This window comes from Camelus dromedarius, chromosome 21, assembly GCF_036321535.1.
Source record: "Camelus dromedarius isolate mCamDro1 chromosome 21, mCamDro1.pat, whole genome shotgun sequence".
NCBI classification, from domain to species: Eukaryota; Metazoa; Chordata; class Mammalia; order Artiodactyla; family Camelidae; genus Camelus; species Camelus dromedarius.
Window position 1 is genome coordinate 15,174,380 of NC_087456.1, and position 144,179 is coordinate 15,318,558.

The 144,179-nt window shown below is 35.2% G+C and overlaps 3 protein-coding genes across 10 annotated transcripts; 1 reads left to right on the top strand and 2 right to left on the bottom strand.

Moving 5' to 3' along the window:
- Positions 1 to 15,230: 15,230 nt before the first annotated feature.
- ODR4 (odr-4 GPCR localization factor homolog) lies at positions 15,231 to 50,661 on the bottom strand. Of its 2 annotated transcripts, none has more exons than XM_010992098.3 (14): positions 50,440 to 50,661; positions 47,662 to 47,782; positions 45,757 to 45,891; positions 42,452 to 42,547; positions 40,471 to 40,577; positions 39,411 to 39,447; positions 38,533 to 38,673; positions 37,671 to 37,766; positions 36,558 to 36,626; positions 32,851 to 32,979; positions 32,041 to 32,131; positions 27,627 to 27,812; positions 18,470 to 18,580; positions 15,231 to 17,253 (listed from the first exon to the last, which is right to left on the bottom strand). In XM_010992098.3, exons 2-14 carry the CDS (start codon positions 47,758 to 47,760, stop codon positions 17,186 to 17,188), a joined length of 1,365 nt encoding a protein of 454 aa, XP_010990400.1. In that variant the 5' UTR covers positions 47,761 to 47,782; positions 50,440 to 50,661; the 3' UTR covers positions 15,231 to 17,185. The 2 variants fall into 2 exon arrangements, with proteins under 2 accessions (XP_010990400.1, XP_010990399.1); XM_010992097.3 differs by having other exon boundaries at positions 50,430 to 50,661.
- A 529-nt stretch (positions 50,662 to 51,190) lies between these two features.
- Positions 51,191 to 103,281, top strand: TPR (translocated promoter region, nuclear basket protein). Of its 3 annotated transcripts, none has more exons than XM_031438572.2 (51): positions 51,191 to 51,536; positions 53,001 to 53,105; positions 55,123 to 55,196; positions 55,743 to 55,839; positions 56,969 to 57,072; positions 57,412 to 57,576; positions 58,042 to 58,134; positions 58,570 to 58,650; positions 58,731 to 58,818; positions 59,566 to 59,706; positions 60,149 to 60,240; positions 60,501 to 60,698; positions 62,867 to 62,974; positions 64,680 to 64,906; positions 65,559 to 65,722; positions 66,183 to 66,310; positions 66,399 to 66,547; positions 67,531 to 67,693; positions 68,942 to 69,076; positions 69,597 to 69,737; positions 70,296 to 70,461; positions 71,556 to 71,722; positions 72,651 to 72,803; positions 73,227 to 73,343; positions 74,219 to 74,422; positions 74,546 to 74,730; positions 75,173 to 75,320; positions 76,925 to 77,062; positions 77,160 to 77,291; positions 78,334 to 78,464; positions 79,612 to 79,822; positions 80,665 to 80,808; positions 81,094 to 81,292; positions 82,289 to 82,494; positions 82,697 to 82,758; positions 83,452 to 83,660; positions 84,759 to 85,031; positions 85,898 to 86,046; positions 86,670 to 86,753; positions 89,218 to 89,415; positions 90,259 to 90,390; positions 90,601 to 90,691; positions 92,793 to 92,977; positions 94,201 to 94,269; positions 94,380 to 94,474; positions 96,441 to 96,547; positions 97,780 to 97,887; positions 98,036 to 98,192; positions 99,906 to 100,024; positions 102,391 to 102,486; positions 103,081 to 103,281. In XM_031438572.2, exons 1-51 carry the CDS (start codon positions 51,386 to 51,388, stop codon positions 103,134 to 103,136), a joined length of 7,095 nt encoding a protein of 2,364 aa, XP_031294432.1. In that variant the 5' UTR covers positions 51,191 to 51,385; the 3' UTR covers positions 103,137 to 103,281. The 3 variants fall into 3 exon arrangements, with proteins under 3 accessions (XP_031294432.1, XP_031294431.1, XP_010990397.2); XM_031438571.2 differs by having other exon boundaries at positions 51,228 to 51,536; positions 94,383 to 94,474; XM_010992095.3 differs by having other exon boundaries at positions 51,230 to 51,536; positions 97,792 to 97,887.
- Positions 103,282 to 103,355: 74 nt separating this feature from the next.
- Positions 103,356 to 119,470, bottom strand: PRG4 (proteoglycan 4). 5 transcript variants are annotated; one of them, XM_064477191.1, is made up of 14 exons: positions 119,395 to 119,470; positions 116,556 to 116,678; positions 115,184 to 115,296; positions 112,524 to 112,680; positions 111,859 to 111,981; positions 110,067 to 110,458; positions 108,939 to 110,000; positions 107,387 to 108,890; positions 106,625 to 106,702; positions 105,953 to 106,089; positions 105,485 to 105,641; positions 104,812 to 105,012; positions 104,223 to 104,348; positions 103,356 to 103,453 (listed from the first exon to the last, which is right to left on the bottom strand). In XM_064477191.1, the coding sequence occupies exons 1-14, from the start codon at positions 119,468 to 119,470 to the stop codon at positions 103,356 to 103,358; spliced, it is 4,347 nt and encodes a 1,448-aa protein (XP_064333261.1). The 5 variants fall into 5 exon arrangements, with proteins under 5 accessions (XP_064333261.1, XP_064333262.1, XP_064333263.1 ...); XM_064477192.1 differs by lacking the exon at positions 116,556 to 116,678; XM_064477193.1 differs by lacking the exon at positions 111,859 to 111,981.
- Between the last annotated feature and the right edge of the window lie 24,709 nt (positions 119,471 to 144,179).

Consider the following 144,179-nt stretch of genomic DNA (forward strand, 5'->3'; position numbering starts at 1 on the left):
AGAGGCAACTGAGGGATAATCCAACACAAACACCTAACCACCATGCCCATTAGATTCTAAATCCTCATCTTACTTGATGATCGGCTCCATTGACTGCTGGTGACCACTCTCAAATTGAAATCCTTTCCTCACTTTCAGGGCAACACTCTCCAGATTCTTCAATGCTTCTGTAACCTTCTTTCTCGGTCTTATCTTTTGGCATTTCTTCCTTGGCATGATCTTTAAATTACGATGTTTTCTTGGATTAGCACCACTCCCCCTTACTTTGGATTCTATTATTCACTTTAATGGTTTCAGGTGCCACCTATATCAAGACTTCTGAACCTTGCCACTATTTTATTTGGCCAGATGATTCTTTGTTGTGCGAGGTTGTCCTGTATACTATAGGATGTTTAGCAGTATCCTTGATCTCTATCCTTTGGATGACAGTAGTACCCCAACTGACACTGTGACAACTAAAAAAACTATCTCTAGACATTGCCAAGTATCTTCTGGAAGACAAAAATCACCCCTAGACAAGAATCACTCACCTCCACATACAAAATATATATCTTCTGTCTTCTAAGTTCCATGCTGATAGAAAGTTAATTTCCATCTCATTGGACCACTGCAAATCATTTTCTAATTGGACTCCATGACTCCCAGTCTTCACACTGACACCAGAATGATCCATAAAAGATAGTGGGTATGTGAAGGAATCCCAAGGATGTCAGGGCATGCAAATGAAAGTCTTCTTGGAACATCTGTAATACAAACTTTTAAAAGTAGAACTCGAGGATTCTTGACATACTCTGACATTGGGGATATAGACATTCTATAGACATGACTTGTGACTTGAGGGAGTGAAGTGACTGTATGCAGAAATACTGTGCTTCCCATCAGTAGAAAAATATATCCTTTCCAAAGAACATAAACTTAACAGCAATCTTGGTGGCAGCCACTCTGGACAGCTCATTCTACCATGTGGACACTGGTGTTGTCAAGTGCCATCTCTGAATCCTCCCTCAAGCTTATTTGTCAGGCCCTGCCTCCACATGAGGCAGAGCCTGGCAACCAACCAGACCAGTGGCCAGCGATGCCTACCAGACTGCCCACAGTAGTCAGCTTGGCACAACAGAAGGACCCATGCAGACCACATAGGAGGGTGCCTTAGAGCATATAGTTCTAGTGACCCGAAGGGAGTGCATTGCTGGGATGCAAAGAATGTCTCCTACAAAAGGTCACTTCTCAACGATCAAGAGATGTAAACAACCTACCAGATACATAGATATAAAAACAGCAGATTAGGCAAAATAAAGTGACAGAGGGCACATTCCAAATGAAGGAACAAGATAAAACCCCAGAAAAAGAACTATGTGAAGTAAAGATAGGCAATCTACCTGAGAAAAAGTTCAAAGTAATGATCACAAAGATGATCAAAGAACTTGGGAGAAGATTGGATGAGCAGAGTAAGAAGTTACAAGTTTTTGACAAAGAGTTAGAAAATACAAAGAACAACCAGAGAAACTCTGAAACTCCTCAGAAACCCTGCAGGCCAGACGGGAGCGAAATAATGTATTTAAAGTGATGAAAGGGAAAAACTTGAAACGAAGAATACTCTGACAAGGCTCTCATTCAGATTTGATGGAGAGACAAAAGCTATACAGATAAGCAAAAGCTAAAAGAGTTCAGCACCACCAAGCCAGCATTACAATAAATATTAAAGAGAGCTCTCAAAACGAAAAAGAAAAGGCCATAAGTAAAAACATGAAAATTATGAAAGGAAAAAGTTCATCAGTAAAGGCAAATATACAGTAAAGGTAATAAATCAACCACATACAAAGCTAGTAGGAAGGTTAAAAGACAAAAGTAGTAAAATCATCTATATCCACAAAAAGCAGTTAAGGAATACACAAAACAAGTAGATGTAAAATATGTCAAAAACAGTAATCATGAGGAAAGGAGAGTAAAAATGTGAGATTCCTTGTCATTCTAAGTGAAGTAAGTCAGAAAGAGAAAGAAAAATACTATATGATATCACACATGTGGAATCTAAAAAAAAAAAAAAAAGAAGACAACAAATGAACTTAAATATAAAACAGAAACAGACTCACAGACATAGAATACAAACTTGTGGTTGTGGTTGCCAGCGGGGAGGAGGGTGAGAAGGGACAGACTGGGAGTTCGAGATTTGTAGATACTGACAGGTATATATAGAATAGATAAACAAGTTTATACCATATAGCACAGGGAAATATATACAAGATCTTGTATTAGCTCACGAATATGAAAATGAATATATGTATATTTATGTATGATTGAAAAATTGTGCTGTATACCAGAAACTGACACAACATTGTAAACTGACTATAACTCAATTTAAAAAATGTGAGATTCTTAAAATACATTTGAAATTAAGTGATCAGCAACTTAAAATAATCACAAACCAAAAATCTGTAATAGATAAACACACAAAAAAGAAAGTTAATTCAGACATAACACTAAAGATACTCATCAAAGCACAAGGGAAGAGAACAAAAGAAGAAAGCAACAAAAAAGAACTGCAAAAACAACCCCAAAACAATTCACAAACTGTTAATAAGTACATACATATCAATAATTACATTCAGTGTTAACGGACTAAATGTTCCAGTCAGAAGACACAGAGTAGCTGAATGGACAAAAAAAACCCAAAATTAATCCAAATTAGAAAGGAAGAAGTGAATCTGTCACTGTTTGCAGATGACATGATACTGTAAATAGAAAATCCTAAAGACACCACCAAAAAACTACCCATCAATGAATTTGGTAACGTTGCAGGATACAAAATCAATATACATACATCTATTGCAATTCTATACACTAACAATAAACTATCAGAAAGAGAATTTAAGAAAACAATTAGATTTGCAGTCACATCAAAAAGAACAAAATACCTATGAATAAACCTACCTTAGGAGGTAAAAGACCTGTACTTAGAAAATTTAAGGCACTGATTCAAGAGATTGTAGACAACACAAACAGATGGAAAGATATACCAACTTCATGAATTGTAAGAATTAATATTGTTAAAGTGACCATACTACCCAAGGCAACCTATTGATTCAAATGAAATCCCTATCAAAAACCAATGGCATTCTTCACGGAACTAGAACAATTTTAAATTTTGCACTGAAGCACAAAGGACCTTGAATAGCAAAACAATCTTGAGAAAGAACAGAGCTGGAGGTACCACACTCCTTGACTTCAGACTACTACAAAGCTACAGTACTCCAAACAGTGTGATACTGGCACAAAAACATATACATAGATCAATGCAACAGAATAGCTCAGAAATAAACCCACACACTTACGGTTAATTAATCTATGACAAAAGAGACAAGGATACACAATGCAGAAAAAGTCTCTCCTATAAGTGGTGCTGAGGAAATTAGACAGCTACATGTAAAACAATAAAATTAGAACACTGTTTCACATCACCAAAAATAAAAAACTCAACAATGAATTAAAAACCTAAATGTATGACCAGAAACCATAAAACTCCTAGAAGAAAACATATGCAGAACACTCTCTGACATAAATCATAGCAATATTTTCTATCTGTTTCCTAAGGCAAAGGAAACAAAACTAAAAATACACAAATGGGACCTAATAAAACTTAAAAACTTTTATACAGTAAAGGAAACCATTGACAAAATGAAAAGACAACCGACCGAATGGAGAAAATACTTGCAAACGATATGACTGATAAGGGGTTAACATCCAAACTATATAAACAGCTCATACAACTCAATATCAAAAAGCCAAACTACCCAATTTAAAAATGGGCAGAAGATCTAAATAGATATTTTTCCAAAAAAGATATATAGATGGCCAAAAGGCACATGAAAAGATGCTCAATATCACTAATCATCAGAGAAATGCAGTTCAAATCTAAAATGAGATATCACCTTACATCTGGTAGAATGACTACCATCAAACAAATCATAAATAATAAATGGCAGTGAGGATGGTGAAAAGGGAACCCTTGTACATTGTTGGTGGGAATGTAAATTGGTATAGCCACTGTGGAAAACATTATGGAGTTTGCTCAAAAATAGAACTATCATATGATCCAGCAATTCCACTTCTGGGTATATATCCAAAGAACATGAAAACACTAATTTGAAAAGACACATGCACCTCAATGTTCATAGCAACATTATTTGTAAATGCCAAGATATGGAAGCAACCTAAGTGTCCATCAACAGGCGAATTGATGGGGTGGGTATAGCTCAGTGGTAGAGTGAGTGCTTAGCATGCACTAGGTCCTGGGTTCAATCCCTAGTACTTCCATTAAAACAAACAAACAAACAAGCAAACAAACAAACAGATGAATGGATAAAGATGTGGTATATATATTCAATGAAATACTACTCGGCCATAAAGAAGAATGAAGTTTTCCCATTTGCAACAGCATGGATGAACCTGTAAGGTATTATGCTTAGTGAAATAAGTCAGATAGAGAAAGACAAATACTATATGCTATCACTTACATGTGGAATCTGAAAAATAAAACAAGCAAATGAATATAGCAAAAAGAAACAGGCTCACAGACATAGAGAACAAATTAGTGGTTACCAGTGGGGAAGAGTGAAGGGAGATGGGAGGGTTAAGATTGGGGTATGGGATTAAGAGATATGAACTACTATATATAAAATAGATAAACAAGGATATATTGTACAGCACTGGGAATTTCAGTCATTACTTTCTAATAATTTTAAATGGAGAATAATCTATAAAAATTGTTTACCTCTATGTCATATACCTGAAACTAATATAATATTGTAAATCATCTATACCTCAATTAAAAATTATAAAAATTAAAAAAAAAACTTAACAGCAAGCATCCAGTCAATTATCAAGAGTTTGATCTCTAATTGAATGTTTGAAACCTGAAAAGATTATAAAGACTACTATGGAAATAACATAAATTCAGATAAAGATCTGCAGGTTTTATGACAAAAGTTATTATATTTACAGCAACTAGACTTGAAAGAATATACACATATATGTTCTTTCAATAACCCTTGTGCCTTTAATAAGAAAATTTTGAAAAGTTAAGAACAAATGCATTTCTCATGAGTAACCGTTTATATACCATGTTATGAAAATAAAGCATTTCACAAACAAGTTAAATATTAAATTACCGAGACATATATAAAGGCAAAAGCACCATGTAAGTCATAATTATTAAAGAATTCAAGCGAAGGCAATACTATCCATGCTATGTAATAGTAGCTTTGGAGACTACAAATAACAGCTGATACTTTTATAATGTGTTTACAACACATATACCAATTTCATATACATTATCTCATTTGATTCTCACAATTCCTCCATGAGGTAGGCAGAGCAATGGTTTTAATACATCCTGTTCAAGGATGGAGACAATTTTTTTCAGCTTTATTGAGGTATAACTGACAAAATTGTAAGGCATCTAAAGTGTACAACATGATGATTTGATATACGTATGCAATGTGAGAGGATCCCCCTACTGCCAATCAAGGTAACTAACACAGGATGGAGAAATAGAAGTGTCTGTGGTTGGCTGACTCGTCCCGGTTTATACAGCTAGTAAGACATGGAGTTTGAATTTCATGCCTCGAGTCTGTACTCTTCACATTACATCATACTCCTCACCTAGCAGTTACCAACACAAAGAACACATTAACACCAAATTTTGGGTTCTCTAAGATTAGAAGATCTGTTTTAATATATTTCAAGTCCATGTGTCAATTCTTCAGGAAAAAACAAAACAAAATAGAAGTTACCTGGAATCCTCATAAAGCTTCAGTAAGTCTCACAACTCCAGCAACTAGTGCGGTAGCCACGGCCCTGGCAGAGAGAACAAGGGTTAAGTATACAGTAATCCAGTTTTCAATTATGGGTTTTCCTTATTTGGGCAATAGCATTTAAGGAAAACATTAAGTTTTATCTTTACTTGAGGTTCTTATAACAAATGTCAAAAGTCCTTTTATCTTTCAGATATTTTTAATTTTTCCATAGTATATAAGACAATGCTTCTAAAAATTAGTTTTCATAAAACCAGGTGTTTCAACCTAGGCTATTCTATTTCTCAGAGTGTCCACTCCTTGCTCCCAATCTCTGAACACATACTAACTTGATGTAATCATGTTATTTCAAAAACATTAATTTATTTTTAAAGGTTGATATTTATTCAATGCTGACAACACATAATTATCTCCCCTACACTGTTCTTGTTCTAACAAATTAATGCACTTTCAACAGACAATGAGAACCACACATGAAATTCAACTTGCCAGGTAATTTGAATTACAGAGAACTACATACTACATTATGTTAGCCCCAAGAAGTTTAGAAGCATAAGACCATGGGTGTATGTTATATTTACCTTTTATTAAAAATAAATACATATGTCATTTTTGCCCATCATTTATCCTACTTTGGGTATGTAAGAAGAAAAGGGATTTTTTAAAAAATTTCATTGTAGCTTTTGTTTTAGTAGGGGAATGGAAAGAAATTTTAAATCCCCATTTGATTTTTCCTGAAGTGAGTAGCAGTGAATTGTTATCCATTTGAAATGAGAATTATTTTACTACTCTTCTCAGTTCCACAGTGAAAATTTGAAGTAGAAAGAGTTCCAAAAGTAACTATAGTAACAAAAACATAAATGATTAAACTCACTACTTAAAAGGCACACATTCTCAAATTAGACTTTAAAAATCGAGGTACTTTCTGTTCAAAAGAGATACACTTAAAGCATAAGGACGCAGAGAAGTTGCAAGTGAAATGGAAAAGCTATAATAAGCAAATAATTTTTTAAAGCAAGTATCACTAAATTAATATCAGACAAAATAAGCTTAAAGAGAAAAAGCATTGTTAGATACACAAATGGTCACTCATGATAAAATGATACATTTCACCATGAAGATCTATCAATTTTAAACCTATATATACCTAGTAAAATGTCATAAAATATACACAGTACAAATTAATAAAATACAGGGAGAAGGTGACTAATCTACCATCAGAGATTTGAGTACAGTTCTTTCAATCCTTAACAGATCAAATAACAAAAAAATTATCAATGTAAATATTAACCACATAATTAACAAGTTTAATCTAAGAAGCATATATAAAACACTGCAACCAATAATTAGTGAACTAACCATTTTTCCCCACCTAGCATACAAAAAAGATTTTCAAAAGTTAATAAGCTAGGTCACTACAAAAAAGATCACGTTTTAGGACACATTAAATCTTCCATGACTCTTAACCTTGCATTCATCACAGTCAACATCCAAAGTGAAAGCTCCCTCAACCTCTTCCCATCCACTATCGTGTGCCCTTTCCTAACCTGCCATTTGCCATAACACTACTGCACCATCATCCCCATCCCCATCCCCTTCCCCCTCCTCTCTAAAAGCAACGCAATTCCTTTTATTTTCAACCTTTTCTCCAAGCATTCCTTCCACATCTTTGCCATAACTGAAACCTAGCTCTTCAAAGAAGGTACACTTTCTCTTTATTGCTTTCAAGTGGTGATTGTACAGTCTTTCAAAATCCAAATATCACTGACACTCTCCTTTGCTCCAGATCATAATTCCCACTTGCTTCTGTAAAAAAAAAAAAATATTTTGTGCTTTTTAAAAGACTCATGCTGTTTGTTTGTATCATTTTTCCTCCATCCTTGAAACTATCAACTAGAGACCTTCTAAGCACTCTCCCTCATTTATCAAAAATCTGATACTCAATTCACACAGCCTTCTTTTATGCTTCAAGTTCTATCATCATGTTGGGTATTATAATTATTCTAGCAGACCACCCTTCCATAATCTGGACTCTGTTCCTTGACTTTCTCATCTCTTGAGCTCCAACAACCTACTTTATCTCCATCACTCACTTCATTTACTAGCATCTGTGTGTTCTTTCCTCCCAGATCACTATTCCAAGCATTCTTCTCATCACAATCATGTCTCCTTATTTACTTGTCAATTACCAAAATTTCAAATCTTTTATTTTTCTCAATCTCCACTGCACTGATGCATTTACATCTCACCAAAACATTTTCTCTTTCTTTCTGTTCTCCCCCCATCTCTCTCTTCAATTCCTTTTTCATTCAGCTTAGATTTCATGGTTCATCATTTAAATAATATTCTTTAAATGATAGTATTGGCAATATCCTAAATTTTCTAGTCTTTCTTTGTTTTCAACATATCTGTTAGACAAGGCCCTCAAATACTCCTATTCAATTTTTCTGTTCTTAAACATGAGAAGTCAAAGACTACTGCAGGACAAATCACATAACTTCATTCATTTATTATTACTAACTTCAAATGGGGCTTTACCACTGTCTGGCAATCCCACTGTTTCTTTGATTAATTTGATCTCCCACTCTTTGCAAAAGGTCTTTGAATTCTTCTTTAACTTTCTTCTACCAAATCTACAAGCCTATGTATACCTGCACCAAGTTTCTTCTCTCTGAGCTATTACATTAAAATAGATGTTTCTGCTCTCAAGGCCAATAGCTGCTTATGCTTAGAGACTACCCCCTCCCACCTTCTCAGGAATCTTGGGTTCATGTTTTCTTACTTCTATATGGCCACCCCTGTTGCTTCTACACAATCACTCCCTTTCATCAGTCTTCCCCCTTAAAATGTATATGTCCCATTAACTACTAAGTTTAGCAAATCACTTTCCTGAACCTGTTTCCCATTTGCTTTAAAAAAAAAAAAAAGTAGGATAAAGATGGAAATAGTCTGTAAACTGTAAAGTTCTATATAATGATAGTCAGTTTAATATTGTTAGAATTTGTTTCAACTTGAAGATCAAAGGAATTAAGTGACTTCCCAAGGTTTGGTTGTTTCCTAATTGGAAGATCTAGGGATATAACTCAACTCTCCATTATCATTACCTGTTATTTCACTTATAATTAAAATCTAGAAAATTATTTTCAGTAGTTCTAGCTTGAAAGCATAGAAATATTTTTTAAATCGTGTTATTTTTGCTTAGATATAGATGCAGTCAGCATCTTAGCTTCACATTCAGAATTTTAATCACGGGGACAGGCATCTGGTATCTCCACAACTAAATTGGATTTGACTAAAATAGAATCTAAGAGCTGATTAAACTACCTTTATCCCTATCATCAAGTTCCCCTTCACAATTCTGTGAACATAAGATCTCCTTAACAAACTGAACAAATTGAGTGAAAAATCTTTTCCTAAAAGATAAGTCTTTCTAATTAAAAATTTTATACAACGTTATTTTGGGATCAGAATTTCAATAGTTACACAGTACAGTATAAAGTATACCTTTATTTGATGGGGCTAGTTATGTAAAATATTTACAAAGTATTTTTATGAAGATTCAAAAAGGCATGGTCTATTTCTGATTATTGAGACAGATAATCGTTACCCCAATGTCTCTTCTTCCTAACTATGTGTCCTTGGATAGAATACAGAATAGTCAATATGTACTTCAATTGTATTCAAGAAATTTGAATCCACTCAACAAATCTTTGCCCTGCTTACAACACAAGAGTGCTATAGAAATCAAGGTGGGGGGGGGGGGGGTGAATAGCTCAGTGGTAGAATGCTTGCCAAGCATGTATGAGGTCCTGGGTTCAACCCTAAAGTTCCTCCACTAAAAAAACAAATAAAAAATAAACCTAGTTACCTCCCCACTCCAAGAAAAATCCAGTGAGATAATGTATGTGAAAACACCTCAGAAATGACAAGGGGAGAGAAAAACAAATGTCATTTCTAATTCCACTTTTATCTCTGTCTTTAACCAATAAATCAAAACCTATTAAATAGTAATTTACCTTTTAATAGGTATGAATTGTATGAGAACTCACTGACTACCTTTAGTGAATATTTACCACCATGCTTGATATTCCCAATATAATTATTTACTAGGTTAAAGTTAGAAATTTTTAAATTACTAGATATTTATTGTATTTTGGCTAATTTATACCTAGACAAATCTTATAGATGAGTCAAGAAACATAATTGTAATAGAGTTTTACTAGCCCCAATAATTTTGGTAATATGGATTTGAACACATTGACCTTCGAGCATTATGGGAATAGGTAAAAGGGAAAGACATTTTATGTTTCCACAGAAATGTCACAGCAGAAAGGAGAAAGACAGAGGTGTTACATTAAAAGGCAGACTACAGTAAGGATGTGTGGATTATGTTTTTAGGTAATGGTAATTATATCTCTAGGGAACTTCTTTAATGGTCTCCCCCTTTCTCCTGTATTTTTGATCATTTTTAAAATTTGACATATACTAAAGAATATATGTGTAGTAAGACTCCAGTGATGAATACCGCCAATTCTTTCTCTCCCTGTATGCGTTTCTACTCCTCCACTGAGAATGGCTTCTTTCCCCCTTTCATGAAAATTAGGCTGGTCCTGTTTGCTCTGACCAATAAGATACAGAGGAATGACATTCAGGGACTTCTGAGCCCTGGACTTAAGCGGCTAACAACTTCCACTTACTTCCTCTTTGAACACTGATGTTTAGGGCTCTTTCTTTTGGAATTCAACCACCATGCTGTGAGAAGCCTAAGCCCTAGGGAAAGGTCATGTGGAGGAGAAACAGACAAACTGCTAACCATGTGGATAAGCTATCTTGGATGTCACAGTTCTTAGGTAACTGAAGCCCTGGCCAACATCACGTGGAGCAGAAGAACTTTCTTAGCTTAGCCAGCTAAACCCAATCTACTCACAGAATCATGAGTTAATGAAATGGTGGTTTAATGCTAACAAGTTCTGAGACTGTTTGTTATGAAGCCAGACATAACCAAAATAGAAATTGATACCTAGAAACAGAGTGCTACTGGGCCAGAACCAAAATATGTAGCAGTAACTTTGGAACTGAGCAGGAGATGGAGCTGTGGGACCTTCAAGAAACCGTGGCGACTAGAAGAGCAAGGAGGAAATTGTTATCGGAAGGCAACCCTTGTTGTGAAAGGCAACACTGACCTGCAGTAATGTGAAAGATAGAACTGATAAACTTTCCCGCTAAGGGGAAGAAATAACCCAATAAACTTGTGATCTGGCTGAGGAGATTTCAAGGCAGAATATTGAAAATGCCAATGACTTCTTCTAATTGACTATGATCAAGTGTAAAAGAGAGATGAATTAAGTAAGAAACTGTTCAGTTTTGGAGCAAAATTTATAGGAAATATAAAGGGCCCAGAACACCTTTTTCAGACAGCAAGAGGTTCTCAAGTAGGAAACATCTTCTGAGCAAAGGTCAAATCCAGGGAACTTCTAGTGAGACATAGCATCAGAGTCAGGATCAAGGTGCAGCTGTAATAATATTTAAGACCTCAGAAATACTTAAGCTAGTGCCTCATAGATCTCTTAGCTAGACAAAAAGACTTCCAAGAATCTTATGAGCACAGACTATAGTCCATTTAGCTAGACAATAGGTATCTAAGATTTGTAAGGGCACTGTCCTCCAGCACCCTGACTCTCACTCAGCTCAAAGTACAGAGTCCTGTCTTGAATAGATTTGTGGGTGTGCCTTTTGTCTAATGGAATCACTACTTTGACTCAAAGAAAATACATGATATTTTTAAAGGCATTACATCACTTTGGTCTAAAAGGGAGAGACAGTTCAAAAGAAAAAGAGGCTTCTGGACCTTGAATCTTCAAAAATCAACCAGGTTGAGAAAGCTACTCAGCTTCAAATATAAGCCATTTTTCGTGGAAAGAGACCCAGGGTAAAGGGTCAAAATCTTGTAGGGAAGAGCCAAGAGATGAGAACCACTCTCAGGGAGAATTAGACCTTAACTGACATATATTCCCTGCTCATAGAATCATGATGAATTAGACATGTGCCCAAATGGAGTTCAACTTGCTATGGAGCATTCACTACTCTGTCCCTCTCATTTCCCCACTTTTTGAACAAGAGTGTCTGTCTATTTCCTGTCTTGTCATTATATGCTGGATGAGTACGGGGATGAAAACTTCACTCTTTAGTTCATGCATTTTCAGATTGAGAGAAACTGCAGTAAGGGTTGCTCATGTGTACCTGATTTAGATGACAAGATTATGAGCCTTGAGTCTGAATCTGATGGTGTGAGATTTTAAGGTATTTTGGGAAGTGGTGAATGCATTTTCCACACATCAGGAATATGAATTGCTATAGCCAGAGGTACATTATGGTAACTAATTTCCAAAGATGGCTGCCATCAAGCCTTTTTCTTCTTGCATATGCATACCCATTGAGAGGTAAAGGTTCTTTTTCCCTTTCCCCTTTAATCTAGGCTGGTCCTGTAGATTACTTTGACCAATACCATGTAGTGATAATGATGCTCTACAACTTCCAAGCCAGGGCCTCAAGGGGACACACAGCTTCTACTGTTTTTGGAATGCTCACACTTGGGATGCTATATTTTGGATAACCTAGCCATCATGATAGGAAGAAGCCCAACCACCATGATAGAGGAACCCCCAGGTCATATGGAGAGGTCACATAGAGAATTGAGGTGTAATAGCTGAGTTTCCAGCTGACAGCCAGCATCACAGGCCAACCATGTGACTAAGATATCGTGGATGTTTGAAATCCAATCAAACTCCTAGAAAACTGCAGCTCTAGCCAGCAACATGTAGAGCAGAACCACCCAGTGGATCCCTGTCAACTCAGAACTGTGAGAAAAATAAAATGGTTGTTGTTTCAAGTCCATTAAGTTTGAAGTGGCTTGTCAGTAATAGACAATCAAAATAACACGTGTTAATATCATTAAGTAAATAAAATGATTAGTTTCAACTCAATAACTAAAACATCAATATTGTTTCATTTATTCATTTTTTTTCCTTCTTGTCTTCCTGTCCTGCCATCACTCTCACCCTGAAATGGTAACCATGGCCCTGAATTTTTGCTGTATCATCCTTCACATTAAAAAAAAACAAAAACCTTTATCACAAATATATGTATCCCTATATAATAGTTTAATTGGCTTTTTTTTAATAAAAAAAGCTTTATAAAAACTGCATGTAGGCTTTTCAGACTTGCCTTATTTAATCATTTTTCTCATGTTATTCTCACTGCTAAATTAAGTTACAAAATCCACTATTTTTTATTCTCTTGTCAATGACCATTTCAGTGTTACAAACAGCGCTGCCTTGAACCTTCTTACACATGTACTTGTGCACATGTGCAAAAATTTCTCTAAGGCAGAAGTAGAATGATCAGGTTTTAGAGTATGTAAATGCTTAACTTTACAAGATAATGCCAAATTGCTTTCCAAAGTGTATCAGTTTACAACCTTACCTGTAGATGTCTTCTTGATGCATATCTTCATTGGTATTGTCATATTTCTTAATTTTTCAATCTACTGGATGTAAAATGGTACTTACTGCAGTATTAGTTGATGATTTCAGATTAAACATCTTTTCGTGTGTTCAGTCAACACCTCTTAAAATACCTGGTTTCTATCTTTAGCTCTTTTCTACAGGACAGTGATGAATAGTGATAATAGGCATCCTTGTCATGTTCCTTATTTTTAATGTATACAACTTCGTCAAGATGCATTATCCTTTTTTATACAATGTTGAATTCACTTTGTCAATAATGCTGTTGACTCTCGTATCTGTGTTAATACGTGCTATTAGTCTGTAATTTTCTTTTCTCCTACTGAATGTGTCTGATTCTAGTATCAATAAAAGTTATTCAGGCTTCATAAAATGAGCTGGAGAGTATTCCTTCATTATCTGTTCTCTGCAAGAGTTTGTATAAAATGTTGGAATAGCATGGTCCTTGAAAGAGGAGTAAAACATCTGTAAATATGAGCTAGATGTTCTTTATCAAAATTTTAAAAATTATTTCCTATTCAGCACTATTGAGTAAATCTGTGTAGCTTGTCTATTTATTCTTCAGCCAGTTAAAGGAAATGGCACTTTTCTAGACCTTGGTCTATTTTGTCTAAGTTTTCAATTAAGATGCTCCTGGTAGTCTGTTATCATTTTCATCTCTGCTGTATCTACGGGTTAGGACCCCTCTTGCAATCTTTCTGTTGTTTACTTTAGCTCTGTTTTCTTCTTGTTCAAATATGCCAATTTGTTTTGTCATGAAAACAACTTTGACATGTGATTCTGTTTCCTAATCCATTGCTTTCTTCCCTTTCCTGTGTCTCCTTGCTTCAACACTGTCTTCATTCTGTTGTTCTTTTCCTAAGCCACACACATAACCTTTTTCCTCAATTTAAGCATTTAAAGCCATTTCCCTCAAAGTGCTCTTTCTGCTGCATCACCCAGTTTTTCCAAATGTAGTATTTACAGTTAGGTTCTAAGTATTTTTTTCTTTCACCAACTTGTAAAACCATAACTTTAAAAAAAAATTAACCTTTGTTACTGACCTCTAGCTTATTTCTGATTATCCATTTAATACTAACTGTTTTGAAATTTACTGTGACTTACTTCATGCCTAATACATGGTCAATTTTTGCTAATATATAATGCTTAAGAGAATATTCTCTAATTGTTATTATTCTAAATATGTTCATTGAATCAATATTGCTAATTGCATTATTCAAATCTGTTTTCATTCATTTTTTGGTCTGGTTGATTAGTAATTGAGAGCTGGTAAACTCTCCCACTGTTGTTCAATTTGTTGGTTTAGCCCTATAGTTTATAAATTTTGAGGCCATTTAAAAATTATATACAAATCTAAAATTGTATATATTCCTAGTGAACTGATCCTTTTACAATTAGTTAGTAGCCTTCTCCATCTTTAATAACACTATTATAAAGTCTAATTTTGACTTGATACCACTAAAGCTACACAAGTTTTCTTTTGCTATTTCCCTAATGCATTTTTCCATCTTTAAAAAAATCCAGCCTATAGCTGATTTTTAAAAAACTAAATAAATGTTTTTAACTGGGTTTACTCTATTCATATTTATTTTAGTTATTATTTGATTTATTACTACTATCTTACTAATTTTGTACCTCCCCCATCCCAATTTCCACCCTTTTTCTGTACTTTAAACTTTTCTTTGGAATGATTCATCCCATATCTATTATTTTAGCAGTTACATCTGAAATTTTACTGTGCATATTTAACATAATTTCAAAGTTAATCAGTATCTTAACCCATTTTTGAGTAATAAAATTCCTTAGAACACTTTAATTCTAATCACCCTCCTCCCATTTTTATAAGCTATTGTCCAGTTTTTCAATTATACCCTATTTTAAAAGTCCACATTAATGCTGTATAAAATGTTTATTTAGTTTTACCTTGTTACAATCTTACTTCTTATAAACACTTCTTTCATTATGATTGTCTTATATAATAACAACACTTTTGATTTACATATGTTTTTCATTTATTCGCTCACTAGTTCTTCAATTTCAGACCATCCTTTTGGAATCACTCTCCTTCTTGAAGATCATCCTCCTGCAATTTCTTTAATGAAGTTCTACTGATGGTAAAATCTGTTTTTCGTGTGAACATGTCTTTATTTCAGTTTTGCTTGGTACAAATTCCAAGTTGATAATTTGTTTTTCTCAGAATTTGGAGGGCATTATTCCACCATCTTTTGGGTACATTGTTGCTATTGAGAAACCTTCTGAAGTATCTGTCTTGCCTTCACTGATGATCTTTTCCTCCCTTTGATTGCTTCAACAATCCTGTTTGGTATCTCGCAGTTAAACTACTTTAGGCTTGGATTTTACTTATATATACTTGGGATATATTGTGCTTCCTGAATTTATGAATTCATGTTTATCCAACAGTTTTTATTATCTCCTCAAACACTGCCACGCCTCCATCCTCTCTGTTCTCTACTGCTAGTACCTGTAGTCTCTATAATTCTTCCTTCCATATCATTTAACTTCTCTTTTTATATTTATATTTCTAGCACTTTGTTTCTTCTTGCCACACACTGGACAATTTCTTTAGCTCTAGCATCCAGATTATGCATTGTCTCTTCAGCTGAATCTAAAATGATTTTCAACATGTCTGATTTTTTTTTTAATTGAAAGTAACATATTTCCCATCTAGCAGTTCCATTTGTTTCTTTTTCAGATCTGCCTATGGTTCCATCCTTTAGGTATAGTGATGGTGAGATCTTGGAGAACTGAATCCAAAGTTTATTTCTATAGGTTCTTTCTCATGCTAGCTGGTTTCAACTTGTATCTGGTGATTTCTAGTCATGAAATAATATTGCTTTATCTTAATCTATAGGAATCTTGGGCTTATATTTTGCTTCTGCCAGGAACTGTAGGGTATTATAAACTGAGACCCAGTTCACCTGTCTTGGCTGGGGTAGCATCTCAGATTTAGATTTATGTCATTTCTGGTCTGTGGAGAACTGCACATGGAAGTGCTGTAATTGGTATTTGTCATCTAGGCAACCAATGTCCACCTGTATGCTTAATACAGTTTACAGTTCCCAGATCAAAATGTACTCATTTTGTTGGGGAGAAAAAATAGAGGTATGGTTCCTAGAGATTTCCCTTACTTTCTTTGAGTCTATTAATGCATTTTAAAGTGCATTTCATTCTACTATAAAAGTAAATTTTATTCAGGATCCAGTTGTTTTGCAATACCTAATGTACTACTAGAAGCAAAAGTCTTACTTAATATATTAAGTTATGATATACTAACCTGAAAAAGCACATGATTTATGACAATCCTTGCTGATTCAAACCTCTTTGGAAGTTTGCTACCCTTCAGCTGGAACTCAATCAGTATTTTGGAAATGAATGTAGAAACGTCCTAGAGTACGAACTTACCCAATAAGTCATTGCCCCACTTTGTCGAAATTTCTCCTGTTGTTTTACAACCAAGATATTCAGTTAAGCCTGACTACTCAAAATTTCAATGTCATGATCAATATGTAGTTCAGATCAACAGGACTAAAACCTATGAAAATAAACCATCATTCTGAACATTTTAAAAATAGATAAGAAAGATCTGTTACATGCAACTTCTATCCAGATGCATAACTTTATTCTTGGAAGCCTGAGCCATCTATAATATAAGCAGGGCTAAACAAGGCAGCTGGTGATTTCATTTTAGTTAGAAACACACCTAATAGGCATCACGGCAGCAGATCTGGCTGCTATTGTCTCAAATGCAGATGGATTATTTGCATCTTTATTATTCATAATTGTTGGTCAGTGTTCTCTGGATGATCATGAAGCTCTTTGTGTCTCACCCTAATCACTGAAGTAATGAAAGGAGATACCCGCAGCAAGGGCTGCAACTGCAAACGCTGCAATCACACCTAAAAGTAAAACAAACACAAAACAAACGGAAATGGAATGAGCAAAAGAAAGGCTCAACTGATCCTAGGCTTTGAAATGCAGGTAACTGATGGAACTAAACAACAATAATACACACACACATACACAAATACATAGTACACTTACACACATACATATACAGGTCTTAAAAGCCAGCAAAATCTTAGAAGAAAATATACCATTAAGTTGAAAAAATATTTTACAAAGGTTGAACTGGTAATCATGTACTTCACCACCTTAGTAAAACCTTAAAATAAAAAAATGTCTTTCTTATTATACACATAAGCGCACTCACACACATCTAAGAGACAATCTAAGAGACAAACTACCACGTACTTCAAAAGGCTTCTATAAATATTTATACTGACATTCCAGCTATCTCATGCTATTTAGTTGAAACCAAAAGACATCTCCAATAGGCAGGGGTTCTCCATAATTACAATGTAAAGTCATTTGTACAGCCATTGAAAACTATAGAAACTAAAATTTAAGAATTATTATGTTTGGGTTAGTTACTTTTTTTTTTTTTCCTGAGTACTGTTAAGTTAAAACAACAACAAAACTGACCATAGTAGTCAACACAAACACACACACACACACAGGTACAAAGAATTTAGGTAATTAACTGAAGTTTACCTAATGAGTAAGTGACAAGAAAAATAACCAAAATTTCTGGCTTATACCTCTTAGTTAAGTCTTAATGCTTATAAAACATTTCTTGATTGGTATTCCACTAGACAACAGTCTACATGCTCTTTGATCGATAAATCTGAAAAATATTAAAGTAACTGCCACACTTCTTGGAGCCTTTAAAATACCAAAGTGCATTAGAATTTACAGACTTGAATTTGACATTTTTCTTAGAACACGTTATCAAAATCTTCCACAATAGCAATCCTGGGAACATCAGTTTAGAGAACACTGCCCCTACTATACTAATTGATTCCCAAAACTCAACATGGTTTTCTTCTAAAAATGCCAAAAAAATTAATAGGAAGTGCCATCTTTGAGGGCACTTGGGACAATGCTTTATTTAGAAACCTATCTCTTAGAGACTATCACTTTCCATAATACTCAGGACATACTGGCCTAATACAACTCTTTTAAGAAAGCAAAATGAAATGAAAATAATTTTAAAATAACAACAAAACTCAAATCCAAAATACCATCTTCAATGTTACAGAAGAAATATAATACCTATGTTTTGCTGAATTTTCAACACTATTGTAGTTTTAATTGGCTGTTTTGGTTGTTCATCATCTGTGCTGTCCAATGAAACTTCAGTATTCATACAGGAACTCATATAAGCTGCAAGAGAACAATAATAATAAATCCTAAATAAAATGAGAATAATTACTATTTAAAAATGAGTTTTAAAGATCATTATAAAAAAAATATAGAATGAACTCCATTTTCCTTCAATCTGACTTTTTAAAACATAATGAATTTGTTCTTCATTAAATGTAGGCAAATTAAATTTCATGGAATATATGTCAAACTGATACATATTTAAAATATTTTATGTAATTTTGTAACTGAAACTAGAGAGCCACAGAGTTAGTCCTGAATGACTCCCACAAATTATAAACTGATTACCATATGGTAGTAGAGATAAACTGATACCAAAAATCTAACTAGGTAGAACAGGGTAAACTTTCACTCTTAATTGGGATTAATTTATATCATCCTTATTGGTGGTTTTAGCAATTAACATTTTTAAGTAGTTTGATATTAATAATAAAAGCAGGAATCTGCAAACGATAGCCTGTGGGCCAAACTGCAGCCCATGGGACAGACCTTATATGCCCTGCAAAGCCTAAAATATTTACTACTTGGTCTTATATAGAAAAAGTTTGCTGACTCGTGATCTAACCTGGAATTTGAAATATATAAGCACAATGTGATCAGAAATTTGCCCTTTAAATAACTCAATGTTTAGCAAAGTTACGTACATTATTTCAGTTACAGTTGGAAAATAAAACCTGGGATGTTAAGTGCATATTTGAGGGTCATGGGCAACAGAATGAGGATTCAAAGACAAGTTCTCTTTCTATTCATTATGCTGACAATAATTGATATAGGTTAGCTTAGCTGAATTTATTTAACACTGATTAAAAGTGTCTGATTTGAAAACATCCTTAGGGATTATACAGACCAATGGTTTCCTGTTTTTTAACCAGTGCTAGAGAATCTGACAGAAAACTCCAAAATGTAAAATAGATGAAAGCAGAATCACTCTGGTTGAAGAAACGATGAAGGACTCCTGGAGCCAGACTCCCTCTTCCCCCTCAGAGGTGATAGCAGAGTGCTGTTCTATAGAACTCCAGAGAATTATGTTTGAAGGCAACTGCAGTTGACAACTGAACAACATGGGTTTGAACTGTGTGGGTCCACTTATACACAATTTTTTTTTCACTAAAAAACTTGGTCCACAGTTGGTTGAATCCATGGATACAGAACTGCCCATATGGAGAGCCTACTGTGAAGTTATATGTGGGTTTTCAACTGTGCAAGGGTCAGCACCCCTAAACCTGTGTTGTTCAGGGGTCAACTGTACTTCATGGTTACCCCTACATTTACAAAGAAGAGAAGAGAACCACAGAGTGAGAGACAGTAACTACTACTATTACTGCTTGGATTTAAAATATTTTTTATAGACACTGTACCCCAATATACTACACATAAAGATATGCTCACAAGGATGACACATAAATTTATTGAAATTTTGTGTTATCAAAATGGATGAAAAAAATTTGCCTGCTTCTCATCAATTTCCCATGAAGAAAAGGATCATTTTCAGAAATAATCTTTAGTAGCTACCTCATTAGAATCAAGGGGACCACCATTCTTTTTTTCCCTCTTCAAGCATATAACTAGAGTATTTTAAAAACAAACTCAAAACACTTTTCTCTTTTTTTCTACTCCCGTATCAAATTAGTCACAAAGGCCAACAAGTTCTTCTTATAAACTGTTTCCAGAATTATTCAGTTTTCCATATTTCCACTGCTTCTAGTTTTTTCAAAGGCCATAACACTTTACTTTTACACCATATTAGCCCACCAGCCTAAAATTTCCCCTAACTTCACCCATAAGTCTAAAAGTTGAACAGATAGTTCAACTGTATTCATATTAAAAACATACCCCCACCCCTACCCCCACCCCCAACTTTGGCTTTTCTATTAGCATATATCACTGCTAAAAAGCTTTCTCTTTGGGCCACTAAAATCCTTATATCAGATAAAAACAAAAATAATAATGGATGAAGCATGAATTATACCTATTTGCTACAGGAATTTTTTACTTAAGAACTACAGATAAAGAGCACAAAATGGTTTTATTTGTCATGGCATATTACTTACATATTTAATAATGAATTCTTATATGTGAAAATCATGTTCTAATAGGTCAAGCCCTCTGCATAAATAATTCACTTCTATTAAAAAAAATTCCATTGCTTTGCTATTTCCATTTTAAAATCTGTCATAAAAAGTCACATTGATTTGCTATAAATTTGAGATAATTTTACTGAAGCAGAGCATTTTTCGGGGACAAGTAAATCCTTCTAACAATTTGTTTGTGTTTGTTTTTGGTGGGGCTTGTAGAATTTTAATTCAAATCTCAAACACTGTCATTTCACCAATATTTTAATATGTTAACTGAACATTAAATGCAAAAAATATATGATTCAATAGGAAATTAGATATCAACCATTCCTTAAAACCAGGTAATTTTAGCTGCAGACAAATCTTAAATTAATCATGTAAGAAAGCAACCTTTCTAAGCAGCTGTCAGCAAAAGAGCAAGGGCCATGATGAATGCATGCTGAATTGTAGATGTATTCAATTTTATCCCAAGCTGCTGATAGGTAGGACTATTTAGAAGCTTAAAATGAAATGTTAGGACTTGAACTCCTTAGTTAGTTGTCTTCTTCCCCATCCCTAAATTCTAAGTTAATGAGATTTCTCTAGTCAGTGATTTAGCCATGAAAATACGTCTTCAGCACTACTTTTTCCTTTGTAACTAAATGATCAATGTTTAACCAAACAACAAAAATTAATTTCACCTCTAATATCAAGACAGAATTGGCAAAGATGGGTTTCACCAGGTTTCAAAGGTGTGTCTCCAAATTTTTAGCTGATACAATGGATAAAGTACATCTGAATTATTAAGTTAATATCAACTAGGAGATGACTAATGCATTTAAGAAATTTTAAAGCCACAGTTATCCTTCACCTTAAGTGAGTCATTTTGACAAACAAATTGTTCTTCATCCCTTAAGTCATTTAAAAGTATGTTATTTTAAACTACTTACTTGGCAAAATATGTATTTTAAACATAGCAACTACTTGGCAACTATATTACAGAACAGAAATAATTAAATAATCAAGCAAATAATAACATCAAATACTTAGAAAATAAAGCTAGAAATTTATAACACGTTTAACAATCCTAAATGTATAGTAATTGATTTCAATTTTTGAATTTGAACATTTGAACACTGAATAAACCTTTCATGGTTTATTTTATATAGAAACCCTAATTCCAAATATTTAGCTATACACACTATATACAGAATTACTTTAATAAATATAAATGTTTTTCATTATAATTCAGAAGATCTATTATTTAAAAGTCTCATAATTCTAGTAAATATCACCTTATAGCTATGTATCTCTTTCTGCTTAGAAAGTATTTTCCCTAACATTTTTACTAAATTCTGGTACTAACCCCAAAAGAATCTGGGGTTCAGAGGGAACTTCTTTAAGGTTACACAGTTGTAAGTGGCAGACTTGGACTCAGCTAAAATACTATCTTGGTAAAATTATGCATCTAGTATTTTTGAATAAATGAGTAAGTGCAAAAGTGAACATAATTCTAAACCAACAGAATGTTTATGTAAAAGCACTTAATTTTTCTATTAAAATGTTTACGTTTTTATCCCATCCCATAATTTATTCTTTTGCTATTAAATAACTAAATCATTCCTTCTAGTTCAACAAATACTTGATGAAGCAAAACTAATGTAATTCTAGACGTATCTTACTTTTGGCCACAATACATTTGATACCACTGTTCAATTTCTAAAAAATTTACAATTACTTTTACTGTATTCATCCTTCAAAACAAACTCAAATGTCACCTGCTCTAAGAAGTCTTCAGTCAATCACTTATAGGAATAGTGTCTGTGCTAAATGTTCTGATAATCCTCTGTTCATTCCCCTACTATAGAACTAACCATCTTGTTTTAGAATAACCCATTTCTCTGTATTTCCCACTATACTGTGTGCTTCTTGAGAGTCAGGACTATATGTCTGATCACTAGAACCCTAATGTCTAATACATAACTGGCAATCAACAAATAGTAATCAATCGATCATTGTGCTGAGATTGATGTAAGTTTCAAAAACAGGACAGAGTCCTAAAACAATTATATCTAACACACTGAAGTAATACCTTCAATACATTATATAATATTAGAAGAAACAGATAATAGTATCTAGACCCATGAGTTTGACACAGCACTCATTTAAGTATACACACCTAAACTTTCAGATTGCTGTTTTATTTCCTTTCTCCTGGTAATATTAAACTCTTCCTACTCAGTTAATCCATCTCTACACTAGTCTGCCATAAAAACATAAAAGAACAAAGACAGGAAATAATTTTAAAATACAGTGCAAAACATACAACTGTGCCAAAATTAAAAGCTTATGAAAATCAAAACCCACAAAAGACAAGTAGATTAATATTTATGTAACACCTAAAATTTAAAAATACTTCAGTCACTAGTTCATGCTAACTTACTTAACATAATACAAACAATGCTAATGATAGCGCTTACTAAAGGAAATCTGAGCAACAAGTTTAAGATATATGTAGTATACATATAAATAATAAAAAAATTCATTAGGGAATAGCATTTAAATCTGATATTAATAGACAAGAAGTATATTTACTTTAAGGCTAAAATAAGTCTTCTAATTGTAAAAATATTTTGAAGAATCCAAAGAATCACTCAAAACTATGGAGCTTTTAATGTATTTGAGATTATCCACTATATATTAAAAACCATCAATTTATACAACAGGTATGTGCCTCCAGTTAAAATGAAACATAAACATAGTAATAATAAAGAATTAAAAAATTGAAAGAATATACTAAAATTTGAAAATACTAATGTCAAGCCTTTGTTACTATAGACTATAGGTTATTGCTAACCTACCATCAAAATATTTTTATGATTGAATTATTAACCAAATCACCGGAGACCCTAAAATTTTGATCATTGATCTTGATTAAGTTATTTGTTACTCTTAGGCCCTTATTACATGCTCTGCATAATTAATAATGCATACAATTCTATCTTCCAAATCAGATTATAGGCTTCTTGAAGAAAGGACTCTAGCCATTGATTTGTATCTATTACATTGTCTTCAACAGAGCAAATACTTAATAAATATGTGATAAACAGTCATACTAATGCTGTAAGCTAGAATTAATACTTATGGAACAACAATTAGTGCTACATATTGTCATATGTTTTTAATGTTCTATATTCCTTAAAATGTTCTGAACTATTGAGCCACAGAGCTATGATTATTATATCCTTTTAAAATTTTCATCACGTTCAGTGATGATGAAATTCAGTTTTTAAGGTTTGTAACCTTAAAAACATCATGTCTGGCTATGTATAAGCTTATACTTTTTCAAGCATAAAGTATAAAAAAAAAGATGTGCCATAGTTTCCTAAAAATGACCTATTGAGTATATGTCAGTCAGGTAGTAACAAATATTTATGAATACCTATCATGTTTTAGGCAAAGAGCTCAGATAGAGAAATACTTAACTCTCAAAACTCTTACAGTCTAATGTGGAAGATTAACGTTAAACATGCAACTGATAAGTTCAATGATTACAAGTAAGGAAAGCAATACAAAAAAGCCACACAAAACTACAATTAAGTATAATAGAGGAATTCACTCAGTCAGAGCACAAAGAAGTATCTACACAGGTTAAAAAAAATTCTACTTAGCTCCCTGAAGACAGGATCAGTATCTTATTGATATCTTATTGATCTTTGAACCCCAAATCCTGGGATTGACAAAGTCAATAATCTGTTCAGTCAACAAATATTTACTGAATAACTATAATGTGTTAAGGCTAGGTTCTCAGTAAAGTGCTGGAAATAGAGCAGTGAGCAAGAAAGGAGCAATTTCCGTTGTGAATCCTATGGAAAAAAAATCAATAAATGTTTGCTGAAATGTATATATAAAATTGTTTCATTAGGGTTTTAATTTATTGGCTTTTAGTTTTCTTTTGGGGAAGCTGTCAAGCAAGATTGCCACAGTCACCTCCTTAAGAATATATATATGACAGTGATGGGAGCTACTTGGATTTTTAGCTTAATGTCTTAGCAGTATAAAGAATGGATATTAATATGTTATTAATTGAGCGTAGTCCAACTATAATTAACTATGTTTTAAAGTATAACTTTAAAAAGTACTGAGTAAACTACAGTCTATATATGCTTATGTTTAAAATATAACATGAAAATAAGTGAAATAAAAATATTTCTTAAGACAGATGGTACTATTTAAAAAATCTAAATGAGATCTCTCTCTCCCTACTCTTTTGTATCTGATTTTTAAAGTAAGTTGTGAATGGGCAAATTTTGCATCCAGTGCTATCCTTATTCACTCGTAATTCAGTAACGTGATATGCACTAAAAGTATGACAAATAAATCAAAAGAATATGAAAAACATATATGACAAAGATCCAAGCTTCTAGCCAAGTGAGAAAGTATACTGACATTAAATGAAATTAAGTGAGGGTATTAAAACATCACTTATTTATGTTAAAAAAATTTTTAAGGACGGAATTAAAAGGCATAGGCTAAAATAAGTATCTAGATCATGAAAAGTAACAGTCCTATAGTTAGCATTGGTTAAGTCCCACAGAAAGGTAGTAAAACAACATTCTTAGAAAAAAAGCAGAGACTCTAGAACCAAACTGCCTAAGTTTAAATTCCAGCTCCACCATTTACTAAGTAACCTTAAAAAAAGCTACTTGACCTTTCTAAACTTCAATTCTCTCATCTGGAAAACTGAGCTAACAATAATATAAAAATCAATATAGAGTTGTTATATAAGGATTAAATGATTTAGCATTTGTAAGGATCTTAAAACAGTGCTTACTAATGTGCTGGTTCTGTAAAAGTAATAGCTAACATTACTATTAGATTATTAGGTTCAATTCAGGGTAATATACTTAAATATATTTCAAGACAGGCAAACCAGAATATTATTTAAAGAAATAGTTTTTGATCTTAGGTCACCAATCCTCTGAAAACTGTAGATCTTTTCCCCAGAAAAAAATTATACAATTATTTTCAAGTGTTTTGTAGATCTCCTGACAGCCAGCAATGATTCAAAGGTTTTGGATAACACAGGTTAAAAATTCCTAATTTAGAGGAAGGCAAAAAAGAGGGTTCGAGAAAATGAGGTCTAGAAATTCTAATAATGAGAACAGTTAAAGGTATATGGGAGTATTTGGCTTTGAAATACTTAGAACATGACAACCGCCCTCAACTTAAACTTAAAGCATAGCCTCAATAAAGAAGCAGTACAGTTGACACTTGAACAATATGGATTTAAAATCCACGAGTCCACTTATACTTGGATTTTTTCCAATAAATACATACTATAATACTACACAAGCCATGGCTGGCTGAATCTGTGGATATGAAACTGTGGATATGAAGGGCCAAATGCAAAATTATACATGCATTTTCAACTACGTGAAGGTCTGTGCCCCTAGCCCCCACGTTGCTGAAGGTTCAACTGTACTCACGTTTTACTGCTCCAAATTACTGAACAAAGTACAGGTTTCAGGAAGGCAGACTGGTATTCAGAATAAGGAAGAATAGAGTCTAAATACCCAAAGATTTCAGTATTACAAGAAAGAGGACGAACCAGGTCAACTCTAATGATCCCACATAAAACTCATTCAAGTTATCAACAGTAGAGAACTACTGTTGGGTACTAGTGACAGAAGTGAACAAAAGCAAACAAACATCCCTGCCCTCATGATTCTAAGACTGGCTCGCAGAAAGAGCATAGTCATGAATTTGGAAAAACATATTTCACAAAGTAGCAAACATTTCTACCAGTCTACTTCAAAAATCTCTATCAGTTAGAGAATATGCTGTACCTTTAAAAATGTTAGTGTTTAGGGCACTGAAACACAGCCACAGCTTTACTATTTGGTGCTGAGCAATTTAGAGGTTTTTTTTTTTTCTTTTTCTTCTTTAAAGCAAACTTAATGTTCCACATGATTAATGTGAACCTGGAGTTGTTGAGAAAAAAACAAACCTGGTGGTCTCCAACTAACCTAAGGCTTTAGTGATAGATTTGCAATTCACCAAGTACTTACTTGACTCACCATAGAAAACAAGAGAACTCAACCATTCTACTCTTGTAGGGGGTGGAAATTAGTTAAGCAACAGAAGAATAACTAAGGAATAAGAATTAGAAAAAGGACTTAAAAATTCAAACTTCATAAACATTTATATTCAGAAGTAACTTAAAGACTTTCTTCTATGAGGTATAACCCCATCCCTGCAAATAACTACTTTCATCGCATATTTTTTAAATGTTTCACGAAGACTACTATACCCTTACACATTTATTTATAGACATGTTTTCATATCCTGCTCTCACTAGACACAAAAACAAAAACAAAGCAAAGCAAAACAAAACAAAACAAAACAAAAAAAGACTTTGAAAATGTAAGGTCAAATGTGAAAGTGATGGCTAGCAGAAGAAAATGTGTTACACAATTACATAGTACGGCAAATCTCTGCTCTGCAAATATAATCTTGATTTAATTTTTGGAACTGCCCATTTCAGCTTAGTATCCTAATTATATGAAGACAATAGGAAAAGAAAGGCAAATAGTATGGAGATGTTTAATAATAGAGTGTTTAAAAAACTTTGTGACATAATGCTTAACTAAATAATTATTAAGATAATGGGTTTTGAGAAAACGTCTCATAATAAAAGGAATATCTTAAAGCTACATATTTCTACTTATTTAAGGCTGAAATTGTTTTATGAAGATCTACTTGCTAGGCTTGGAAAAATCTAAAATATCTTAAATTTTAGTACAATTTTCCAGGAAAACATTGCATGTTTATATACTATGTAGAAAATAAACAGACAGTTTTAAATGCCTCGAAAGTGTCAAATAGTACTAGCTTTAAGAAAATCTAAAGACATGCTATTTAAACTACATGTCCCATAGGTAACCTCAGCCATAGTCTAATCAGGTTCTTAAATAACTTCACATAATTACCTGTGTTTATTTCCTCTGCAATTTCCAAATCTTCTATTTGAATCATATGATCTAACATCTCTATAAAATGGTCTCTTATTTCTTCAGCTGACTCATCGCCAAACTTATAATCACATAACATTACAGTAGATCCCGGAATGGGGACAAAAACTCGGTGAGGGAGGATGTGGAACTCTTTTTCAGAATCTAAAGGAGAAGGAACAATATTAATATTTAGATAGGTCTGTCACTGGTATCAGTGAGATGTATTTTATAAGTATATGAAAGCATAAACTAAAAGAAATAAAACCTAAAAGATCTTTTCATTTTTTAATTCTTCTGGCACAAAATTGCTCATTGAATTCTTTACCTCGACACCTGAGGCCTCTGCAAGGGACCTAAATGATACTCCCATGAAATATAAACTCACCACTGCCTTCAGTGTGAAGATGTTGTTGATTAGACATTCTTATATTATCCACTGTCCTATGAAGGAACACCCAGGAGATAATTTTGCCCCTGGTCTCAGAAACTGTTTTTCTTGTTTGTTTTAACCTTAGAAGTACTGAATTTTATGAACAGTTTTTCCCTTCTTCATGTAAGTTTACAGCTAAATTAGTGGCTCACCTACATCAATTTATAGGACACAATAGCATTCATTTCTGCACTAATCTCACCACTGATTTCATTTTAAGTGATGTAGCTCCCTGTATCAAGCGTATGTAGGCTATCAAGATACATGTTTTCTGTACTAATCTCACTACCATCTCCGTCTTGCTTTCTTTCTCATTTTCCCTTTGCCTCGCTCTCATTATTAATACTAATTTTACCTTGTTAACTTGTAATACCTTTTTGTAAACAGCCTTAAATCACTTTCTACATAAATAATGAATAACTATTTCATCCTTTCCGCATATTTCCCTCAATTTCTAACATAGTCACTGGTCCACATAAACACATAATTATTGTTTGGCTCAACACCATGACTCAAATGATGTATCAACAAATATAGTGATTTTATGTAAAGAATAACTTCTTTCAGCAATGAATATGATTTAAAAAGCTACCACAATGTACAAAGATCAAGCAGAAAACTAGGGTTCACGTTAACAGTAATCTAAATTTCCCTATCAGGAAACAAGTGGTAGTTTTATATAACTACAAACAGACAATGATGAAGAATGCCTTACATGTCACAGGAAATGCCATGACTTAAGCAGAATCTGGCAGGAATGCATAATTTACAATATTGCTTTCATGTAAGAACTGGGGGAATTTTACTCTTTGACCAGACTGCCTCCTAGTTGTAAAATTGTATTACTGCAATTTGTACTGTAGCATGTTAACTGACCACACATTGATTTTAGGAATATACTATTTTATTTTGGGTCACAGTTTCCTGAAACACGTTAAGTTTAAAACTTTCAAAGGTGGCTATAATGTATATGTGTAACAGGCATGCAAAATTTTAAAACTATTTCAAACTGCATTAATTTTAGGTTTGCCAGAAAAGAGACAAATTGCTTGCTATAAAATCGAATCTTAAAGAATTGGTTGCAATAATCTTAAACTACTCATTAAAGAAGAAAAGCACTTAAAAGTTAAATTTACCATTTAGTATCTAAATACAACCAAGTTTTCTCATTGGTCTGAGGTTTAAAATGGGAGGGAGATCATTCAAAAAAAATACATCTCTCTTAGGCATATTCCCACAGCAGGGTATTTAATTCAACCTGTTTAAAACTCAGAAAAAATTTTAAATTTAAGCCAATATGTTAAGAATTGAGTTCTAGCTGGTTTTAGTAAAGAATCCCAGCTCATACTGGAGTATTACAGAAAATTGTGTAGAATAGGTGATACCTGAGCTGACTTAGAGGATAAACAGGCATATACATGAAGGGATGAGAAGTGCCATCCAGAGAGTGGAATCATGACTACAGGCAAAGAGGAATACAAATGTTCTGAGAGGACAGGTAGTATGGATGGATGCGGACATAGGGATGGAAGAAGGTAAAAGAGATTTCACAATTGATGATCTTAATTTTCACAATGAGTATGTCATCTACTGAGTGTAAGCTGGGCAGGACCTAAAGCAGGCTGATAGAGAATAATGAAGAGGGTCTGGAATACATATAGGCAAGAGAAGGGGAAGACCACAATAAGTGAAAAGAGTGACTGAAATTCTTATATTTTTTTCCTGTCATTGAAGTATTAAGTTCTTTAATCTGGAGAGCCAAAATTCAAAAACTATGTTTAAAGAGTAGGAATGTAAAGTTAATATGCCCTTTGCAGACTTCCTTATGCATGCAAAAAATATCCTAGTTCAGGTTAAGTTCATAGCATGCAAGATCTTACCAGTATGTAAAAAAGATAAACTAAGTACAATGAGGAGTAAATCTAAGATCTAACAATTTAGGGTGTGTGTGTGTGTGTGTGTGTGTGTGTAGACACACACACACACACACACATACATATATATATATTCAACTTAGAAATTTACATGGTTGTATTATTATACTTGCAATATATTTTGAAATTTTAGTATCTTAAGATCTACTAACATGTTGCTGGACTAATCCCGTTACTAAAATTTTTTAAATACATATTTACACTTGGTTTCTTTTTGAAATATAGGGCTATATTTCACAAAAATTAAAGTTAAAAAAGTTAAAGGCAGCCAGCACGAAGTAATTCTCTTCCTTCATGACCCCCAATATAATAGCAACTACCACCTAATGAGAACTTGGCTTACCAACTTATATTAGGGGCTTTAAAAATATCATCTTATTTAATCTCACAGCCTCAAAAAGTAGCTACTACAATCCTGGTTTTTCATATAAGACAATGGATGCTTAGACAGGCTGAATCATTTGCCTGAAGTCACTCCATTAGTGGTAAAGTAGACACAGAACCCAAGAACTTCAGTCTTAGTTCTTTCCACAAACTACACTGCCTATTCTCTCTTCCCATGGCCTCAAAGGCCACTCCATTACCAGTGAAAACATTTTTTCATTTTGTAAAAAATATAAGATTAGATGATAACATTAACTTCCAATATATCAAATTTAGTGTATAAATATCATAATTGCTATCACAAGTAATTAATTTTATTGATTGGACATCAGCAAAAATTTCAAAATACTAACTCTCTTAATATAAAATAATACCAGAGCAGTCACATGATACCATTTTTATGAGGTATTTATAATGGGATAGAATATTTAACTGATGTATGTGATATGGTAGATCTTTGGCATTAATGGTGAATATATCCCCATGTCACTGAAAATCCTAAAATTTACAGTTCAGTTTTAACACATACTGTTTCTAAAAAAGTGAAGTAATGTTTAATACCATAAGAGTTATCACACACACAAAGTCAAGTAGCAAAAATAAAGCCCCAGAGATGAGACTACTAGGCTAACTGGGTGGCTAAGTGAGCAGGTTTTACATATTTGCCAATACAAAAATCTCAACCCAATAGTTGCATGTAAGATTCAAATTCATGTCTCAGCATAACTACACGTTATTAGTGGATGGAACTTCAAGGTTATTTGTGAAGTACATGAAGGACAAATGTTAAATCTGGAAATTGCAGTTACCAACATACTAGGAATATAAAAAAGATTATAATCAGTCCACCAAACCTGATATACTGACTATTAACTAAAAGAAGTTAGTTATATAGAAAAGCTATGCTTTTTTTCTATAAAAATAAACATATTCCATTAACAAGCTAATGTGTCTGTTTCAATTACGTACATGTTCAACTGTGAACTGAAAAATCCATTCACACATGAATAGTAGAAAGGCAGAGATACACTTGTGTAGCTTCAAAAAATATATTCAATATTATAATTATCTTTTTGAGTAATAAAGATTTTTAATACAAATTACTGAAAAGGTATAAATTATTTCTATTTCTCAAAAGATGGAATAGTTTTAAAAGGTTAAGACACCATGACCTAGGCTTTTTAAAATGTAATAAAGTCTGTTAGAGTAATAGATGAGGAGTATATAAACTAGTACACACACAAAAAAAATTTTTGGAAAGAATAAGAGAGATCAATTGAATAAAGACTCAATTATTTTGATTATGAATAAATTCTTCAAAAAAAAACTTCACAGGTATCAATTTTAAAAATAACAGCTGTAAAATGACAACACAGTTTATCCATTATGGTAAAAATTCACACAAAATTCTTATTTTTTAATTCTCCCTGATATTAAATGTTGACTGATTTGCTATTATAAGGTGTTTAAAATCCTTTTTTTAAGGTGGCAACTGAAAATTTTCCTTCTATAAGAAAAGTAAATAATGACATTGTTATAAAAAATAGATATATGTGGTTAAAAAGATATTATCTATTATATTTTGACATCCTAATAGATCAATTGAACACATGCAAAAAAGTACTTAATTTTATACTCATAACTTTTTTTTCTGGGATTTCATTCAAAAGTAGATCCTCAAATAATATTTCACAACGATCGGCAACTGTATTCAATATATCTCTTTTAATTGCCTATGGAAAAACAAAACAAACCATAATTAAAAAATCCACTAATTTAAATTTGCATTATTTTATTACCAACCCCCTCCCTAAATAATTGGCTTCCCTGTATGATCATGTCCACTAAAATAACTAGTACATCATTTCATTTTTTTAGGGTCCATTTATTTAACATGCTTATCAATACATTAATAGTTTAACAGCAAATTTACCTAGACTTTATTTAAATAGTAAATTTAAACCAAATAAATGAAAGAAATTTTGTATCTGAATAAATAATTCTAGTGCTCCAAATCAGAAAATGTATAACTATGACAAAAGTGCCAGTAATCATTTTTAAAATTTCTGGGTTATATAAATTATACAAAGAACACTACCTAATAATTCTTCCTATGAATACTTTCCTGTTATTTAAAAAGTTCGATTTCCCTCAGAAGAAATGGTTTCAAATGTAGTAATAATACGTCACAACTGTGAAGCACTTAATAAGCTTATATAATCATCACTTTAAAAAAGGTATAAAATAGATATTCTACATATGAAAATCTTGGGACCAATTACCTCCTGGTATATTTGGACTGCCCAACATATTGGACCTTTATCAGTTACAAACAAATTAATAATCATGAAATCTGAGATTGAAAAAAGATAAAATTTTTGAATTTTTGAATTTTTGAATAATTATGTTAACATGTTTCTCTTTTTCATATTACCAGCTACCTCTTTTGTACCTGCACAGCATCTTTAACCTTGGGTTTATTGCTATGAATATAAGCTCTGCATTTCACAGCACCCTTAAGGTTTACGGAGCCACTGCAGACCTGGACTGTGGCTGTGGATCTATGGTCTGAATTCAGAAGCTGAAAGACAAAATCTGTTTAAGTTCTAATAGCCAGTGATTATTAACTATATAAAACATTTAAACATTATATAAGCCATTTCATGAAGCAAGAAGGAATTTTTAACAGAACCAAGTGCTTGAAAATATTCTCCATACATTTTTAAAAGGCTTCATATTTCTTCTTATAAGTTATGTATTATTTTCCGAGTATTCTGAATGTTCTCTGAAACTAAACATACCACATCTAAATTTTTTCTTACTAACATAACCATACAAAGTACCAATATTTATTCAATATGTTCACTAAACATATTATTTGCAGATTACTCAGATAAGTACTGTTAAGATGAAAAGATATATAAAAGAAGACATGATCTAGTAAGAAACAGAGGGTATGCAATACAAGATTTGCACAAAAATAACTGGACTACAAAGCAGGATATGAAAAATGTGATAAAATTACAAGCAACATATGGACACTCATTTATTTATACACTTTCAACTTGTAACTTCCACGGACTGAAAATAATGTTACATGCTCCACAGCAGGAAAAAAAAGCAAGTCAACTATGCCTGTCACCAGAAAATGATATCAGTGATTCATTTTCATCTCACAGACTCACTCTTATTTAATCTAAAGTTGGTTAGTTCATGCTTGGTTTTGAGCTGTTTCACAGACATTTTTAACCTTATCATTTCAATAAATGCCAAAACAAGGAGAGCTTTGAAACTGAAAATACTACTAGAGGCCTATAAAATCACAATGCAAATAAAAATCATGATTTAAAAAAATGGATGTGGTAAAAATATATGCTCTAAGTACACCTGAAATAAATCATTCAACAATAGGGTCAATTCTGAAAAACAAAAACAAGTCATGCAATTCATGACCAGTGCTAACTAACCATGTGACTATGTGATAAAAGCCAACCAGGAACTGATGAGGACAAATGGTGAAGAAATCAAAAGGCTTGAGTATGTAGCCATTGAAAGAGCATGAATAGTCAATGTCTAATGTAATTCAGGCAAAGGCTGGATTTTTTTTTTTTAAGAATTTAAACTTAAAACATTGTCAAGGTTTTGTCAGGAAAAAAAAAAAAACTTGTCACAGACCAAGTATTCAAAAGGTTCCAAGTCCATTTAAAAATGTCTATTATCAAATCAAGCAGCAGAATGATGCTGACTTTATTTGGAATAAGCTTCCTAAGACACCTGTAGGAATCACTGATGTATCAATAAGGTGAGAGTGGAGGAGGAGTAATGGGCTTCCCTCATCCACTATACAGAATTTTACTGTAGATGAAGCAATTCTGTTTTGGAAAATAATGCCCTATTTTACATATTTAATATATAATTTACAATACATAATATATAATGTACAACACATTTATAGTATGTATATTATATATGTATAAATTAGAACATCATTTTCCAAAATAAACTAGACTATATATAAAAGACTATACACACACATCAAGGAGAAGAGTTTTTAAAGGATAAAAAGACTGATTTACTCCTTTTTGGCAGAATTGTATCTGGGTTCGACAAATTTCAACAAATTTCAAATTTTAAGTTTCTTTGGAGTTAGGAACAAAGTAGCTTACAGACTTTGGGAATATAACCTATTCATAAGTGAAGTGACTTCTGTGATATTGCTAAGATATTTTGGAAAATAGAAGATCCTTGTGGTTATGGTGACTAAATAAAACCTTACAGAAGTAGTAAAATTTGGGCTAGATTTTAATGCGCAGATAAGAGTTTGATAGGATGATAGAAAAAAAAATGGCACTGGTAAGACAGATGGTTCAGGAAATACAGAGAATTTTAAAGGCACAGAAAGCATACCTCTAGAATAGTAAGTTAGAAAACAATGAAAAGGAGGGTGAATATAGCTTAGTGGTAGAGTGCATGCTTAGCTTGCACTAGGTCCTGGGTTCAAGCCCCGGTACCTCCATTTAAAAAAGAAAGAATGAAAAGACATGCTGAGGCTATGAAGAGCCTCGAATTAGACTTTTCTAACTAGTCAATATAGATCAATTAAGAAATTTTAAGCAAGGAGAGTAACACAATCAGTAACTGACCCTTATATATACTCAATAAATACTAACTGAAAAAAACTAGTAAATAAATAAGCAGTGTATGAATGCAAACTGTGATTCAGAAAGGATAATCCGAGGTTACATGCTGGATAGACCAGAAATATGAAAGATGTTCCAAGAGATACACAAAGGTATGAGGATTTTGGAGAATGAATCATTTTGGTTAAAAATAAACAGATGGAGAGAGACCAGTTAAGAGTTACTTGTGATAATCTAGGTAAAATAATTATATTGTAAGGCTAATAACATTGAGACTATAAGGAAAATAAAAGATGAGCTATTCTGCAAAGAAAGAATCAGCAAGACTTGCTGGAGGGTGAATGGGAAGAAAGTGGCATCAAGTACTGACTGACTACTTATTACATACTGGTCATTTTAAAGTTCCCAGCTGGCTGACCAGTGGAATGATTGACAAAAATATATCGTAACATGTAATATTAAATATTATAATAATAAATCATCTCATGATATTATCTTCTACTCTTCTCCATATTCCCAAACTCTACACATCTTCTAACTGCAATTTTATAACTAATTAATTTTAACCAAATTGTTTAATAAACCAAGAGGTCACATAAGTGTAACTAGTAAAAAGCATACAGGTAGAGGAATAGCCTTAAAACAAAGAACACGTCTAAAATTGAAAAGAAGGAGAAAACTAAAGACTAAAATTCCTTTTAAGGTACTGAGAAGAGAAACTGAGAAATGTTTAGTAGCAAAAGTCCAGTGACAATTTAGTAATGCTCTTATTGCTAAACACAGAGAAGGAAAAGAAGAAATTAAAGCATCCTTATATAACAAATCGCTTTTAAGTCTATTTTATTCAGTTAAAAAAAAAAATACAAGTCCTGGTAGTATTTCCCTGTTTCAACATTTCCAGTATAATACTGAAATAGAAAGTTTTCTAAAAACAAGAATGTACTTTATACCCAACCTGGTCTCCAGGATAATTTCAAGCAGGATTAAAATAAAAAGTTTGCATACTTTTACGAATAATTATCCAACTTCAAATTTTGGAAAAGAGATGTGTAATTTAAAACAATCATATGAAAATATAAAACTTGCTAATACTGCATGATTTTTATCAAATCAGAAATATAAATCTACTTCAAATTAATTATAAAACAACTCTTGGCATATATGTACGCATATCTTTCATTTTTAAGCTAAGAATTGCAACTTTGCTCCTAAAAATTACAACCTCAAATATCACACACACACATGCATACACACGTGTATATATATATATATGTATATATATTTAATTGCTATCTATTTAATGTTAAAATTTTAATAGCCTTGAGACAAAAGATACAAATAGATTTTATTAAAATAATGTTTCTTGAGAATAACTTTCTTAGAGCTAAACATTTTTTATAGTCCTTTAAATCTCTAAAATTCTTTGACTCTCTAATCATAAACATAAAACCAAACAATTTCAGTAAGATTATTCCAAAAAATACTGTATTTTAGAAATGTAGTATTTTAAAATATTTACCAACTGTGTTAGCACTCTGACATCAAAAGAATGATTAGTTGCTTGAGCATTTCCTCTAGAAGATTTTTTCTGAAATAACACAAAAATTAGAAAACTATATTGTTGAGATTGAACTGGACCATAAAAGACAATTTAGGAATATGCAACATTTACTAAGTAACTTAGAGAGGGGGAAAAAAGTCTTATTATTTGTTTTATCTTAGTTTTTTCTATAGATATGTTACTTCGTGCATTTTATATCAATCAATGTGTACTCTTAAAATCCATTAATTTCCTACTTTTATTCCTCTAAAGCAAGGATTGGCAAACTATGGCCTACAGGTCAAATCCAGACTACTACCATTCTTTGTAAATGAAGTTTGGCTGGAACAACAAACTTTAAAACAGCAGAGCTGAATAGTTGCAACAGAGAGGCCCACAAAGTCTAAAATATGTACTATTTGTTTTTTTACACAAAGTTCATTAACCCCTGCTCTAAAAGGACAGATCACCAAAGCTCCTCTTCAGATCAAAGATCTTTTATAAGACCATACAGACCACTCCTATAAAATGACTAAACTTAGTCTTCAAACTATTATCAGGGCAGAACATACCACTTCAGTTTTTTTATTTTTCTTTTTCATGTTTGCCCTGACTTCATTTTTTTATATCAATACATCTTTATTTTTTTAAATTAAAAGAATTTTTATTAAAGTATAGTTGTTTTACAATGTTGTGTTAGTTTCAGGTGTACAGCAAAGTGATTCAGTTATACACATGTATACATACACATAAATTCCTTCTCATATTCTTTTCCATTACAGGTTATTACAAGGTAATGAATATAGTTCCCTGTGCTATACAGTAGGTCCTTGCTGTTTATCTATTTTATTTTAAAATTTTTTCTTAACACCTTTATTGTGGTACCTATCACTTTAATTTTAAGTAAGTAGTTTACAATGTAGAAATTAGATGGAATTTAGATGACATTCTTTCCTCCAGGTTTCTAAATTCCTATTATTTCAGAAATAATCTATCATTTTCTGAGAAAAACATTTGCCATTTAGTTTAAGTCATTTTTTATTCTTCCTTAAGCACAAATACCATAAGTAAGATGATTTCATCTGAACTCACCTGTCCTTCTAATAGTTCACCATCTTCATCTTTAACTTGTCCATTTATCAAATAAACACCATTTTCTATTTGCTTGGCCCAGCGTGCAAGTCCATTCTTAAAAGAAATACAACATGGGTATCTTTTAGATATAATGCCATTTCAGTTAAACTCCCTCGAGTCTACTTTTTTCCACTGAAACACTGAAATATTAAAAATCCCTAAGTATCAGTAATATGGTGTTTAAATTCAGTATCATAAACAACAAAAAAGTATATCTCCAATTTTTGGCACCTTACTCATATTTAATAATAGTTTTCCTAATCTTTATCCCAAACTAACATTTATATCACATACTTAGGAGGCTTAATTACTATAGCCAAAAAAATTCAATAATTTCCATTATCTTAAAAAAAAGTGAGAAAAGAGCCTCAAATATATAAAGTAGTATTAAAGAGGAAAAAATAAGCAAGCTCCATTTAACTTCTTCATCAGGAAAAAAGAAGAGAGATGAGATTGAACAAAAGAATGGTACAGAAATACAAAAAAGAACTGGAAGATGGAAAACAAAACTAAAGACCAAGAAAAAGCAAAAAGACCAAACTATATCTTTTTACATAATTATATTTTACAATATACATAACTATATATTAATAAACAAATATTTATAGAACACTCATTATGCTGAATACATTAGTATGATGACTTTGTCCCCCCTCTAAATTTCTAATCTGGCTGGAGTAATAAATTGGTTACCCATAACAGTATTATTTTAATTAAAATGCAATTTTTGAGGATGATAAAATGAATGGCATAGACAATCAGAATAAAGGCAGATTATCTATTCTGCAATCATTAAAGAAAACTCATTTTAGCCTGATACCTTTGTATTTTTCTCCAGAGTATAGGTGACTGAGGTAGTAGAGAGTGGGACATGAATATTAATATAAACTGTACACTCTAAAGAAAGCCATGAAGCTGACAGTCCATTTTGATACTTCCAGTCTGCTGGTTTTGCAGAACTCTTTGGTAAAGGGGGAAAAACAAAACATGTGACTTAGATCAATAAAACATCATAAAATGTACAACCTAATTACTCACACAAGCTGTTATCTAAACATATTTGGCCAAATTCCTTCATTAAAGGGAAACAGGTTACAACTAAAAAATAAAGCATACATTAAAAGTTCAGTATTCTTCAGCACATCCCAGGCAATCTTGACAACTCCCTCCCCCAGCAAAAGGCTTATTTAAAATTCTGGCAAGTCCTCCGGTCCTCTAGTTCTCATTTGTAGCTTCAATCCAGTGACAATTCTGAAGCTTCTGATGTGGAATTAATAATCACTGAGTGACTACTAGGTGACAGACATCCTCCTTTCTGTTCCTTCCCTGCTACCAGAATCCTGCAGTTACTTTTTCACATTGCTCTTCAGACACTACCAAAATGTTAGTGTGGATTCTGCTGAATACAGACAGCTTGTTTACTAGGCACTGTCGCTACCACAAGCCTAGACACTTTTACTACCAGCCTTTTAAATATAATACTAAACACATCAACAAGGTAGCAAGAGCTTAACAAAAAATTTTAACAATAAAAAATATAAAATTTCCTTGCCTTCAGTGAAATTAATCATATTTCAAAATAAAAAAACTACAGGTGGTTGTGGACATCAGTAGGAAATGATAGCATTGCAAATTATTAAAACTAAGAATTGAATTTTATTTAAAAATAGTTTGCAACACAGAAAAATCTTTTCTTACCTTTGGATCAAGGACATCATAAGTTCGACAAAATATTCTTTACTAATTAAGGACAGAAATAACAATAGCAAAAAAAAAAAAAGCAATTCTAGATAATATAAAAGAAAATAAACCATCAAAAAATAAAAATGAAGTAAATGCATCCAAGAGTTTTTACAAAATCATACCACTTCATACACTTCAAGATACGTATACACGTATATGTGTGTTTCAACAAATATATATGTATATGAATTTCTCTGACTATAATACTACTAATACTTCTGGTATGCTAAACTACTTCCTACTGCTTATAAATCCTGCTAATTACAACGAACAGAATGAAAGGTCTTAGAAAATTTTCCTCAAATACACACCCTCTACAACAAATAGGAGTGCTGTTTTGAATGAAGTCAAGCCTGGGAACATTTATTGGGTCAACGGGTCTGTGCATGAAACTTTCTAAGAAAGACCAAAGGAGTTAAAAGCCCAGCTTCTGCAGGAAAGATCAAGTTTTGAATCTTGGTTTTTGCAAGTCCTAATTTATTGGGTCCTTTCATTGCTTGGTGAGGCTGCCTCATGCTTGGGAGGTACTTGCTTGGCAATATATAGAGGAAAGAAGCTCAGAAGGCCCTATAACTGGCTTTTAGTGTCCCTTGTTGTTGGCCAAAGACATAAAAATTTCCTGGATGTCCTAAAACTGTCCAGCCCAGTACATCTGTGCTTTGAATTGAGCATTTATCTATAGGAACTGGAGGTGAGTAAATAAAAGCATTACTTTGCCTAAACTGTACCTCTCTGTAGGAGATCTATTATATTTCAACGTACAGGGGTAGACAGCTGGTAAAGAGTTCAGAATCTCCAGTCCTTGCTACCTCTCTCAAACCCTTACAACCCTCAGACATGATTAACAACTATTATTACTATTATTATTAGCAGTCCTAATTACGTGTTATTTACAGAAAAACTTACAAACTAAGTCTATTTTTTAAATGATGATTTAAATAAATGGGGGAAAAACTTGCAGGAACACTATTTTGTATCATATACTTTAGAACATAAACACCTGAATAAAAGATACTTCTTTGTAGAAGAGCAAATGTGAAGTGTCACTCGTTCTGAGACCTCCTCCTCTGTGAAATTCCACAGTCTCTTTTTATTCATGGATTTTTCCACAGCAAATACTAACTGAAAGAGAGGAATTACAGTAATTAAATGTAAAATAAAAGAAGAGAATGCAGAAAAAGACAATCATAATATCCCTAAGCTCCCATGTAGATTCAAAATTTCATAATTCTATCATTAAATTTTCTTTTCTTCAAAAGAAAGAGTGAAATTGATTTTTAGGGATATATAAAAAGTGGGTATTAAATAGAAAAATATAATTCACTATCATCATATTTAACTGGACATGATTCGGGGGCAACCGACATTTAAGTGAAGTATAGAATAAAGACTTTATTTTTATTAGAATGAGAAGTGACAAGTGATTTTTAACCTGCAAAAATACAGCATGTCACTCATTTGACATTTCTTATTTAAATGTCACCAAAAAATGTAAGGTAATATATACGGGCACATAAAATATAGCAAGAACGTAAATTGTAAGAGAAAAAAATCAGAAATAGTGACATAAATTTATGCCACATGTAAGAATCATAAAAAATGCATACTTGATATGGGGATAGGGGTCATAAATTTGACTCAAAGCTTTCTAAAAATAATGTGCACAGAGAAACCTAATCTGTTACCTAATTCACATGGCCTATAAGGTGAAAACAATTGATCAGAAGAGGCACAACTTTCTTCATAATAATATCAAAAGATAATTCTTCAAAGACAATATTATGTAATATAATGAACAAAGTTCTTAACAGTGACCTTACGGGAGAGTGACAAGTTTTATAAGGTTATTTCATATAGTGTCCCTCAATGCAGGCCAATGGAAACAAAGTTAGATAACTAAAACACTACAATTTGTGTTTAACTCTTATATGCTTCTTAGAAACAAAAGAGATATAAAAAGCAAAAAGAAGGAGGACCTAACTCTCTCTCTCTAGCGCTGAGCCCACATTCATTCCATTCAATCCAGCACCAACCACAAAAAGATACACAGCCAAACTATTAAATACACACATATTAAGATTACATTTGAAAACGCCAAAGAGGATGGACAATTGTGAAAGACATACATTTGTTTAAAATGGTAAAAATGGCAGAAGGTTAAATAACTTATCAGGGAAGGGATGAACACCATTTTCGTCCCTTATTCTCATAGGTATAAATATCAAAGGTTTGAAGGTGGGATATTTGACAGGAGATGTGGTTACAAACTGGAAGAATCTGGAGCACCTGGATTCTTAGCTGTAAACTTTTCACTAGAAAAAGGTTTTTTTGGGATTCTGTGTGGTTTTGTACTTCTCAAGATTATGAGGTCCCGTTCTCTCTTGGGGTGAGAAGCAACTTTTTGAAGGCTAATTTGGATCTTGAATACTAAAAAAGATGAAAGTCTGCTGCACAGACTTTGCTTTAGGTTTGGGCTTAGGGGGAAACAGCCTGGGGGCCCTCATATTTACTTCTAAACTATGTTACTCAACTGACTGATACAGGAATTAAACAAAAAGCAAGGGATTCATGATAGATACTCTGTCCAGGAATAAACAATAGTGTCCGACTGTTGTTACTTTATGTCCTGAGAGAAATGAAGAGGTAAAGAATTACAAAACCCATTAATTTCACATTATAGCAATCATTTGGGACTAAGTGGATGCTCTAGTAGAATACTGCTGTTGCACAAGAAAAATGCTAAACTATTACAATGTTTCACAATAGCAAAAAAATTATCTTTGAAAGTAAAGAATATTTTAAAATTCATAGCTTTGATTAAAAATATAAATACTGACATGTATTACACTCAAGAGATCAAGCAACTGGGAGGGAAACGCTGTTTCAACATAATCCCAGAATAAAGCATTAATCTAAATATGCCTAGGATCACTGTTTACATGTATAATCAACTAAGATAAGATGCAACTGTAAAGTTTTTGGTATTTCAGACTTACTCTACGGAGGGTATTTTGAAATTCATTTCCCATTTCCAAAGTTGTAATAATAAATACTCCAAGAAGTAAAAGTCCCCCTGGTAGCATTCTGGATACCTAAAATAGAAATATAGTATTAGCCAATATAAGCATCTGATATTATATGCAATCCTCTCTGCCTGAGAAGCTAAATAATAAACCGGCAAATGCCTACCTAGTACCAACAATATGCATAGCACTGAGGTAGAGGCTTTGAAAAAATGGTTAAAATATTGAGAAACAGATGATAACCAAGATGAATGAGGTGTCATTATGCACATAATCTAAACTACTTTATAAGTAAAGTCATTTAATAACAATACCCTTCAGCTACATCAATAAATGAACTCCTTTCTCATAAGATCAAAGACTGAAATACCTCCTAAATTTTTCAATGACTTCCACTATCAGCTAAATAAAGCACAAATTTTATCTTAGACTGGTATTCTAGACTCTCTAAAGTCTGGCTGATCTGATGTTCAGAGTCTTATCTGATACTACTTTTTATGAAATACTCAAGTATCAGTCAAAACTCCTCACTGTTCTCCATACACATGACGAGGCTTTCTAACTCTACACCGTCACTCAAGATGCTCCCTCAGCCTGAACTGACTTGCTCTTATACGTCTACATGTCTGAACTCTACTGAATACCTCCGAGTCAGCTGGAGGGAGCTGCCTTCCCTGAACCTTTGATCTCTGAACTCCTACAGGACTTCAGTGTAGTTTTCACATGAACCTGTATTATGATTATTTGTGTACCTTCCTAGTTGATCTGGGAGCTCCTTAAGGGAAGAGGTTGATTCTCAGCTACCTTCGTATCCCTGTAATATTCAGCAGAGTCTGGGATTTGAACAGAGGAAGTGCAACTTGAAAATCCACTGTTTCCTATTGCTTAGGTTTGTATCAATTTTTAAAATGTATTTATTGATATTAAGCATTTATAGTATTTCCAGTTTTTTTCTTTAGTCTAAAATAATATTGGTTAAAAATCCTAGCAAGTTTCTGTGTTCACAGGATTATCTGTTTAGGACAAATCTCTTGAGGTGGATAACTAGGTTAAAAAGTTATACATATTTTTAAGGTTTTTGATACATACTACCAGTTGTCCTTCATAGGAAATCTGTTATTTCCCTTCCGTATGATGCGGCCAGTTTTACATGCCACATGGACTTCTTTCTACCATTTATACAAAGAGATCAGAGTGCTTTGGTTATCTTTTGTGCACTTACTGTATAAGCAAACTGATGACAAAGTCAAGTCTTCAGAAAATTATATACCATAGTCTAATCCCTAATATATTTGCATTGTTTCTGCTGATGGTTCTCTCTGTTTTCATAAATTCTATTTACTCTAGTAATACAAGTTTGACATAAAGAATAATGTTTTCATATTTAGCATGAGGGACCTGTGTATCTTTTCAAAATCATCAACAAATAAAATTAACCATTTCTTTCTAGAGGCAAAAAGGTCATCTACTTTGCTACATAAATTTTATGCTTGTGTGTATATTTGCAAATAGATTAGACATAAATATAGATAAACAGATATAATTTTATAGAAGGCCAAAAGCAAAATTAGAGTAGAAAGTTATTTACATATCAATGGGAATTTAAATTTAAAATAGTTAATATTGCAATAGAAGATAGTATTAAATATTTCTTGGATTATTTTTTAAATAACTATATACTGTCCCTCATCGCAAACACAGATAAACATGTGTGTGTGTTTGAAGACTTAAAGTTAATTGGAGAAGGAAATAATTCTATTTTTACCTTACTCTAACTTTCTTTACTGGATAATATAATCCATTCAATAACTACTTTTAAGTGAATTTACTCATCATTCCCTCCCACCCAGCCCCAAATCTCTATTCCTTGTGTAAAGGCAACACCATCTTCCTAGACACTCAGGAATGAAAATCTCAGTAACCTTTAGCTACTCTCTAACAATCTCTCTTTACTTCCAATCCACTTGGTCACTAAATCATCTTGATATCAGCTCTTTCTCAGAAATGTTTTGGCAGTGAAGTTTCAGCCCACTGCACTGGTTTGTTTATTCATGTATTTGTTTATCCAGTAGTTTGGAGTTCTCATCATAAACCACAGAAATACTATGCTTGGCACTAAGAATACAGCCATAAACAAAACAGATGTGATCCCTGTCCTCACAAAGCTAAGAGTCTTGTTTGGGCTCACGTTATCTCTTTTTGAACTATTACTGTAACTCTTGTTTTCTGCTCTCTCTCCAGTCTCTCTACTCTTTATTTATACTGCACCAAGGCACTGAAATTTCTTTCTCAATTCCTGGCAGATCAGTCCTTCTCAAAATAGGCAGCTCTGAAGGTTGACCATAGAACTACCCACCAGCTACCAAATAAACTCCTCACTTCCTAGGGCGGCACTCCAAAACCAGCCATACACTGCCCCGTGCATTCTTATGTCCAAAAGCATTCTTTTATATTCACAGTGCCTCAGTCATACCCAATTGCTTGCTATCCTCCTAATGTACCTTTAACTTTCATGCCTTCAGTTCATGTATCCATACTGTCCTTTGTGCATTCAATGTGCTCCCCGACTTCTACTAGCAAAGTCTTATTCATCTTTCAAGTTCAGAGCCTTCTGTGATGCTGTTAGAATTCAACAACCAGCAGATATCTCATCATTCCCTACTATATATTCCTATAGTACTTTTCTACTTTTACCTCATTTCTCTCACAATTGATTTTGGTAATATTATCTTCCACTTCAGTTAAAATATAAATTTTGAGAACATTAAAAAAAATTAACCATCATTTTTTTTTCCTCAGCAGCTAGATTAAGTGTTTAAAACAATCTGACCAGCAACAATATTATCAATAATTAGTATTATATTAAAGAAAAATTGGAAATAAGCTAAATGACTAATAATAGGAGATGGGTTAAAAAACACAATAGGAAAAAAGTTAACAATGGAAAAGCATAACATAGAAGATCAAAGGCTTTCAAGTCACACTTCCTGTGTTCAAATCCCAGTTTCACTACCGACTATGTAAACTTGAGTGGATTACTTACCTTCAAGTAACAGAACGCTTTAAAAAAAAAAAAAACTAGATACATATAATCAACAAATAAAAATATAATCATGAGTAAAACAGAATTGAAAATACTTTTTTTGATATACTATGCAAGTTTTGAAAACTTAAGAATGAGTACTCTGAAATTCTAGTATAGTAACTTAAGGATAAAGGGCTTGTATTTTATTAGTCAATAAACACAAACAATCATATAAAGAGAAAAACATGATGACCTGGTTGGCATGTTCTGTGGCCCATTCTTCATCCAAGTTATCCAACTTTGCTTTGGAATGTTTGGGGCTCTCACTTTGTTCCTCTTTGGGTGGTGTTCTAGTGGCGAGAATCACATAATCCTTTTGTGAAGAACACTTAAAAACAAATCAGAAAAGCTTATTAGGGTGATATCTGAGGGAGGAATGCAACGCCCTTAAAAGATGCAAAAACTGAGCAATATTTATAGGAGCTTAAATTGTTAATATCTACATTATAATGGAATCTACAAGGAAACTAATTTTCATAGGTAGTCTTACAACATTTCCTTCACATGTTATTTATCTTTTAATGTACTTAAAAATCAGCTCCTTATTTATTTGGGCATCCTGAATGTGAATTACATAGTGGTCCTTAAAAATGGCTTAACGGATGAATGAATGAACTGCGTTTAAACTCAAAGATACCAAGCTTGATCAATTTTCTAGTTATATTTACCTTCTAAATAATTTGAACAGATTAGATGGCTCAGAAAATATAAAAACTCAGCAAAATAAAGCAACAAATGACCTTGTACATCTTACTTTCACTGAAACAATGACAGTAGGGAATTGCAGAAAAACAAGGGTATGTGGGACACACAACTGAAGTGATATCAGATTTATGTTTCTCAGTTTTAATAGCAATTAAATGGTAATCAAAAGTGGGAAACCTAAAGATAAATTAAGGAAACATTTAACAGCTCAGTCTCGTAGTGAAAATTTCCTATAAAGAAAGAGTAAAACTACAAGTTAGCACGATGTTATCCTTACTTATGATCTGAAATTCGCTTCATCCTGGACCAGAAAATAAAGGAAGAGAAATTACTTCAATAAAAGTTATTTCCAGAAAGTTACATGCAAATGTGCACACAGGAAAAGGTAGGTGTTGATTAAGAAAGCTCTTTCTATTCATAAAAGAAACAAACAAACAAAAAACTGACCCTGGGAGTAGGAAACAGGCAAACTTGAAAGCCTGAGGAGGAGGAGAGAAAAGTGATGAACCCTGGAATCAAGAGAAAGAAGTATGTAGAACACTGGAAGGAATGGAAAGGCAGCATTAAGCTCAATGGAAGTCTCCCCTAAATTGTGGGAGATTTATTTGTAAGAGGGTGGTTTTATTGAGCTCTAGAGAGAGTCTATGTCCCAATAGTTTTATTTGCTACTAGGCCTCAAAATCAAACCCTGGTCCAAAGCACACTCTCTTCTAAATAGTGTTTAGATGGAAGCAGCCAGTTTGTCTGTATGACTCTCCTTTTTTTGTTGCTGTGTACTGCTGACCAGTCTTCTCTGCTGATTAAGACATTCTTCCTTCAATCGTAATAAATCAGAGGTTGCTTTTATTTTTTAAAGGTAACTTCCATTTTGTGTTAATTTTTAAAGCTTAATTCTAAGAGGGAAACAAAGTTTGTCTAATTTCCAAATTTCTCCTAATTCCTTTCCCTTCCTCTCCATTGAAATCTACATTTTAAAAAATTCAATAAATGAGTACTATGATGTATAATAAAACATATAACCTATATTTGCTACCAGTCTGGTCTGGTCTGAGATAAGACAAGCTAGTAATGGGAATAACACTGTCAGAAGCTACTTTTGTAAAGAATTGGACAACTGCGAATTAAAGATTAAAAAGGAGTAAAAATCACTTTGGAAAAACAATAAAATATAAATAATCTGGTCAGTAAAATTCTAATTTTGGAGTTTCTATATTGTAAGTTACTTTTACATTGTCAAAAGGGAATGTGTTCTGACTCAGGCAAACCTAGGCTGCATTCTTCTTCATTCTATCCCTCCATTCCCTAACTTGAGTATATTGTTAAATGGCATATTTTAACTTTAAACAAACAAGTAATTTGTTTTATCAATAAGTGCACAGGAAAACATACATACCTGTCCTATTAAAAGGCCAGAGACAAAAGACTTCCCTTGGAGATCGATGTTTGAAAGATACTGGCCAACAGTCTCTTCAACAATGTAGGTTCTTCCCATTATTGAGAACTAATTCAATCTCCTAAGTTACAAGAAAAAATATAATGCAATTTTAGGTAAAAAATATAATTTGCAATGTTTCTCTTATGGGGGTAGTACAGAGAGAGTACAGAGTACCTGATACTACCCTGTACCTTGCAGTGATTGCTTATTCAATAGAGTATTCTTTCTTGCAAACTTCAAATGCAGCTTCAGAATTCTCAAGAGTGTTGCAGGAAATGATTACCAATCAACCAGAGTCGACATGAGAGATAAAACGTATTTCCACAAAGAAAAGAACACTAAACTAGTAGTCAACACACCTGATTTATTTAGATCTGCTACCTCTTAGTTGTATCATCTTTGATAATTTACTGATGAGCCCCTCTGGGCTCATTTCTAAGATAGAAAAGATGATAATTTCTGAGTTGCTCAATGGGAGGTAAAGAGAATCAAATTCATGTATTCAGTAAGCGTACTATGAAGAACTAGCATGTACTGGCAACTGTGCCAAGTGGAATGGCACAAAGATGAATAATATTTGACATTTGCCCTTGAGTAATTCAAAGTACAACAGGAATTATGGAAGTAGATAAACAGCAATGCAATAATAACAAACATTTATATAGCTTCCACTTTGTGTAAGGCATTGTTTCAGTACTTTACATATGGTAACATTTAATATTCACAAAGAAAAACCTCACGAGGTATAGGATATATATATACAACCTTGTTTTATAGATGAAGAAACTGAAACAAAAAAAGGTAACGTAACTTGCCCAAGTGAGTCTCTCCATTAAACTTTTACTAAGGGTAGCTTCTATTCTGCTTTCTCTCCAGTTTGTGGATGAGAATCAGTATACTTCCTTTACTGACTCATGCTCCTTTGATTTGAGTTTCTGTAGCTTAAAACCAAAGATGTTGAAGAAAAGAGCCAGGCAATAATAAATGATGATCTCAAGGAGTTCACATTAAGTGTGGGATACACGAATGTAAAGAGACGATTCCAAAAAGCTATAAAACAGACACAGACTAAAGAAACACAGTTGCAGCATTTTGAATAGAGGTAATAGTCATTTAAGTCCTGCAAAAAATTCCACTCTTATTCAGTACAACAACAGCCAGGCAACTCTGGATGTGCTGGGGTGGTTTATCTGACACCAGTAAAGTAAACCACCAGTCACAATGATTTTACATGACTCTAAAACTAAAGCCCAGAGAATTGGTTCTAGTTTTAAATGGCCTAGTAGATGCTCTTTTTTTCAAAGAGCCTGTTCAATTTTGTCTCAAAATGCATTAACTTTCTTCCTAGCTCTTTTCTGACAACCATGCAAGTAAATCGGGTTTGCACAATTTTTTTTTTTGGCTAAGTCTAGAACTGCCTGTCTAAATCATTAATGTCTGTATAAAGTTTTGGCTTTCCACTTTTTACACCTAAGGTATGCATTTCTGTATATTAAACTTTCCTCTACTTAATCATGCTGTTCTACTCCTTTTCCTTCTGCCCTAGATAATTCTTAATTCTTACAAGAAATAGCAGTGACAGTTACTCCAAGGTTATGATATGTAACTTCTGATCTTTTTTTCCAAGGGGTCACCTACTAGCCACTTTAATGTGTAAGAAACTGCAATAAGAGGATGAAAATCTTCGGGTTATGAAATCTGGTTGAATGTCGGATATTCTTTTTCTTTAGTGCTCCTTCAAAACTTAAGTGTAGCTAACCATACATTATAGAGGACACTACTAAACATTTAAATCTTATCTTATACAGTTCAAGGTTTTCCTGAAATGCTCTGTATCAGCAGAAGCTTTGCAATTTGTTCAAACACTGACTTGAGACAACTCAACTTTCCTGGACTCTGGCTTCCTAGTCTACAAAATAAAGAATTTGGATCAAAATAGGTCTTAAAACCTATCTAATTTAGGATTCTGTGAGTCCAAGTACAGAATATCTGCATTTTCTAAATGGTAAATCAATAAGGATAATACTGTACCGCACATACCAGCAACCTTAGATGAAGTGCTCATATAAAATATTTTAGGGGGAAAAATATCAACCTTAAGCCCCTTACTGATATTCTCAAAGGTCTGCTACTTTGGGAACTGCAGGGACGACGAAATTAGGAATCCTTTATTTTTCAATAAAGGATTTTAAAAATTATTTTCAAAGAGTAATCAAACGTGAAACAACCTATGGTTTCAGCTTAGAAGTCACAGAATTAGGACCTAGAAACAAGTAGTTCTGTTATTGCAGCAGGGTGAATAGTGGTTTCTAAGAATGTATTTAGAAACTTCTGTTACACCAGTTTTTCAATTTTAACGATACACACGCAAGCCAACATTTTCTACAACGTTATCTTAAAATATAAAAATAAAAGCAATACTCAAGCTCCTCTTGGTTTCTTAAAGTCCTCTTCCTCGAAAATGAATCCAGTTCCTTAAATTTCTGTTGAATCACTGTTACCCACCCCTGCCACCACAAAAAAAAAGCACCTAAATGAGTGTCATAACTGGACTTAAGATGTACAGGAGTGTCCGTCCATATGTTTCCTACACCGTCCCTTTCTTTCCTCCTTGAAAAGTAAGCTCTCTGTGCCCGAGTGCACACAACTCACACACACCACAACTCACACACACACACACACACACACACGCACACACACACCCCTCCACCCTCAGGCTGACTCACCTGTTCTCACCTGTTCTCAGAACGTGCACGCGTGGCAGACAAATCTGTCGAACCGCCCGTCCGCCTGAGGAGGAGGTTCAGGGTGCAAGTACCAGCCTCCGGGACCAGACTCCAGACAGGTCTCAACTCCACAGCCAATGAATTCATCAGAAAGCGACGGACTTCCCACACCTCACTTCCCACTCCAAACCCGGGGGTCTCTGGAAGCAGGTGGCGCAGATTGATGACGCGCGCGGGCTCCCTCCTTTCACCTCAGCGCCTCAGCCAAAGCGGCTGCGGTCGCCACCCCGCCCCCTTCCGGGCGCCATTGAGAGCGTGGCGGTAGCCCGGCGCCTGCCGTCCGGCCCTGCCGGGACCGATGCCCTCTAGTGGCTCAGTGTCTAGAAGCCGCCAAAGAGGACGACCCATGGCGTCCCGGAGCTTTGACGGTAAGGTCGCCCAGCTCTTCAGGGAGCGTAGGTTGACGAGTACTATGTGGCGCCACCTCGCGGGCAGTGGTAGCGCAGCCCGATAGGAGAGCCGGGGGGCGGGGAGAAAGGAGGAAGCGGAATGGGTGGTGCGGAATGGGGCTTCGCGAAAAGAGATTGAAAAAAAAAAAAAAACGTTTCCCAGAGGCCTGCGCGGCTAGAAGCGGGTGGAAAAGAGGGCCGGAAAGCGGTGTGCACGGCCGGGTCAGAGACCGCCTCTGAACTCAGCTTCCCAGGGTGCACAGCTTCCGGCGGCTGCGCGCGCACTTCGACCGCGGGCGCTGCGGCGCTTCTGGGGCTGCCGCTAACGCAGGACTCGATTTCCCAGGGTCCCGCCGCGGGAGTCTCCGGCGGGCGGGCGCGCGCGAGACCCCGAGTGAGGTGGCAGAGGCGGCCGCCCAGGCTTCTGGGTCGTCTTCTTGGTCTTCGCTTTTCTTCTCCGTGTCTGCTCCGTCGGCCGCTGCCCCCGCGGTCCCCGGGCCGATCGACATGGCGGCTGTGTTGCAGCAAGTCCTGGAGCGCACGGAACTGAACAAGCTGCCTAAGACCGTCCAGAACAAACTTGAAAAGTTCCTCGCTGACCAGCAGTCCGAGATCGATGGCCTGAAGGGGCGGCACGAGAAATTTAAGGTGGAGAGCGGTAAGTGAGGCGCTCTTCCCGCCCTGGTCCCAGGGGGCCGGCCCCGGTGGCTGTGGCTGGTCTCCTCCCCGTGCAGCCTCGCACCGCCTGCGGCTTCACTGTAGCATCGCTCCCCTGGTTGCATGGGCGCCGTAGGCCTTCTCTTAACCGCTCCTCTCACACAGTTTGATACGACGGGGCCTCTTTGTTCGTTTATAAAGTCTGAATCCATATTGAGTTCCATTTTCTTTGTTATTAGGGTGGTCTCACTTAGGGGCACCTAACGTTGCCCGGCAAACAGGAATTGCGAAGATTTGAGTCTGTTTACCCCGGGCTAGGAGTCTGCGACTCTTGACTTTTCTAAGTCTAGGGTACAACGTCTGTATATTGCACGTAAAACGACAGTAATTTCTGATCTGTTTCTTAGTAGTCAGCATTCAGAGGCCTTGGTCTAATTGATAACTTCTGCACTTGTTCTGAATGTGTGTCGTTCAGATAATGAACTAGATGTTCACAAAAATGAGTAGGTCCATAAGACCGCGCTGGAAGCACAGTGAACGTGCAGTAAATGTTTACTGTATCAGACTTCTCTCTTAAAGTTGGAATTTGTTAGAAAATATCTTAAGATCTGTTTACAAATACCGGTAATAGACCCTCAAATAAGAAAGTTTTTGACAATAGTGACTTGAACGTCCTTGAACAAAGATTAAGAGCATAGTAATTACCGTTAGTAAAATACAGTTTTTGTTGTGTGTCTTGGTTTACCTGTTGTTTGGAGGGATTGGCACTGGTTTTTGCTAAGTTGATTGAAATCTGAAAAAATTTTCACTTCAGAAAAATAAAGGTAATGATCAAGCAGAATTGACGTTGAAAATTAATTCTCGAATTCCGATTCTGAATATAGCACATTGCAGCCTATTCATTAATGTACACAATAAATATTGTCTTCTAAGTGCCCATACTTTGCTGAACAGTACACTATCAGTCGCTTCTCTTAGAAAGTTAACACATTTACTTTTAGATAGGTTTAGTAATTTTATAGTTTCAGATATTATTTTAGCTAGTTTAACACAAGCCTTTTTAAAGCAAAGCAGTTTTTAACCTAAATAATTTTTCTCCATTTAATAAATATGTATTTTTAGTTTGCTTTATGCTAAGAAATGTACTGATACATGGAGAAAATACTAAGAGAAGTAAGACATGTTGCCTGCCTTGAAGAAGTTGATAATCTTGTTGATTAGACAGATAAATAGTTTGTTAAAACCCCTTCAGACATGTTTTTTTTTTTTTGTCATATACATCTAAGACAGTTGGAAATATTAAAGTCCTTTTCTCGATCTGTTTATCTTTACTTAAATACTCTTATTTGGAGTGCAGTTCCAATACTATGTTTTAAATTTTAAAATCAAGGTTATTAAAAATAAGTAGCAATATTGACAGTGTGTGTACATGTTTGACTTTGTTTATCTCTCTGACTGTTTGCAGAACAGCAGTACTTTGAGATAGAGAAGAGGCTGTCCCACAGCCAGGAGAGACTTGTGAATGAAACCCGAGAGTGCCAAAGCTTGCGACTTGAGCTAGAGAAGCTCAGTAAGTATTTAATTATATCTTTCTAGTATTCTTGGAAGATTGAGGTCTTCAGATGTTCTTTTGCATGCTTTGGAAACATTTACTTACTGTATATGAAAATACTGATCGTCCTTGTTTTCGTTTATGGTAATATTTTGATTTTTCACTCAGTGGTAAAGACTTTCTAAGAATACAGAGCTTACTGGTCGGGTGGCATGGGTTCTAATTCCGACTGCTTACAAGTGTTTTTTGACATATGTTAATCATAACTGATTACTTCTATAAAATGGCTAGAACCACATGTCCATCTACTTAACAACTGTACAGATCACATGAGGTATGTTTGGAAGCATTTTGGAAAGGCTAAAGTATCATGGAACTGAAAAAAATAATTAAAGAGCATGACTATTTTTATGTTGAAAAATTAAAGCCTATTAGTTCCATAATTGTAGTCATATTTTTAACTGTTACACTTTTTATAAATATTTATGCATCTCAGGATGTAATTTCTTCTTTAAGGCGTAATTTCTGCGAAAGATGAGCAGCTAATTTTTTTCTTAACTAGTTTTCTTATATCATTAAGTCCTAGAAAAGTACACAGGATCTTAAAGATCCTGACATTTCTTGGGAAGATGATGTGTTTTACGTGTTTTATTTACGACGGAAGAAATAAATGTTAGGAAGATCTTTATAGAGTAGGTGCATAGTATCTGTTATTAGGTGTAGCTGGATTTTAATTTGATTGAAAATGCAGAAAGCTAATAATCAAGTGAATGATTGAAACTTTAAATCTTTTTTAACTGCATCTATACCCATTAGCTATTTGAGTCAAAATTCTTTTCAGCTAATTTTGGCACGTCTCATTTTTAAGACATGTGGTATACCCACAATAGTGTGTATACATGTGTAATGAAGGTATTATTAAGTAGCTAATTCTAGTTCATCACCTGTACATAGTTTTATTTTGGTATAATAAAAAGGTCTGTGGAGCAGTGGTGCTAAAAAAATTTCAGGAAAATGACTGTGATCACAGCTTCTTTTATGAGATCTGGAAAAGGGAGAGTGAGAAGATCGGGAAAAACCTAGACAGACATCTAGTATGCCTTCCTGGGATGTACAGCTGTGTTTATTTTTTTTTATTTTGTTCTGTATCTGTGAGTTTGGAAAGCAGTAAATAGTATTAAAACAAAATAGAAAATTTAGACTAAGTTAGCAGGTATTTTTAATAAGCCAGTTTAACTTGTTTGAAAGTAATAATATTGTATGTGCTCATTAAATTGTTAGCATATAATATAGATGTGCTTTATTTTTATTTTTTAATTTGGGGGGAGGTAATTAGATTTATTTATTAATTTTTTGGAAGAGATACTGGGACTTGAACTTAGGACCTCGTGCATGCTAAACATGCACTCGACCACTTAAGCTATACCCTTCCTCCTATATGTGTTTTAGTAGACGAAAGTTTCAGAAACTATACTCTTCCTAATTATCAGCATGTGTTTAGAAGAGAAGCTGTACCGGGAGATAGCGCATTATGAGCGGAGATTGTGAGACTGAAAATTTAGAATCAAGTATAGCTCTCTTTATGATGATAAACCAGCAGAATTACAATTCTCCGTTACTGTGACTTACTCTGTATACATTTTATATAGTTTAAATGTTATTATTTACTCTCCTGATTTTCTCCTCTTTTACTCAGTTTTTTTATCTGTAAACATAATTCACATTTTGATTGACTTAGAAAATGTCATTGAAAAATAAGGAAGTTGATAATGGCATATGCTATTTCCTATAAATATTGGCTAGAATGATCACAAATATGATTTTGGAGACAGGATAGTATATTTAAAAATTTGTACTAGAAATACAGTAAGTTTGGGATATACTCATGAATTTGGAATGCAGTGTTGTCCAACTCAGCCTTTCTGAAACTCAGCTTCTTTATTTCAAAATGTATATATGGATGGCAGTTGAATAAAAACTATTATTGCAAGTTTTAAGTTTCTGTGTGTATGTTCATAAAATTCCTTTTATCCAGACAGTCAGCTGAAGGCACTAACTGAGAAAAATAAAGAACTTGAAGTTGCTCAGGATCGCAATATTGCCATTCAGGTAAAAGTTATTCCTGTGAATAAAGCTAATTATGAACATGCTAATTGTGAAGTTTTTTATTACGATTGTGCTTATCGCTTATTTAGTCAATGGGAAGGTGAAACATGTTCAGTTAGGAGAAGCTACTAACAAAAATGTGTAGATATAAATTTCTTTAATAGGATCTTTATGTGTTTCATTGATTGATTGGGTATTCCTTTTACTCCTTAGAGTATGTATTTGTATTTGATATTTAAAAAAACATTTGCTTTTAGCACTGTAGCTATTATAAGTTGTGATTTAAAAAAAAAAAAACTGCATTGTGAGTAAAATGCCATAGAACTTTAAGTAGACATTCATAACATCCACCCCTTACTCACTTTCCATATTCTATATTTATTTATTCTATATTTATATTATTTGTTTTATATATTTAATTATTCTATATTCTATATTGATCTACTTATTCTTTATTTATTTATTTATATTGATATATAGCTTCTATATTGATTAGTCAACTTAATTTTTCTTATTTAAATGTATTACGCTTACTCCTTTATATGACAGAGCCAGTTTACGAGGGCAAAGGAAGAATTAGAAGCTGAGAAAAGAGACTTAATTAGAACCAATGAGAGACTGTCTCAAGAACTTGAATATTTAACAGGTATGAAGAAGTGCCTTAGCCTCTAACTTCACTCTTTTCTTTCTCTTCTAGTAGTGCTAAATGTAATCCACAGTGCATTGCTATCAGCTGGTGTTTCTTTGTCATAGCTCAGAATACAGTTCGAGTAATATTTTGTTTCTCCTATTCGTTTATCTTTAGATCATCAGCAAAGATTTTAAAATGTGTCTAGACAAGTACACAAATGAAAAACAACTCAGAAGGAATTTGAACTAAGGTTTACATGCAGAGATACTTCATTACAATGTTATTTGTAATATCAAATTGAAAACAGTTAAATGTTCAGCTGTAGAAGCTGAACTCCTTTGCTTTATACAGATACCTTGCTGGTATAAGCTGTCCACAAGCATTCAATATAAGGACCTAAAAGGAGAACACATATTTAAAAGAATAGGCTGAAGGAGTAAGAAACAAGAATATAAGATATTTAAACATAGGATATTGTGTGTAATACAGCTGATGCGTCAAAGTGAATGTGACTCTTAAGCAGTTTAATGGTACCAGGTTCGCTGGTTCCTTTTTATAAGATTTTTGTGAATTTTTATTTCTACTGAAGGAAGAGTTTTCAAGTATTTGTTACTATGCAGTAATATTCAGTTGGGTAACTATGCTTTTCTAGTCTCAGAAAAAAGTTACTTCAAAGTATTTGTTAATGGTGTTGATCAACTAGGGGGTAGGTAGAATTAAGTTTTTTCATAAAAACTTTGATGTAAGAATATAAAAAAATTGAGCGTGTGTATCGTGGTTGTTTTGAGTATAAAGTTTTGATATGTATTACTGCTTTTTAACTTAACAAATGGCTAATTTGTGAAATTATAATAGACCTTTGGGTAATGTCAGGAAAATTAATGTTAATGTTGTGTATTTAGCTTTAGATACTGCATTTAAAAGAAGATAACCAAATATGTATTTTAGTTGAATGCAAGGAATTGGCTTCTTTATCATCTACTTATTAAAATTAAATTTATTACTAACTGTGGCAGAATCAAGTTAAAATGGAGTTGAAGGCTACTTACTTTGTATTAAATGTTTATAGTCCTAGAGATGCCTTTTTGATGTTTGGTTCCTCTGAGCATTAATAGTCATTATTTTCCAATTCTGACATTTCTAGAGGATGTTAAACGTCTAAATGAAAAACTTAAAGAAAGCAATGCAACAAAGGGTGAGCTTCAGTTAAAACTGGATGAACTTCAAGCTTCTGATGTTTCTGTTAAGGTGAGAAACAATTTCTAATGCACAAAGAACAAATTTGCTTCAACTCACCTAAATTAAATTTTAAATATAGGCAAGTTATCTATAAAGCACTTAAAAGCTGCATTTTTTTAACATCAAGGAATTAAGTATTAAGACAATTTTAATTGAACTATTTTGCTTATGTAGTATTTGTTTCATATAATTCTTATCTCATTCTGTTTTCTGTTAAGAATCTATGCAAATACTTATTTCTGATGTAAAATAAAATTCTCCTTATAACCCTTAGCTACACACAAAATCTTTTGAATAGCAATATATATCCTTAACTATATGCTACATTTATTTCTTGGATTTCTTTAGTATCGAGAAAAACGCTTGGAACAAGAAAAGGAATTGTTACATAATCAGAATACATGGCTGAATACAGAGTTGAAAACCAAAACTGATGAACTTCTGGCTCTTGGCAGAGAAAAAGGAAATGAAATTCTGGAGCTTAAATGCAATCTTGAAAACAAAAAAGAGGAGGTAAGTTAGTAAAATTGTGTCTTCCTGTTGGTTGCAACTTTTATTTGTGTGCTAACTTACAAAAATTCAGTCAGTGGAGTACCAGATTAAGTGTATTTTAAGATTAGGGGTCACATATGGAGGACCTTAACTCAAAACATTTGGCCAAGGAAATTAACCAATTGTGTTTAAATAAAGAACTTAAGAAATTTTTTGGCGAATTTTTATACTATATAATATCTTATGGTGTATCTTTTGTAAGATGCATGTTTAAGAAGTGATGGTAAGTTTTTGTGAGCTAAATCCAAACCCATTATTCTATGAGCTGTTAATTTTTGTTTTCTTAAACATTCATATTTTATGTAAAATGCTTTTTTGGGTGTGGAGGATTATTTAGCTTTTATTTGGCAGCTAAACTTTATATCAGATTAATTTCAGTTAATTTAACATTCTCTCACCCACCCAACTCTACTTTTTTGTTTCTAGGTTTCTAGAATGGAAGAACAGATGAATGGCTTAAAAACATCAAATGAGAATCTTCAAAAGCATGTAGAAGATTTGTTGACCAAACTGAAAGAGGTGTAGTTCACCAGTTTAAAATGTCTCTTTTACAAAAATATTATAACACTTACAAAACTTAATTTGTAAAATGATTTTATGTTTTAAACTGCCCCTCGCACCATAAAATGGCCAGGACATTTTTATATGATGTAGCTAGGCTAAAATCGCTAGAATCAGAAATGGTAATTATATGCTTACATCCAAAGTACTGTCTAAAAAATGAGTATGGTTAATTTTAATGACATTTAAGTGTTCTATTTCAAGATAAAAATATCATTAATATTTTATCCTTAAGGTAATTCATTTCTATTGTGACAACTGATTTTAATTTTAGTGTTTTAATCTTTATCTCTGTACAAAACTGCATTTTTTATCGTGGCATTTGGTAAGCATTCTAAATTCTTAAAATGAGACTGTTGTAATTGTTCTTTTGGGTTTTTTTGTTTTTTGCAGGCCAAGGAACAGCAGGCCAGTATGGAAGAGAAATTCCACAATGAATTAAATGCTCACATAAAACTCTCTAACCTATACAAGGTAAATACTCAACCATACATTTTACTGTCCTGATGTTGTATTATTGGATGTTGGGTAACTTTTTTAGGATTAAATTTTAGAGTGCTGCTGATGACTCAGAGGCAAAGAGCAATGAACTGACCCGAGCAGTGGATGAATTACACAAACTTCTGAAGGAAGCTGGAGAAGGTAAGACTTTTTAATTATGGGAGGATTATTTTCTTTTTAGATAGAAGGTACTTCTTTCTTTAACCTTGTGTAGATTTTTTAATTTAGAGATCAGATTAACTTTATAAGGGACAAAATTTGATATAGAAGAAAGATCCTTAGATCAAGAATTTTAAAATTATAGTTTCAGCAAATAGTATATTTGAAACTATAGATAGCTAATGGTTTTCTTTTTCTTTCATTTAATAACTTTATGTATATTCTGATTTCTAATAGGAAGTTTTTCTTCCATTTTTGAAACATTTACTATGATAAATACATAGGAGTTTATAGTTTGGGTACTCTGAATGAATAAGCCTTACTTTTTAAGTTATAAACAGTGTATTTTGAAGTCTTTGGTATTCTTACATTCTTGCTTTTTTAATGTAAGTTATTTATATGTGATCTTTTCTAGTCATTTCCTGTGTTCTAGACTAAAGGTCAGATTAAAACCAAAGAGATACTTGGAGCCCCTTTTTTTACAGTTTGAGTTCTCTATTTTCTCCATATATAAGAGGCATCAAAAGGAGAAATAGATTCACCAGGCCAGGACACTTAGGAATTATAAGTAGAGCGCAAGCTTCCAGTGGGTAGTAACTATCAACCACAGCCTGTCTAGAATTTAATATTGTCTGCTGAAGGGGAAAACAATGACTATTCTGTTACATTTTATAAGCGCAAAGATTTTAATTATGCATTTGGATATTCTGTCTTTAAAAATGTTTTTAGCCAACAAAGCAATACAAGATCATCTTCTAAAGGTAGAGGAATCTAAAGATCAAATGGAAAAGGAACTGGTTGAGAAAATAGGGAAATTGGAGAAGGAATTAGAGAATGCAAATGACCTGCTTTCTGCCACCAAACGTAAAGGTATGGATCAATAGATGCATGTTAATGACTTGAAATACTAGAACTTCCCTACGTATTTCTCACTTACCTTCACTAATAGTATTTCTCCCTCATGTTGGAATGTAAGAAATTCATTAAGTTGTAGCATTCGAATTTCTTAATTCGGTGTTACTCTATCTGTATCTTTGTACAGATACAGTACAAATCTTATAGTACTTATATCAGAGGTAAGTACCATTTTATCACATGTAATTGTGTCAATTTTTAGAGTAATTTTAACTAAAATTACTGCATGATTTTTAGAATCAAGTTGTTACATGAACATTTGGTATCATATGTTAAGCTCTTCATGGGAATTTTATTCTTAATGTACAGTGGGTGTTACTTTTTACTTGTAAAAAATATTAGTGGCTTTAATTTGAAATTTTACAGAAATATACTAGATTTCTATGTGTTGGCACAGGGGCCATATTGTCTGAGGAAGAGCTTGCAGCCATGTCTCCTACTGCAGCAGCTGTGGCTAAGATAGTGAAACCTGGCATGAAGTTAACTGAGGTAAGAATGGTTTTAAATCCTGTTATTTTCCCTCAGCAGAAGTGTTCAGATCTTTCTGAAACTTAATCTCCAGAAAAATTATTCTTAAAATTATCTGATGATCAGTGGATCATTCTATGAAAGGCTTTCTTCGTTCCTAGTTCTGTGTAACAGTTAGTAAACATTTCCATCTTGTGTAATTGTTAATGAGTGTTCATAATGAAGCTAAATAGACTATATATTTCTGTTACGCTTGATTTAAAATGACCCTTTTCTTTCAGCTGTACAATGCTTATGTGGAAACTCAGGATCAGTTGCTCTTGGAGAAACTAGAAAACAAAAGAATCAATAAGTATCTAGATGAAATAGTGAAAGAAGTTGAAGCCAAAGCACCAATTTTGAAACGCCAGCGCGAGGAGTATGAACGTGCACAGAAAGCTGTGGCAAGTTTATCTGTTAAGCTTGAACAAGCTATGAAGGTTGGTTCCATTTCTAAATCTTAACTGTAGAAGAAATACATAAGAGAAATGATTTACTAGATAGTTCTTTCTTAGAATTGAAATATTTGAGTCAAAAAAGACTAACTGCTTTTTCAGTAAGAGGGTAGTTAAACATTTTAAAACTTGTCATCTTGTTATTACATTATTAATATCTATGATTGCAAAATACTTTACCTTTATTTAGCTAAAATTATGAAAGCCTTTTACATTCTTTAAGACATTTGGAATACTTTCTAATAGGGTTCTCTAGTGGATGATAAATAGCCGAATCTCCTTGGGCTACTCTTCAAATTAAAATAACAGTCTCTCCTTGTAACAGAACTCTTCTAAATTTAGCATAGTCATTCTTTCTCAGGCAGTTCTGATACTCTGTCTAGAAATGATAATATTGTTTGACTGTTGAAAAGAATTCCTTTTTTAGATAACATTTCATGGTTTGCCAAGTTTTTATATACTGTATTTTATTACTTTTCCTTTGCATATTAGAAATACCAAGGAAGTTGTAAGTATTCTTTACCTCTTCAGATTCCTTTTTAATAATGATTTTTAAAGAGTATTTATATGTTGATAATGTTTTTAGGATACAATTACTAATATTACTGAGAAATCTTCAAGATCTATTAAACAAGTTTTTATTGAGGGAATTGAGTTACATCAATTTATATCTGTTCTAAACTAATTTCTTTTGCTTTCTTTTTTTCCCTTTTTTTAGAGAGTAGTATAAATAAATTTTATCCTTAACTCAAACAAACTTTTGTTTCTGTTGCTATTATAAATTAGATGTCAGTTTACATCAGGATGTAATACATCTAATGGTTTCTCCTGAATCATGTGAAGTCTAGCAGTCTTGCCTTGACAGAAAATTGGGTTTTAGACACACTCCTACCCCTCTGGTATGGTTTGAAAAGAGAGCCCTTGGGTCCAATTAGATCTTGAGTTTCTCACTGTTAAAGAGTGAACATTTTACCTGGAACTTATTGTCTGAAGGGGATAGTTAAGGTAGAGGGGCTTAAGAATCAAATAATGGTAGCTGTTCGTTGTGGGAAAAACCTATTTGTTAATTCTTCATTAATATACAGGTACAGTGATAAAAACTCTTCACATACTTTTTTCATAACTGCCAAAGAATTTAATGATAATTTCTGTACCTTTTTTAATAGCTGAATCTTGTGTCCATAACATGGATTATGTCCAGTCTACAGTCTGTGAGACTAATTTATTACATTCTCAGAGTTTTATAACCAAATTACTTCCTTGGAATCTTAATTGATCCCAGTTTGAACTCAGTAGATTTGTGTCATTGCCATCATTCGTGAATACTTACCTGCTTCATTTTGTCACGTACTTGTTCCCATGAAATTGGTTTATGCATATATCCTGAGGGCATTATGCTCAGAAGTACTTGAAACACCAGGATAAATATGAGCCATCTTTCACTCAAATAGTATTTAAAACATTGTTATGTCAAAGCAATACATCAAGAAGCAAAATTTGTATGAATTGGAGATAAAACATAAATTTCAAACATATTTTGTGTTTATATCAAGATCCTTAAACTGTGCCCTAAACCCCTAATGTTATTGTGATGCAAAACTTTGTAAAGCTCTGCAGTATGCTGTAATTTCTTTTCTTTTTAACAGCCTTGTGACATTGGCTGCTGCTTCTTTAGAATTAACACCTGATGCATTTTTTATAAAACCAAGTCTTTCATACATTATACCTGACATTTTTTACTTTGGACATTTATTTCTAGATAATCAGTGTAATAATGATCATCATTGTAATACAGTCCTTTGTTTTCATCTTAGTAACAAAGCATTTTGAGAATTTTTGCTGACATCATTTGATAATACACTGAGTTTGGTGGGGCTGTAGTAATTCACCGTTAATTTGAAGAGAAGTGGCAGATTCCCCATTGTTGTCATACAATGATGAGCATTATAATGATAAGCAATACTTGAGATATTAAGAAATATATGTGTATATATTTTTAAAGAATTTCTCTTTAAAGGCTACTATATTATGTAGAATATTTTTCATTTTTTACTATGGCATTTAAGCACTGTATTTTTGTTACTTGTATCATTGCTATTTGTATAGCTCTTAGAAGGAAATACAGAATTTTCACTTGAATTTACATTTTAAAGGAGATACAGCGATTGCAGGAGGACACAGATAAAGCCAACAAACATTCCTCTGTGCTTGAAAGAGACAATCAAAGAATGGAAATACAAATAAAAGATCTTTCACAACAGGTTAGAATTTTTTGTGTTTTTTTTCCTTAATTTTATTTTTCCCCAAACTGACTGCCTAAATAATGTTTGAATCTGTTTGCAGGTATCTAAGATAGAACTAGCACATAGGAAATTCTCATTGACTAAGAAAACTACTGTAGCAGAATTGCAGCCTAGTCATTGTTTTTTCATAGATCCTCCCTTTTTTCTTTTAAGTGTTTGATAAATTTTCGATTTGTAGGTACTGATTATAATAAATGAAATAATTCAAAGGTAAATAAAAATTTTCTCCCTCCTGCCCAAGTCCCAGAGTGTAACCAGTGTTAACAGACTGGTGTGTATTCTTTCACGTCTTAACTGTGCAGACACATGTGCATTTATAAGCATATGTAAGCATTCTTTAGTTCTACTGAATTAAAATTATGCATTTCACATATGCATTACTCTACCACTTTTTTTAAACTTTTTTTTATTAAGTTATAGTCATTTTACAATGTTGTGTCAAATTCCAGTGTAGAGCACAATTTTTCAGTTATACATGAACATATATATATTCATTGTCACTTTTTTTTTTTGCTGTGAGCTACAAGATCTTGTATATATTTCCCTGTGCTATACAGTATAATCTTGTTTATCTATTCTACATATGCCTGTCTGTATCTACAAATTTTGAACTCCCAGTCTATCCCTTCCCATCCCCTTCCCCCTTGGCAACCACAAGTTTGTGTTCCATGTCTATGAGTATGTTTCTGTTTTGTGTTTATGTTCTTTTTTTAGATTCCACATATGAGCGATCTCATATGGTATTTTTCTTTCTTTTTCTGGCTTACTTCACTTAGAATAACATTCTCCAAGAACATGCATGTTACTGCAAATGGTGTTATGTTGTCAGTTTTAATGGCTGAATAGTATTCCATTGTATAAATATACCACAGCTTCTTTATCCAGTCATCTGTTGATGGCCATTTAGTCTGTTTCCATGTCTTGGCTATTGTAAATAGTGCTGCTGTGAACATTGGGGTGCAGGTGTCTTTGAAGTAGGGTTCCTTCTGGATATATGCCCAGGAGCTGGATTACTGGGTCGTATGGTAAGCCTATTCCTAGTCTTGTAAGGAATCTCCATACTGTTTTCCACAGTGGCTGCACCAAACTGCATTCCCACCAGCAGTGTAGGACTCTACCACTTTTTTTTGTTTTGTTTTGTCTTTACCTGTACATGTCTGAAAATGTAGATCTGTTTGGTTATCTGTTTTATCTTAATTTTTGTGGTTGGGTGTATTCATATACACACAAACATAGATAAATACTTCTCATGAATGGAATTAACATCTGTATTCCATGCTCTCCTTCTGCCCCACCATAAAATACATAAGCATGCAAGTGCAGCCATACACACACATACAATGTATATATATTTCTGTGTTTTATTTTGTCATTCTTTTAGAAAAATGGAGGAATGCTTCTGGAATTGTAATTTGGCTGCTTTTTAAAAAATAACGGTCTTTATTCCATACTTTTATAGAAATGAAAATTTATTTCCATTAAAGTTTTCTTTTTTTTAGGTTTTAATATTTAAAATGATAAGCTTGATATTTTTCAAGATGTTAATACTAAGTTAGTGGTGTTCATAAAGTAACGTTATCACTTAAAAATTTTCGTTTTCTCCTAAACATTTACAGAATCAAAGCCAACGCTATTTGATAACATATTAAAACTCCTTTTTTAGATCAGAGTGCTTCTGATGGAACTTGAAGAGGCAAGGGGTAACCATGTAATCCGTGATGAGGAAGTAAGCTCTGCTGATATAAGTAGTTCATCTGAAGTAATATCACAGCATCTAGTATCTTACAGAAACATTGAAGAGCTTCAGCAGCAAAATCAACGACTCTTAGTGGCCCTTAGGGAACTTGGGGAAACCAAAGAAAGAGAAGAACAAGAAACAACTTCATCCAAGTAAGTAACTGACTACTGTTTGTTCAACAGACATTTATTGGAAACTTACTATGTGCCCCTAACAGTGCTGGGATACTGGGAATATAGTGATTTAGGAGGGGAAAAATGAACAGCAATACCAAAAAAAAAAATTTCTACTCTCAAGGACCTCAGTTTATGGATGAGATTGATAATAAAATAGATAAATAGATAATTTCAGTTCGGTGTAATTGGTGTTGCAGTAGATAAAAGCCTATCTGGGAGCATAGAATCCTATCTGGGAGATCCAGCCTAGATTTTAGGGAACAGGCTTTGTAGATAAAATATTTAGGAATTACTCAAGCAGAGTAAAGAATCTTTTTGAAAAAATGTTTTTGGTGCTAGAGGAGGAGGAATGGCTCTAAAAGCATGAAGACTGGAGTTTGGACTCAGTGGAATTGGTTTAATTTTTGCAAACAAATTTTTCAGATGACATTAGTGAGTACCTGAGTCCTGTATGGTGGGGATTTTAAAAGTGGTTCTTAAAATATCAGAGAAGAAAGAAAGGATAGGAAAGATGAAAATTCTGTGCTTAGTAATAGACAATAAAAAGCTCAGTCAATTTGTTGTAGAAGTTATAACTGCCGTTCAGTCTTACTCCTGTGTAATAATAGACTGATTTCTTTTCCTGCAGAATCACTGAGCTTCAGGTCAAACTTGAGAACGCCCTCACTGAATTGGAACAACTCCGTGAATCGCGACAGCATCAAATGCAGCTTGTTGATTCCATAGTTCGTCAGCGTGATATGTACCGTATTTTGTTGTCACAGACAACTGGAATTGACATTCCTTTACAAGGTAGGTTTTTATATGTTATCTTAAAAGTTTCCAAGTATTTTTGGGAAATATTTCTGAAATACATATTCGGGAATGGGTTTTACAACATAAGTATTATCTACTCTAATGATGATAACTTCAAATTTGACTTCCATATATGAGTGATCATAACATGTCATCAGTTCTAAAACACACCATTATTTTAGGTAAGAAAAATGCTAATCATTGTTGCAAAGTGTGCATCTGAGAGTCAGTGAATTACAGTGTTTATTTTGGTTATGTCTTGTTTTAACATTTAATCTGCAAATATTGTCTCTACCTAATCGAAAGTCATAAATTATCTTAATACGTTGTTTAGTAGATTATTTGTTTCGTAATCTCTATAATCTTATGATTTCATTGAAATAAGTCTAGCTTGTTGACTTTTGGTAATGATGTTTTTGCAAAATAATGTTATATCATTCTTTTTACATTTCTGAAGCTTCAAGCTTAGATGACATTTCTCTTGTGTCAGCTCCAAAACGTTCAAGTACATCACAGACTGTTTCCACTCCTGCCCCTCTAATTGAATCAGCAGAAGCTATAGAAGCCAAGGCTGCCCTCAAACAGGTAAAGACTTCACCTTTATATCTTTATTTTGAGTTGGATTTTTTGAGAACATGGACTGTCATCTTCTAGTAATTTCTCCAATGTTTAGTTGCAGGAAGTTTTTGAGAACTACAAAAAAGAAAAGGCAGATAATGAAAAACTGCAAAATGAGCAGCTCGAGAAACTTCAAGAGCAAGTCACAGATTTGCGATCACAAAACACCAAAATTTCTACCCAGCTAGATTTTGCTTCTAAACGGTACATTTTCTTTTGTTCAGAAATTAAGTCTAACCGGTATACTTCATTATTCAGTTGAATCAAATTCAAGGGTTAATTTACGGTAGTGTTACTTTTTCATGGATCATGATCCATGACGAAAAGTTGCAGGAGTTCGGTTTTTGATTGTGGTTAATGATTCTCCTGGAGGATGCTAAGGGGTCCCAGGTAGTCATTTAGTAAGTTGAAGTTCATGTAAGGAATGTTGCTAGTTTCCCTCCTGAGATTGAAGTAGCTACTGACGGATAAGAGGATTATAAGCAAATTTCATTCAGCCTTTTCTGTTCCAAGTAGAAGAGAAGCAAGCACTAGATAGTTAATTTTGGGGAAATTTACTTTCTTGGTCCCTCACAAAGGAATAATAGTAAATTGTTCCATAGTTATTATAGATTTGTTAAATACTTGTTACTTTATCAAGTTAGGGAAAAACTTACTCGTGTAAAACATGATCAAATTGAGTTTTAAGAAGTATATGGAGAGGTGTTATCTCTGTACATTCCAACAGTTTGACACCCCAGTAAAAACCTTTTTTTCACTACATTGATCGCTCTGGCCAGCCATTTTCTAAGTTTTCAAGCACATAAGAAAATAAGATGAAGAATTATGTAGGAAAAAAGAATTGGCAAAAATCCATCACTACACATGCATGAATATCTTAAATTACATACTGCATTGTGGTGGATGTCTAGTGTATTAACATTGTATTGGCATTATTTTGAATATGATTTAAATTGTTACAAATGAATAAGATTAAAAAGTTAATTCAGCATGAATTTCTGTGCTTATTTAGAATTTGAATTTAACTGCTAAATGTGGAGTTCAGAAAAAAGGAAGAGTTTTACATTATTACACAAGCCACTTTTTTCATATTACTAATCATGTAAAATTAAGCTCTTGTGAAACTCAGAAACTAAGCTAGATACAGTAATTCAGTTGCTCATAGAGTTGTTTTTCTTTCCTCTAAGTTATGAAATGCTGCAAGATAATGTTGAAGGATATCGTCGAGAAATAACATCCCTACAAGAAAGAAATCAGAAACTCACCGCAACAACTCAGAAGCAGGAACAGATCATCAATACGATGACACAGGATTTGAGAGGAGCTAATGAAAAGCTAGCTGTCGCAGAAGTGAGATCAGTTTCCCTCATCTGACTTGTGTTATAAATTGCATTTGGCATTTGTTTTTCAGTTATTACTTTGGTTTTACTGGTTGGTACAATGTGGATATTTGAGGTTTGTGGATTACAAGTCCTTATTACATCGTTTCCAAATATCCACTTGTGCATCAGATCATTTGGGAGATTGTTTCTGTAAAACTGAAAGGGGAAAAAAATTTGTTTTCCTGGACTAAGATTTCCTTACAGGTTTTGCATTTCACAGTAAATTTGTATGTCACTGTTTCTGTAGTTTCAACAAAGGCTAATGAATACTTTGCCCATTCTTGCTCATCTCTAATTAAAGCAATATAAAAATTTTATTAGCATTGAATTATATTTCCGAATTTCAACGTGAAGATAAATGTCAATCAGAAATTGACAGTACTCTCAACTAATTCTGAATTATTTGAAGATAAATTTTCAGTGTTTTACTTTCTTTAACGTTATCTCACAGCTTTTTGATTGTTACGTATGAGGTAGATGCAGTTGTCTCCTATTTTACCTGTTGAGAAACAGACACAGAAGCTAAGTAATTTGCCTGTTTAGGGGGCTGTCATGAGAGAGGGGTTGGTTGGGACTTAAAATCTAGCTTCTCTAATTCTGTTGGCTATATTCCTTCATTTCTTTCTTGTCCCCATTCCTTTGTGGGGAATAGACAGCATAGCGCTTTTTCAAATTAGTGGAATAAATTTTGTGATTGATGGTTTTTGACTCATCATATAAATATGAGTACTTTGAGGATTTTGATTTTCGAAGCACCCTCCCATATCCCCTAGGTGTACTCTTTATTGGGGGGAGAGTTTAAATAGATCAATTTGCACCTTAAACAGATACTTGAAAATCAAGCTTAGATTCTAAAACTTGCAATTTAATAGTATACAGGTATGACTGTAGTACAATTTCATAATTCCATTTTTTATATTCTGACATTTTAGATTTTTTTGTTGCTTGTTTTAAAATCTGATTTGTTAGAACAAGGAAATCATAAGTGATAATTGCAAGAGTTTTTCCTTTGATCTTTTGGTATGCCCAATAATATTTGCCTCATATTTCAGTATGTGAAACTAAGAGTTATATTTCCTTATATAGTAAAGAGATAGTCTCCAATTAGCATAAAGAAATAAGTAATGATGAAAAATCATTTTAATTTTATAATTGTATCATTACATTTGATATATTGTTTTTCAACATTTTTTCTTTGACTTGTATTTGCATCAAGGTAAGAGCAGAAAATTTGAAAAAAGAAAAGGAAATGCTTAAATTGTCAGAAGTTCGTCTTTCTCAGCAAAGAGAATCTTTGTTGGCTGAACAAAGAGGGCAAAACTTGCTGCTAACTAATCTGCAAACAATTCAGGTAACCAAATAAAAAAGCACATAGGAAAATTTAAGTTAAATTTGAATAACTTTAACACTGTTTTCTCTTCGTTTTCTTAATGAGAAAATGTATCATTTTTGTTATGTATTATGATAATCATGGAATTTTGAGGGTTTTTTTAAGACAGGTCAGTATTCTAAATGAAACATTGAAAGAGAACTGATTGGAGCCACATGGTTGGCAGTTTTGATCCTCAGGTCTATATTTACAGAGTCATATACAGTTTAATTGTTTATATGATTAAATCTTTGGTTTATATTTTTTCCTTTAAAACTTATATCTGAATGGATATGGTAATACAATTTTTATTTTCCCTTTTAAATAGATGTTTTAATATGGAGGATGTCTAAATACCTTCTTGGTAAATGTTTTAGATCTTAACCTCTTTATGTAAAAATGGGTTGTAATTCTATAATTTGCTATTGCTTTTGACTTTTTTTGTGTGTTGCTTTTTTGACTTTTTTTCTTTAGCATAATCAAAATCTTTTCTTTACCTTAGGGAATATTAGAGCGATCTGAAACAGAAACTAAACAAAGACTTAGTAGCCAGATAGAAAAACTGGAACATGAGATATCCCATCTAAAGAAGAAGTTGGAGAATGAGGTGGAACAAAGGCATACACTGACTAGGAATCTAGATGTGAGTCCATTGGTATTATGAATTTCTATAGATTGTTTATGTTTAAAAATTAAGCTGGTATGTAGATAGACTATAATCTCATGTTGAAGCATGGTTTTGAGGAAATCTCTTAGAAACTCTTTTTTCTTGCCTCTTTGTATGCCTAGTAATTTTTGATTGGGTGTCATAACATTGTGACTTTTATCCTATTGGGTGCTAGATACATTTGTATTTCTATAGATCTTGAGCTTTGTCCTGGGGTGCAGTAGAGTTAACTGAGAATAGTTTGGTTCTGTTGAGTGTGCTTTTTGTGATTTACTGGGCAGGCCCAAAGCAGTGCTCAGTCTAGCACTAATTCTTCCCAGTAACTGAGACAAGGTCTTCCTGGGTGCTGGTCCCAGTGTCCAGTGAATTAAGAGTTTTTTCTGTCAGGCTGCTGGAAACAGGCATTATTCTTGACTCTCTGAGCACCAGATACTCTTCGCTTCAGCTAGTTCTATAAAAAGATAACTTGAACCTCTAAGTTACTTAAGAACTTGAAAGATGGTGTTTACAGGGTTAATATATTTTTTCTAATAGGTTCAACTTTTAGATACAAAGAGACAGCTGGATACTGAGACAAATCTTCATTTTAACACAAAAGAACTATTAAAAAATGCTCAAAAGGAAATTGCTACATTGAAACAGCATCTCAGTAATGTGGAAGTCCAACTTGCGTCTCAGTCCTCACAGAGAACTGGCAAGGGTAAGTAAGTAAAGTGACAAAAACACTTCTGTAGGTTTATAACGTAACCTGTAAATAAATAGTCTATTCTTTGTGGATAACAGCAAAAGATTTTTTAAAAAGCCGACAAACAAAAAAAATCCTTTTCTCTTCCCATGTTAAACTCAGTTTGCCACTTAGTAGATTTGCAGACTTGGAAGATTCAGAATAGTTTTGCATATAGCAGCTAACCAAGATATGCTTAGTTTTGCAATTGTTGAAACCATTTTGTTGATACTTTAAGAATATTTCTTTTGAAGAAGGTTAATATTTGAATTTTTAACTCTCTTTTGAGATGAGGTTACTTGTTAAATCTGTAATGATAAGGCTTACAGAAATGATTGACTTGTTTGGTCTCTTTTAGAGCAGTATTCCTAATCTTTGCTCATTGATAGCTGCATGTAAAAGATTTGTTTTATTAGGTTTTGCTTCTCTTTGTGAGTACACTATTTCGAATGCAACTGTTGTGTCCAGATAGTCTTTCTACATGGTTTTATTTCTTAATAGAACAGAAATTTAAAACATAAGTACATAAGCATATTATGCATATATGTGTTATGATATATATAGTACATACAAATTATCCAGTACTCCTTTCTTATTGATGTCTTATAAGAAAACATTCTTTTTAATCTGCAGTTTCTTCCATTTCCATGGATTTTAGAATGAGAAGTGGGCTAAATGATTTATGATTTGGTGTTTTGTAATAAATAATATTTACATAAGAAATTAAGAATGGTAGTTTCTTCAAGTAGTTATCTTAGTTTAGTGGAAATATTTTGTATTTTCTTTTTTAAATACCTGGTGGTTTTTTGTTTGGTTTGTTTTGTTTAATGGAGGTACTTGGGATTGAACCCAGGACCTTGTGCATGCTAAGCATGCACTCTATCACTGAGCTATTTCCCTTCCCCTCGAATACCTGTTTTTATTTTGGTATTAAGCATGGATTGATACTTTCTAGATAGTTAAATATGTTACATTTCAGCCTATTATAATCTTAGGTTCACAAACTCTTTGATAACAGTCATCTCTAATATTTAAAATGTTAATTTTAAGAAAGCTGTTAAATCTTTTAGGTCAGCCTCACAACAAAGAAGATGTGGATGACCTTCTGAGTCAGTTAAGGCAGGCAGAAGAGCAGGTGAACGATTTGAAGGAAAGACTCAAAACAAGTACTAGCAATGTGGAACAGTACCGAGCAATGGTTACTAGTTTAGAAGAGTCTCTCAACAAGGAAAAACAGGTATACAATTTTGAATGCAGTTATTAACTTCTTTTTTAATTAGGATGTTGCTATGTATAAGGCACTGTGTAAAAGTATGAGTTGATAAGCCAGATAAAACAAACAAGAAAAGCACACAAAATTTGTGAAACATAGAAGGTGTAATTACTTTAGGAAAAGTACAGGTGAAATATTGATGTGAGTGGAAGGTAAGTGAGATTGTCTTTTCGAATTTGCATGACTTCACAGGAGAGATGGCATTTATGCACAGCCTTGAAAGAAAGCATTGTTTGGTTAGTTAAAAGATAGAAAGTTATCCTATGCAGTAGGAACCCTCAGCCAAGATAAGAAGGCCAGTGTGTGTTACATTTGTGAAGTGAAATAGTGAAGAATTTAATTATAAATGTAGTCGAGAACCAAATGTGAAAGATTTTGAAGTCGTACTAAATTAAATGCTGTAAAATTATTAAGAGCCTTTGATTTGTTTTTCCAACTTGTCATAACCAGAATTTGCTTTAATTAGAAAGATTAATTAGAAATGTGGTAAATTGGAGGGCACAAAGTTCATTCGGAGGCTGTAGCAATAGTCTAAGGCTACTAAAAGATAACTTTTGTGGCTGGCATCATGGAAATCAAAATATGTGGGAGAAAAATCCCCTTTCAGTGGTAGAACAGACAGATTTGGCAAGTGGATATGAAGATTGAAGGAGAAGTAAAAATTGGAAATTTCATTTCAGTTTCGAAAGAGAATAATGGCCAGGTAGAGAGGTTAATTATGCTTATAGTTTTAAATGATGTTTTAGAACCCTTTAATCAGCATTTCGTGGATTTTTTTAAAAATACAAGGCAGACATTAATTTTTGTGTTTTTTAAATTTAACTTAGATTTGGGGGAGGTAATTGTATAATTTTAAATGTGTATATTCTTTGTATCCTACTCTTTGGTGAAGGTGACAGAAGAAGTACGTAAGAATATTGAAGTTAGGTTAAAAGAATCAGCCGAGTTTCAGACACAGCTGGAAAAGAAGTTGATGGAAGTAGAGAAGGAAAAACAGGAACTTCAAGATGACAAGAGAAAAGCCATAGAGAGCATGGAACAACAGGTAAAGCAGATTATCAATCAATACCAATCTTTTTTTCTGTTGTAAGTATTTAAATTCTGTTAACTAGCTTATTAGTTATCATTCAGTTTGTCTCAACAGCTCTTGATTAAATACATACCCAACAATTTTAGTTTTATGTTTTACTCTGCTCTGTGCATCTGTACATATTTCCTTTTGAATACTTGAGACTACTTTATGGTAGTAGGTATCAGTGCTGCTTTTTAGAATCTTCTGAAAACTGACTTTTGCACATATTAATATGGAGTGACTATAGACGTGCAGAATTTGTACAGTAGATTATGTCAGGTTATAACTTTTGAATTTAGTAAGAAGTCTTTGGGCTAATTGAATTTTTAAAACTCTGTTTTCAGTATTTTTAAAATTTGCGATTAACTCTCGTTTTTTAATCTTGTTCTGTTTTAGTTATCTGAGTTGAAGAAAACACTCAATAGTGTTCAGAATGAAGTACAAGAAGCTCTTCAGAGAGCAGGCACAGCTTTGAGTAACGAACAGCAAGCCAGGCGGGACTGTCAGGAGCAAGTGAGTGCCGCTCTCAAAGCCAGTTATTGGAAAGTGAGCTCTGATCTTAGGGACCGGTTCTTGTAGGACACCTTCCTCAGCAAAACAAGGACCTTTTGGAAACATTTTTAATGCATTACTGAGCTTATACTGATTTCTATACAACACTGTTTGTAAAGCTTTAAAAATACAAAACCGCATTACTTAAGTATATATACACACATATATGTGATAAAGCTTTTGGTGATTTGTTATGAACAAGAAATGATAAAACAGTTGAGGAAAATGGGGATTATTGAAATGGTACAATGGGAAAGGAGTACATGTAGGGATATTGGTGGTGTTCTCATTTTTATGTTTAGTGGTGTATTAATAGCCATTCATTCGGTTGCCCTTCTTTATTGCTTACGTATACATAAGAGGTATACGTATCAGGATTACTTTATACTACAGGGGAAAGGCTTCAAACTGAAGGTAAATGAGGTGAAAATGAACCATCTTTGGCTTATTGCCAAACAGTGTAACATTAGAAATCAAAATTGAGGAATGTATCTGTAATTCAGTATTCATATATATTATTTTCATTTCTCTTTGTTGACTTTGTGTGTGTATATGCGTATATTTTATGTAGCTGAGTTGTGTTTAGCCTTTATTTCATAAGGCCTGTTCCAGATTGCTACATCATCCTCTTAAGTTTCATTTTGAACAGTTCTTTAACGTTTTATTAAATATAGCACATCTTTTCATTATTCTCGTATTTTGGTACATTTAGATTATCTTCATTTTTATCACTTTAAATAATACAATGTGCATTTTTTTTTTTCTTTTCAAAAAAGTCCTGGCTAGCTTCATGGGATTTTAATCCTTTGTGTCAATGGGGGAACAATTTCTTCTAGGCCAAAATAGCTGTGGAAGCTCAGAATAAGTATGAGAGAGAACTGATGCTACATGCTGCTGATGTTGAAGCTCTACAAGCTGCCAAGGAACAGGTTTCCAAAATGGCATCAGTTCGTCAGCATTTGGAAGAAACAGCGCAGAAAGCGGAATCACAGTTGTTGGAGTGTAAAGCATCTTGGGAGGAAAGAGAGAGGATGTTAAAGGTATTATTGTACATCATAATAGAATGTTTTGGAGAATTTAAAGGTTCTGGTTTTTTGTTTTTGTTTTTGTTTTTTTAATGTACATTGAAAAATCTGCTCTTATGATGAACTCTTGGCTTACAGGATGAAGTTTCCAAAAGTGTGTCTCGCTGTGAAGATCTTGAGAAACAAAACAGATTACTTCATGATCAGATTGAAAAATTAAGTGACAAAGTTGTTGCTTCTATGAAGGAAGGTGTACAAGGTCCATTGAATGTATCTCTCAGTGAAGAAGGAAAATCTCAAGAACAAATTTTAGAAATTCTCAGGTAAATCCAGTATATTCTTAATGCTTTATTTCTGTGGTATAGCAGCAGTTATTAAGTTAAACTATAAATGTGTAAGTTAGACAAATGTGAGTTATATGCTATTTAGATTTAAAGCTCATTTCCATCTCTTCTGAGCCAACAAACCCAACCCCCCAATCAGTGGTTACTTTAATGTTTTAGACATATGCCCATTTAAATGACTTCAAGTTAAATCTAATAGTAAGGACTTGAGTATGTTCTTTAAAAAACTAAATGCCTTTTAAATTATTTTGAAGACAAGCTGCTGTCTATAATAAAATATATCTCCCATTATTATTTATTAATGAAAACACTATATAAAAATAGTTATTAAAGTGAATTTTTGTCATCAAAAATGATTCAAGTTTGAAATATTATGTTGTTAGCATTTTTTTTTATTCACATAAAACCTCGTATGTTGTAGATTTATACGACGAGAAAAAGAAATTGCTGAAACTAGGTTTGAGGTGGCTCAGGTTGAGAGTCTCCGTTATCGACAAAGAGTTGAACTTTTAGAAAGAGAACTGCAGGAACTGCAGGACAGTCTAAATGCTGAAAGGGAGAAAGTTCAGGTATGTATCCCAAGCTTTAAGACAGAACTTGTTAAATCGAGACAAGAGCTTGCTTCAATTTCTAATAACATAAAATACAGTTTGAAATAGACATTCTTTTAAACTTGTAAGTTCATTAATCATTAATAAACACTGACATAGTATAGTGGTAAGAGACTAAGGGTAACTGGATTGCCTGGTTTAGAATTCTAGCTTCATACCATTTGATGTGTGTCTTGGATATGTTTAACATCCTTGCTCTTAAACTTCCTCATCTGTAATATTGAGGTGATAATAATGAGGATTGAGTTAGTGCACATGAAACATTTAGAATCATGTCTCATACACTGTACTTAATAAATTTCAGTTATCTTAATTTATTACTGTAATTGTCATTATATATGTATCTGGATAGTCATCCTAGGAAAAAAATGATAGATTGAAATAACTAGAATATTTCTTTCTCAGCAAAGGTGCAAAAAAAGTAGTCAAAAGAATTGACCAAAGGGAAAAGATGTTGTAGGGAATGCATGGTCACAATACAAGCTTGACTCCTTAGCCCACACCATCATCTGAAAGCTTATTATTGCATGACATCATTCTGAGTGATGGAGTAATATAACCCCACATCTGGAGGAAAGGAAATTAAGACTTTGAATCATTACTCTTTTAACTGATAGGTAGTTGGAATGACTGCTAGAGAGAAACCATTGAAACGGGGAAGTGACTAATTAGATTTATGGGATTTACATTTTTAGATAGAAATTAAAAGTTCCAGAATTACATCCTATTGAGAAAACAACACAAATTCAACTATATCTCATCATGGAAATAATGAATAGACCCTCTGACTCACTGGAGTTAACACTTGGAGGAAATGGGCCAAATCAGGGTTTCCAGCAGATTGCGTATTCTCTAAGTCTCTTCTGCTTTCTTTGCTATTTCTTTGTAAGATAGAAAGACAGGTAATAATAGAAAATGCCTCAATTAGCTCTTACACATAGTCGGAAGAGATTCAAGAAGTAACACACATTATATCAAAAATAATAGAATGTCTACCATAGATGAACAGTGCAACATGGCAACCTTGAGCCATAGCTTTGAAGGTATAAAGTAACATGTGCACAGATGGATAATTAAACCCAATGAGAACAGGAAAAAAGTCTTCACAAATGAAGGAATATTCAGTAAAATTGCTCAAAACCAAAGTGATGAAACAACTAAGTGAAATGAAAGAAAGTTTCTGAAGAAAGTGGGGAAAAACTGAACCAAAATAACATCATTTTAGAACTATTACTAAATTCAGTATAGCAAGAAAAAGAATAGCTACAGAAAGACAGAGGTCTGGATTGATGTTTTTACCTCACAGAAATACTGATTATTTGTTGGTGGGATTTGTAGTTTCTATTTACTTCCATCTTTGTAATTTCTTGCATTTGTTTAAACTCTTTGTAATTAGCAAGCATCACAGAAAAATAAACATAAAAGACCTTTTAAAAAATTGTTTTAAAGGTTGATATTTAAATCCTTTTTACTTTTTGTAGGGAAGATTAGAACTGGTAGGAAAAGATAGGTCTTCATCTATTGTTAGATATTGCTGTATATGTGTGTTTGAAATCTTTTAGGTAACTGCAAAAACAATGGCCCAGCATGAGGAACTGATGAAGAAAACTGAAACAATGAACATAGTTATGGAGACCAATAAGATGCTGAGAGAAGAAAAGGAGAGACTAGAACAAGATCTACAGCAAATGCAAGCCAAGGTTTGTAACTTACTAATTAGAAGTAGAAGCATGTTATTTTAAATAATATTTTAAGTGAATTTTTATATCAGGTATTAAATACTGGCACTGTTTTCAGGTGAGGAAACTGGAGTTAGACATTTTACCCTTACAAGAAGCAAATGCTGAGCTGAGTGAGAAAAGCGGCATGTTGCAAGCAGAGAAGAAGTTATTGGAAGAAGATGTCAAACGTTGGAAAGCACGTAACCAGGTAAATGCAGTTAAACCCACTTCAAAACTTGGAAACGTGTTGATTTGAAATAATAGGGTAAAATTTAAGGGGATAAAAACATTTGATGAACTAGTGAAAAACATGTTTATTAAGTGAAAGCCTGATATGTTACCTGTACATATGTGATGGACATTAAACTTATAATTAAATTTTTTAATTTTTGGTTACATTTTAGTATATTTTTAAAAACATTTATTTACTTGGATTCCAAATTTAGGTATGTTTAGAAACCCCAGCTCTATATTCAAACGAAAGTTTGGGAATCTGACCTTATACTAGTTACATAACTGTTGATGAGAGTTTCTTAATCTTTCAGAACCAGTTTTCCACATTTTGACAATGAGGACATAATACTACTCTTCATGTTACAAAAATTAAATGATCTAAAGCAGTTCATGCAGCCCCTAATACCCAGAACCTAGAAAATGCTCTAGGAAGCCACTTTTATCTGAATAGAATTGTTGAATTTTAAAGCCCATTTATTCTTTTCCTTTTTCTTTTCTTTTCTTTTTTTTTTAAATCGTACAAGTAATCTCAATTAGGAAAAGAGGGTGATCTGCCCAAATCTAGATATATTTCTGTTAAATTGTACTTCCTCCTTTCCTGGTTAATGGAATCAGTTACACTTAGAGTTATTTTTATATTTTTGTTTAGATTGTAATGCATTATAAACATTGTTCCCTTGTCAATATCACTAATGAAATCAGATATTTAATTTTAATATTAAAAGCTTGCAGATTCTTTGGATTTATTTGTCTCCATTGTAACTATTCTGAAATGCTCCTTTGCAACTGAAAATATAATGAATGATTAATGACATTTACTTTATTTTGTCCTTCCATTTTGGCTAAACTTCATAGCTAAACAAAGGAACTAAAGCTTTGATCTTATTTTCTTATAGTTTGGTGCTTAATCACTGTGTATGCAAGCAGCTATTGTAAACAAATTTAGATATTCTACAATTATAGCACATTCGTTTATAAAACCTATAAAACCATATTATGCATTTTTGCTATTCTAGCATCTAATAAGTCAACAGAAAGATCCAGATACAGAAGAATATCGGAAGCTCCTTGCTGAAAAGGAAGTTCATGCTAAGCGTATTCAACAGTTGACTGAAGAAATTGGGAGACTTAAAGCTGAAATTGCAAGGTATATGGAAGAAGCCTTAAGTTGTATATAATACAAGAAATCTTGAAGTTTATTCCTATTCTTTACGTAACTCCCCAAGTGCTTCCTGATTTTAGAAAGGATGGAAAGTGCCAGAGCCCTTACATGTGGTTTTCCCTTTATTACTTTATGGAGCCAAGCATTTACTAATTTAGTTTTATGGCTTCACGTATGCATTATTTCTCTATTTTATTTTTTCAAAAACTACATAGTTGGTATAAGTCTAAAGCAAACTATTTTTTGAACAATCAAAATAATTTTTGCAAGTAGGTTTTTCTTTTTATCTTTTGGTTAACATTTATTAATGACTATTTTTAAAGTTTTTTAATAAAGGAAGTTTTTAAGTTAAAAAGTTTTTAAATGAACTTACAGTGGAGTGTTGCCCTTTTAAAGATAAACTTAATATTAAAAGTAATGTTTCTGGTTTACCTCTTTTAAGCTTTAGTGTCCTTTATCCATATTGTAGCCCCTATATGTGTAATGCTTGAGAGTTTACAGATTTTTTGGCATATTTATTCCCTTCCTTTTTTCATAATAGTAGTCTGACATTTTAAGTAAGAGAGATATTACTTAATTTTAAAGATGAGGAAACTGAGATTCAGGAAGGGTACAGAATTAATAGCTGTTAAACCCATACTCTTAATTCAGGTCATCTGATCTGTAGCCCACAGGCCCTTTTTTTGTACAGCCTGTAAGCTAAGAATGATTTTTACATTTTTAAAGTGTTGTAATAAGGAAGACGAATAACATGTGACAAAGACTTTATGTGCCCTACAAAACCTAATATACTTACTCAGCACCCAGTAGAGTGGGAATAGTGTAAATTTTGCTGTCTGGCAGATGTAGATTAAACTCTGTATCAGCGCACACTAAAACTATGCATGTTACCTGACCACATTTTGTCATCTCTAAAATGGGCATGTATGACTTGTAGTAAGTAAATCAGATCTTCCTAAAGGACTACGGGTTCATAAATTAAGGAATTATCTTTTGAAGTGTGTGTATGGTTTCCTTAGGATTTTTTAATGAAAAACATAATAAAGCAACATAATAAAAACATAAATTAAAAGATTTTAAAATTTGAAAATTCTCTATATTTAGTCCTTTTTACCTCATTTTTTTCGTTTAGATCAAATGCATCTTTGACTAACAACCAGAACTTAATCCAAACTCTAAAGGAAGATTTAAATAAAGTAAGAGCTGAAAAAGAAAGCATCCAGAAGGACCTAGATGCCAAAATAATTGACATCCAAGAAAAAGTTAAAACTATTACTCAAGTCAAGAAAATTGGACGCAGGTACAAGACTCAATATGAAGAACTTAAAGCACAACAAGATAAGGTATTTAAAGTGATTCTCTTTTTATATATTCTTTATATATGTATATAATTTTTTGATCTACACAATTTTGATGTACATAATTTATATAGTTTTACATATATATTTAGATGACTTTTATAAAAATCTTTTGGTTTTTAGATTCTAAATTTGGGTATAAGCTTATATATGTTTTAAGATTAGCTGTTTAATATGTCCCAAAATTAACTATAAATTCATAAAGAAATAATAGTAAATGCTAGGTATTTTAATTCAGTTTCTCAGTTTTAGATACTGTTTCTTTTCAAAACTATGTTCTTGTAACTCGTTGCTGATTAAAATTGTGTATATCAAAAAATGCTAGTTCTTTATAAAATCAGATTGTGTTATACTTTAAATAAGTACTATACATTAACCACCTATCAAAAAGTTATTTTAAATCTTTGTTCTATTTGAATCTTTTGTTTTTAGTTCTCAATGGTAAGTTATATATTGACTTAATTGATATATTTATCATATGTGAGATTAGAAAATATATAAAGAAAAAATTTTTCAGAATTCTTACCCCTCAGTTAACCACTTTAGTATGCTTTTCTTTACATGTAAGTAATTTATTTTTCCAAATAATTGTATGTCAAACAGTGCATCATCATTTTGATTAGCTGGTTAATAACCAGTTGTATAGAAACCCTAAACTATTTAGCTAATAAGCTTATTTTTAGACACTGAAGTTGTTCCGTAAAAAATTTATTTATGAATAACCTTAAAGATAAATTTCTTTGCATACTATGATTATTTCCTTAGATGAATTTATAGAATTATTGAGTATAAATGTGGAAGTATATTACTACTATTTGTCATTTTAGGTCATGGAGTCCTCAGCTCAGTCTTCTGGAGACCATCAGGAACAGCATGTCTCAATCCAGGAAGTGCAGGAGCTCAAAGAAACCCTTAGCCAGGCTGAAATAAAGTCAAAATCACTGGAAAATCAAGTAGAGAATCTGCAGAAGGTATAACGTGTGTGAAAGTAGTGAAAGGTGTTCCTCATTGTTTCTTTGTTGTATAGCTAAAGAAATACAATTGAATATTATTCAGTCATTAAAAAAGGAGTTTTAAAAAGAAAGAAAAATATGTTAAACACTGATATTCTCTCTTCTATGGAAATGTATATATTTTAGCCTTTTTACTTTGAATGATTCATGTAAGTTAATATTTTACATTTTAAGTCTGTAGGACATACAGTTTATATTGATTTGGTTGAATTACATGGTGAATACTGTGTTTTCCTTTAAAAGACATTATCTGAAAAAGAGGCAGAAGCAAGAACTCTCCAGGAACAGACTGTGCAGCTTCAATCTGAACTTTCACGACTTCGTCAGGACCTTCAAGATAGAACCACACAGGAGGAGCAGCTCCGACAGCAGATAACTGAAAAGGAAGAAAAAACAAGAAAGGCTATTGTAGCAGCAAAATCAAAAATTGCACATTTAGCTGGTAAGTTCTGTATACTCGAAGGTTTGAACTTGATGGTGAAAAGTGGTTATTGATGCAGGCTTAAAATGAAATGGGAAAAGAGAAAACAGAATACCATAGTGTAACTTTGTGCGTGTGTGCATGTGCACTTTAAGTATTAGGCTTATTTAAATTAGATACAAAATTATAGCAGTTTTAATTTTCAAGTGATGGAGACATCCTTAATTTATTTATGAAGCCTTTCTTAATTTTTTTAGCTGGTAATGGGAAATACAGCTGACCCTCTGCTTTAGCGTGAAACTGTTACTACCTTCTGACGGAGATCTTTTGGGTCCACAGTATACTGTCCAGTGGCCTTCTGTAAATTTCCAGACAGCACTGTGTCTTACTAGCCCAGTGATTTTTCTGTGCATCACTTCAGTGAGGGTTCCCCCGTTAGCCCTTCAGGGAGAATATCATGTCAGGTTTATGAGGAGCCCAGTGCTGCAATGCTCAGGGCCTTATTGCATCTTTTTTACCAGTCTGCTTAGTGGGTAAATAAAATGCCAAGTCGGTTGGTTTTTATTTTGAGCAGTTTTTTTAATGATCTCTAAGATAGTGCCCCTGGCAACTTACTTTATAGAAAAAATGTACTTAATTATTTTGAGTATATGTTACAGATTTTATGAAATGAAAATTTTGTAATTCCTAATATATAAAAATATTAAAGGCCATATAAGAGGGCTTCTGCTGACTGTCCGTAGTTTATGGTAGATCCTTTACGTTTTTGAAATCTTATTTTGGAAAAGTTAAGTGTTTTTATTTTGGAGTATATTTTATATTAGAATAATGAAGCAAATACAGATGTGTTTAGAACTTTGCTTGTTGAGTTGTATAGTGTATCAGAATTATTGTAGATGTTAAAAGTTCAGGAATAGAATCTCATATGACCTTTGAGTACCTATTAATTAAGCACATAAATGGTTTTTATTTCCAGTGTTTGATTATGACATTAATAGAATCACATGGTTACTTTAGGTGTAAAAGATCAGCTAACTAAAGAAAATGAAGAGCTTAAACAAAGAAATGGAGCCTTAGATCAGCAGAAAGATGAACTGGATGTTCGTATGACTGCTCTTAAGTCCCAGTATGAAGGTCGAATTAGTCGTTTGGAAAGAGAGCTCAGGGAACATCAAGAAAGACACCTTGAGCAGAGAGATGAGCCTCAGGAACCTACTAATAAGGTGATTAACTAATTCTGTTTAAATGACGAATCATTTTTCTTTTTGCATTTTACTCGAAGGTGTCTGGTGATTTAGGAGCCTTTGTCAGAGTGAATTTTGGCCCAAGTATACAGAGAGATTTAACAAAAGTAAAATATTTTGATGGCATTGTTTAGTGGACTCTTTTGGGATAGGATAATAATACATATTTTTCTTTTTATAGGTCCCAGAACAACAGAGACAGATCACATTGAAAACAACTCCAGCTTCTGGTGAAAGAGGAATGTGAGTTTTACTCTTTTACAGCCTGTTCCCTGTTTTTCCTTTAAAGTTCGGGGAAGATCTAATGATCTTTGGGGAGAAAAAAAAAATCTATACTCTGTTATGAAAATATATAACTGAAGAGCTCTTTATCCTGTGCAAAACTGCATCATGTAGTTGCTAACATTTTTTTTTCCCAGAACTCTTGTTTTTAAACATACTTTCAATCCTATCAGATAGGTAGAGCTTTATGGCAGAGAAAACATCTTTTGTCTTTTAGTTTGTGATTGACTTCTAAGGTAGGATACTGATGTGTTCCCTGTGTTGTATAAGACGCTGAGCTGAGACTTAGGTTCAGAGATCAACAGTTGAATACATTCTGTGTTGTCTGGATGCACCACTGCAGAGCATTTCCTGTGTAGTTTTTAATGCTTAAATTCAAAATCTCTCCAACAAGAGTTTTGAAATTTTTAGTGAACAAAAAATATAGAACTATGCTGTCTCTATACTTTTTTTAAAATCTGCCAAAAGTCTACCCAAAGCAGTGTTAAGAAAAACAGAATTAATAAGATCTGAATGTATATTAAGATCATAATTTCTGGACAGTCACTTCAGGAAGCATACATGCTTTGCTTTTGATAGCATGAATGTATTTTATAAGGAATATCTGTAGTAATCTTTCATGATTTGTTATTCTTCCATTTTCCCATCTGTAAGTGCCAGCACATCAGACCCACCAACAGCCAATATCAAACCAACTCCTGTGGTGTCTACTCCAAGTAAAGTGACAGCTGCAGCTATGGCTGGAAATAAGTCAACACCCAGGGCTAGTATCCGCCCAATGGTTACACCTGCAACTGTTACAAATCCTACTACTACTCCAACAGCCACAGTGATGCCCACTACACAAGTGGAATCACAGGAAGGTAAGTAAAATAACATAGATCTGATTGGACTAATTGCTGAGGTTGAGATTTATCGTGAGAAGATGATAGTGACTTCAGGGATGAATGAGGCTTCCACTAAAGCTGAAATCAGACATAGTAGAAGTGGGGCATCATAGTAAAATATTTTCAGGTGTATGTCTCCTGGGATGCTTGGGTTAATGTAGCATATTCCCTCCCTCCCTTCCTTTTTGCTTTGTTTTGTTTTTAAACTGGAAAAAAGGGGGTAAAGACACCCTTATAAGTATATGGCATCTTTTCCTAGGACCATAATTTTACCTCTATTGGCTAAGAAAGATGATATGAAATCCACTTTAGGAAACCATACTAAATTGGGGTTCAGCCCAAATACCACCTCTTCATTGAAACTATCTGACCTTTTAATTGCTTTCACCACTTTGTTCCCGTGTTGCTTTCTTACTCATTACAACAATTTCAACTACATATTATTGAGTTGAATACATGCCTTTTTATTCCACTAGATTGAGCTCCTCAAGGGTACGAATCTAATTTTTGGTTGTTTAATCCCTTTACCCAACTCCAAGATAGGTTGTCAGTAAAACTTTACTAAACACAATTTCCTTAGATTCTTGTCATAACAAATGTTAGAATTCGGTAAATTATTCAAGTGTTTAGAGATATATAGTGTATATATGCTGTGAAAGGACAGGATATTTTATTTGAACTACATTATGAGATGTATTACCGTTAAATTTAATGATCATTTTATATCGATTGGAAACAAAATGATGCTTAATGAAAACTTACGATTTGACTTTGAGCTTCTCAATATTTTATTTGGTCATAATTTAAATAGAATAATAGATGCAAAAACAGTTACAGATATTTATTTATTTAATTCAGCCAACAGTTTAGTGCACTACCATGTCAGTCACACAGACAGTAGAAAAATGCATAGTACATTACTTTTACCCTCATTGTTTTTGTCTAGTGAGTGGTAAGAGACGTTTACACAAACAACCATGCAAATGTCACCTATAACATAGAATAGGGAAGGGTGATTCTGGCTCTGGTAAGAACAGAGGCCTTCATATATTAAATACTATAATTATTTTTCAGCTATGCAATCAGAAGGGCCTGTGGAACATGTTCCAGTGTTCGGAAGCACAAGTGGATCTGTTCGTTCTACCAGCCCTAACGTCCAGCCTTCTATCCCTCAACCCATTTTAACTGTTCAGCAACAGACACAGGCTACGGCTTTTGTGCAACCCACTCAACAGAGTCATCCTCAGATTGAGCCTACAAATCAGGAGCTGTCCCCGAACATAGTGGAGGTGGTTCAGAGTTCGCCAGTTGAGCGGCCTTCTACTTCCACAGCAGTATTTGGCACTGGTAAGATTAATTTTAAAATGAAGTTAGAGTAGACCTGTGCATTTATCGTTTCTTGGATATAATACATATCTTAAGTACTCTTTGTACATTCTTGTTTTCTACCAGGTGTTAGCATGGATGAGTATATTCCTAACAGTTTATATTTATGCTGAAATCTATTTTAGGTCACTCGTTTTTGTCATTAAGATCTTTCTTCCTCTCGAGGTTTTTTTTTTGACTGGTTTTAATGGTGATATAACTTGTAACATTGTATGTGCAGTTGACCCTTGAACAACACAGGTTGAACTACACAGTCCACTTATATGTGGATTTTTTTTGGTAGTAAATACTACAGTACTACACATTCTCAGTTGGTTGAATCTGCACACGCAAAGGGATGGCAGATATGGAGGGCCAGCACCCCTGACCGCCAAGTTGTCCAAGGGTCCGCTGTAACTTAGTACAGGTCCAGAGAACTAAAAGAAGACTGTATAAGGATTTTCAAATCTAAACATACAAGGAAATTTGTTTTTATCCAAGGAGTCCTGAGTTTTATAAATTTATAGAAGGCCCTATATGAGCTTTGTGAATAGCAATTATATATCAGTACAGTCACAGTGAGTCAGATGTATTGCTGTAAAAATTGATTGGCTTTTGGCTTTATTAACCAAAGATTAAGTTGATTGAATAAAACCATCGGTTCAAAGCGTAAATTGCTCTTTGTTTATACATGGGTTAGCAGGAAGAAGTTATGTTGTTCTGTCCAAACAAATGTTTCCTGTGTCTGCTTTTAGTTAAATGACCAAAATGTTTTTAAAATTAACTTTTGTCTAAATTGGGTTTATTATAATGCTCTAATTCAAGACTTAAATTATGTGATTTCAAAGTTTCGGCTACCCCAAGTTCTTCTTTGCCGAAGCGTACACGTGAAGAGGAAGAAGATAGCACCATAGAAGCATCAGACCAAATCTCTGATGACACAGTGGAAATGCCTCTTCCAAAGAAGTTGAAAAGTGTTACTCCTGTAGGAACTGAGGTGCGTAAAGGTTCTTCTGTTTATTTTTACTTCTACCAATAGAACTAAGATATTCTTTCAGTTACAGCATTATTAAATGAATGGATTTTTTGTTGTCAACATCCAGAAAACTCTCTTGTTGATCTTACTGCAGAGTTTCCATTGACAGCCCAGGTATTGTTGCTGTTGCCAACATTGTTTTTATGTATTTGCATATGTTTAATTGAATTGGTTCCCATTTCACTTTTAAAACCACAGCTACAAAAACAGGATGAATTCCATTTCAATCTTTTTTTAAAATTCAAACTATTAACTTAACATTTTTTTCTGAGGTTAACCAAGATGATATTCCTTCATTTTCTTTTGTTGAGGGTAAATTGTAATGAATTGTTTTATTATCAAACTCTGAGACTGTTAAATTAATTTCATTAGCATATGTTTAATGTTTGTAAACCTTATTTTGTATATACTGAAGAAGAATGTGATTTAGTTATATTTTATAAATAAATATAAGTGAGCATTTCTGATGTGCAGCTTCATAAAATTACGGATTTGAGTTTTGTTTTATTGGAAGAACTAACTGAACAGGTGATGCTTCATCTAGTGAACTAGTATGGTTAACACATTTGTTTGTCATTATTCAGGAAGAAGTTATGGCAGAAGAAAGTACTGATGGAGAGGTAGAGACTCAAGTATACAACCAAGATTCTCAAGATTCCATTGGAGAAGTACGTAAAACACATTTAAAGTAAACAAATTGTTGCTTTTAATGAATGAAATGAGCTTTGACAAACTGAAATATTATTTGGACTTTATTTCTAACTTGCTGCTTTTTTGTTTAATGAAATACTGTTAGAATTACCAATGCAATTTCTGCTTTGTTTTACCCCTAATTAGTATCCTGCCTTCTAAACTTTATTAAAAAAATGTTTTTATTTATAGTCAACACAGATTTTCCAAGCGTAAAGATTACCCACTCTTAATTATTTGAAAGGACGAGTGCTGGTTGAGTCTTGAGTTAATCAATAGTACCCCGTTTGGTGGTCCTCTGTTGCTTTCCTTACTGAATTAAAATAATCCATGAAAGGAAATGCATTTGTATATGTCTTCATCTTTTGAACTTTCATTGAGGCTTCTCCAGAGGCAGCTTGACTAGTGGAAATGTGTAGACACTGAAGTTACAAATCACTAGGTTCTGTTCCTAACTCCACCACTTAGGAGCTGTGTGATTATAAGCAAGTCATTAATTCTCTTTAAGCCTCAACTTTCTCATCTGTTGGAATAATACAATGTAATTTTTAGTATTGTAGAGTACCTAAAGTAGTACCTGCCACAAGTTAGGCACTCAAATTATTATTTACCTTTTTTCCATTCCTCTGCCTTAGGAATTGAGAATTCATAATTACAGTAATATTAGTTAACACAGAACTTATTATTACATGCCAAATGTTCTAAGAAATTTACATTTATTAACTAATTTAATCCTCATAACAACCCTATTTTATTAGTGAAGACACTGAGACCCAGATAAGTCATGTACCCAAGTTCTCAAATGTACCCAAGTTCTCATGTACCCAAATCCTAGCATTGGGGCTAGGATTTGAACTCGGGCTGTCTGGTTTCCATTTGTTTTGTTAAGCTTGAACCAGTATTTCCTGTCCTGATAAAATTTTAGGATCATGTTATTCTAAAATTACTTTATCTGTATAAAATATAGGAATTGTTTCAAGCTAATCGTAAGTAACCATAAATTGCAAGTAAATTTGAGTTTCTTAGATGCATTAATTTTGAAAGTTAATTTTTTTAGTTTTCTTGGGCTAAGGACAAAATACTATACCTGCAAGATGCATGCATTATATTCTAAATAACATTGATTTTGTGTGTTCCTTCAGAGAGAGTCATACCTGAAGAGCATAATAACAATTTTGAAATGATGTGAATTTCCATGTTATTGTCAGACTTGGTTAAATTATACTAAAATCTTTTTTGCAAAGCTTTTTCTTGAGATTGGCAAGATTGTCTGTGACTCAAAAGTGCCATTGGGCTTTCCATTCTGCACTATCTACTGAATGTGTGAATGTGTAACAGTTCATTTTTCTAATTTTCTGACAGTGAAGCAGATGTTCTTTGTAAGTGTTGCTTTTCTTGAAATAATCATGTCAGTTTGAGTTACATTTTTAATTATACCATGACTTACTTGTTTTTTCCGTTATAGTAAACATAATCTTTATGAATGATTTAGCTCACAACATATTATTTATGATTTGTGTGAAAAATAGATTTTGCTGAGTGCTTAACTAAAAAGTAAACATTCAACTTTTTATAGTAAATATCAAAAGTAAAGTTAAATTATAGTTTATTTCAGTAGCTAACAAAATGAAATTATGAGGAAGTAGATTAAGCAAAGAATTGTTTTTATATCTGGTATATCTTTAATGTGGTTTGAAGGCTTAAGAGAGTTTTTTGGGGAAAAGTGTTTTTGTGAAAATAGCTTATTTCATTTAGTGTGTTTCACAGACCTTCTGCTTTTGGGGGGAAATTTTTTATCTTTTTAAAAATTATATGTTGCAGTCCCATGGTTATTTTTTTTTTCTGACTTTGGTGTGCAACTGTGCTGTCAGCTAACCACATTGGCTGTTGAGTACTTGAAACATGGAGAGTCCAAACTGAGATGTACTTAAGTGTGAAATATATATCAGATTTTGAAGACTTAGTACAAATTTTAAAATGCAGAATTAATCATTTTTACATTGGTTACATGTTGAAATAATTTTTGGCTATGAAGATTATTATTAAAATTGATTTCACCTGTATTTTTTTAAGTGACCGCCAAAAAATTTTGAATTACATACGTGAAACATATTGTGGCTCACATTATATTTCTATAGTACAGCACTGATCTCCAATACCACACTGGTAGTTATGACAAACATATCTGTATATGTATATTTCTCTCTTTTTTTAATTGGAGTTTTACCCAGTGAGATTTATAATAATTCTACTATAGAAAGACAGTAAAGAAACCCAAAGCATGTATTTTAAATTAAATCTACTTTTGAGAACTGTATTTTTAAAAACAAAATGCTAGTAGTCCATATGTATTATTTAGTCTTTACTTACGTCTACCTATGTCACTGATAGTTTTAAGTATACTTGACTTTTGAAAATTTAAATTTTTTTTTTTTTTTGAAGGGAGTTACCCAGGGTGATTATACTCCAATGGAAGATAGTGAAGAAACTTCTCATTCCCTACAAATAGACCTTGGACCTCTTCAGTCAGATCAGCAAACAACTTCATCCCAAGATGGTCAAGGCAAAGGAGATGATGTCATTGTAATTGACAGTGATGATGAAGAGGAGGATGATGATGAAAATGATGGGGAGCATGAGGTAAATTTAGTTTGAAATCATTTATTGTTTTGACTTCTGGATGAAATGCTAAATCCTTGGGACTACTAATGCATCAGCCAGTAAAATGTGATTCCCCATCACTCTAAATAGACTATTTTGCTTTTCTTTTATCCTGACTAGTTGTGAAGTGAACATTTTATAATGAAATTTGCATATTCCAAATGATGGGAAATCTCAATTTTGTTTTTGGGTTTTTTTTTTTTTTTAATGATTACTAAATCCTTTAGGGTTTATTAGTTTAATTAAACTTAATCTTAAATCTCACTGATAAGTGACCATGGATTTACTTGTAATCTCTGTGGTTTCTGGAAATAAAAAGAGTATTTTTTTCTCGTGGAGCCCCATAGTGCTTTTCAAAGAAATTGAGGTGTCATAATTAAAGCATATGCTAAGTAAAACTTAGTATCTTATTTTGGGAGTTAGTTTTATATTGACAACTTCTCATTTTTAGATTCATTCATCAAACTGTATTTTTTTAAAGCTCATAATATAGTACAATTTCATCATTTTCTGGTTCAATGCCACATTTTAAATTTAGAATTTAAGACAACTTGACACTCCATGGACATCTAGGAGATTTAATCTTTGAATTGATCTTATACAAACAGTTAGACTTCAGAGCCGATCATTACTGTACTAATTCCAATAAGCTTCATAGTTTTGTTGCTTGCTCCCACTAAACTAATCCTGTACAACTCTCAGGACAACTCCTTTATCTTGGTCAATGATGTGTCACTTAAATTTCTAAGCATGATGTCAAAATATGCAGAACATGTATACCATATCCTAGATCCTTATTTATACTTGGGCATTTTTTACTAGGATTATGAAGAAGATGAGGAAGAAGACGATGACGACGAAGATGACACAGGGATGGGAGACGAGGGTGAAGATAGTAATGAAGGCACTGGTAGTGCAGATGGCAACGACGGGTATGAAGCTGATGATGCGGAGGTAACTGGCTAGAATTTTGACCATCCATTTTCTTTAGGAACTTGCTTAGAAAACTTTTCCAGGAGTATAAAAAGGCCTGTATTCTCAGAACATTACAACTTTTCATATCTTTGGGTTTTTATTTGTTTCTACTGTGGTTTGGTTTGGTTAATTATTTTTTAAGATAATTGCTTGATTTATTTGCACTTAGCATTAATATTTTGTTTTTAGGGTGGTGATGGGACTGATCCAGGTACAGAAACAGAAGAAAGTATGGGTGGAGGCGAAAGTAATCAGAGAGCAGCTGATTCTCAAAACAGTGGTAAGATTTGATTTTGGGTTTTTTTAATGATGTTTTGTTTTTTCAGTCTCTTTTTAATTGAACATTTTTAATATTTTAATTCAATTAATTTAATGTTTTAATCTAGTATTTTCTAAACTAGGATTGCACTTAATTATCACAGAGGTAATAAAATTTGGTTAGTAAATTGGCAACCAAAAGATTGGTTCTTGTTCTAGCTTTGTCACTGTTATTCTTTCATAAAGTATACTATATTTATATCCATAAAATATAGTCATAATATTTTTTCTACCTCATGGGACTGCTGTATGATTGAAAAATCTTGAAATCTGTATAGAGTATTGTAAATGCCATGTGTTGCTGCTATTCTTACTAAGTGGAAAGATTTAATCAGGAACTTCTAGTAACAGCGGTTCACAGCCAGAAGAGGTCAGTCTAATCAAGCTACATGTTTCAAGATTTGTGCATATAGGAACTTTTGCAATATTGTCTGGTATTCCAGTGAATAAAAGATTTTTTGATCAATACAGCATGCCTTTCATTAAATCTTTAAAGGATGAGTCCAGGAATGTTGTAGGCAGTAAAAGCATTATGGAATTCATAGAAAATAATTTTATTTTAGAACCATTTTTAAATGTATTTTGAAGAATTGGTGACCATCTGGTATAATATTCTGGTTTTAAAGATAATACTGTCCCAAGTCATTAATAAGAATATAGTAAAAATCTTATACATGTAGACTAGTGGGAAAACAGCGTATCTGAGTTTCTGTTATAGGCCTGTGTATTTAGAAGTACAAATTGTGAAAAAAAAAAAGTACAAATTGTATGCTTATTTGAACTAAAGAAAACAAAGGCAGACAACCTTTTCAACTTTTAAATTTTTTAAGATAAAAATAAATAATAAATACTGAACCATAATGAAGAATAGTGTTGCTTTTTAAGGGTGGTATCGAGCTAAGGAGAGAGATTAATGCTTATAATTTTCTAAAATGTTTTATAAGATTTAAGAAACATCTTTTGTGTCATATAATTGGGTTATAGAGGGAAATTTTTTGCCTCTTTAGTTATTATCACTGAAAGCTAATGTCTGTTGAAGGCAAGTGGTCATAGCCATTTTTTTCCGAGATACAAAACATGTAACAGATGATCATTGAATACTTGTTGGAGACTTTCTTTTTTACAGTCAAGTGAAAATATGCATAGCAGTCTGGATGAAACTAAGTTAGTGGGTGGATTTGGTACATTGCTGATAGTTATAAAAAATGCTTTTTCTGGGAGGGTATAGCTTAAGTGGTATAGCACATGTTTAGCATGCATGAGGTCCTGAGTTCAATCCCCAGTACCTCCATTTAAAAAATTAATAAATAAACAAATAAATAAACCTAACCTCCCCCCAGAATGCTTTTTCTGACAACTATACTTATACTCTTACAATAAGCTTATCAGATTTAGGTACCAGTGAAGAATCTGAGGAACAGAAGCAGAGTGGTATAACCAAGGTCACATAGCTATATAAGTATTAGAGCAGGAATCTGATTCTAGACCTCAGACTTTTAAACTACTAAATTGATATGCTATTCAATTTAGACAGCTTCTGTGTTTCACTTTGTATGTGGAAAACCCAGACATCTGAAGGGCCATTGAAATTCAAAATTCAGAAAAAACAAAATATAAAAGTGTTATTGTAAGGCTTTTTCCCAATCTCCTTCACCCCATTTAACAGTAATACTTGCTAACTGTAGTGGTGTGGTGTGGTCTTTATGTAATTTGCCTATTTCAATAATATAAGCCAAAATTTATTTAATGTTTATTTTTTCGTGTATTAAGCTAAGTGCCTTATGCCCATTATTTGAAATCTTCAGAAAAATGTTTCTTGTAGGTTACATTTTTGTTCTATTAACCAATCAAAGTACTCAAAGAGGCTAAGGGACTTGCCTAAGGCCATACAACTGTTCATTTTACACTCATTATCTCTGAGTTCACTGACCTCACTACTTTTTTTCTGAAAATATTAGTGAGGTGATGAACATTCCTAGTGGTAAGATTTATAATTCTAGGGATTGTCCAAGTTGCTTTGTGGTAAATTTAATAGTTCAAAATAAGCTGCTCTTTTCCTATAGGTGAAGGAAATACTGGTACTGCAGAATCATCTTTCCCCCAGGAGATTTCTAGAGAACAACAACCATCATCAGCATCTGAAAGACAGACTCCTCGAGCACCTCAGTCACCCAGACGCCCACCACACCCACTTCCCCCAAGACTGACCATTCATGCTCCACCTCAAGAATTGGGTCCACCAGTTCAGGTATTAAAAGTACTAGTCATTTTGAAAAATGAATTTTAAAAAATCTTGACTTTTCCTCCCTTTCTTTCCATTAGACATTACTTTGGTTTTCCCCAGAAATTAAGTGAACTTTTTAATGTTTTATATTTTTATAAAATTTTTGAACTGAAACTAATCTCTGAATTATTTTCCTGGAAATACAACAGTAACTTCACTACTGTAATCATAGATGAAGTGAACTTTGGAAAGGCAAGGTTTATTAAAGTTGTATATAAATTGAAATGATTATAGTCAGGGAAAATAAAAGTCTGATCACTGTTTCTACAGATTAAAAAAGAAAAAAATTATCTTGGATTTTAAGTGAGATAAAATGTATTTTAGCAACTGACCACAATTTGTTTTGAAGGTTTCTTTTTCTAAGGTGCCTGTTCTGTCTTTTTTTATTTTCAAAAAAAAATTCTGTTGTTTAACAGAACTTTCTTTTCTCTTTTTTTTTTTTTTTGCAATCATACATATTAATTTCCACTTTTAAAATTCTTGAAACTGTACATGACCCTTTACTCTTTGTAGTGCTCTTTGCAGTAGGGTTGGACATCTCATCAGAAGCTCTTGAAGAAAAAGCAGGAAAAGTACAAAGGCTTATTAATCACCTAGCCTGCGTCTTACCCTGTAGTGTACTAAAGTAAACACACTTCAGTGTAGAATCTACTGAAATACCACTGGTGAAGATAACTCATTGTGAAAAGATAAAGCCATACAGGGTTGTTCATGCATCTTGCAAAGTTTACTACATATTAATTTAGAATTGTCTAAACTGGGAAATGATTTACAAGTAGTCTGTACTGCTCTTTGAACTCCAAAGTATAATTAAGCCTTAAGATCCAAAGGATACTTAACTAACATTTAAATTTAGGCGATAGGAACTAAATTAGTTACCTACAAATAAGATAGGATCAGAGTTTGGTTTTAAATATTGGTTAATATTATGTATTCATTAATAAAATACTGGTCTGTTGATTAATATTAGTCTATATAGTTAAAAATGTGTCATTGTTTACAAAATGGATTTCTTTAATACTGGTACAAGATTAGTAAGTTTTTCTTAAGAAAAATCCCAATGATTACGTTATCTGCTAACATTTCAGTTATTTTATTAGCACCGTAATAAGCTATATCTGTTGCTATTTGGTGTTTGTTTCATTGCCTACTTTCTTAAAACAAATGAAACGCCTTCCTTGACACAGAGAATTCAGATGACTCGGCGGCAGTCTGTGGGACGTGGGCTTCAGTTGACCCCAGGAATAGGTGGCATGGTAAGTACCTAGCTATCAAACAAAATGATTCTTTTGTTCAGCACGTATTTGTATAGTCCATACGTATGTTCCTGTCATGCCTGTTTAGTTCTTGTTCTCTGTCTGTTTAGCAGCAGCATTTTTTTGATGATGAAGACAGAACAGTTCCAAGTACCCCAACTCTTGTGGTGCCACATCGTACTGATGGATTTGCTGAAGCAATTCAGTAAGTTAATGAAAGAAAAACATACTTTGTGACTGATCAAATTCTTTCTGTTCCCCTGTTAACTTGATTGCTTTTGATTGATTCATTTTTTGTTAAGTCCTTCTGTGCTGTGCACTAAGCACTTGTGTACGAGGATTGAGGGTGTAGTGTTGGGGAAAATCACGTAGAGGTGAATGAAATACAGTTGCTTCCATCAGGAATTTGAAATTTAAAGGCAGTATAGCAATGGTTAAGGAGATGGACATTTAGAATGCCTGGGTTTGAAACCTGGCTGCACTGCTTCCTAGCTATGTCAAGTTACTGGGTTTTCTGTTCCTGAGTATTCTCATTTTATTAATAGGAATAATGATAATACAATAGTTCCTACCTTGTAAGTTGTGAGAATTGAATGAATTTATGTTAACATGTTGCGAATATTACCTGGCACATAGTAAGTGCATTATAGATGTTGGTGCAGGTGTGGTAATTACAGTGATCATGATGGATAGTGTTGTGAAAGCTAAGTATGTGCACAACTAACTATAACCTAAACAATTGGGGAGAACAGAAGCATAAGCAATAGGCTTTGTTAATACAAATAAAGGAGTAATTTATTCCAACAACTAGAGGGAAAGAATCTGAGAGAATTTAATGGGGACAACATTAAATTGAGTTTTGGAAAAGAATGCCTAAAACTTCCTGAGCATTCCCATGAATCAATTTATTTAATCTTTATGGTAATAGACACATTATTCCTTTTACAGATAAGGAAGCATAGAAATGCTAACAAATTTTCCAGCGGTCAGACAGTCAGAAAGTGGCAGTTTTTTATTTCAAACCAGTCAGTCTGGCTCTTGAACCTGTTTTAACTCTTGTGCTATAGCACTCCTCTCAAAAGATGTGAAGGCTTTCTACATGAAAATACACATCTTTAATTATGGCTGAAGTATGAGTTGAATGACAGGATGTACTTGAAGAGTGGAATAAAAATGTTTCCACAAACTTGGGGGTTTTCACAAATTTGGGGGACAATTGATTGTTCTGTAATATGTGGTAACGCATGGCCATCAGAACCAGTTTTAAACTTGCTCAGTTGACCACAACTGACTTGAGCTAACACAGTTTTATAAGCCAAGTGATCAGTGTCAGCCCCACCCTTGCAAAAGTCAGCCAGTCAGAAACAGACTCACTCCAGTAAACAAGTTCTGAGTGCCAGCCAATCAGCAGCATTCTCTCATAGCTCAGAAGAATTGCAGGTCTTTTTCTTTCAGGTGAATTTTTAAACTGAGAAACAGAATGTCCTTAACTAAAGCAATAATGTTGAAATAGAAGAAAAAATAGATTCAAGAGTTATTACACAGGTATAATCCATAAACATCAGTGGCTAGCTAGCCAAGAAAGGTGGGGGTAAGCAGTGGACTGAGGGTGAGAGAATGCTCTTTTATATCCTGGATTATGGGCAGGAAGATGGATGATAGTGTTACTAGGACAGGGAGAAAACAAGTTTCCAGCCATCTAGTATTAGATTTTTTTCTAGATCTTGGGAGCCATCTAGTGAATTCTTTCAGATAAGAAATGAACCTGAGAGGTGACCTGATTTATCTATGACTAAACTTTGAAAAGTGAGACCAAACTGTTTCATAATCTCATTCTAACTTTTTTCGTTACATCTCATGTTCAGTTTGTGTTGCTTTCAGTATATCTACACAGAAATTTCTAGCAGATTCAAGAAATGTGAGGCATAGTTTAGGAGAACTGAAAGCTATTTATATATAAATCACATATATATAAATCACATTGGTAAATTCTTACCAGCTGGTATTTTGAAAATATTTTTTTAAGTGAGAATTCCTTTATCAGCTTTATTTTCAGTCTGTTTTCTTCCTACTTTGTTTATGCTTATTCTTCCTTCCTACCTTTTTTCCATCGTTGCAGTTTAAACAGGGTAACTTTAAATTTCATCTTAAATTAATTTTTGTCTGTTTAGTTCCCCACAGGTTGCTGGTGTTCCCAGATTCCGGTTTGGGCCACCTGAGGATATGCCACAAACAAGTTCTAGCCACTCTGATCTTGGCCAGCTTGCTTCTCAAGGAGGTAAATAGCAAAATAAAAGCTTGGGTCTCTTGAATTTGCATGTATTTGGTAATAAGCTGTTCTGACATGATCTTTTTTTAAGTGAACAAATATTAATATTTAAAAGTTTATGTCTAAATAATCCTTATCATAATTTGTGCGAAAAGCTAGAATATATTTACTGCTTTTTAAACACTGCCTTATGTATAAGTCTTTCCAACAAAATTTTGAGTTCTTTGAGCATTAAGGACTAGCTTTTGCATTTGTATCTCTTCTGGCTCTTAGAATGGTATCAGGAATATTTGTTGTGCCAATAAATATACATAAATATACATACTACCAGCCATTTTAAAGTTGTTGGAAGGAATGCAGCTTATTTTCTGTTTAGTTTGACATTTAACATTCCTAGTTAAATGTATAAAACTAATTAGATATTTTCCATTAACATTAAAAATAAGAAAAATAAAGTATTTAAAATACTTAGAAGAAAATGACCTCTAAATTAGGTAATAGCAGTTGGTTATTTGGACATGAATTATGTTATTTCTGGAGTCAATTACCTTTTAATCATTGGTTGCCATCCATATAATCCGCTGTGTTTCTGGGAGGCTGTTCAGGCATTTTGTAAGTGAATGGGGAGTGCATAGTATTTTAGTAAGCCCAACATGGAAGATTAATCTGTAGCCATCTTGTAAGTCATGTAATAGATCTTAGTCCCTGGTGGTTTGAATATGAGTTCTGATAATGTTTCCCTCTACCAGTGTGAAACTGTGAGTTGACTTCATAGAAATTCAGATTTTTATGTGGTTGTATTATAGGACACTTCCTAGACTTGGAAGTTAGAGCTATGCTTAAATTGGAATGCCTTCACTTTATTAGCTTTTTAACTTTGGGAAAGTTAATTAACCTCCTTGAAATTTAGTCTTTTTAGCAAAAAGGAGACCAGTAATAATGTGCAGTTTTGGTGAGGAGTAGATTTAAACATAGTACCTAGTTCATAGTTGGGTACTCCATAAAGTTAGGTCGTATGAATCTATAAGGGCATTTTAGCTGTTTTTTTAGGGTACTTAATTTAGTGTTCCTGGGCTTAAAAATACATTTAAATTGTATTTACATTTTTGAGGGGTTGATTTTGCTTGATGGGCTAATTGTGGGCATCAACAAAGTTGTGTGTCTCCACTGATTAATTTTTTCTTTCACATACCTGGCATATTAACAACTTTTTGTTCTTTCAATCATTCATTAATATTCAGAATTGTCTTTAGGTTTGGGAATGTATGAAACACCCCTCTTCCTAGCTCATGAAGAGGAGTCGGGTGGCCGCAGTGTTCCCACTACTCCTTTACAAGTAGCAGCCCCAGGTAGGTATCTAAGGCAGATCAGTAGATTATGTGTTTTATTGGTATAGTGGAAACCTGTGATATATCTTCTGATGTAATTTCTGGCTAAAAATTAGGTAAACCGCAAAGTTAAAGTTTGAATTGCTTGTCTACTCTTTTCATTTTCAAGTGACGGTCTTTACTGAAAGTACCACCTCTGATGCTTCAGAGCATGCTTCTCAGTCTGTTCCAATGGTGACAACGTCCACTGGCACTTTATCCACAACAAATGAAACAGCAACAGGTGATGATGGAGATGAAGTATTTGTGGAGGCAGAATCTGAAGGGTAAATGTTTACCTTTTAATTTTTGCTTACTTAAACTTGCCAGAGTTTTACATTTGTTTTTCTTTAGCCAGGAAACAGCAGTCTATTGAACTGTATTTTCAATAGCATCCTATAATGAAAGTAAATCTTGCCATATGTTTTGGAAGACTAATTTTTGCATGTAATAATGTATTTCAGGACTTAGAGATTATTATTACAGAAGAGAAATAATTTTTAAAATGGTTGTCTCCCTGAAAATTGCATGATGCATTCTAGAACAAAATATTTCTTGGAAATCACTGGTACCCTTCAGTTAATGTAGCTGTTTGAACTTTTCTCCAAGAAAGAAGTCTTTCTGTGAAAATTAGGAATACTAGGAAATGATTCACTTTCCATTTAGTAGTGGACTCTCAAGCAGACCTCACTTACTCTTTATTTATGTGCATTTAGAACTTGGTCTGAAATACTAACTTCTTAAAAATTAGACGTTTGCTAGTAGTTTTTAAGACTTAACAACATTTTTAACATAACAGTTATAAACAAAATTTAACAAAAGGAAGTATTTAATAACAAATACTCATCTGGATTAAAAAAAAAAAAAAAACACCAAAGTAAGTGGAGTACTTCAGTGAGAAGAACCACTGGACAGTGGTCCTGGAAAAGTGTAACTTTCAAGGTGGAACCTGATTCTTTATAAAATAAAAAAGTTGAACTGCTTCATAGTCATAAGCATAGCTAGAAGAAGAACCCAGATTTCCTAGGTAGAGCTCAAAGGTTTTGTCTTTATTTATCAACATTTTCTTAGCATAGTTACAGGCCAGCTCTAGCATATGAGGAAAAATACAGGTCTGTTATTGTGCTCTACCGCAGTGCTACTTAGTTTTGGGAAGTTACAGACCCTGCTGAAAATAGTAGCTGCCTTTGATTCAGGTCGCTTTATATATGTCACTTCTAAACCACACAATATCTCTGCACAGTATCATCTCCTTTTTACCAGTGAGAAAGCTCAGTCTCTGACTATGTTAAAACAACATAGTTAGGCTGCACTTCACCAGTTTTTCTCAACTTCAGCAGGGTCATGAGAGGTAGCTTTCAGGTACACTGTTGTTAGTAACTGTACTAATGTTTGTAGATGGTAAAAGCTGGAGCAGATTCAAGTTATTCTTGTACTCTTATCTCCCTCACTTGCTTTTTGATGTACTTTCTTGAATGGGAGAGAGAGAGATGGAATTACAGCATTGAGCCAGGAATTCACCTGCCCACAGCCTGCCTCATTTGTAGCCCAGATGAGACAGCTATGGGTGCTAGAGCCCATGGTGAGTTAGTGGTATATTATTAATAGTTGTGATTGTTGTGAATTATTTTAGTACTCTCCTAGAAAGTTTTTTTGGGATTTATCAAAATCTGGATAATATATCTCCTGTGAATGTCAAGAATGTGAACATCATTTGTCAAAAAGGAAAAAAAAATGACAACAGAGGAAAAACAAACATTAAAATTGGAATGTGTCCTAGTGAGAGGGGGAATGATGAAAAAGCAGCTTGGGCTTTCTTTTCCCCGCCTTTAAAAAAAAAATGCATGATTACCAATATCAGAGTCTGGAGCTTTGAGTTGGAGGGGAGCTCTGAGTTACTTACATGGTAAACTTACCAGAAAAACAATTTAGAAACAATTTAGGATATATTCTAGTATCAGTTTTGTATTTTCTAATCAATTTTTGTTTTTCCTCATTAGTATTAGCTCAGAAGCAGGACTAGAAATTGATAGCCAGCAGGAAGAAGAGCCTGTTCAGGCATCTGATGAGTCAGATCTTCCTTCCACCAGCCAGGACCCTCCTTCCAGTTCTTCTGTAGGTAAGTTCCTGCTCTTGACTGCAATACAGCTATTATACATCAAACTCATTTGCAAAAGACACTGTACTATTAGTAACAATTTGCTAACTCTTTTTTCTTTAACTTTTAAAAGACTTTATTTAAAAGGGAAGTTTTACTTTATTAAAGGGAACTTGGTTTATATTAAAGGGAATTGGTTATATTAGAGGTGCTTCAGGGGCTGTGAAGGTTGGATTTTTGGGAGAGATCTAAGGAGTAGAACTTTAGGCCTCCTGTCTGTGTAAACCAGAGCAGCGCCTTCTTTATTTGTTCTATTTAATTGGTTCTATGTGAGATCTGGTATGGAGAGTTGACATTAGGAGGCCTTTTGCTTCAAAAAAAAAGAAAGAAATTAACTGATGTGAATAGTTTTAAAGTTTGGCTTTTCAAGTTTTCAAAGTTAACTCTGAAAAAGGCTATTTTATGTGTCTTTCCTGCAATAAAAATTTTTCTGCAGTACTTTTAAAAAAATAACATTTATTAAGCGCTTACCATATATCATAGTATTCTAGGCCCTTTATATGTATTTACTCATTTAATTCTCACAACAACCCAACTTGTTAAGCATTCATCCCCCTTTTATAGATAAGGAAACTGAGGCACAAAAAGGTTAAATAATTCCTTCAAAGTTACATAGCTAGTAAATAAAGGGCAAGCCAGGGTGCAAACTCAAGAAGTTTGACTGCAGAGGCTCCACTTTTAAATATACTATACTACTATATTAGCTATACTAGCTTACCTATCCCCAAATTTTTAGGTAGGAAATTACCTTTATTATTAAAGAAATATATACTCAGTCATCCACTCCGATTATTTTCATTTTAAATTGTTTATAACAGTAATTCTCAAACTCTGCCGTGGAACCTTGAAGTTTTATGGAAGACCTAAGTCAGTTACTACTTTTTTCAGTCATGGAACTTTGCTATCTCAAGGTCTCTTCTCCTGCCTCTCATCTGCTTTTCTGTGACACATCAGCCTGTTAGCCAGCATTCCTAGGTTCAAATCATGTATCTACCTTTTAATATATAGTAACTTTAAATCTCTGCTCATTTCATTGTGAAATACGGACATCCATAACTCATCTTGCAGTCAAGATTAGACAATGTATGTAAATTATATAACTCAGTGCTTTACATACAGTAAGGCTCAAAAAATTGTAGCTGTCACAATTACTATTAGTACAATTACTGAAGTTCTGTGCCCCCAGTTATATTCTGATGTCCCATGAGAATTGTTTCCTCAGTAGAAGAACTGGCACTAGTTATATTTTACCAGGGCTTACACTAGAAAATATGGTTCTTGTTCCTTTTTATTATAAAGTATGAAATTGGGATGTCTTTAAATTTATTTGACAATGTAAAACACTAAACCTCCCCATCTGAGCAGTTATTTATTTTGTCAGCAGATACTTCAGTGCCTACCAGGTGCCAGGAAGTTTCACAGAAGTGTTACTAAGAAAGTGACATTTAAGGAAAGACCTGATAGAGCTAAGGGAGTGAAGCTGTGCCACTAATTGAGGGAAGCATATTCCAAGACGAGAGAAATAGCCGATGCAAAGTCCGTAAGGCAGCAGTGTGATATGTTCAAGGTCAATAAGGAGGCCTGTGTGGCTGGAGCACAGTAAGGATAGAGAGAGACTAGCAGAAGATGAAGGGGATGGGAAGGATAGAGCTGGTAGACCATTGTAATTGCTTTGGCTTTCGTGGATATAGCAAGCTTTTGGAGGGCTTCAAACAGACGGGTGACATGATCTGATTTAAACACTTAACAGATCAGTTTGGCTGCTGTGTAGAGAAGAGACTGAAAATGAGTAATGGCAGAAAAAAGGAGAAAGTTTAGGGGATGTTGCAGTAATTTAAGGTAAAGATGATGTTTTTTTAGACAGGATGGTAGAGTCAAGGTTGTGAGAAAAAGTCAGATTTGGGATATGTATTTAAATTAGAGCTGGCAAGGTTTGCTAATGATTAGATTGGGGGTGTCCCTAAAAGAGAAGAGTCAGATATGACTCACATTGTATTGTAATGGCCTATTGTTTCCTGAGGGGTGTGGTATTGTGTTTCCCATTGTATTCCCCAACTCCTAGGCAGTGTCTGATAGTGAGTAGGCACCAAGTAAATATTTAGTAAATTAGTTGAATGAATGAATAAAAAAGTCAAACTAGTTTTTTAGTAAGATTTTTTTTTTACTTTTTTTTGTTAAATGTCCCTTACTAAAAACAAACAACTTAAATATTGAAAGCAATGGACATCTCTGCATTTTATCCATGCATTCATTTTGTGGTTAGTTTTTGTCACTAACTGCTGTCTTACTTACTGACTTGTTTGCTTGTATATTAATGCTTTTCTTAGATACCAGCAGTAGTCAACCAAAGCCTTTCAGACGTGTAAGACTTCAGACAACACTGAGACAAGGTGTCCGTGGTCGTCAGTTTAACAGACAGAGAGGTAAATTTCTAACATACTGATCACAGGGTAGGATGTAGGATAGTAATAAATGGAACGAGGTTTCTCGCTTCCAGCGAGTATCTAGTTTTTAAAAAATGTTCCAAGGGTTGATTAAATAATTACACATTGAGCATGTGATGTTTACTGATCTGTAAGTTTCTTGCAGATAGACAGGTTTGTATACCATAGGTGTATAATGAATATGTACTTACATTTTATTTTTTTTCATTTCTTCCTTGAATTAAAAGTAAGATTTGGAAAAGCTAAAATGTTATATTGCTGTGTCATCATTTGTTACATCTCTGCCTGTTGTTGTTTTACTTTTTATACAACAGAATAAAGCTTTGTGATGTTTAGCTAATTTAAAAGTAGTTTTAATATCTGTGTTTTCTAATGTAGCTATTAGAGATTGCATTCATGTCAAAAACATTAATTGTAGTGATTTCCACTGAAGATGTGAAATATCTAACACAGTTTTATGTCTATATACTGATATTTGATACTGAAAATTTCTATAATGACTAGGGTAAGTGAATACTCTAGAGCTAACTTTTTAAAGGATGCATTCAGTTTAATTCTTTTTTTCTCTTACAGGTGTGAGCCATGCAATGGGAGGGAGAGGAGGAATAAATAGAGGAAATATCAATTAAATGTTCTGTAAACTGTAATAACTGTGAATAAGATTGTCAAATCTGTTTTAGTGTAATGGTTGTCAAGTTTAAAAACATTTTTGTATTTAAATTGGTATGCTTATCTCAACATTCTTTATTAATAAAATGTATTTCAGTGTCAAAATTAGTTGACTTTTCTTCATTTTAAAAGTTGAACTCTTCCCTTTTCATTAGTTGGCTCTTCCTTTGCCCATCAGCCTAAGGACAGTTGTACCAGACAGTGGATAAGGTCTGCCCAGGACGAACAATAATGGCTCTTGCTGTCCTGCTAGGCTCATCAAGGTTATAATATTGATCTAAATAAAAGAGAAATCATTTTTTTAATTAAAAAAGAAAACAAAACACTTGAACTTAAAAATAGTTTGTATTCATTATTATACTCAAGGACAATGTTTATTATTTTAGTATCAGAAATGTTTGTATTAATTTGAACTTTCTGACAAAAAGAAAAACAATTGCCTTGACATTTGACCTTTTACCATCTTTTAATAAAATTAGGTTCAACTCTGCTTTTTCAAAGTAAGAATTTGAGAAAAACCGAGTTAGTTTAGAAAATAATGATTCACTTGGCTTTTACTCTTTTAAAAAAATACATTCTGATGTCATTTATGTAGGCAGAATAATTTTTCAGAAAAATGTCCCAGGTAATACAATTTAATTAATAAAATTAATTTCTCCAGAACTTTCTTCTGATCTTAAGGACTGTAATGATGCAAATCAATACAACTTTGTGGCAAACAAGGTCTCTGTTAAATGCCACAGATAACAGAAGTGAAATATTTTTTTCAGCAGCAGTTTTACTCAAGTAATGAGATGTTTTGCATTACAAGCTTTTATCTCATGAAGGATAGGGCCGAACTGAATTGCAATCCATTCAGTTTAATTGAAAGTAAAGCGAAAAATCTAAACTGTCTCTTCCTCAAAACAATTAGAATAAGTGATATACTTTAAGTACTCACTTTTAGTCACCACTGAACACTTGTTGCTTTTGCTTTGATTTTATTCAAGTTTCAGGAATTAGATCACGTCTTCAGAAAGCAATTAAGATTTTTCTTAATAACTTACCTTTAGAAAAGGCATAGTAATCATAGCCATCTGGTTTTCTGACACTGGGCAGTGATATAGCTGAAGTAACCAGATTTGGAAGTCCTCTCCACAGCATGCTCACTTTAACTTCATTATGGAGGAAACCTGTGGATGACACTTCAAAGGTGTCAGATGGAAAGGCAGTGTATACTGTATTGGAAAGAGCAGCTATAAAGAGTCAGACAGACCTGGGCCTTACTCCCAGTTTGGTCACTCAGTATCTCTGTTACCATGGGTGAGTTAACAGTGATGCCTCAGCCTCCACTGGCCCTGATACTGGTGCAGACATCTACCTTCTAGACTATTTTGAGGCTTACAGATTTGCATTTAAAGTCTTGGTAAATGGTATTTATTATAACTAACAAAACTGAATAAATTACATTTCTTACACAAAAAGAGAAAGTACTGATCTTTGGTCATTCGTTGAGGCAAATGGCTGTTTTCATTAACAAGCTTAAAGTATGAGGGTTATTTGGTCAGTAGTCATATTTAATAAGCCTTACTCTGTAAGAAACTATGTTACATTTACTTCATATGTAAGAATTTTTAACACAGTAAAAAATACTACCTTTGTCTTGATAAGAGACTCTGATGGGTGAATGGTGAATTCGGATGGTGTGTAAAATTTGAGAAGGTCCTGTCGCACGTTCAAAGCGACGTCTCCTGACCTGTGTCATTGCTCCATACACTGGATAATTTATAGCAGGCCTTCTTCCAGTGCACTTTTTGATGGGTTCCTGTTTATAAGTATACTGCTGAATGCTGCCACCTGTGTAGGATGAATTAGAAAGTCACAAGTAATATGAAAATTTATTTTAATGCCCAAAAGGGATGGAAAAGAGCTTTTTACAAAGTGGAGGAAACAAACCATGTTTTTTGTAAAGTATGTCCAGACGTTGATGGTTATTAGTCAAAGGTATTATAAAAATAATTACTAAATCTCGAAATACTTGTGAATAAAACCAACAAATTGCAGTTACACATTTAACTTTGTTTGAAAGTAAATGATGTCATCCTTTATATCAGTGTCCTGAAAACTCATGAAACTGATTTGCATGTTGAGAGATCTAAATACTTCTTACTGCCCTTAATTTTTATTTTTTAATTGAAAATGCTTGATTCTAACCATTAAAGATAACTTTTGACAGTAAACCCAATAATAAATGAAAATATTGAATAAAATTTTCCTGGCAAATCACTTCTTAGAAGTTTTTTAATTTTGTCAATTATATAACACATACCTCTCTTGAAAAAATACACAGATTCAGGTCTGCTCTTGTACTTAGCTATTGAGAGAGCTGCCACTATTTTTCCATGTAGTCCTCCAAATCCTTTGGAAATCAGTTTAGGATACCCTGCATCTTTTATATCATTGGTGAAACGCCAATACTGAGAATCCTGGTAATTAAAAAGAGGAAATGATGTTAACAGCTTATTTAAAAGGTTAAAAGGGGGGGAAAAAGGAACTCGTTCTTAAATTTAAGTATAGGGAGAAAGTTTTAACTTAGTTAAGTGTTTGAATGAGTTGACTGTTAATGTTACCAAATTAAATGTTAACTTTTTATTAAATTTTAATGATAGAATTTGTGAAACTAACTCCAGAGTGTGTGAATATATGGAGACCCTTCCTAAGTGGAGGTTAAACTGATTTATGTTATCATAATAAAGAGTAACTAACGACTGATTTCTCTTAAAGATCTTTTTCTTACCTTAAAGAAGAAAGTTTTTCCTTCACAATTGCATCTAGTAAAAACAGTATCAATGGGGGAGGGAATGCCCCAAACTTCAGTAATTCTACGAGGTGGAGATGGTGGACTGAACGGATTTAGCATCCAGAAATAATGACCTAAAATTGAAAGTGAGAGATCAGCCTACAAGCTGAATGAATACAAAAACCTATCCCTGAAGAAATCAAAATGAAATCTTTTTTAATATAGTTTATTGTAAAAAAAAAAAAAAAAGGTTGAATGTGTTAACAAGCATTGCCTGATGAAGTTTAGTCAGAGTCGTGAGCATTAATACAGAAGGTAGTATCTGAACATTTCTGAGAATCGGTATTTCTTAAGTCTGAAATTTAGCATAATGTTTGAAATATTTTACTTTCCAGTTTCTCTTCAAAGAGCCTTCTGGCTTTGTGATTTACAGTAAGTCAACAGAGTTACAACCTAGTGACTTTATTTTATTACTTTAATATGTCAAATTTTGCTAATCTGATATATTTGTATTTACCCTCAGCTTCTTATAATACGTGTAAAGTAAGTACATCAGTCAGGTTTCCCTCCAGAAATCTCAACCCAAACTTCCACCATCCCATGTCTCTGGTTTTCATAAGTACCAAGAACAAGATGAGAAGCAGAGAAAGAAATGAGTGCATAACTCACCTCGAAATGCAACTAATGTCCCATTGCGCAAAGTAGTCATTCCATCTACTGGCCTACCGTTGCATAAATTAGTCTCATCTAAAACAAATTAACAGAAATGAGGCCAATATAAAACAAAATGAGAAAAGTGTTTTTGTTCTTTTCAAAGCCCCCATTGGGCTCCATTTCCTCTGCTCACCCTTTCCTAAGCTCTTGAAGGGTATAGTTTGAGATGCATGTATATCAGAGGTGAAAAGTGATATATTTCATAGTTGTTTTACTTAAAGTTGATATTACTCAAAATGTATATTTATATAAAAATAAATTATGAATTGAAATGAGTCAGGGTAACTGATCATGTAAATTAGGTAACGTATTAGATGTTTAATCTCAACATCAGATTCTATTTTTCAGTTCTGATTGCCCTGGGGGATTGGTTTGAGAGAACATTGCAGATGTTGCTTTGCATTGTACTTTCTTTTAAGGATAGACTCCCTACGAAGTATTTTTTTTTTTTACATTCTATACACTCTCTGCTTCTGACACAGATGCACCATACTCCTAACACTAGGATATTACTCAATTTTCCAAATACCAAATAAACTTACTGTGATTACCTTTCTGCTTACCTACAGAGAAGATGTGAAACTGCAGAAAGTTAACAAGTTTGGGGTTCTAGATAATGTGCATCAGTAGAGTGATACTAAATCAGGGCATTCTGGTTCAGAAAGATTTAAGCTAACACTGCCAATTTTAAACATGAAAGTAACTGATTCAGTTTACCTGGAAACATGGGGCTGATGCCAATGCCTTGACTGGGTCCTCTCACTATGAAATCAGAGCCTGGAATCACTATAGGAGTTAACACAGGGGGCCTGGGAATCACGTGAGGTTTTTCTCCTTCAGCAGCATCTGCACCTTCATTCTCTGGATTTACTTCAATTATTTCTGGTTTGGGAGTCAGGTTAGGGCTGGTGGTGCTTTGGAACGTGGCTTCTGCTAAAGAGGTAGGGCTCGATGTAGGCATTGCTGACGTCGTCGTCTTTGGGGGAGCTGGTGTGGTCTTCGGTTTTTTCACTTTGGGTGTTTTTGGCTTTCTGGTAGAAGTGGGCTTTCTGGGTGCTTTGGTTGGCTTTTGGGGTTTAGGAGTTGTCACTTTAGAACTAGTGGCTGTACCTTTTGGTGTAGCTGTTGTTTGTTCAGGTTTGCTCACAGCCTTTCCGGTTGTCTTTTTTGTTGCAGTCATGACTTTGGGTGCGAGAGTTGCTTTAGGAGTAATTTTGGAGGATGTTGTGGTATCTTCAGTTGCGGTAGATGTTACTTGTGTGGTTGTACTTGTTATTCTGGACTCAGTGGTCTTTTCTTCTGTTTTAGTTGCTGTCTCTGTTACAGTCTTAGGTGAGGCAGTTGTCGTTTCCGACAACTGTATGTCTTTTGCTGTGGCCTTCTCTTTAGCTGTTGGAGTTATTTCAGGCTCGGTCACTTGAGGAGACTTGATTGTAGGTACAGTAGGCTCCTTAGGACGGTTTTCAAGAGCCTTTGGTGTGGATTCCACTGGAAACTCGGGAGTTGATTGAGCAGGTTTCTTGGGAGTAGTAGAAGGCTCCGTGGTAGTAGTTGAAGTAGAGGCCTCTGAGGCGGTTGGAGCAGGTGTCTCAGGAGAACTTGGAGTGAGTTCCTTGGGGGTGGTGGGTACAGGTTCCCTGGAGGTAGCAGGTGCAGGCTCCTTGGGGCTGGTAGAAGCTGGCTCCTTGGGGGTGGTGGGTGCAGGCTCCTTGGGGCTGGTGGGAGCAGGCTCCTTGGTGGTGGTGGGAGCTGGCTCCTTGGGGGTGGGAGCTGGTTCCTTGGGGGTGGTGGGAGCTGGCTTCTTGGGGGTGGGAGCTGGTTCCTTGGGGAGGGTGGGAGCTGGTTCCTTGGGGGTGGTGGGAGCTGGCTCCTTGGGGGTGGTGGGAGCTGGTTCCTTGGGGGTGGGAGCTGGTTCCTTGGGGGTGGTGGGTGCAGGCTCCTTGGGGGTGGTGGGAGCTGGCTCCTTGGGGGTAGGAGCTGGTTCCTTGGGGGTGGTGGGAGCAGGCTCCTTGGTGGTGGTGGTGGGAGCTGGCTCCTTGGTGCTGGTGGGTGCAGGCTCCTCAGGGGTGGTGGGAGCTGGCTCCTTGGGGGTAGGAGCTGGTTCCTTGGGGGTGGTGGGTGCAGGTTCCTTGGGGGTGGTGGGTGCAGGCTCCTTGGTGGTGGTGGGTGCAGGCTCCTCGGGGGTGGTGGGAGCTGGCTCCTTGGTGGTGGTGGGAGCAGGCTCCTTGGTGGTGGTGGTGGGAGCTGGTTCCTTGGTGCTGGTGGGTACAGGCTCCTTGGTGGTGGTGGGAGCTGGCTCCTTGGGGGTGGTGGGAGCAGGCTCCTCGGTGGTGGTAGGAGCTGGCTCCTTGGGGGTAGGAGCTGGTTCCTTGGGGGGGGTGGGTGCAGGCTCCTTGGTGGTGGTGGGTGCAGGCTCCTTGGTGGTGGTGGGAGCTGGCTCCTTGGGGGTGGTGGGAGCAGGCTCCTCAGGGGTGGTGGGAGCAGGCTCCTTGGGGGTAGGAGCTGGTTCCTTGGGGGTGGTGGGTGCAGGTTCCTTGGTGGTGGTGGGTGCAGGCTCCTTGGTGGTGGTGGGAGCAGGCTCCTTGGGGGTGGTGGGAGCTGGCTCCTTGGTGGTGGTGGGAGCAGGCTCCTTGGTGGTGGTGGGTGCAGGCTCCTCAGGGGTGGTGGGAGCTGGCTCCTTGGTGCTGGTGGGTGCAGGCTCCTTGGGGGTGGTGGGAGCAGGCTCCTTGGTGGTGGTGGGAGCAGGCTCCTCAGGGGTGGTGGGAGCAGGCTCCTTGGGGGTGGTGGGAGCTGGCTCCTTGGGGGTGGTGGGAGCAGGCTCCTTGGTGGTGGTGGTGGGAGCTGGTTCCTTGGGGGTGGTGGGTGCAGGCTCCTTGGGGGTGGTGGGAGCAGGCTCCTTGGTGGTGGTGGGAGCAGGCTCCTCAGGGGTGGTGGGAGCAGGCTCCTTGGGGGTGGTGGTGGGAGCTGGTTCCTTGGTGCTGGTGGGTACAGGCTCCTTGGTGCTGGTGGGTGCAGGCTCCTTGGTGGTGGTGGGAGCAGGCTCCTCAGGGGTGGTGGGAGCTGGTTCCTTGGGGGTGGTGGGTTCAGGCTCCTTGGTGGTGGTGGGAGCTGGCTCCTTGGGGGTGGTGGGAGCAGGCTCCTTGGTGGTGGTGGGAGCAGGCTCCTTGGTGCTGGTGGGTGCAGGCTCCTTGGGGGTGGTGGGTGCAGGCTCCTTGGTGGTGGTGGGAGCTGGCTCCTTGGGGGTGGTGGGTGCAGGCTCCTTGGGGGTGGTGGGAGCTGGCTCCTTGGGGGTGGTGGGTGCAGGCTCCTTGGTGGTGGTGGGTGCAGGCTCCTTGGTGGTGGTGGGAGGTAGTTCCTTGGGAGAGGTGGGAACAGGGGATTTGGTTATAGGTTCAACTTTGGGTTTAGATGTAGTAACTTCAGGCGTGGGTGCAAAATCTTCAGTAGGTGTTTTCTCTGCACTTCCCGACTCTTTAGTCTTCTCTTTTACACTAGGTGAGGTCTGCTTCTTTGTTGAAGAAGTCTCCTTAGTTTCAACTGTTGTCTCCTTATTGGCTATTGAAGAAGTCTCTTTGGTTGTATCAGAATTAGGTGGAAGACTGGGTTTAGGAATTGTTGGTTTTAGAGTTGTAATTTTGGGAGTTGGGGTAACTTTGTTACGTTGGGTGGTAGGAATGTCAGGAGTTGGGGTGAGCTTGAAGTCACCACTGTCCAGCCCACTTCCAGCTTCTACACCTGGTGGCTCTGGGGTAGGTTTCCTTTTAGGAGGTCTTCTCTTCTTGTCTTTTACTAGAGAGAAAATATACATCTTTTATTTTTGTATATTTTTTTCTTTAATTGTGCAATAAAGATTCCCATCCTCATCACTGATCAGCTGTGTGTCACTAAGCAAATTGCTAATGTCTAACACGTCTGTTAATTTATCGTAAAATGGTGAACACTCAACCTATCTTACTGGGCTACTTTAGGGGATGAATGGGACAAGGGGTGAGAAGCACAAGTAAAACTCAACACAATTAATACTTGGAAGCAAGTGGCAACTTTGATATTACCAGTAATGCTAATACAACTCTTGCCCCTCACTTTCTCATCTCTTCTTATTCCTTATTGCTCAGTGCCCCTTCCTTCCTACTAGAAACCTAGTTCCAACTTCTTTTAGACTCACTGAGCCCATTCCTGCAGAGGCCTCTGTAACTACATGCAAGGAATCTGTTCCAGTCACCCCCATGATTCGTGCTCAGCCCTCTTTCCATACATATGGCTGTTAGCTGCTTTCTTTCCTCTGCCCACCTAAACTCAGCAGTCTCAGGGGATGCAGAGAGGAGATCAGGATGCCATGGCAGCAAAAGGACCCTATTTAACAGGATTTCCCACAGCAGCTACCCCACAGGTAAACTACAAAACCCAAGAGGCACACCAATGAGATGAGCTCCAATAAGCAAATACTTGTATTGTGTGCAAGACTCTTTGGATGACTCAAGATTAAATATCTGGCTGTTCAGCTAGAGAGACGGCTTCAGGGGAAATAGCCACCCAGGAAATAGAGTTCTTCAAAACTCCATTATCCAAAATCCAGTATTTCCTGGAGAAAGAGAATATATTTTAGAAATTCAGGAAATAATAAAGAGCAGAACAAAAGGAATCTCTTTTCATATAGCCAGTTCTGTAGTACGTTCTCTACTACAGAAAAATCAGCCAGATATGACATATAATTTATTAGGAAAATAATGAAGAGGATCTGTAAAACATGGACAATATTGCCTTTCCCAGAGAGATGAATAAGAATTTAACGGATTAACATTTTAAAATATATAAAGAAGTATATAAATGTTTGTTAAATAAAAGAAATCTGGGGAAGGAACAATAAAAACACAGCAGAGGAAAGAGAAGAAAGATGATATCAGGTAGACAGGAATTGAAGTAGAAAACCATGAATAGTCATCTCTGGTGCCATCTGTGCTGCTGTAGCATCTTCTTATCCTTTGCTTTATAGAATGGTTTCTTAGCTGCTTGGCACTAATTTCCTATAGGAAATTTTCATTGGTATCTTCTAAAGTAATTTTTATGAAGTTACATACCCCCCTAAATACTGAAATGTCCTCAAATCATTCTACCCACATGCATGACTTTCAGATAATTATTGTTAAAATGGCATTGATATAGTCATTGATCTTTATCAATGCTCAAACCTTTGGGTTTCTTCTTTAATTTTCTATTAGCAGATGAATTTTTAGAAGACTTGACTTTCCGAATAGTTGAAGAGGAAGAGGAAGAGGAGGAGGAAGACTCTTGATTTTCAGAAACAGAATGTTCTATAAATCAAATAAAAAAGTTGATCACACCAACTGTGATTTAAAGCAAAACAGAACCACCAGTCCGAATACAACAGGAAATGCTGTTTGTTGATCTACAAATGCCTATGTTCTGCTTTTGTTTTATCAGTAATATGAGTAACTGCCCTTTTAAATGTCAGTTAAAAGGCACTTGAGTTTGTCGCAGATACTAGCAGTATAACTATATAACTGTCTCTCAACTTTTCCATATCTCACAGAATCAGATTATTCTGCAAAGAAAATCATGGACTTTTTTTTTTTTTTTTTTTTTTGAACAGTAAGATTTGCTTCTTCCGATCATTTTAACCTAGACCATACTGAGTTCGGTAAATAAGGAGAATAAATAACTGAGCATTTATACTTTGGCTTAAACTTTGACTTAAACAAGCAAACAGAAAGTGTGATGAGCCTTTAATGACTCAGAAGATCACCCCATTCTATGAGGAGTCTTAAAAACGTAGTTCACCTTCAGGTTACTTCATCTCAGAAACCTCCCTGTGTTACACCTGTCATCTTCCTACCTTCCGTAATTTCCTCTGATTCTATAACTTTCTTAGTCTTCTTCTTGTTTGGTGATTTGGGTGAACATTTGTTTGTTGACTTCATGGTTTGAGATGCTCCTGGAGGCGGAGGTGCAGTCTTTGAAGATGATGGTGATGTGGGATTATGCACCGAGGCCAAGAAGACAGGCTGGTTAACATCTTGTTCATATGCCTCAGCAACTCTAACCGTGAAAGGCACGGATGAATGTGGATTCAAGAGCAGACTGGTGAAAACCACTGCAGGCAGGCTTTTAACCAACACTAATTACTCCAAACTACTTAACTCTGGGGATACATTGCTATTTAAAAAAAAAAAAATGATTCTCAAATCGCTGTAAATTATGACTGGGAGCAAAGGCTCAGGAGTCAGAAGACCTAAATTCCAGTTCTAGACCTGCAAGTCTCTACCATTGTGACCTTGGGCAAACAGGCAAACCCTCTCGAATCCCTCTTTTCTCGCCTGCAAACTGAGCTGCGTCTTCCAGATAATTTCCGAAGGTATTTGCCTACCTAAGTAATACTTGCCTCTCTGAGGTCCATCCTACGTGCCAGCCTTCTGGGAAACAAAAATAATCACTGCATGTGGTTGACAGATACTTGTGCTCACGACAAGAAAAATATAATGGTTCTATTTTCCTGTTTTCATATTCATTTAAAGCAAATGATACCATTTTACCTTTCATTTATTTTATTTTTTTAATTATAAGAAATTCTACATGAATTTTTCCTCTTATAAGAATTTCACACCTTCACATTGTGCTTGCCTCAAAATTTAATTCCCTTCTCCAAGATAAACAGCTGTTAATGGTTTGATGCATATCTTTTGTACCTTGTATCACCCCTACTCTCTGCCCCTTTTCATGTCTAGGAGAGAAGAAGACATGGAACATGTTTTGATCATTAGGAACCAGAAGAAAAGGAGAGGGACTTCTGAAAGATAAAAAAGCAGAGAATGGAGTGTCAGGGGAGGCACTCATGGTAGAGGACAGTGGCATAAATCCTGCTGCTCTTACCAAACTTCCCAGATTCAGCTTCTGCAATCTCTGTGAACTGACCCCTGCCCCCCTCCCTCTTTCTCCTCCCATCCCACAAAGACACAAAGTACCTCAGCTTGAGAGATAGTCCTGCCACAGTCTAGCTGGTGATCTTGAGCAAAATATTTACCCTCTTGGACTGTTTCCCCACCCACATTCAGGGGCCCTCGACTGCTATGATTCCTTTAATTCTTGAACTATTTTGATTTTAAGATGAATAGATGCCTACAAGTGGTATCAATAGCAATCTTAAAACAACTACGCAGTGAGTAGCAAAGATAGTTTGGTTATTATTTTTAAAAAATAAAGTACTGGAGCTCTGGTTGGTGCCTTTATTTTCAGCTGGACCCCGACTATCTCTGTGAATTCTATAAATGAAACATTACCTTTATCATTTCTTTTTTTTTTTTCATTGAGTTCTACATAAACCTCAGGTAATCCAACCCACCACTTGGTAGCATAAACTATTGTCTTTATTAACGTGTTCTCTCAATGTTTTAGCAGTCTCTAACCATATTCCCTCCCCACCCATCTTCTGCCCAAAATCAATTCTTAGTTTTTTTTTGTCTCACAGCCAAAACAATGATCTGAGTAATGGGTAAATCTGTGGCGCTCATGTCACGGGTCCTTCTGAAACTGCAGGAACTCTACACTCTGCGACTTTGATTACAAGGGTGTTGTCACCATTATTTTCGGAATGCTTCCCAATGAAAATATTGAACAGTTAAGAAAAGTTCCTCAACTATGCTGATTAATAGTTTTCTGCCATATTTCTCCATCATTTGCAAGCAGCAAAAGGTGCAGCCTTGTTTAAATAAAATGATAAGATTACGCAGCAATGCTTATTTTCACGTTTATCTCCACAGATATTCTCGTTTTAACAAATTAGGATTTAAGAACAAACATTTGGTAAGAGAAAGGAATCCATAATTTAAATATATTAAAAAAATTTTTTTTGTAAGTCTGGAGGGTTTTATTACACTCTCAGTGTACTCCTTTAGGACCTGTCACCAGAGAAGAGGATTTTAAAATGGAACTCTCTCTTTTAATTGACCCCTTCATGCACAGACATTTAGATAGAGATGATTGAAGGGACTGTAGAGATGGGAAGGGATATACAATGGACAGTTAGCAACTCCTTGGTAGGTTTGCCTATAAATTTAGTGCTTTAAACTAACATAAATTTACTAGTTCAGAGAAGCTGAACATGTTGATCCTCTCCTTAAATATACACACTCAAAAACACTGAAAGCCCAAACACAGAGAGCTCAAAGGACAGTTGACTTTGTGGGGTCAACACCATAGGGTGAGACAAGAATCATCAAATGAGCTGAGCTGGGTACTGTTGGTTTAACCTGAAACTGAACCACACCTGGAGGAGATTCAGCCCCCATCCTCCCTGCTGAGGCAGGGAGTGCTTCAGAAGAAGCATTCCTTCTTTAATTCATGTTGGTGAAACAAAGGTTAATACAAAATAGCTTATAAGTTAGTAAAATCAAGACCTGAGATGGATTGTGTGTGAGCCATTAGCAGTGAAGCTGAGATAGGCGCACAAACCTGGAGGTGCTGAGAGGCACCAATGGTCCTGGGATGCTTACCTTCCTCACAAAAGGTCTCATAATCGGAGCAGCACTTGCCGTACTTCTTACAGTCTGAGTCACAGTCGCACTCCCTCCCTCTTGCAAAGCTCTCGAAGCAGCGGCCTTTACAGGAAAGCTCTACCCAGAGCGAAACAAAACATCATGGGTTATAGACTATGCAATCACGCCCGTGTATTGATAGCCATTTCCCGCCTTACAGCTGACTTGGGTTCCAAAAGTGTGTATCTAAGTCTTCATTTGGAATTTGGAAAATGGCTGGTTTTCCAAACGGAGACAGCCCAACTCCAGAAAGATGGGGACTTAGGGAAACTTTTCTTGTTCTTCAAGGCTCCACAAGACACTCCAATGCTGTCTGAGTCATTTCATGTATGGACAACGGAAAACTGGGAAATGTCTGAAGAGTTAAGTACCTTTTGTATGAATTCCCTCCATCCTCTCTTCCTCAAACCACTACTTTTTAAACAGGTTTTTATATATTCTAAAGATTTATATTTTGACTCAATATAAATAGGTCATTGTTTAGGCTCAAAAATCACTTCCAATGCAGAGACCATTATTATGACAAAGTGGGCATGGTGTCAAGTTGAAAGATTTCAGCCTAATCCCATGGTGTGGACTATATAAAAGAGGTCTGCTCATTTCAAAAAAAGCCTTGGTTGGACCCATGATGATTTATCAGGGCCTACTTGAAGTAATTATCTTACACAACAAATAAATTGTACAACAATCTATCAACTTCACATGCAAACTCTAAAGCATATATAACTCTGAACCACTTTTAATTATAACTTTCATAAATTAAATGTGAAATGTTTGTGTGTTAACAGCAAAATGGTCTAAAATACATTTAAAAGTGAAATACCACTCATAATTTAAAATTCATACCCTTTGGGTTTCAACTGAAATTCATCATTAAACACTCATCATTAAACACTTCAAAGGGCCTGTTTCAGGTAATTTAGAAACATATTAATATCAAGAAGACAAACAGAAGACAAGATGATTTTTATGCCCATGAATTCTTTTGATGAAGCTATTGAAGGGGCACATTACTAAGCAATTACCTCACTGGGTAATTACTCATTACCATTTACTTAATGACTCCTGAGTCACAGTATTAAAGCAAGACATGATACTTGGCACTGATCAATAACCTTGTGCGAGTGACAGGCTTCCAGACTCCCTGACCCTCACACAGGGGTCACAAGCTTTGACACCATCCTTAGGCACAGCACACTGCAACATTTATGCAAGGGAAGGGAAAGGCACTTCAGCACAAAGAGGTGAAATAGTGTGACAACAGCACTACAAGGGGTGCAAGGGGACTCTCACAGGACACATGCTTGACAGAGGAGACACCAGCTCTCAGGACTTACCCATCGTGCAGACTTTCTTGAAGTCGGGGCAGCACTCCATGTAGTGTTGACAGTTATAATCACAGTTGCAGATGGCATCTCTAGAATACCCTTCCCCACATCTCCCTGCACAGCTTGATATATCTAAAATTATACAATACTAGCGTAAACATGGCCAAACCACTTCACAAAAAGGAAGAGATTTAATGAGGAGGATGCAGCCACTTGGTGAGGGGAGACTTGTATCAATTGGAAAAAGGTGGGAATGATGGTTAGCATTGGGTCCAGGTGATCTTTGCCTGATCTCTTAGGTACCTTGATTATGCCACTTAATTATTTACTAGACTGAGAAGATAAATACATTTTTGAAAATCAGGCTAAGTAATGGCTTTGCATAAAGAGGGTGGTACTCCTGGGAGAGGGGTGGCAGCTACAGCTCTCCTGATGCTGCTACTAAGATGATGACGACTAGTTGCCATTTACTGAGCATCTCTGTGCTGGGTACTCAGTCATACATTATCTCTAATGTTTATGAAAACGTTGCCAGAAAAGTACTAGTAGTCTCTTTTCTAGAGATAAAGTTGGAACACAGAAATTTTAATAACTTGCTCACAGGCACCCAACAAGTTAATAGTTCTGGTATATATGTATTACAGGTCAATTAAACACCTATGAACCATTCATATTGACCTCTTCCACTCTCAGAAGTGTCCTGAGTTGGATAATAAACTACATGATCTTCTTCTGTAAACAGTCCACCTAGAGATTGAACTCCGATATATACGATTCTAAAGCCCCAATTTTTCCCACCCGATCACACTGCCACTCATCCCTGAGGATGTGTTTACAGCAAGCTGGTTTATGCCAGCACAAACTTCCCCAGGTTCCTCCTCCTTTCACTGATGGAGATAACTGGGTTCTTTAAATGTTGGGCAAGTCAGATGCTTATAACCACTGCGAAAGGGAGGACAATATAGATAACTCTTGAAAAGCATCTGGGCATGAATATAATGGTCATGAACAGAGTTATTCTGGGTAAAACAAAACAAAAACAAATACAACAGCATAATTATCCTTAAATATATTTTTTTAAATCATCCGAGAAACACCTTGAAAACCTCCCTGAGAGACAACCCCAGAAATGTAACAACTGAATCCATCTCTGGACTAGAAATTGGCAGGTGCAATATCCTAAATCCATAGAGGGATGTTGAAGTACACTGGAAAAAAAAAATCTCAAAATAATGAGTCCAGGAAAGTTAAAGTCTTAATATGCAAGTAAAACAGTAAATAATAGGACAACTTTCAGAACTTTTTACATACATATATGCACGGTACATACAAAAATGCATATCATATATAGTGTATGTATACAAATACATATATTATATATAAAGAAAAAAGAACGGGAAGAGGTTGAGAAGGCAAGAAAAGCAGACAAGACAACATCAAAAGGTTATTGTTTAAAACTAGCAGATTTCTGAAACAGGAAATCAAAATCAATTATCTTTACAGGAAAAGTTTATTGCTGTAGATTAAATGGCTCTCCTATGTTTATTGATGTTAATTTTTATTTATTTACTTTTTAATGGAGGTACTGGGGATTGAACCCAGGACTTCACACATGCTAAGCATACACTTTACCACTGAGTTATACCCCCACCCTATTGATGTTAATTTTAACAACTAATTTTAAAGTTATTTATTTAAAGGAGAGTAAAACTGCTTTAGTGAACAACCAAATTGTATTACAGAGGAGAGGCAGATTAGGAAATGTACCCAGTGTTATGAACCTTGTAATATTATTCTGAGAGAGCAGAAGGGTTTGGAGATACCAGTGTAGTCATCGTTTCTGATTAAATATTCATATTTGCCTTCATGTGTTTTTCCAACTTTGCTTATCTAAGTGATTCTGAAACTATGTCCATGGCAGGCATCTATCTCATGCTCAGTTCAGGAGAATTTTAATTATTTTACCGGAAATGTCTACTTTGTAAATCTAACTTCGCCATCACAGTCATGCACCTTGATTTTTCTTCTCTCAGATTTTGCTTATCAAAGGAAAAAAAAAAGGAAAAGGAAACAAAAATCTAAAGCTTGGTGTTACTGTCACTAATCTACATTGTGATGTTAGGGACTCCTGTTAAGATCATTACACTGAGTGTACTCTCAAATCATGAGTAACAAGAACTGTTCATCCAGGACTGACTCTATTTTTGGAGGGCTGTGAATAGTTCAATATTATAATATAAAATGACATTCACACTTTCACAACTGGATGAATTTATATCTTATGAATAGGAACATGTAAGTTCATATCTGGATGAATAGTCCTTGTAAGAAAGTAGGACTTTCAAGATTAATAAAGTACCATTTGAAACATTGTAAATGTTCATTGTAATATGATAGCCATATCTACTTGATGCCGAAAGAAGTTATTTATTACTAATTTATTTGATGTAAAAATTAGCTAAATTTCTTGGTAAACATGTAGAAAAATTTATGTTATGTAAATATTGTTCATTTCAGTTAATCTGATGATACTGTATCACTCCAGCATGGTTTTATCATGTGTCTGTATGTTTTCAAAACTTTGGGGAAAACCATAGGAATAATGAGTGCAAAAATTATTCTACAGAAAAGCTCAAAACTTCTTGAAAGTCTTCATAACACGTGAAAAAAAAGTGAGAATCCAAAACGCTTATAAATACGCTACACACTCCTTACATAATGTTAAGGTTGTATTATGCATTAAACTCAAACAGATATGTTTTTGGAAATCTCTTTTGTTGTCATGAAAGTCAGAACCAAGTAATTGACAACAGTTGTTAAATATAAGTACATTCAATGGGTAAGTTACCTTGAGAAGAAACTTGCTGAATCAAGAAAACAGAAGGCAGCAGCAACAAGTAAATGGGAAGCATTTTCCAGTCCATGGTTGTTTTCAGGTGCTGGGCCCTTTCTGAGAAGAAGAGAACAGGATCAGAAAACTGCTCTTTAACCTCGTCACTAACTTATGCCTGTGTTACGTACACTGTTTCAGTAACTTTTAAAATGCAATTTAATGATCAAACCATCTCAGTCTTGACTTTTAAAAATAATCAGTCTTAATTCTACAGTAAATATTTGACTATTAAATTTAATCTTTTTTTTCACTTTATGTGTAATTTTATTTTTATTCAATTATCCTACCTACAAAAATTCAGCCAACTATTGGATTAAATTATTTTTAAGTTCTCATCCATATCTACGAGCCCAGTACTTTCACTTAATTTTTCTTACCACACTAGATCTTTCAGTATATGTGTCTGTTACTACTTTAAAAAATGCAAATTAATTTAGCATTAGTGTTTCCAAGTTTCATCCACAATGCAGCACGTACTTCATTCTTTTTATGGCTGAATTAAATTTAATCTTATACAGAAGAAATCATCAAATCACCATCTTAGTCATGTTATTGACCATTTTACTGCTTTAAAATCCCCCCAAAACAGAAAACAGACTTATCTGAAAACACTATTCAAATTGTAGCATGAACCTACAGTGCAGGATTTAAATCTTATCTTGGGAAAAAAAAACATAAATAACTAGCTTCAGTAAAATTTAACTTAACAGAGTTATTTCAACTTTCCCTTAACTCTCAAAATAAATTTATGAGCTTCCAGCAGGTGGATTGCATAAATGTGATCCTTTTCAAAACTTCCCAACTACTATCCTTAAAATTCAAACACTTTTATAAAGTATGTCCCTATCAAAGTGAAAACACATTTAATTCCAGAAAGCAAGTTAACTTTGACACTTACCTGTAAAAGGAGAGATGAATTTCTCCAATGCCCTGGAAGCCTTATATATCAGTGCAAACATATCGGGATGAACTAATTAGTCCAAAGGTTAGACAAAATCAACAGTGACAACCTATGAAATCAAACTTTCCTCATTTCTTGGAAGAAGTCCCAGACGACTAGACTTGGGCAAAATCTGGAAAACACTTCCATTAAGAAAAATGACTACTACAAATAAACTCAGATTTATTGGCTCAAACACACTTCTAATTTCTAAGTGAACTGAACAAATTGTTCTGAGATGGTAAATTGCTCCAGCAGGCGTTGACTACTGCAGCAACTGAAAAATAGTCAAATGCTGGTGTCATTTCTTTTGTTTTCTCCCCCAGTTAATCCAGCAAAGAGTGATTTTGAAACTTATCTAGTGTCAGTTTGTGGCATAAGTTTTCTGAACTTATATTATTAATTTGAATGTACATTTATTTTCTTGAGTATTTTCATTTTCACTGAGCACAGAAAATATGCTTTTAATTACCTCTAGGTGGATGACACACACTGTGGATTTTATAGCTTCTTTTACTATGTGAAAACCTGCTTAAAAATTGTATTGATATCTCCCCTAGCTCCTTTATTTAAACCTACCACCTTTTGGAAAAGTAAGTTTTTACTTACTAATTTAGCTTCCTAGCCACAGAGAACACATGCGCTGTCAACCTGGCAGAGCTGGGTCTGCTAGCTCAAGGTTTTCTCCAGTTTGATTGGCAGTGTTCCTGGTCAAGTCCTATCCACCTACGTAAAGCCTCGTTTATGTCCTACCATCTCCCTGAAACCTTGTCAGATCCATCCAAAGCACAACCAGAATCATTATTGAATTAATTGTGCATTTGTCTCCTTTCCACCCCCACCCCCACTCCAACAGTCAGCAAATTCCCCAAGGACAACTGACACCTATGTCTTAATTCTATTCCAGCATCTAGTTCAGTGCTTCACCAAGGCTGTGTTTAATACTCTTGTTGAACCAAACTGTGGTAACCCGGATCCTGCTGCGTACTATGTGGTTACTGCTGCACTTAATTATCACGAAGAATGCCTTTAAGTTAAACATAATCATCTATAATTTACAAATAAGATGAAGAGCCACAAATGAAGAATCTGTGCCCCATCTCAGGATACATAAAGGAGTAGGGGCCAAAGCCAAGATTTGAACCCACGTCTATTTGTTTTAAGTTCCATCACGTTTCCACTGTATCCAGCTCCCTTTTGAACAAAGCTGTCACTTCAGTTACCTATAGTGCTACATTTTACTCTTTCACGTGTACATGTGGGTTTCCGAGACTGTGACCTTTGTCAGATTATAATATAAGCATCTCTTTTGTTCCCACAGTTCTTATTCTGGGCTAAATATATAATGTACAAGGACAATTTAGACTGTCTGCCGACCTCTGAGTAATCCCCTTTCTCTGGGACCCAGCTCCCTACCTTCACAGGTGTTTTAATTGCTTTCATACCTGCGATCTTGCCGTATCATCCTCAGCTGGCAGGTTTAGGGGTAGAAACCTGAAATAAACGGGGCCACAATGTTTCTCTGTCCCGGAAATTTGGAATTGCGATTCAGAGATTACAAATCCGTCTCTGTAGACATAGAACACGTAAACATCTGTCCGTGGCCTGAGGAAGTCTTTCAGAATAAAGACGTGCAAACGAACAAAGCAGTGAGGCAGAGACAGAGCATCCGAGAGCTTTCTAGGTCTTGCTTCCTCCTTGTTCCTGAGACCCAGGTGCCTCCTTTCTCTCTCTTTTTGTGCCAGATTCCCTCTTTGGGGTTGAAGCTGGCTAAAGATTATGCTTTCTGTTACTTAGAATCACTAATCTATGCATAGTAGATGTACAAAAGATGCTGCTGGATGAAACTGAACTGAATTCTCTTAATTCTTAGCGTTCCTGATGTCGAGAGGGGGAAGCTAGAAGCTTTGTAAGCTCTTCAGGTCAGACCTTTACAGTGTTTTCTTATTATCTGTTTGAAATGCTGGGAATACCAAGAATATCAGATACAGATAGACAGACAGACACATATTCTTAAAACAAACGTAAATTCCTTTCTGATTATGCCTTTTAGAACCAACTGTACCATCTTCCTTCTTTGGACAAGTTCATTAGAATGATGACAAATGAAATTCTTAAACTGATTTTGGGAAAAATCTGCTCTAGTAACACTTGCTAAGTCTAGGCTTGAAAAACTGACAAGTAAAACAACACACACACACAATTACAGCCAATAATAACTTGAAACATATCCATGGAGACATTTTCATTGTCATCAAATATGTTTTCTCTGCATAATAAAGTATGAAAAAGAATGAGAAACTTCATTAAATGTTAAGTTCATGAGGTTTAAGCTGATTTGCATAATTCTGTTGGGTAATGAGGCAGTGTGGATAAATGCAGGTTTTCCTTAAAGCATAGCAGCCTTTTACATTTATCTATTAAATATATCTTTATAAACTGTGCTCAGTGCTTGTTTCTGGGAATTTTGGGCCATTTAATCTTCCTTGTTGACCACAGAGCAATCGTTCCATTAGGTTACAGTTTCCTCCTTTGAGATTTCTTTTCTCATTAAAGTGTTTTCTTAATGTTCACTTAAATCTCATTTAATAGGGATTAAAAATTACCCCAGGAGTGATTTTTTTTTTTTTTTTTTTTTTGGTATAGGGAAGACGGGGAGGGGAGTAAAGAGAGGTGGAGAGGATGTAAATAATATTTGGATCCTACATCCTCATCTTCTAGGGGTGTTTTTCACCCAGTTTCTGTGCTTGGCAGCAACACAGTGATGCTTTCAGAGAACACTCAAGTGTGTTTAGGGATATTTTCTCTGCGATAAATTATCCCAGACCGATGTGCCCTTCTCCTTGGTGTGCTCTGTCTCCATCCCTGCTGTTAGCTGTCACTTTGTCCCATAGCCAGTGTGTCTGTACCTAGTGGCTCCTCTCCACCTTTCCACACATTTGATGTGTTTCATTTTCTTCCAGCAGCAGCCTAGGAAAAACATAAGGCTGCCAGCGGAAAACCACAGATGCAAACTTGCTCTTTATTGCCCTAATTTTGCTCGCAGTGCCAGATTAGTGTCCTCTACAAGTGCAGTACCTCCTCTCCTCTCCTATGGAATAGAGACGAGGATTTGGGAACTAACTCTGTCTGCTCTGTTCATGGCATTTTCACGGGGTTGTGGCTTTTTGTCTGGATGTTGATTAGCAGTCTGACCACAAGAGTAACTGCATTTGCTTTTGGAGCTGGTGGCCATCAGATAATTGCTCCTGATCTTGTCTACCTTTTTCTAGCTGCCCAGCTAGAGATTTCATTGACCAGCTCCCCTTTCTGCGTGGCCAGGTGACTGCGTTTTCCCCAGTGAAATGTGACGAGAAGGAATATGTGCAACTTCCACTCAGCTTTCCTAACAGGAAATTGCTTGTTTCTTGTTCCTAGAGGTCCTTTTTGCCCCTCTTCTCCCAGAAGGCTGCATGGTGCATGTGTGTGACTTTATTGAGCCTCCCAGTGATCTGATGAGATAATTAGTATACTTAAACCCATTTTACCTTTGAGATGCCTGAGACCTAGAAAGATTAAGTAAGCTGCTTAAGGTTACAAAACTAGAAAGCTAGTAAGTGGTAAAGTTAGTATTTTAACCCAGGCCTGTCGGGCTACAAAGCCCATGATTTTAACCAATTCTATGACCTGTATGCTGTCATGTCCAGGGTTAATAACTGCTTTCTTTGTGCTTCTCTGGCACATTTCATGCTTATGATTATCCATTTTCCCACTAAGTCATAAGCTTCTTAAGGTTCCAGAGTAATTACACCTTGCTCACAGCTAGCATTGTTTCTTTTCGTACATGATTGACATTCTATATCTGCTTGTTGAATTTAACTCAAGTTCACTGTCTTTCTTCTAATGGCTACTTTGCAGTCATGTTTCTGTTTCCCAACTGTTACCACCATAGCATTGTGATCGCTCCAGTCTGCATCACTTGGATTCCAGATGTCAAGGAAGCATGCTATTTGACAGCTCAGACAGAATCATTCCAGTATTCTTTTCCAATAGCCAATAATAACATGAGTAATTTCCACATAACTATTTAAGTGTGTGGAAGTGAGTTGGGGTGCTTTAATAACTCGGTGTGACAAATGCTTGAGATTGGGAAATTCAAAGAGTGGGAGCAAAGTCTGGGTGTGGTTGAAGGACCACACATAGGTGGGAGAGGAGGAAAGTCTCCCAAGAGACACTGTGGAGGACATTTCATTGAGTCATTCCAAAGCAGGAATGCCAGGCTCTTCAAAGGTAACAAGTGTAATGAAGTTTTGGCTGATGGTACAACATTGCACAATAATCCTTGTAAATCCCTTTGCCTGCCACAGTAGCCAATTTCTGTCGAGAATTGAGAAGCACTTGTAATTAATTGCCCCAAGAAAGCTTTTATTAAGCCTTATATGGAAAACTGAATCAGAAGCTTAAAATAAAAGTCAACATTTTTTCCCCTCTCGATCCTTTCTGCTGATCCCTTAGGAAACCAGACACCAGAGGATCTTTATGTCTCTGGGGGCTCAACAGATTTTGGTTGAATGAATTCATGAATAAATGTCACTGCCAGTATTAGCGCTTTGTTCTGCCTCTCCTGTGGGCTGGGAAGGGGGTTCTTGCTATTTACCAGTCCCTGGGCTCTTTGTATGTGTCAGACTGCAAGAGTGAAGGGATGGAGAAGGAAGATGAAAAGGTTGTTTATCCTTCTATTTATACTCTGCTCTTTCTGCGGAGGAAACATTCATGGCAGGGACCTTGATGGAGGTCAGATTTTTATGTTCTCCCAAGTCCCCCTGGAAGTAGTATTGTGAGGAGCTGTGCCCTTTAGGGAGGCAACCTCAAGGTCCCAGTCATGCCCCCCCAGAGTCCTGTCAGGCTTTGGCCAATGCTCCCACCAACTCCTGTCCACATTTACTGAGTAAACATAGGTACCAGGCACTTATCAAAGAAAAACACACATAAACAAAAACAAAACAATAAAGTAGGTTTTATTTTTATTCTCTTACAAGTAAGGAAACCAAGTATAGCATTTCAGTAGCTATACTTGGAAAATGGAAGGAGCAGGATTCCAGTCTACATTTGTCTGTCTGAAATTATAGATTTCTTTTCATATTACATTCTAGGTTGTAACACTAAACTACTATAAGGCCCTAAAGAAGCTTTGGGTCTTTAAAAAATTGTTCCAGTTTCAAAGATAGATGTGGCTTCCTCCTCCAGAAATGGGCTGTCACCACAGATGACATCATAGATGATGAATTCAGTAGAATAAGACAAGTAAGTCTCAGCTTTTAATTTGCTTTTTAATTAACTATAAAAATATTTTAATTAATAAAAGAAAAACATTCATGTATCATTTTACCACCCTAATACAAGCTATTTACAACTATTTACATGTTTACATAGTCTCTTCCAGATTTTATCCCTATGCAATTAAAATTTATAAATATATTCAAAATAAAAAAAAATTATGTATATATATATTTACCTACTGAATTAGCAAACATGTATATATTTTCTTAATCATCATGTTAATTCTTCTATAATATTTCATGTAGTTGAGGTACCATTATTTAATTTTATTGAACTATTTCTCTATAATAAGACATTTTGGGGACTATTTCATAATAAAAGTGTACGTTTAGCTATTTTCTTCTATTAAAGACAACTTGGGGGCTCTGTGTATAAAATATAGGTAACTCGAACTTTTTTGTATTTTTGAGGTTAGAAGCAGCAGTCAGAGAAACAGCCTAAGCTTCATTCAGCTGCATAAATTTAAACTTTGAGTCCCAAAGAAAAATTTTATATTATTATGCAGCCTATAATTAACTGTTGCCCCAAAACATTTTGTAGTATGTTATACAGTCTCATCTCTCTCAGTGGCCAGTGTACAATTCTAGTCTGTTTAAAAGAGATAGCCTCTCCTTGTCCTAATTTCTGCAAACTCCCTGACCCTATATACCATACTTCTTAGGGTATCTTTGTCCTTAACTCTGTCTGATTAACTATAAAAATGAGACTGCACCTGCCTTCATAATGAAATTGAATTTAGTAAACATCAGTAGTATATCCCTATGGTTAATCTTTCTATTTCATCTTCACAATTATTATTTTAAATGATGATATTTTATTTCAGTCTTAACTGTACTTTATTATTGACCTCTGTTCAAGTTGTTTCCAGTTCTTTTGCTTATGATTAATGCTGCAGTAAACTCCTTCTTTTCATGCAGTTTGTATTGAATTTTAGCTTTAAAATATATTACTGGGAGTGGTAACATCTTTATGACTCAATAACCATTGTCAAATTATATTGCTGTCTATAGTAAATTCATCACAGGCAAGGAAATTGTCTCCTATACGTGTGTCTCCCCAGCACCTAGCAAAGAACTTGCACAGAACTGTTTCATGAAACATCAAGTTGGATTTTGTGAAACTATAGAATTGTCATCAGTGTGACAGGCATTTTGGGTTTCTCTCTCTCTCTCTCTCTCTTTTTTTTTCCCCAAATGGAGGTACTAGGAATCAAACCAAGCACCTCGTGCATGGTCAGCATGCACTCTACCAACTGAGCTATGACCCTGCCCCCTGACAGGCATTCTTAAGCTCCTTTTTCTCCCATCCCAACAAAGGAAATGAGTTGGCACTTAGATACACTCCTTGTTTATTCTTCCATCGGACAGCATGCGTTTGTAGAAATGAGACTTAACTGATGGATGTGATCTCTGGGTTTGGAAACATGTAAAACCCCAGTCAGGTAAGCAGCAGCACTGGGACATGAGTGGCTTTTGAAGGAATCTTTCATTGAGTGATTCCAGAACTCAGACTTACAATTAGCCCTCCGTAGCACTGAAAACAGAAAGTGCTCTCTGCTTTGTCTTTTCTTTTTCGTCATCTTAAAATATATTACGAGATAACGAAAGTTAGCTGGTGAACACTGAAGGTCAAAGTTGAGGCAAGCAGCCCCAAACTAATTTCTTTCCCATCTCCTGTTATCTCTTCCATGCTTCTTGTAGAAGAGGAATGTGGGGGATTTAAGGAGAAAAGAAGCAAAAGGCCAAAAAAGATAAATCTAGATGTAACTAGATGACGCAGAGTTGCGCAGAACCACCTATCTTTATCTGGTGGGAGGCAGGTAGGAATACCAGAGGGGAAAAAGGCAGAGTCGTTTATCTGAATGCCAGTAAAACTAAAATTGGGATTATTCAAAACTTTTGAAAAACCAAGTGAACTATTTTGTGGTTCTGTTTTTGGATCTAAAGAATTAGTCTGACACAGGAAAAGCAAAGAAACTACCGATTGTGTAATGTGATGATCCAGAAAAATTATTTTTTTAAACAACAACTCATGTTGCACTCCCATCTTGCTTTCTTGAGAGAGGCTGATTGGTTGGAATAAGATCTTAATAAGCCTTTAGCAAAGTGAAAGCTGGCCAGCACCTAGACACTCTGCAGAGGAAAGAGGGGCAGAAGGGAAGCTGAAGGAAGGAGTGCTGGGTTGGAGGGAAGAGGGAGAGACAGGGAAGTACCTCTGATGGGAAATTGAAATAAACAGCAACTGACTAATGAAGATTTATTATGTCATGTGTTGTGTGGTGTGCAATGTTGTTCCTCCTTTCTCTGTTACCTAAATCCCACAATGTCCACAAAAGCTTTTGGTATCATTGGATTTGTTACGTATATGTTACATAGTCATCACTGGCACATGGGTAAAACCAGAAGCCCCATCTGGACTACTCTAATACTTTAGCACTTGACCTCTAAGGAAACTGAACAATGAGGAGACATCTAATATGTTAAGTATTAGGAAAAGGCACCTGCTCATGAGAGCTGCTTTCAGCAGCTTCAGAGGCTTCGAATCCCAAGGAAGGGTATGGGCTGACAGCATGAACAGCTCCAAAGAACTAAGGATGAGCCAGAGCTAATCAAAGTGTTGATGAGAACATCTGTGACCTAGAAGATCAACACAGAGCACAATGGGACAGATCTCTGTCATGCCCCCGGGGGGCCTCTGTCAGACACAGAGTCCTGGTGAGGCTGCTTCTTGTTTGTCCCATGGGGTAATTCCAGAGCCCTGGCTTGAGGTGTCTCAGGACTGGAGAGAGAACAGTGAGGTTTCTCATTTATATTTTATCATTGAACAAAACAATGGTGAATCATGAGATAAAGGAAACAATTCTAAAGCAAAGGAAAGTTTTCGAATATGGAAGGGAAATGGTAAGAGTGGCTCTTTGCTGTTCATGGATTATGGCCAGTTCCTTCTTCTTTGATGGTAATTCTTATAAGTGATGCACTGTTATAAACCGGAATGAAGTCTGACAGCCGGAGTGACTCACTGACGGGATAGTGGGAAACTGGTCAACAGGCTTCAGCAACTTTTGGGTAAAGGGTCACTTTGTATCTTCTGGTTGGAGCCACCATTCCTCTCCCTTTGCTCTTGGAATTTCACCTGAACATTCTTTTCTGTTTCATTGCATCAAGGAAAGTTGGGTTCAAAGCTAACTTTTTAAAGCCTCTTACAGGAAGCAAACCTATGAATCAAAGACCCGATGGGGGTGACCTAATCGCTGATCCAGGCTTCCTGCCATTGGCAACGCTCCAAACCATTCACTCTTCCAGAAGACTTCTCTTTAGAAGAGACCAGTGCTAATTATTTGCAGCTGTTGCTGAGCTTTTCTGTGGCAACCAAGGGGATCCCCCTAGGAGTCCGACAGGCTCACCAGCATATACGGGGTTACTGACTCAGTCTCATTAAAACTAAAGGCAGGAGGAGTATACAAGTTATATGGGAGAAATCCTAAGAGAAATCTCAGGAAAGTCTCAGTAGAATAATATATTTTGCCTAAAAGCAGCCAATTTCAGAACAGCTAATGTTAGCGGGGAAGTGCCAGCGGGGAACTGTAGAAGGTAAAGCAAACTAACATCAGTGAGGGGTTTAAAGAAGGAACGAATGAGCCATTACCTGAGACTTGGATGTGGGAAGGTACCTGCTCTCTAGGCGGGAAGGTTGGAGGTGGGGGACAACCCAGCCCCTCAGAGGGACCACGAACAACAGAAGGGCGTGGACACTGTAGATCTGGTAGCACCCTGGGGAGAGGGGTGGGGCAGAGCTGACCAAAGGAAGGAGGTGAGGACACACTGAGGCCTGACGAGGTGGAGCGCCATTGGGTGGACATTGGACCAGACCCCCTGGAAAGACATCGCACTTACAGCCTTTCTCCGCAGACAAAAGTGCTGTGTTTGGAGAATTAGGAAGTCCAGTGTTATCTTTTTTGGTTTTTTTTTTTAACTTTATATTTATTGAGGCAAGTGCCTCAAAAAATCATGTTTTCATTAATACATTTTTATGACATTGATGAGTTTTTCTGCATTTAAAAAAAATCTATGTATTTTCAGAAATGCAAATTTTATAGTTCATATCAAGATAGGTGGGGAAAGTCTATTTCAGTCATTTAGAGAGCAGATATTAAGAGTTAAACCATTCTTCTTAGTCAGTCCTGGTATGGTCTGTAGGGAGTTAGCAAATAATATTCTTGAAAAAACTAATGAAGAAAGAAATTTACTTTTTTTTTTTCAAAAGTTAGGCAGCATTAAATAAGTCATCTTCTATAAAATGGAGAGAAAATATACCATCTCACCCTTGGTTCTTAGAGTTTACAGTCACAGATCTAGAGAGACTGTTCTCTAAAACACATCACATTACATCCTGGGTCTCTCGGCTTTCTAATTATAATGACTTTTGAATCTAATATTTTCTTCCCTTTGAGATGCACCCCCATCTCCCTTCAGACATCAATGTCCTGAAGCTGTGGCCTCCTATAAAAGCCATCCTATCAAAAGCAAAACTTCGGGAAGGAAAGGAGAAAATCCAACAAAGAAGTGATGAAGATTTAAGACTTATCTCTCTCAGTTGAATTTGAATTTTAATGAAAATCACAAAGTCCCCTGAAAAATACCTGTAAAGCAATTTCTCAGACAAAATCATTACAAGGAGTCAAAATTCTAAGCCTGCTACAAGGGAAAAGTTCTCTGAGAAAATCAAGTGAATGATTTATCTCCTGAGAGATATTTAATAGAAAGTAGAGAGCTTAAACTTTTATACTTGGATAAGAAAATAAAAAACTGTAGTCTGAGATCATTAGACCCTTTGGGAATAAAGATCACGGGTTATTAGGTTTCTCCCAGGGCTGAGAGATGAAGGGTGGGGTTCACAGAAGTGGCTCTTAAACCCATTAAAATCTATCAAGTAGAATTCTAATTTCTTCTCAGAAGGAGCAGCTGACCACATCAGATCACAAACTTCTGCCCTGGCTCAGGACTGGGACTATTTTTTCCTACTTTTCCTTGGCTTGTTTTTTAAGACATTAACAAATGTTGAATTAAAGAAAACTGTATTTTGTAAAAAGCATGGAAACTCATAACTGCAATTGCAACATCAAACTTTATCACAGCTACTTTGTCTGAGTGATTTAGTGAGCAAACTCTACACCTTGATTTTAAACTTTGGGAAAACGATCCATGTCTAGCTTCTGACCAATTCGTCCTTAAGCAGAGAACTGGGAGCACACTCAAGCAGGTCTCTGATTCTTAGGGCTGTTAACTTACATAATCATAAAATAGGGCACAGGAATGTAAAGTTTGGAGGCAGATCCAGATATAATAGAACACTTCCTAAATTTAAATATACTATATGATACTTAATATGTAGGCATATTTAGCCAAAATAGCATAAACAAGGTGATAACACATAGATGAGGTGTTTGTTTTGTTCCAAAGGGTATTCTGCTATACTGTGACCTAACAGGGAAACATGGATTCATAATCTATTTGGTGATCTATCAAACTTTTGGAAAGCTGTCGAAAACTGCCCCTTTCAAAACAAGAATATTATATGAAAATTCCTATAATAAAGTAACTCAAATCTAGGCTCTGTCACTCACTAGCTGTGTAAACTTGGGCACCAATAACGCCTAATTTGGAAGGATGTCGTAGTGATCCACATGATTTAATGCACATAAAGCGCTTAGAATAAAACTAGCCACGCAGTGAAGACTAATGAAAGTTACCTCTCAACAGCACTGCTGTTTTCATCTGATAAGTTTTAAGAGTGACTTGACATGATACCAAATTCCACGACAAAAACTGTCCTCCGAGATTTGACAGATGATCATGTGAAAAAGTATAGCATTTCCCAACAGGAAGTGGGTTAATAGTAGAGAAGGAAGGAAGGTTGGAATGAAAAGAGTTTACTGGTACATTGTACAGTTTTGTCACAGAATCTCATTTAGATTCTCCCTATTTTCAAACCCCATCCAAGTCTCCAACCCATGTCACACACTGAAGCTCTACTTCTTCAATGCTTTAGTCACAAAAGCATATAATATATATGTATAGCATTTTTAGAAGTTTATGAGCTTTTGTGACAATTTCACAGGGATTCGTTGGTGTTGAGTAACTCTTACCAACTCACTGGTTCTCTTCTCTATTCTCCCTACCTTCCAAAATATTTCTTGAAATTATTGTGATGATAAATAATTAGGATCCCCATATGATCAAATGACACTTAACTATTCATATTGACTGCTGGAAAGTTTAAAGCTAAATTTATGGCTTAACTATAACAAGAGCCTCTTGAGTCACATAATTGTTTCTGTAAAGCAGCCAGTAATCCCAGTGATTCAATAAAACAAATTCTCTGCTACAAAACAAACAAACAAAAGACAGGATGTATGTTCAAATAGGTTTTATAAACACCATTCATTTTCTTGTCTGCCATTTTACATTAATATGAACAGTAGATAGTTTGTGAGAAAGCAAGTATACTAAACTGTTTATGATATGAATCTAAAAGTCATGACAATGTGCAATCAATATCCAAAGGATAGCCTGGGAAGGGAAGACAATCGCAAAAACTGTCAAAAAAATTGCTAGAATAAATCAGAACCATGGGGCCTGTTGATTCAAGTCTTCACATGGAAATTGAGGAAGAGAAACTGGGCACATAGCTGGACCGCTTTTGCCCACATCCTTTACAATTAGGTGGAGGGAGCATCTATGATGGATCATGGACAGAAGTGATGTATACGCCTTTCATTCGGCCCGAAGCCAAGGTCTCTCCAAGGCTCTAGATGATGTCAAGACACCGCATGGGAGAAGCCTGGATTCCTGAGTGTGGGTCAGAGGCCCTCTCTCCTATTCCCTGCATGAGACTGTGCCATGAACAAGAAATAACCTTCAAGTGTGGTTTAGAGGTTTGAGAGGTTGTTGGGGTTTTGGGTCTTTTTTTTTTTTTTGTTTTTGTAACCTAATACAGAAATCTTACAAAACTGGTAGGACATAAGCTGATTTTTTTTCCAACAAAGTCGAGCACACCCTTGAGATAAAATTGAAAAACATTCCCATCTCTGGTGAGTAATTTTATGAAGTGCCTGTGGCAGCTGGTAAAAAGAGACTGAATGGAAAATCCCTTGCATCAGTTTGTGAGGAGTGTTAAGCCTTTTCTGCTTGGCCACTCAAAAACCAATCCTGAACCTGACCATTTTGGAAACCTCAAAATATTGTGGTAAGCAGTTTAAATTACTCCATTCCACAGTGTATTACATTTTTTTTCTTTCAACACTGAAACACACTTTCACTTGACTGTCTTGTTTGGACTGTTTCTGAGAAGAAGTCAGATACAATTCTTCTCTCTTTTTCTTCTGTAGGTTTCCTTGTCTCTGGCTTCTTTCAGGATTTTTTTTTTCATACAATATGTCTAGGGGTAGTTTAGGGGGCATCTGTCCTGCTTGGCATTCTCGGAGCTTCCTGAATCTATGGTTTGGTGTCTGATATTAATTTGGGAAAATTCTTGAAACTGAGGATGACTCTGTGGGACCCTCCCAGGTACAAAAGCCTTTCTGTGTCCCCTGTTTCTTGTTTATAGGGAAAAGACTACATCCTCCTAAACCTCCCCTGGGTTTCAAAGAGAACGTTCAAACAGTTGCTAATTAGGAAACTGAGGGAATGCAGAAACAAAGGCAGACAGTCAAGAAACAAGCACGCAGGGTGGAGCAGCATCCTGGTTCCTCTTTGGCGGACGTGCACAGCAATCTGATACACATCTCTGAGTTCTTCTACTGGAGCTGGAGCCCCCACCTAGGTGGAGGAGAGTAACTTCAGACTGAGCACAAGCACATGGACCCCATACTGGCTGGAACTAGAAGGCTGAAGATTCAGTTTCCTGGAATACTACCCTGTTATATCATCACCAACCAATCAGAAGAAAGTCACACGCCCTGCAGCCCTCACCCTAAATTTTGCCTTTAAAACCTCTTCCCTGAAACCCACTGGCGAGTTCGGGGTTTTTGAGCACAAGTTGCCAGTCTCCTTGCTTGGCCCTCCAGTAATCCTTTCTTTGCTCCAAACTCTGACATTTCAATTTGTTTGGCCTCACTGGGTGTGGATCACACGAACCTGGGTTCAACAACATTCTCAGTCATTATTGTTTCAAGTATTTCTCCTGTTCCTTTATCTCTTTCTTCTCCTCCTGGTATTCCCATTACACATATGTTACATAATTTGTAGTTATTCCACAGTATGTGGATATTCTGTTCTGTTTACCTCAGTCTTTGTTCTGTATGTTACTGGACAACTGACTGCCCACGAGCACCCCTGGGCTGTGCTGTGTGGAATGGAGTAGGCTGGCTTCTGGACACACAAGTCCAGCTGGTGGGATTAACTGTTTTTGGTTTGGAAATACCTAATGGGTCCAGCCCTAATGGCTCTCAACACAACGTGAGGTGGCAGGCCTGTACTGTGACTGCTGACTCCTGACTAAGCCAATGGAACATTTCTTTTACAGCTGGGGCCTTCCTGTCCCCACGGGGGTGGCCCTGGGTTTGCGAAAACCGGGGGTGACCTTACCTTCTGTCTGTATTGTATTTGTGGTATCTGGTTGCGGTGCCCTTCTACATATCTGACCCCCGGGATATCCCAAAAGAGGGGCAGACCGAGATTGTAAGGGTTGTGCGGAGAATGTAAGGGTGGAGCATAGGCTCAAGCCGCATACTGCTCACCTGCCTGACCTTCCCACCAATTTGCCCCAGGCCCCAGCTGGCGGTTGTTCTCATCAAGTGGGTGGTGAGGGGCGTGCCTCTCTGCTGGTTTCCCTGGTTACCAATGAGCCGACCTGACGTCACTTCCGCTTATAACTGGTAACCTCCCCCTGCTCAGGGAAGCGAAGACTACTGCGGCGTCTTGCCCCGCGTCCTGTCCTCACTGCGGGATGTCTTTCTAGGACCTTGCTTCGGACATGTGAGCTCCCCGTATCTGTTAAGTCATTTATGTCTCTGTTGCTGACTCTGGGCTCTTTCTGGGTCTTGAAGCTGGGCAAGCACAGGGCTTGTAGGCCCCGGGGGTGGGGGGTGCAGCCCAACAACCTGGTTAAATAGTTTCTCCTGAGGGCAGAACTTGTTAAGAAAAACAGAGTGCTCTAGTGCATTTCAACATGGTTTCTTTCCCCCTAACCTTGCTGGAAGTAAGAGGAGATTTTTCTCCGATGTTCGCCATGAGAACTGGTCAAGCTTCTGGAGGTAAACCCAAAAAAGTGTTGTGCCCCCCCCATTGTTACCGGGAAAAGGAAAATAAGAATTACCTTGGTTCATAGTCGCCTAAAAAAAGATTTTTGACGAGTGACAGAAAGCGTGATATAAGCGATTTTTTTATTAGTGAAGTAAAAAAAAGTAAAAGATGGTACACTCCCGAGAATTGGGAGCGGGCCAATTAAAGAGAGGAAAAAACGGTGCCATTCCTTTGTTTTTCCTGTTTTTATATCCTGGTTTCCTGATTGATTGATTAATTGATTGACAGCTCAGGTTCCTTGTGTTCTGGATTGTTCCATTCCCCTTCCCCTTCCCCTGCCCAGTGCTCATGTCTGTCTAAACTACCTAACACTGTGACTGGGTCCCTGTCGGCACTCTTAAGTAGGTTGTGGGACCCAGGTCAAAGTTCACAATAACTTGCATGTGTATGAGGTAAGAAGTAAATGTACGCATGTGCTAGTAGCATGAGTCAGCATTATGAACAATACGCATGAGCCGCTAGCATAATAAAAGGACAAGTGCGTACACCTGGGGCGTGCGCCGCCCGCTTATACTGCTATAAAGTGCTGTTTTGCCCCATGTCGGCTCCTCGCTCATTTTTCCAGTTGGGCAGCTCACCTGAAATCCCTCTCCAGCCTCCCTCGGCTGACAGTCCCCCTGGAATTTTTCACTCTCAGATTTCTCCAGTCTGGGCCTCCAGCTGCTTATCAATTACAGTTCTTGTTTTCCTAAAGGGCACTGGTTCCCATGGAGGTTTCAGTTTGTGGGTTTCTGCTTTGATAAATTGTGTTTCTGTGTTCCCCAAATTCCTAAATTTGTGGTAGTAGTTTGCCCTGTGGCCTCACTTCTCCTATGGAGCTAAGAAGAGTTGTTAGTTTTTAGTCTCTTTAGCGTTTTTCTTGTTATCATGGAGTGGTGACTTTGATGCAGGAAGAACAGTTGAGTCCCTGGGACATGCCCCACCACGTGTGGGTCCTTGACTTCATGCAGGAAAGAATTCAAGAGCGAGCCACAGCTGAGTAAAGGTAGATTTATTTAGAGAGATACATACTGTATAGAGTGTAGGCTGTTTCAAAAGGCAAGAGAAAGGCCTCAAGGTGTGGGGGTTGGGTGCTCAGGCTAAGTGAAAGCAGGTACACACTCCATAGAGTGCAGGCCGCCTCCGAGGAGGGAGTGAGAGGGGGGCCATGAGGTGTGGTGCTGCCAGTTTTTATGGGCTTGGTAGCTTCACGCCTGCAAGTGGGAGGACTATTCCAGCTACCCTGGGGAAGGGGCTGGGACTCCCAGGGATTTGGCCACTGCCCTGTCTTTGACCTTCTATAGTTAGCCTTCTGACTGTCAGGGCGCCTAGGGACATGCTGTTTGTCATGCTAATATGTTACAATGAACATATAATGAAGCTCAAGGTCTACTAGAAGTCAAATCTCCCACTATCTTAATCCTCAAGGCCTACTGGGAATTGAATCTTGTGTCATTTTGGTGTTAACTGCTGTCTTTCCTTGAATGGCTGTGCCCTGCCTCCTTCCCTCCTGTCTCAACTTCAAGCTCCTTACACGCAGAACTGGAAACCAAAAATCCCATTACATGATATTTTTTAAAAAGTATTAGTCACCATTATTTTTGTGAGGACATGAGGATATTTACTTGCCATAAATTCCTGGATTCAGAGGCCAAGCCAGTTTCTAACAGAAAGGGAAAGAAGTCTGGAGGTGGAGTTTTGGATGCTAGTGTTCTAGGCAGAAGTATCTTCCTCAAGGCAATCTCCTTGGGTCTCCATCTTTGAATGTATCCTGTAATCATCAGAGTTTCCCTAGGACCCAGCAAGTAGGGACAGTCTCTCTTATCTTTGGGGCAGTTGCTCTGACAGAAGGTCCAAAAACAAAACTGCAAACTACTAAAGACTTACACACTGAAATAAAAAATTATAAGCAACAATGTCTCATTGTCCTTGGGGTAATGTCCAAAAACTCAGTATAGAATATAACTCTTTCATGTGCTGGCACTTACAGTCCCCTAACAGTTTCCACTCCACACTATGAATCCACACCGGCTGTTTTGAACATTTTATATTTTCTTCAATTGCCCATGTTTTCTCTCAATTACACTTTTCTTTGTACATGTTTCCCTTCTTAGAGCTGGTAAAGATCTTTCCTACTTTCCCCCTGACAGGTGAATTGGATAGAGGTTCAAGGAGGCATTGGTTGTGATGAAGGAATGGCAGTCTGAGAGGATTCAAAGAAATATGGTTAGTAATTCTGGCTCTTTTAGAGTCCACGTAGATGTCCTTTCTACCTGGAAAATGGTGGGGAGGAAGAAATTTCCTCTACCCTTCTAGGTTCCTCTGGCTGGTCTTAAGAAATAAGTTGAATGAGACAAATTAATAGGAGAAAGTCAAACCAAAGTTTAATAACACAAATACATGGGAGAGACCCAGGGAACTGAGTAACACCAAAATGGCTGAAACATTCACCTTAAATATCACTCTCAGCTAAAGATAAGACAAGGTGTTGGGGCTGGGGGTTGAGGACTTCAGAGGGGAGAAAGGCCATTCACATAGAGATTGAAGAGCAAATGCTTGGTAAACAATTGTCTGGGCAATGCAGAGACAGTGGGATACAGAGTGGACTCTGATCTCTAAGCCCTGTGTCTCCCCCACCACACCTGGCCCATATTCTTTGCTGATATCTCTGGTGATAGCTCTATTCCAGGAATAGGCTCTGTATCTAAATTCTTTTAGGCAATTACGGAGGAGGTAGCAAGAAAAAATTTCCTGAGTCTTCTGTTTCTTAAAATAATCAGCCTAAATTAATACTCATGCAAAAGAGACTTATTTTGGAGAGGCAGATTTTGCACCCCTACAAAGACATCTGGTAAGTTTCTTCAGCTACGCCAGTGTGTGCCAACGTCTGTCAGTGATTGCTCTTTACTCCTCAGTGTACCCCACCTCAACACCGCAGCGTGCGCGTGCGCGCACACACGCACACGCACGCACACACACGCCCCCCCCCCCCCCCCCCCCCGTGAGCTTGTTGAGAACAGTGCTTATATCTTGTTTATGCCTGATTTCTCTCAGGCCTCAGTGCCTAGAAATTTGTTGAAAGATTAAATGAATGTACCTACCAGTATCACCAAAATAAATAGCTGAAATGGCCTCATCTATCTCCTTCTGCTCCAGTCTGCAGGTTTTTTTGTTTGTTTTGTTTTTTGGGTTTTTTTGTTTTTTGCTTTTTTTACTTTTCTCTTTGAGGCTGCCATTGACATTAGCAACATTCATATCTGCCATAAGAAAAATAAATATATGCTGTATTTTATCTGCAAAATTCTGTTCTGGCCTTTGGACTACTGTACTTACTGCTTATTGACTTTAACAATGGCAACTTTTTTCTTTTCTTTTCATGAAGGTGATTCAGAAAAAATTAAAATGGTTATAATTTGCATTTTTGAATTAAAAATAAAAAGCTTTTTTGAGGAAGAATGTATATTTACATAAGTAACATTGTTGAAAGAGAACTATCAATAAAAACGGCACCACAAAAACAGCATGTTAAAACTATTATTTTTAACTTTATTTGAAATAATTTCAGACTTAACAAAAAATTTTCAAAAATAATATAATGATTTCTCATATCTCTCACTTAGATTTCCTTAATGCAAACATCTTACACCACCATCATTTCAAAATCAAGAAATATCATAATACTATTTAATGTACAGACTTTACAAACTTTGATTTCATTGTTCCACTAATGTCCTCTTCTGGCCCAGGATCCAATCCAGCATTATACGTTGCATTAGTGCCATGTATCCTCATTCTCCTTTACTTTGGAATGTTTCCTCAAATTTTTTTTTCTTTAGTGATTTTACTGAACATCACTTGAGTCCACTTGCCTGCTATGCATGTAGCAAAGCCAATCTACTGACACCACGTTGTGGTGAAGGAAAGTTCAGTATTTATTTGCAGGGTGCCAAGCAAGGAGAATAAGCAGCTCATACTTAAAAGACCAGAGCTTCGCAATGGCTTTCAGGGAATGGTGTTTAAAGGCAACATTTGGATTAGGGTTGCAGCTCATGGACCTTCTTCTGATTGGTTGGTGGTGAGGGTGATGTTTCAGGAATCTTAATCATCAACTTTCTGGTTCCAGCCACTCTGGGATCTACTTACTTGTGGTCAGCATGTTAGTCACCATCCTCCACCTGGTCTTAGTTTCTGCAGAGTAACTCAAAGGTATGCATCAGATTGTTATGTATATTTCTTGAGGAGGAACCTGGACTCTGTTTTATCACTGAACTATTGCTCGGGCTGTCTAGCTTAACTGCTTTCCCTTTGTTTTTGCATTCCCTCAGTTCCCTAATTAGTAACTGCTTGGGTCTGCTCTTGGGAACTCAGGGAAGGCCTAGGAGACTACAGCCTTTTTTTACGAACAAAGAACAGGGGACATGGAAGGGCTTTTGTACCCAGGTGGGTCCTGCAGGGTCCTGCAGGGTCCTGCTCAGTTTCAGTCCCCTCTTTTCTTGATATCCCCCAACCCTGAGGGGAATAGGAGTGGGACAAGAAATGGAATAAAGTTTTGGGTAGAGAGGTTAATCATGAACCTGGCCGGAGAACTCAGTTTTCGGGGGACTTGGTTTCAGTGCCGTTGACAATTTTGAAGATTACTGGCCAGTTATTTTGTCAAATTTCCCTAAATTGAGGTTAGTCTGATTTTTCATCATGATTAAGTTAAGGTTATGCCTTTTTGTCAAGAATACCACAGAAGTGATGTTGTCTTCTTCTCAATATATCTTATCAGGGAGCATATTTTATCTATTTGATCACTCGGTGAAGGTGGTATCTGCCAGGTTTTCCACTATAAAGTGACTAAACTTTTGTAACGATTATCTTATGAGGTGATAATTTAAGACTATATACTGTTTTCTCATATTTCTATCCACTCATGTTAGCATCCATTCTTTCTAAATCAATTTTATGGTGGTGTTGGCAAATAATAATTTTCAATTTCTTCATTTCTTCTACATTAATTAGTTGGAATCCTCCTAAAAGGAAGAGTTTTCCTATTTGCTTATTCAAAACGGGCTCATGAATTCTTACTTTATTAAATGGGTTGTAATCTGTTATATCATTATTTGTTTCATTGTTTAAAGTGCTCCAGACTTGACCGTTGGGAGTCTCACCAAGTTGGTTCCTGTGTCCATTAGACATATCCCCTTCACTTCTCAGAGTACTTACTTTATGGCATTACAAGATATTGCAGTGTTACACTTTTTCTGCTGCACTGAAACCAGTCACTTCTCCAAGGAGCCTTGGTTCCTTTTTCTTTGTGTCCAGTGGGGTGGGTTGCAGGGGGATGTTGTTTAGAAACCAAATCTGAGAAATAGACGTGCTCCTCCAGTGCTGGGATGTCCTTGCTTCTAGACCCTCTCAGAGGACAGAGCCATAAAACAGCAAATACACACTCACACACTCTGTATCTATTTCTATATCTGTCCATTTGCATGTATGTTGAAAACATGAGTTCTTATCGATACCTCCAATTCCAGTCCAACACTACGGTGTTCATTCTATTCTTCACTCTTTTTTAAAAATTTGTAACACCTTACTCCAACAGTGAGAAACCTGGCTCTCATTCATTATCCACAACATATTTACTTAATTGCTTAGTCCTGGAATACACATAAAGTTTTAATGCTAACCCATATCCCTATGAAAAACAAATCTACTAACGGAATACTGTACTTGTGAGTAGTTCTTGTTTTTAACCTTGGAGCATATAGTTTAAATAGACAATTACTTAGGACAGTTTTTTTTGTTGTTGTTGTTGTTCCCTGTTCTACTTCACTTAGGGGTTATATTATTCATCATGTTCTTTCCCTCATCCTATTCCATTTCCTCTACTTTTCCTACCATGTTTACCTTCATTCCTTACAGTTAACCAATTTTATGAGTTTCTTATTTATCACCCTTTGTGTTTTTTGTTTGTTTATTTTGCACAATGTAGCAGAAACATATTTTCTTATCCCCCCCCCCCTTTTTTTCAAATTAAGGTGCTCATTTGCACTTTGATTTTTTTATTTAACAGTTTTTTTTGGAAAATATTCCATATCAGTTTATAGAGATTGTACTTTTTTTTTAAATAGTTATGTAGTACCCCATTGCATGAATATACCATAGCTTATTCAACTACTCTTCTCTATAAGCATTTAGAGAGCTTAAAATATTTTTCAATTATGGGCAATACTGTAATGAATAACCTTGTGCATAATACTTTTGTATCACTGGAGGTATATCTTCAAGGTAAATTGCCAGATATGGGTTTATCAGATCAGAAATTAAGTGCATATGTTGTTTTGTTAGAATTTGCCAACTTTCCCCTAAAATATTTCACCAGTAATGTTTGAGTGTCTGTTTCCTCATAACCTACCACCAGAATGCGTTATAATCCTTTTCATTTTTTTGCCAAAACACAGAAGACAAATAGTAGTTAAATGTAATTTTAATTTTCATTTCTCCAATTATTTGTGAGGTTGAGCATTATTTCCCTATGTTTCAGATCTGTTATTACGTCTTTGTGCATGTGTGTGTGAATTGACTGTTCATATATTTAAAAAAAAAAACCTTCACTGGGTTTTTGATTCTTTTCTCCTTGACTTTGAAAGACCTATTTATATATTATAGATATTTGGATGACACTTAACTTTGAGCCACTAAAATAGTAAATTTAAACAAAGCATTTCTTATGTTTCATCTTATTTCCAATTTATATCTTAAATAGAGAAGAAACAAAAGTGGGCACCTTTCTAAATTTGTGCAGTCTGGTTGCAGGTCATTCTGATAATGTTGCTCATCACATTTCTTTCTTCACTTCACCATGGGACTGGGATTGTTACTTACTTGAATTGTTCCGTAACTGCACAGTTTATCTGCCTCATTGTTTTACTAGTACGTTGGATATAAAAGTGATATAATTTTGTATATCTATGGTGCCTGCCACAGGGCAGACACAGTGGAAGTTCAAAAAATATTTGCTAAAAACATTTTCTGTCATAAATCTTAGCAATATTCTCCTAGTGCAGTCCACACAGGCAATAGAAATAAAAGCAAAAATAAACAAGTGGGACCTAATTCAACTTAAGCTTTTGCACAGCAGAGGCAACTATAAACAAAACAAAAAGACAATCTATGGAATGGGAGAAAATATTTGCAAATGATATGACTGACAAGGGCTTAATTTCCAGAATGTATAAACAGCTCATACAACTTAATAACAAATAACAGAAAAACAAACAACACAATCCAAAAATGGGCAGAAGACATAAACAAGCAGATTCTAGCTATCATATATAGAATAGATAACAAGTTTCTACCGTATAGTACAGGGAAGTATATTTAATATCTTGTAACCTGTAATGAAAAAGAATATGAAAAGGAATATATGTATGTATATGTTTGACTGAAACATTATACTCTACACCAGAAATTGATACAACACTATAAGTATACGTCAGTTAAAAAAAATGGAAAAAAATATTTGCTAAGGTAAAAACAATGCTAAAGGAAAAACCAGAACTTGGTTATTCTTTACATACAAGAATGAAAGAGAATATAAGTTCACTTTTATTTACAGATTATTTCTAGAAAATGTAAAACAGCCTGGTAGAAACATGATAAAAATATAATGTAAACTAGAAGTCAGAGAGAAGGTTGATGCAAAGGAAAAACTAAGGTAGAAATATAGAGATAAGAATAAGGCTAGTGCATTAAATGTATGACTTGGTGATCTGTATGTTTGCTGAGAATGGAAAGTAGCATTTTTTGTTTAACAGCACAATTACGATGACAATAATGAAAGCTGAATTGCTTATTTTTTCAAGATCCATTTGAGACTGAGGTTTCAAGCCTGGGGTGAAAGAGTATGTGTTTCTTTCTTTTTTTAAAGGCAGTATGGCTTCAATCATAAATTGCTTTCTTAATTTTAAGCAGATGTTGAAAGGGCAAAGGGTGAATTTGATGTATAAAAAATAAATAAAAGAATATCATGCAAAGAATGAGAGAGAACGAGAGAGAAGGTTCCACCCTTGACTTCCTCTGGCCTGTTTAGAATATTGCTAATGAACGCCATCTGTGCCGTCTTCTGAGTCTTTGCAACTTGTCTCTGGTTGAACTCTCATCCCTGCTTTTCTTTTATGAGAGAAAAAAAAAAGTCTAAAACCAAGCCCTCCCACAGGGAGAGGTTGCCAAGCCATGTGGGGTCCCCTTCGGGGAACCAGAGCTGTTTACCATAGCCCATCACAGGCAGACAGATGTGTCCTACATAAAGACCAATGGCAGCCTAGCAAGGCAAAAAGAGAACACAAATGACCATTAAAAATAATTTTTACTGCAGTGCCTAAAGGACAAACAGATTTGGTCTCTGCACGCTGAAGTCACATCTCCAGGAAGGCAACAAGCTGCCCCCAGAGGAGCTGCGATGCCCCGCGTTAGTCCCCTGGAACCCTGAGCTTGCATTTTTCCTTCACTGTAGGCCTACTCAGAGCCTCTAATGCGCAGTTAATATGCAGCACGACTTTCTAAAAGGGGAATGTTACAGAAAGCATTTTCCAATTGTATCTTGGAATATGTGGGGATATCCCATAGTTCTCAAGCTTCAGCATGCATTGGATCACCTGGGAGGCTTGTGAAAACCCAGTGCTGCCCACCCTGGCAGGAGTTCCTGATTCTGTCAGTCTGTGGTGAGGCCCAAGAATTTGCATTTCTAACACGTCTGCAGGTGATGCTGATGCTAATACTGCTGGTCCAGGGACCACTTTGGGGGCCACTGGCCTAGGTATATGGTACCCAAACCATTTTGGTTTAAATATATTTTCATGAGTCCTTTGTATCTTTCAACTCTCAGCAAGAGGCAAACTAAAAATTAGGTCTCACCTTATGGAATTTTTGTTGTTGTCATTAAACTCAATCTAGTATTTTCAAATGTGTAGACCAAGAACTACTAATAATGCACTGAAGTTCTCCAGGGACTCATAGGATGTTTTATTATAACATTGGTGAGTATAATATGACGGTCTGTGCTTCTAACAGGAAAGAACATTGGCTGATGGTACTCCACTAATTCGTGTTTCATCCCACCAGTGGTTCACTGAGAGAAACCTTAGTCTTCTTACAGACGATGGTGGAGATCTTTGCGTCAGAAAGTATACCTTGTACAGGTGTGTGTTTATCTG

Excerpts from the sequence above, each read along its gene's own strand:
- ODR4 (XM_010992098.3), bottom strand. The coding sequence starts at position 47,760 with ATGGGAAGAACCTACATTGTTGAAGAGACTGTTGGCCAGTATCTTTCA. Across the intron at positions 42,548-45,756 it reads CCACAGAACATGCCAACCAG|GTATCCAGAATGCTACCAGG; the intron begins GTCATCATGTTT and ends TTTCTATTTTAG. Across the intron at positions 32,132-32,850 it reads AGGTTAAAGATGCTGTGCAG|GCAATTAAAAGAGATATATT; the intron begins GTACAAAAGAGG and ends GTTTTTCCATAG.
- TPR (XM_031438572.2), top strand. The coding sequence starts at position 51,386 with ATGGCGGCTGTGTTGCAGCAAGTCCTGGAGCGCACGGAACTGAACAAG. Across the intron at positions 53,106-55,122 it reads ACTTGAGCTAGAGAAGCTCA|ACAGTCAGCTGAAGGCACTA; the intron begins GTAAGTATTTAA and ends CCTTTTATCCAG. Across the intron at positions 83,661-84,758 it reads ACAAGTGGAATCACAGGAAG|CTATGCAATCAGAAGGGCCT; the intron begins GTAAGTAAAATA and ends ATTATTTTTCAG.
- PRG4 (XM_064477191.1), bottom strand. The coding sequence starts at position 119,470 with ATGGACTGGAAAATGCTTCCCATTTACTTGTTGCTGCTGCCTTCTGTT. Across the intron at positions 108,891-108,938 it reads CCACCACCACCAAGGAGCCT|CCTGCTCCCACCACCACCAA; the intron begins GTACCCACCAGC and ends ACCACCAAGGAG. Across the intron at positions 103,454-104,222 it reads TTACTATGCCTTTTCTAAAG|ATCAATATTATAACCTTGAT; the intron begins GTAAGTTATTAA and ends TCTTTTATTTAG.